This window comes from Hibiscus syriacus, unplaced genomic scaffold (genome assembly GCF_006381635.1).
Source record: "Hibiscus syriacus cultivar Baekdansim isolate YM2019G1 unplaced genomic scaffold, ASM638163v2 tig00117056_pilon, whole genome shotgun sequence".
In the NCBI taxonomy this organism is placed as follows: domain Eukaryota; kingdom Viridiplantae; phylum Streptophyta; class Magnoliopsida; order Malvales; family Malvaceae; genus Hibiscus; species Hibiscus syriacus.
This window is the reverse complement of record NW_024063539.1, coordinates 8,631,567-8,774,019: the sequence shown is the minus strand read 5'-3', so window position 1 is coordinate 8,774,019 and position 142,453 is coordinate 8,631,567. Positions and strand designations below refer to the sequence as shown.

The window sequence follows — 142,453 nt, the reverse complement described above, 5'->3', positions numbered from 1 at the left end:
ACTGAATTTTCCAGGCTCCCGAGTTCTACGCTATTCTGAGTCCCTCAACACCCCACGGTTCGTCTTCCAGTGGTGTGCAGTTACCTATTCGTTTTGCAAAGCCCCTTAGCCATCGCCCTTTGTAGTTTCTCAGGACTCCCCGTATGTTGCTTCCCCCGATATTTGTGTATTTTTGGGATAATGGTTTAGAGGAAAATATATCAAATTGGAGCGATAAGGGAAAACGGTGGAGCTTAATCTGGAAACAAAATGTGCCTGAACGCATTCATGCTTTTTTTTATTGTTAGCAATACAAGACAAACTTCTCACGGATCAAGTCTCTTGTGCCAGACGTATAGGCTCTGATCCATCTTGTTCCTTATGCCATCATGCGATTGTATTACTTCTTCATCTTCTTTGGGATTACCCTTCTACTCAAAGTCTTTGGAGCATTTTAGTTACAATTATGGTTTGACCTCTTTCTTTGATCTCCCCTTGAAAATGGGTTCTTAATAACTCAAGATCACACTCGTTGCACCGAGATTAACAGAGAGTCAAATATCTTGTTCTATTCCATTCTTTGACAATTGTGGAAAAGTCGAAATAACAGAGTATTCCAACTGCACACAGATATAACATCTTCCATATTGACATCTCATGGGGTACATTCTAGCTTGAATATGCCGCAAAGCTTCACCACCCTACTACTCATGTGCTCGTCCCAGTTCAATGATCTTGGTCGGAGGATGGTTGGTTGTGCCTTAACACTGACGGAGCTCTCACGTTTAAACAATCATGGCTCAGCAAGGGGACTCATTCGAAACACCAATGGAGATTTCTTGGTTGCTTTCCAAAATTCCTAGGCCATACTGCAGTGCTAGAAGCTGGGCTTTGGGGCATCCTTGAAGGTCTCTGAATTGCATGGCAAAATGATTTTGATCGGATTGTTGTGCAAACCGATAGTAGTGAAGCTTTTCGCTTACTCTTTCCTCCGTCCATGGAAAGTCCTTTTGCGTTGGTGATATCTGTTAGGAATAAACCGAGTACGAGTAATTTTCCTATAACCAGATTAGTGAGAATGCGAAATAAAAACGGAAAAAACAATACCCGAAATTGATAACGGAGTTCAGCCAATTGTGTCTACGTCTCCGGACTGCTGCAGATCTTTTACTAAGAGAGAAAATTTACAGGTATTTACAAAACACTCACTACTCACAAGAAAACTCTCTAGTATTGGGAGAAAGAAATGATTTTTGGGATGATTTTGAAGCTAAATGAGCTAGGGTATTTATAGTTGAAGTTTAGGGACTAATCTTTGAAAATACCCTAAAGTGAAATGACTAAAATGTAATTAACCATTGCTTAAAATAAATAAAAAATTCAGCCCCCCCATTTTTCCAAGCAGCCCATGTGTTTTTTTTTTAATTTTCAACAATCTTCCACTTGAATACTGATTTTAATCTGTCTTCACATCTCGATCGATGCAGCAGCATTTAGTCTTGTTATTCTAGCATGCCAACGAAGCTGAACACAACTTCAGTTTGTCCGTAGTCACCGTCTTTGTCAACATGTATCGGATTTTGTGCTCCACTGATCTTTTCAAGTTTCAAAATCCCATATTCCAGAAGGGACCAGATAAAATGATATCTCAATTATATGTGCTTCATCCTGGAATGAAAAGACGGATTCTTTGCTAGATGGATATCACTTTGATTGTCGCAATATAAGACATTGTTTTCTTGTTTATTGCCTAACTCTTCCAAGAAACTTTGGAGCCAAACCATCTCCTTGCTGACTTCCGTAACAGCGACATATTCTGCTTCAGTTGGAGAGAGCAACTATCTTTTGTAGTTGAGAAACCCAACTTACTGCAGTACCTCCTAGAGTATAGACATACCGTAGTGCTCCTTCTGATGTCAACGTTTCCAGCTAAGTCAGCATCTACATAGCCTGTCAGTATCGTATCTCTACCTTTAAAAGAAAGTGTTTTGTTTGTGGTACCCCTCAGATATCTGAGGATACATTTGATTGCTTCCTAGTGTACCTTGCCCGGATTATTCATGTACCTGCTAACAGCTCCCAGTGCTTGAGCAATATCTGGTCTGGTACAAACCATGGCATACATCATACTTCCAATTGCTGAGGCATACGGCACATTCACCATGTGCACGTTCTTTCTCCGTCTTTGGTGACTGTTCTTTGGAGAGTCTGAAATGAACACCTAAAGGTGTACTTACTGGTTTAGCATCTTGCATGTTGAACCTGGAAAGTACTTTGTTAATGTACTCAGCCTGTGATAATATCAAAGTCCCCGACTTTGTGTCTCTCTTGATCCTCATCCCAAGAATCTGCTTTGCAGTGCCCAGATCCTTCATAGCAAACTGCTTCGACAATTTTTGCTTCAAGTTTATAATCTCTTGCATGTCTGAGCCTGCAACAAGCATGTCATCAACGTACAACAATAAAATAATGAAGCTATTTGATTCTATGGTTGTCATGTCTTTGTACATTACATTCTCATTGAAAATAGCATCTCTTCTTCTGATGATCTTCCGATTTTCATAGTCCCAAAATCGGTAACCGAACTCATCACCACCATAACCAACAAAGACACATTTGTTGGATTTGACATCAAGTTACTTCTTTCAGCAGAATCTATGTGTACATAAGAAATACAACAAAAAACTCTTAAGTGTGAAATGTTTATTTCTTTATTGCTCCAAAATTCCTCTGGTATTCTACCATCCAAGGGAACTGAGGGCCCACGGTTGATCAGGTAAGCTGCAGTGTTGATAGCTTCAGCCCATAGAAATTTGGGCAATCCGGCATGTATCCTCATACTTTTGGCACGTTCATTCAGAGTTATGTTCATGCGCTCTGCTACACCATTCTGTTGCGGTGTCATGGGAACTATTGTCTCCATTTTGATCCCATTGTTTACGCAGAAATCTCTGAATCTTCTATTTTTGTACTCTCCTCCATTATCAGACCTCAACCGCTTGACTTTCAAACCAATCTCATTTTCCACCATGGTTTTCCATTTTTTGAAGGTATCAAAGACTTCTGATTTCTTCTTCAGAAAATAAACCTACACCTTCCTCGTAGAATCATCGATGAAGGTGACATAATATAATGAGCATGCAAGAGATGGAACTGGAGATGGTCCCCATACATCAGTATGAACCAACTCTAATTTTTCAGCATTGGGTGTCTTGCCAATCTTTGCAAAACTCACTTTCTTTTGTTTGCCAAAAATGCAATCCTCGCATAGTCCAACATCTACATTCTTTAGATTCGGCAGCTTCCCTTTTGACAAAAGTGTATTCATCCCTTTCTCGCTCATATGACCAAGCCTTTGGTGCCATATATTTGATTTTCCATCAGCATCTGCTGCAGTAATGATATTCTCTAAGTTTGAGGTTACATAGAGAGTATCAGTCTTCTTACCACGAGCAATGACGAGTGCTCCTTTGGTAATCTTCCATTTACAGCCTGAAAAAGTTGTAATATATCCTTCTCCATCAAGCTTTCCAACAGAAATCAAATTCCTTTTGATTCCAGGAATATGTCTCACTCCTTTCAACTTCCAAGTGGTATGGTTTGGCAACTTTAATCGGATGTCTCCTTTTCCGACGATCTTCAAGGTTTCATCATCAACTAGATGAACTTTCCCAAAATCACTATTGACATAGTTCTCTATGATTTCTCGGGATGGGGTGGAGTGGAAAGATGCCCCTGAATCCAAGATCCATGATTCAATCAGACTGTTGATGCTTAGAATCATGACATCACCTGTCTACTCTGTCACGTTGGCAGATTCCTGTGCGCCGGTATTTTTCTTCGGTGCTCGAAAATCTCTTTTAAAGTGACCCTTCTTGCCGTAGTTATAACAGGTAAAATCTTTCTTTCCCGTTATTGATTTTTCCCTTCTGGATTTGGATCTGCCACGATTTGAATTTCTTTCTAAAGTTCTCCCTCTAGACTCCATGTGCAAGGCTGAGGAGGTTGATGCTTCATCCGATTCTCTTTGTCGAATTTCTTCACTCAATACCAGATCCCAAACATCGTCGAATTTTAATTTGTTGTTTCCCGACGAGCTGTTGACTTCTGTAACAGTAGCATTTCAACTGTCTGGTAGAGATGATAAGAGAATTAAAGCTCGAACTTCATCATCGAATTCAATTTCCACTAAACTCAACTGGGTTGTGATTGTGTTGAGTTCATTCAAGTGTTGAGCCACTGATGCCCCTTCCGTTATCCGCAAATTGAATAATCGCCTCATCAAATGAACTTTGTTTGAGGCCGATGACTTCTCATACATACTGGAGAGAGCCGCCATAAGACCCGCCATGGTCTTTTCCTTTGCTATGTTGAAAGCGACATTGCGGGACAACGTCAGTCGGATAACTCTGAGGGCTTGTCTGTCGAGAAGAGCCCAGTCTTCATTCTTCATGCCCTCAGGTTGTTTTCCTGAGAGCGGTTGATATAGATTTTTCTGGTACAGAAAATCTTCAATCTGCATCTTCCAAAAGCCAAAGTCCGAACCATCGAACTTCTCAATTTTCACATTCCCTTCGTCTGCAGTCATCGCTCTCACTCGAATCTGGCATCATTTGGATCGTTTCTGACAATTTGTGCGAACCACCGTGTATTATACACCTCCGTCAACAAATTCGTATCGCCGACAAAATTTCACTATTCACGAATTCACTATTCACATGAATAATAATGAATAGTAACCTCGCAAAAAATTGACAAAATTCACAACCAAAAGCTCTGATTACCAGTTGTTGGGAAATAAACCGAGTACGAGTAATTTCCCTATAACCAGATTAGTGAGAATGCGAAATAAAAACGGAAAAATAATACCCGAAATTGATAACGGAGTTCAACCAATTGTGCCTACGTCTCCGGACTGCTGCAGATCTTTTACTAAGAGAGAAAATTTACAGGTGTTTACAAAACACTCACTACTCACAAGAAAGATCTCTAGTATTGAGAGAAAGAAATGATTTTTGGGATGATTTGAAGCTAATGAACTAGGGTATTTATAGTTGAAGCTTAGGGACTAATCTTTGAAAACCCTAAAGTGCAATGACTAAAATGTAATTAACCATTGCTTAAAATAAATAAAAAATTCAGCCCCCCATTTTTCCAAGCAACCCATGTGTTTTTTTTTTAATTTTCAATAAGATCCATAACAACCCATACAACAAAGTTTGGTTAATTGACTTCAAAAAGATCTACCATGAAGCAAATGAAGCAGCGAACATCGCCAAGATGGACACTCCTCCAGATAGTTCTCTGATTATTGTTGATACTTTTCCGACTCCACTATTGGATATCCTTTATAGAGACACTTACAGTTCGCTTTACTCTCATGTGAGAAGCTAATGTAACGACTTTAACCTTCTTTTTATTAAAAAAAAGAAGGAAAAAGATGAAAAAATTATTTATGTACCGGTGATGAAGATTTGTTTTACAAGCTAGGTTCTAATATTGCCATATTTAAGGTTTATGAATTAGCATTTTAGATTTTTAAGGTTTATATTTTAGAGTTTAGATGTTATATCCTGGAGTTTAGAGTTCTTAAATAGGACACACAATAATATTAAAGTTGAAAATTTCCCCTTTTAAAATTTATATTCAGACCAAACTGAAAAAATATAAAATATTAAAAATCATATTTTATAATTATACATTAAATTAATAAAAACAAGTAATTCATATAAATTTTATTATTAAACCAATTATTTAATAACCACGTCATTTTTGGTTTAGAAGTTATTGGTATAGTGATTGAAATAATAAAAATGATTAATCAAGGGATGGAAAAGTCATTTTCTAATTTTAGTGACTGAAACATAATTTAACTAATATCCATTGGTTATAGGTGTAGTTTATCCAAAACATAAATCAACGGAAATTTAAGATATGTTTGGTTTTAGAAAAATATTTTCTATTTTTATTTCAGAAAACAATTCATTTTTAGTTTTCTAAAAAATATATTGGTTAATAAAATAAAACTTATTTTCAAAAATAAAAATAATGAAAATGTGTTGGTACTCAATTTTCTAAAATAAAATAAACAAATAATAATTAAATAATTAAAGTAAAATATAATATTAGAAAAAATAAAAACAACAATAATAATATAATATATATGATTAAATAATGAAAGTTTTGAAATCAATAAAACAAATTACAATTTTTTTCATAAAAAATAATTAAATGTGGTACAAAAGAAATATACATTTATTAGGATTTGAAATTGTACAGTAAAATAATTAAATCTTAATTAAATCGAAATATATTATTACTCGTATAATTATATTAAATTAAAAAGTAGTTATACAAAGATTGTAATCCCATTCGATGCAAAGAACAATAATAGGCAGAAAACCTTTCAATTTTTTAAATCAAGTGTTAGTGACCTTGACCGATAATGATTGCTTCCGATGCAAGGAAAATTTTACATTAATTTGATCATTGTTTAAGTCTAGTATGACTATAACGCCTAAAACATATAATTTATTTTAGAAGAGTATTACCTTAAAGTAAGAATTGTAGAAATATTCTCTAATTATATCATAAATTTTAGCAGAACATATATAAATATTGACGTCGTAGAAAAACCCTCAAAATACCAATTGTGAGTGATGAGAGAAACACAAGCTTTGAAGGTTTTAGAATCAATTATACTATTGAAACTTAGATTTTACAAAACATTGATGTTTTTTTTATTTATTGCAGAGATAGACATAGATGATTTCTTTGCTCTGTAAGTTGAAACGTGAAACCCCTAATTTTTTTATTCTTTTAAATTTTGAAAACAATTTTCTAAATTTTAAAAATAATTTCTAAAAAACACTGAAAACAATATTTATATATTTTAAATTTTCACTTATTTTATTTTTATTCTCTAAAATTCATTTTTATTTTATCACCAAACATATTTTTCTTCAACTTTTTCTATATTTTGTAAGAAAATGAAAATAAAAATAATCTATATTTCCAGAAACACTCTTAGATTTTATTACATGTCAGTGATCCTAGCGTACCATAATTAACCAATCAACCTGGAGATTCTGGAGCCGTAGATGAGAACTTAAACCACGGTGCAAACCTGCCACAAAATACGTGACACGGATACGACCCAGTTGGATAACATCCAATCTCCAACCAATAAAATCAATAGCCACGGATTCTAATAGTTACCCTCGATAAAGTTTCAATCCAACGGTGTACTTTGTCCTTTCTTTTTGCTAACCCCGAAAACAGCACCCCACGGTTCTGTCTATTTAATACCCTTCCACATCGGCCCTTTCAAATCAACCGGAATTCAAATCTCAACCTTTCGATCCTTCAAAGAAAAAAAGGTTCCAAATCCTGAAAATGTCTGGCCGTGGGAAAGGAGGAAGGGACTGGGAAAGGGGGAGCCAAGAGGCACAGGAAGGTGCTCCGGGACAACATCCAGGGCATCACCAAGCCGGCGATTCGCCGGTTAGCTCGTAGAGGCGGTGTGAAGAGAATCAGTGGTTTGATCTACGAGGAGACCCGTGGCGTTCTCAAGATCTTTCTGGAAAATGTGATTCGCGACGCCGTTACCTACACGGAGCACGCTAGGCGGAAGACGGTTACCGCCATGGATGTCGTCTACGCCCTCAAGAGGCAGGGCAGGACACTTTACGGTTTCGGTGGTTAAGCTGAATATTAGGTCATCATAGTTGCAGTTGTAAATCTTTTGCAACCGCTTATTGTAGTTTTCGTTCATCATTCTGGGTTTGATGTATCAAGTCTGCAATGAAATATATCTACTGTTTCCTACCCAAATCTAATTGAATTTGTTGCTTAATCAGTTGTTTGCTTTTAGATTCAAAGCAATTAGTGGTTTTGAAAACATCAAGAATGTAAAATTGCTGTTTTCAATTCGGAAAATTAGTCCTTTCTATCAATAACTTTTGAAATTAGGAAGCTACTTTCAAAAACAAAACTTGGCCCAATAATTTACGAAGAAAAGAAAAGCTTCCACTTCACATAGAGATCTGGACAATGTCCTGATTTGTGGGTCAGTGAAGTTATGATCAACTGTGATATCATTGTTCAAAATTGAACCAAAGTAGATCAATGGAAGCCACAACCATTGCATGAGGTATCAGATTTCTCAATTGTGACAGGCAGATTTGTTGTCAAATTCACCATTCTGGATTTGTTCATTAGCATCATTCCAGCCAGCCCAGTTATCATTTTCATTAGCAACCGCTTTTGTTGCTTCATCCTTCGTGTTGTCTATTGTGCCACGTTTATCCCAATCATTAGAACTATGACAATTATGAAAATGATCATTAGCATCGTCCCAGCCAACCCAATCATCATTTTCGTTAGCAATCGTATTTGCAGTATCTTCCTTTGTTGTATGTCTATCGTGACACAGTCATCCCAATCACTAGAATGATGAGAAGTAGATTTCCATACTTTGTCTTGTTTAAACTCCTTATAATGACCATTCTTGCTCTCATGTCTTGGCCAGTTATTGCTTTTCTGGGTCATTGCCCCAACCATATCTGTTGCTAATGTGACTACCCTTTCATAACTCCCCATGTTTTACGGCTAATCTCACTCGTCATTGTAGCCACAACATTGGCTGTTTTGTGAACCTTGATGTCATTGCCACCCTCCACCTGCATAAAGGACCAACAATTTATAAAACTATATGAATTTCAGGGTTAAATATATTAGACGCCCTAAACAATATGAATTTTAGACGTTCTTAGTGATTAAAGGGAATATTATTTTCCTTAAAAGTTTTGAGTTTAAACAAGTGCATCCATAGGATGCATGTGCGTTCTCAAACTATTCAAAGAAAACATTGAGATCTCAAACTATTAAAAAAAACATTGAAATTCAAAGAGAGGGCCAGTCTACAAATGTAAATCTCATACATCGGATTACGTATAAAATTATATATAGAAAGAATATCAACATTTATCAGTGCACAAATCAAACTACCTTGGAGGAGAAGAACTTTGTTCCCGATTGAACAACGTTTGCATCAGAGTGAGCTGCGGAAGATAAATTCCAAAACCCCTGCACCAAACGCACAAATTCAACCAATAATTATCAACACCATAGAAAAAAACAAATATATAATTTTGCACTTAAATTTGATGTAAAGATTTAATTTGATACTTACAAATTTTATTTGGTTAGGTATTTGAACTTAATTTCAAGATTTAATTTAGTAACTAATTTTTGGGTAAAGTATATAAATGGTCCCCCGACTATACGACATTACTTTGTTGAGTCTTGTTAATTAAAATTACAAAATGATCCCCTGACTATAGGGTGATATTTTTCCTAAGACCCGACTATTAAAAGTTATAAAATGGTCACTTGACTATTATATGTTCCAAACTCGTCTTTTTTCGTTAAACAAATTAGCAACTGTATGAGCTAGAGTTAACTTATTGATTGAAATATGATAATATGACCCCAAAACCCGTTTGAGTTGTATCTTATGAATCGACTCTTCATTTACATTATGTCGTCGAGCTAGTACTTGAAAATAACGATAGTGCTAGTGAATATCAATAAAATACAATCTTATCATATCTCAGTCAACAGACTAATGTTCAACTCAAATGATCGTCAATCTTTTAACGGAAAAAATACGAGTTTAAAACATATGAATAATCGGGTCACCATTTTGTAACTTTTAATAGTTGATAAACTCAACAAAACAACATCTTATATTCGGAAGATTATTTTGTAACCTTCAATAGTCTGAGACTCAACAAAGCAGGGCCTTATAGTTGAGGGGCCATTTGTATATTTTACCTTTTTTTCTAATTCAATACTTGAATTTTATATTTTAATTCGAATTATAATCTAAACTTGTCTTTTTGGTGTTAAGTGATACATATTATTTTTAACTAATTTGAATTTAAAAGTCAAATTCACGTTCTAATTTGAAGGGAAAAAAAGAAATTTAAATGTCTAATTGGAGAAGAAAAATTTATAATGGGCTAACCTGAGATTTAAGAGAGAGCACATCCCCATGAGACTTAGTTTTCTTATGGATAGGCTTAGTAGTAGATTCAAACCCAACAAATTTCCCTCCATGCGAAGGTGGTGGCTTTTCGGACACAAATTCTGTATTCTTATCCGCCTCAACTTGAATATCCTCCGATGACTTTGACCTCATCGGAGCACTTCTTCGAATACAACAATTGTTCTCCACTCTAAAATCACTAAACGTTTGATTCCTCTTAAAATCGCTCGAAGCTCCATTTCCAAACTAGCCCACCCTCCGTTATCATTCCCATTACTACCGTTCAGCGGCAGCTTTCTACGTCCACCGCCTCCCTTGACACTCTCTTTCACAACGGGCGGATCCTGCCAGGGGCGGCCTTCGGCTAGTGCTTGGATACGATCGCGATAAACGCTGGCGGCATTTGAATTATACTTGGTAACGATGTCGGTTTCTTTAGGAATCCCGTACTGAGCTAAAAGGCATTGAACCGCTCGCCGAATTCCATTTTCTTATCTGGATCTCAGACCATGAATCCATGCTGACGGAACGGACGAATGAGATGTGTACACCTAAGCCACGGTGCTTGCCGGAGCATTCTAAGCACATGAAAATGCCGTACGAAACCGAAGCCCACGAGGGGTTCCTTCCGTCACAATCGATGCAAGTTTTTTGTTACCCAGCTGTGATTGAAGGACGTCTAATCGTTTCGTTGCCGCCATAGTTCTTAGGACCGGATCCGAAATAAAATTCGGAGACAAAGAAACAAAGGATCAAAGAAATGGATGCAAAAAGGAGAATGAAAGAGGATTAGTGGAAGGCTGAGATTTGTTTGAGGAGCGTGAGAACCATATTTAGGGGAATTGGGGGTGGACGGTTAGTTGTGTGTTAAAATTGGCAAATTTGGTGGGGGAAATTATGTGTTTTCGTATTTTTAAACAAGACGAGCGTGGTTCGTGTGTCGATCGTTTGCCTCGCCTCTTTGGTGGGTGCTGTCTGTGTAGCAATAGGACTGTATTTAGAAGTTTATAAACCGAGGGTTAATATATGAGTTAAGTCCTAACATACATCTCATTTTTTTTATTTTGGTCTGTAAAGATTTTTGGGTTAAATTGATTATTTTGTTAGTTGATTTTTGAATTTGTTGCATCTCTTTCGGATCTCTTCTGTAATTATATCTTCGCGACTTTTATCCTAATCTCATTTTTTTACTTTGGTCTGTAAAGATTTTTTGGGTTAAATTGATCGGTAGTGTTTATTTTAATTTGTTGCATCTCTTTCGGATCTCCTCTGTAAATTATATCATCACGACTTTTATCCTACTTATACTGGAATATCAGGAGGTACACTATAGTCTCTTGATCTGACCGCTAACTAGTCCAGCACCAATTAAATTCATTATATGACGGCCATGCCAATTCACATTGATGACCTACAAATAGTCATTTCATCTTATGTCTAACATCACTCTCAAGGTCCACATATAAATTAAAGGGGTTTTTTCCTCTCGACTCACTTCGTTCTTATTTTTTTTCTTTGGACTCTCTCCTTTGAAACTAGTCATTATATATCTTCCTTAGCACACCACCTACATCGGTCACGACTTTCCGACCAAATCAAAAAGGGTAACTACGTATGACTGTCATAACCTAAATTCACAATCAACAATTATTGTAATGAATGTGGATCTACTTCACAACCAAAAAGATCTATCAAGATGAGTCCCTTAAACAAAACAACCATTTCAACTATCGATCATCGTCTCAAAACCGACACGGGTACATTCTCAGCCCAATTAGAGGTGTCGTTAACGTAATCATAAGAGGATCTCAACTCCGATATCCTTTGGCAGAAGGTCGTACCCCCGAATCGTAATGTCCACGAGAATCGCTGCAAAGGCTTAGACATGTAGAGGACTTGAGGGTTAGTTTTGGGGACACGGACTCTTCCCAAGTCATCGATGAGATCGTGATGACCCACTGGTCACCTCAGCTTGCATTAATAATTTTACTATTAGCAGAATCTTAATGGATAGTGGAAACGTAGTGGAGGTACTACAATGAGAATCATTCCAGAAGATGAAAGGGTCGTAAGAGCAGTGAAGCCTGTGGACCTATTTATGATTTCTCTAATCACGGAGGAAGTAAAGGGGTCCATTCGGTTTCCTGTTACCTTGGGAGACGACAAGCACAATATTGCAATTGATACAAAGTTTCCTGTAGTCAACCAGCTCTCTGCGACAATGCCATCACGAAGACGAACCAATAGACAACTAGAGAGTGCCATTTTGCGATCTGCATGGATCTCCCAACATGCCTTTGCTGAGTTTCTAGCTCAAACTCTTTAGTCCATACAGATCAACAGGGGGATTAATATTAGCCTGGCTACAGCAAATTAGAAAGTATGAATGTTTCGACGATATGGAATCAGGAAGTGTCAAGTCGGTTGAGAAGACAAAGGCTTCCCCTTCTTCGAATGAGACAAGGAAAAAACTGCACAAGTCGCTCCACTCTCCTTGTTAGAGAGTTGTCTTTGATGAGGGTATTCAAGACCTATGTTAATGTTCTTTCACATGGTTTATTACGGATATTCCAGAGATTAGTCCGTCAATCATCATGTATTCACTCAATGTTAAACTTTCAATAAAACCAATTAAGTAAAAAAAGAGAAGATGGCGACTAGCCATCGATAAAATTCAGGATTATCTTTGAATGTAATGAACCAACGGGGTCCATCAAGGTTTTTTAACTTTAAAAGGACCCCAAAAGTATATTATTTATAGGTAAAGTATACAAGTGGTCACTGAACTTTTCAGATTCTTGCATTTGGGTCCCCAACTTTTAAAACTTGCAATATAGTCACCAAACATTTAGTCGTTTACAATATAGTCCCCGACGTAACGGCCGTTTCACTGCCATTAGGATAATTATAAAATGATCACTAAACTTTCATGCGCTTGCATTTAGGTCCCCCCAACTTTTAAAATTTGCAACACATCATCAATTACATTCTAAACCCCAAATTCCAAAAATATTTCAATTACATGACCAAACTCAAATTCATAATCCATTCTCAAATATACCATAACAAACGAACTTAAAGCAACAACCTAAACTCTCAAAACATAATCCTAATGCTAAATTTCTCCAATTAACCCAACATAATCAACAACATAACAAAGTGATTATGTTGAGTTTAGGATTTAAAAGTTAGATTTAACCAACTATAAGTTAACAATACTCAATTCGATTCGAAAAAATTATTTTTCGGCTTGAATTGATTCAAAAAATTTGATACAAATTGACTTTGAGTTGTAATTTCATAAACTCAACTTAAAAAAATTTAAGTTAAAATCGAGTTGTAAAATACAACTCGAATATATCAAAATTTTTAGTAATTAGTGGATTAATTTTTAAGTTTGAGTCAAGTCCCTTGACTCTGTATGATATATGTTTATCACATATGGAAAAAAATATGAAGAAATATATGTATTGTATATGGTTAAAAAATTATTTAAATTAGAATCAAATAATATTATAATATATTCAATTCAACTTGATTTAAATTTATAAACTCAAATCGAAAAAATTTCGAGTCAACTATTTTATAAACTGAACTGAATTAGAATCAAATAATATGATAATATGATAAATATTTATAATTAAATTTAAACAGAAACTCGAAAATTCAATTCAATTCGACTTGATTTAAATTTTATAAACTCAAATCGAAAAAATTTCGAGTCAACTATTTTATAAACTGAATTGAGTATTTAGGTCCAACATAACCCTAAACCCTAAACCCAACATAATCACTTATTATTCACTTATAGTTGGTTAATTTTTTCGAAACATTTATGTTTTGAGGGTTTAGGGTTGTTACTTCAAGTTCAGTTTAATATGACAGATTTTGAGAATAGATTGTGAATTTGGGGTTGGGCATATAATTGAAGTGTTTTGGAATTTGAGGTTTATAATGTAATTGAAGTATTTTGGATTTTGGGGCTTAGAATACAATTGATGACTTTGTTGCAAGTTTTAAAAGTTGGAGGGACCTAAATGCAAGCGTCTAAAAAGTTTAATGACCATTTATATAATTTACCCTAACAACAGTGAAACGACCATTATGTCAGAGATCATATTGTAAACGAACTAAATGTTTGGTGACTGTATTACAAATTTTAAAAATTGTTGACCATTTATATACTTTTCCCTTGTTTATAATATAATAATTTCTTAACTTGAGCTATTTATGGTGTTAAAAGACTCTTCAATAATATATAATTCTCTTGTTTATTATTTGAATCGGATTACACTACATTTGGTTTTACTTTTTATGTAGTTATACTATTATTTCCACGCTGAATATATATATTTAGAGACTATTATTTTATAATATATACGATAGTTCTTAAAATTTTCGTGGATTTTTATAAATATTAATTTTCATATAATTTTTACAAATTATTAATGTTATTAGTATAATATTAATTATATTTTTGATAATAATATACAGTATATATAAATAGTTATATTTATTAAAAAACATTTGAAAAGATAAAAGAGCTGAAACTCGAATATCACTTTTTAACAATAAATATATCAATTAATTACGTTTCGATTCATTTGTTATACTATATTTTCTCTATAAAGTATAAATTATGTAGACAAAAAAACCATTAAAAACTAAACTATTAGTTTCAGCAGAAAATCAGTGGGCCTCGTCGAATTCCCACAAGCCCATGCCACGGACCACCCAAGCCGACCCAGTACAATAACGGCCGCGAAAACCGGCGGAATCATCCAATCAATTTTGCAATAAATATATCATTAATTACGTTTCGATTCATTTGTTATACTATTTTCTCTATAAAGTATAAATTATGTAGACAAAAAAACCATTAAAAACTAAACTATAGTTTCAGCAGAAAATCATGGGACTCGTCGAATTCCCACAAGCCCATGCCACGGACCACCAAGCCGACCCAGTAACAATACGGCCGCGAAAACCGGCGGAATCATCCAATCAATTTTGGACGTACGGAAGAGGTGAACCGGCAAGCACATTTCTCTCCGCGCCACGTCCATCGGGACTCTAAGCAACCCCTCTATCCCGCACGCTTTCGAGACGAAGATGAGATATGGCGGAGACGAACGCTACTCTGGCGAGAACGACGCCCCGCCACCATAGCCGTAAGAATAAAAGTCCACGTAGCAGCGTAGAGCAGTACCGGCCCACCGTAAGGTGAGTCTAGGAAGCAGTGTTGTAAGAAAAGAGAGATCATTTGTACGGACATCGGGGAAGAGGTTAGAGAGAATGGAAGGTTTTTTTTTAGAGAAAATAACCTCAGTGACCAAAAATCCTATATAATATACGATTTTAACCAATTTTTTCCGGATTTGCCAAAATGACCAACAAAATCGCAATGCGATCGCTAATTCGCAACGCGATCTCCATTATCGCAATTCGCGTTGCATTTTCGCAATGCGATAGTTGAAAATCGCGTTGCGATGGTCTACAGTATCGTTGCGATTTTCCCATTCGCAATGCGAATAAGTAAATCGCAACACGAATTGGGAAATTCGCAATGCGAATAAGTAAATCGCAACGCGAATTGGGAAAATCGCAATGCGATACTGACTATCGCAATGCGATATAAAAAATCCCAACGAGATACTTACTTTCGCAACGCATACTGACTTTCGCAACGCGATAATACATAATCGCAATGCGATTTTCAAAGCGCCATTGATCCTGGCCAAGTATTTTTTTAAATTCCAAACAATAAAATATATTGGAACACTGAACTGTCCACAGTATATCCCGTAATCGCAACTCATAACCTAAAACCTAAAATCACAACTCAGTCCCATCTCCATCTCTCCATCTCTCACTCTCTCACCCATCTCCGACGAAATCCGTCCCCATCTCCGGCGAAATCCGTCTATCTAAATCTCTCAGAGCCACCCTCACAATCAGAAATGGAAAATCAACCAAATCAACCAACGAGGTTAGTTTTTTTAATTATTTTCTTTTTGAAATTTTTTGCATTATTATTAGGTTTTTCATATTGAAATTGATGATAGGTTTACTGGTAATTTCAATAATAGATTAACCATTTCACTTAGATTGCTTATTAAATCAACCAAATCGCAACGCGAAATGCAAATCGCAACGCGATTTTAGTTTCGCGTTGCGATTCTCTCGTTGAATAGTCATTTTCGTGTGCGATTTTCATTTTCAGAAACTATTCTTCTTCTGCAAATTGAAACTTGAATGAATTGCATTACTTTAACCAAAAAAGAAATACGAAATTCACAGGTTTGCATATTTAAGTTTGAAGAATAAACTACTACTATTTATGTTATTATTTTTTTGGTATATCTTCACAGTGTATTTTTTTGGTATATCTAATTTAGTATGTTTATTGTTTTTGTAGAACTTTTATTCGGCTCCAATTGACCTTGAGAAATAAAGTCAGCCTGGCCCAAAACATTGCGTCGAAGCTTTCACCTGCACAAAGAAAAATGTTTGAGGATACATGCTTCGGGCCATGGCTGAAAGTACAACATCCCGGTGGAGATGCGATTTGACACACCTGTTTCTTCAAACCATGACTAGAGATCTACCAGAGACTATACAACGTCGTGATGAAGAGATATGGTTTGATTTTCCACCGGCGTATACGTGTTTTTGGGCGGGAGGAGTTTTGCTTAATCACCGGTCTACGCTTCGGACACGATGATGTAGGTCGGTACACTAGACACATTACCCGCCCATCATGGCTATCCCGGGTTTTTCCTGAGCTGGAGAGCCGAGTCTACACGTAGAAGACCTGACAAGATTTTCATTTCGCATTGCGATAGTACTTTTGCCTTCAACATAATGCATATTGAAATCAACAAATCAACCATTACATTTCAATCAATTAAACAAGCACAATAAGAATTATGTTAACATCAATTAAACAAATCAACTTTTTACAAATCACTTTTACAAATCAATTAAACAATCAAAAAATAAGCAATAATTATTAGAGAAAATAACACTTCTACTATTGAATCACTTTTGCAGCCATACATCATTTTCACGCAGCTCACTTCTGAGATTACCTGCATAAACCAAACATTTGCTCAAACAACACTTTCTACATCTAAACCTACAAACAACAAATTATTGAATTCTAGGTACTTAACCAAACATTTTCAAAACCACAAGCCTATAAAACATACCAATTGTTTATGGACATTTTTATAACGCGGATGCAGGTAGGCAGCGTCTCGTATATATCTAGCCATAATGTCGAAACCACAAGCCTACTGCAGCTCTATCTATATCGTGGGGTAGATACTTTATACTTCCTGTGATCAAACGGTCCAACGCCAAGCATACGAGAGGACCACAATCCCCTCTGGGTCCTTTCGTTTGTTGTGGTGCGGTCTCGTCTCTGCTAACTGTATATTGAGCTTCTTTGGCTTCTTGTTTCCAGAACGAGTCCAATAATTTATCGCATCCAAGTATTTAGCCAAATAAGAGCTCCATCCCTTAATAATATCTCTTAAATCAGCCAATGATGTAATTTATCATGCTGTCATATACTATTGCCTTAAGGGATGGGATCTGAAGCTCGACGAGAAGCCAATGGTTACGTTCCAAAACAGGGATAAACACCTGCAATCATAGTAATATTCATTCATTGCGCACTTATTTATGAATACCTTTAAACTCAATCTAAAATAAACACTAACCTTATCGACCTCCCACTATGCAGATAAAGTTTAGCTTGTCCATTGCCCAACGCAATGATTCATCTCGTTGATTCTTCAAGTGAACTGCGTTAAAGCCGTCGGCATTATTGTATACCGTGTATTTCTTTTATTTTCCTTAAGTTTCCTATTATTAGTAGACGTGACACCCACGCATCGATATGTTGTTTTACAAAAAATACATATATTAGTGAATTACAATTTTAAACAAATTAATCAAATGAAAATATAAGAAAAATATAAGACTTACCCCTCCATCGAAATAGCCATTGTCTTCGACCCCTAATAATACGCCCCACCAAGACCGATCAAGCAACAATAGATATCATCATTGAGCTTGCATATGTCAGTGAAACACCCCTGGCTTCGCTCGTGTAATAAAATCAACTGCGGTCTTAGCCCAAAGGGTGTTATCCAGAATTGTGGTCCGGTAGTTGTTTCCTCTCCTCTTCAGATACCGGTATGGTACTGCCGTAACTCATACGAGAGCCAACTTGAATCCATCATGTCCGGCACGTCAGAGGGTTCTCAAGAATCCTACATAAGACGCCATGTGAATCGGGCTCTTGAATGTGGAGGGACCTCTTCAACGATGACAGTGGCCTCTTGAACGGTGGGAGGGGACTCTCGAGGAATGATAGGGCCTCTTCAACGATAGGAGTTGACTCTTGAGGATGATAGGCGAGTCGGGCTTCTTCTTGCGGTGTCTTCGCACTATTGGGGTATACGGAGACTAATAGCACGTGCACGCCGTCTGATGCGTGAACTCTGTCGTGCAAGAAAACCCGACGTAAAGCATCCACCTTATCGGTCCGCTAAATAAAAATACAAATATCAGTAAATAACAGACATGATATTTAAACAGTGAAAACAAGATAAATATATTTCAAACTTTCAACCAAAGACAAAACAAAGACAAATACTAACTTCACAGTGTTAAGTAAAAGTTTAGCAGTTTTGGCAGCCGAATAAATTTACTAAGCAATCTAAGTGAAATGGTTAATTTAAGTGAAATTACGAGTAAATTTATCATCAAGTTAAATATGGAAAATCTTAAACTTACCTCGTTGCGTAGAGTATGAACCTCATTCTGCAACGACTACCATCTCACGTAGAGCGGCAACCTCACCACGTAAAGTAGACACCTCCACACGCCATGCACCATCGTTATCGCGTAGAGTACCGATATCCTCACGCAAGGCATTGACCTCATCACGTAACTCCCTTGACTCATCCCGTGGAGGTGGAGAACAGGGATAGAAGTCATGGCATCTTTGTCGTCGCCTATCATGAGGTGATGGTGGAGAAGAGACTCGATGATGTGACGGGATAGGTGATGGCTCTCGTTGTAGAGGTGTATAGTCGGGTCGATCAGGTGATGGCTCTCGAAGTGAGGAAGTGGAGGCTGCTCATCATTCGTGCCATCAAAAAAACGCTGACTAGCTTTCCACCATCAGTGGCAAGCTCAGCCTCCGTGGGGTCAGTCTCATTAATGGAGTGTTGGCCTCCTAATATAAAAACTAAAACAAAGTTAACGTCTACTATTAATAACTTGTTTATATATGATAGTATTGTGTTAACTTACATTATTTATTGTCGCATATGGTATTAAGTCTTCCCAATCCAACATACGTTTCCTCTTCCAGGAAATAGCCCTAGGAATATCATCTGAGGATTTTAATGCATATGTCCGCATGCTGGGGAAAACCTCGAATATCCAAATCTACAACAATAATAACAAACATAGTAATTGTTAAATAATTAATTATAATTTGAAAACATTATATAGAAATTCTTACCTTAAAGGCCCAAACAAAGCCTGACAAAGTGTATTTCGACCCATCGCCCCGCAAACTTTTGCGGTCATCAAAGGCAGACGACAACTTAGTCCAGGTAGCTTTCCATATATACGAACCCCACGGAAACAGATTCCATGCATTTAGGTCCTCTACAATATTAGCTCCTGAGGAATAGGTTGTGCCTCTCTACCTAGAAAGCCGGCATACAAAAGTAGTAGAAGGCATACTCGGACAACATCGACGTCATTCATCCGAGTAAAACCATATTTCTTATTAAACAATTTCTTCATGTCGTCGACGTGTAAGTTCGGCTTCTCTATTGACTCATCAGGAAAAACCCTGGATAACCATGATGGGCGGGTGATATGACGAGTGTACCGGCCTACATCATCGTGTCCGAATCGTAGACCAGTGATTAAGCAGAACTCCTTCCGCCCAAAACAAGTATACGCCGGTGGAAATGAAACCATATCTCTTCCTCACCACGTGTATACTGTCGGGTAGATCGCTAGTCATGGTCTGAAGCCACAAATGGTCAAACTAGCATCTCCACCCGGATGCTGTACTCTCAGCCATGGCCCGAAGCATGTTTCTTCAAACAATTTTCTTTGTGCAGTGAAAGCTTCGAAGCAATTGTAGTGGCTAGGCTAACTTTATTCCTTAATGTCAATGAAGCCGAAAAAATTTCTACAAAAAACAATAAACATACCAAGTTAGATATACCAAAAATTACACTGTCAAGATATACCAAAACAAAACAATAAACATAAATAGTAGTTTATTCTTGAAACTAAAATTTGCAACACTGTTTCTGTCTTTTGGTTGAAATGAAAATCGCAACGAGATAATAGAATCGCAACGCGGAAATGACTATCGCAACGAGATATTCTTGAAACTAAAATTTGCAACACTGTTTCTGTCTTTTGGTTGAAATGAAAATCGCAAACGATAATAGAATCGCAACGCGGAAATGACTATCGCAACGAGAGAATCGCACGCGAATGACTATCGCAACCAGACAATCGCAACGCGAATGAAATCGCAACCGAAATTAAAATCGCAACGCGAAATGAAAATCGCAACGCGAAATGAAAATCGCAATGCGATTTTGGTTTCGCGTTGCGATTTTATTCGCGTTGCGATTATCTCGTTGCGATAGTCATTTCCGCGTTGCGATTCTCATTCTCGAAACTATTCTTCTTCTGCATTACTTCAACCCAAAAGACAAGCAAAGACAAATACTAACTTCACAGGCTAAACAGTTTAGCAGTATTGGCAGCAATCGAATGAATTTAATAAGAAATCTAAGTGAAATGGTTAATCTATTATTGAAATTACCAGTAAACTTATCATCAATCTCAATATGAAAAACCTAAAATAATGCAAAAATTTCAAAATAAAAATAAAAAAAACTAACCCTCGGAGGTTGATTTTCCATTTATGAATGATTGTGAGGGATTTTTTGACTATGAATGGTTGTGAGGATTTCGCCGGCGATGGGACGGAAATCTTCGGAGATGGGGACGATTTCGCCGTAGAGAGTGAGAGATGGAGATGGGACTGAGTGTTGTGTTTTTGGGTTTGAGTTATGAGTTGCGATTACTGTGGACGATTCATTTTCCGATTTATAAGAAAAAATACGTGTTTGGAATTTGAAAAAAAAAATACGCGTTAATACGAATGGCGCTAAGTAAATCGCGCGAAAGTCAGTATCGTGTTGCGAAAGTAAGTATCTCGTTGCGATGGATCATTTGTACGGACATCGGGGAAGAGGTTAGAGAGATGGAAGGTTTTTTTTTTATAAGAGTAAAAAGGCAGGGCTCTATATTAACTAACAAGAGAGAGAGAGGACCTAATTTGAACAATTTTTAGTTGGGATTGGAGGAATTTGGTTGAGCTGAAACGTGAGAAGGCGAAGATGTAATGAAAGAGACCAACTCCAAGAATGTTTCGACTTTTTTAGTTTAGGATTTGGTTGGACTCATCAATCCACAACATTAGTAAGGCTCTCTTTCTATGATGTTTTTTCAAGAATTAGTTTTAAAATAGAAATCTCTATAGGTTTCGATTGAGTATATCGTCTATAAGAATCTTTGAATATTATTATTAATCTTTTAAATAATATTATATTATAATCACTCTATACTAATAAAAAAAAGATAATATTCATTTTCTTCTATTTATATTATCAATTTTTTAATATTTTAAAAAACAATGAAAAAATTAAATATTCTATCTATTTAAAAATATTTTTTTGATAATGATTAAATTTTTTAAATTTTAAACTGAACAATCTAAAAAAATTAAAACCATTTTTGAAAGTACTTATTTTCTTAATTTTTAAAGTAATGCCAAAACGATCTTAATAATTTAATTTCTATCTCCGTTTATTGTTTGTTAGTAATTTAGAATAGGTTTCGATTGAGTATATCGTCTATAAGAATCTTTGAATATTTATTATTAATCTTTTAAATAATATACATTATAATCACTCTATACTAAAAAAAAATATTCATTTTCTTCTATTTATATTATCAATTTTTTAATTTTAAAAACAATGAAAAAATTAAATATTCTATCTATTTAAAAATATTTTTTTGATAATGATTAAATTTTTTAAATTTTAAACTGAACAATCTAAAAAAAATTAAGACCATTTTTGAAAAGTACTTATTTATCTTAATTTTTAAAAGTAATGCCAAAACGATCTTAATAATTTAATTTCTATCTCCGTTTATTGTTTATGTTAGTAATTTAGAATTGTTTTTTAATAATAATTTATCCTTTTTAAATTTAAATTGGTTTTTTTTTCAGAATATAGTTATATTATCAGTTTAACAATATACTCCATATGTGTTGATAACCTAAATCATTTATAAATGAAATAAGAAGTGTTTGTAAGTATACATTTAGACTATTAATTTTGATCTAAAAGCCTGCTACAAATATAGAAGGGTTTGAATAAATATAGTATACAAAATAAAAAGTTAGGTTTATGTTTATATATATATAAATTAGATTTGTTTAAAATATGATTAGGTTTAGAACTCTGTCTTTCCAGATTTAAATTCGATTTAAATTGGACTATTTTTAAAAATTAAAATAATTAAATATATTATTTTTAAAATGAGTTAACCAAAAATAAATTTGAATTAGCTATATATAAATATAGACGAACTTTAATAAAATTTTAAATTAATTTTTGAAAAGGATTGAACTTGAATACACACAAAGTATTACAATAATATGCGTAAATTATTCAGCACAACCCAAAGAATATCCCTACTTTTAAATTAGGGGATGTTTGTTTGCCTCTTAATATAATCATTCAGCGCTGAATGTTGAACCGTTCAACATTCAACGCGTTTGTTTCGCACCTCTGAATGATTCAATGCTGACTGATTCAGTAAAACAATACTGAATGATTCAACACAGAAGTACATTCTGAATGATTCAGAGTCATTATCAAACAACATGTCACATTCAGAGCTAATTCATACAGAACCTCTGAATCATTCAACATTTGAATCATTCAACGCTTAATCATTCTGAAGTAAACAAACAGCCCCTTAGTCGGATCACCAAAAGGTATTTCCAAATTCATTTAGATCATCGAGTAAAGTTCTATCACATCGGCTCGAAAACTCGAGTTATCGAGCGACTTAAAATTGATAGTTCGAATGTCCGGTTCGAAAATCATATGCCTAAAAAAGTCAATTTTTTAGTTAGTACTTGAACTTAAACATGGATGATTGAACAAGAGTTCATAAACCTTATCAAACAAATTCAAAGCAGTTTAACTTTAGAGTTAAACTAAAGCTTGTTACAACTTTAACATCTGTCAGATTCAATGACACCAGTTTTACAATGCTTCCACCACGCTTCAATGTGATGCTACTTTCTAGTGACAAAACGATCATGCAAAAATGAAGCACAATTTAAAAATCAGTCGCATATAAAGGGATTTTGAAAACTACAAATTGATATTGAAAACCAGACTTGTAAATATATATATAGTTCTCTCACACTTGAAGAAACATTGATCATATCATAGCAGCCTGAAATATTTCGAAATCGAGAACTTAGAGCTAAGAGAATGCTTTCTCTATCTTTAGACTAAGGAATAGAAATGAAATCAATGCAACCAAAATTGCAACAAGCATGATGACCACCATTGTCTGCAACGTGACGGCCGGGCTCAAGAAGAACACAACTGCAATGGCGGAACTCTGCCACACCTTCAGCTGCGCAAATGCTCCTTCCTGTTTTCAGAATAAATATTCTTTTTTGATTACAGATTTCAAGTCCATAATCTAACTGTACCTTTTTTTTTTGTCTAACAGAGTGGTTTGCACTAGGGAAATGTTTAGACCGAACATATATACTTGTCTTGTGTAAACATTGAATAATTTGTACCGTGTCATGCTTAAAATGTAGTGCAAGCAAAGCACTGAGCTGTGTATTCAAAACCCCATCACCGATGCCCAGTACAGCTGCCATGAGAAGAGGGTATAAAATGCCGAGCACTCCACTAGTTGCGCTACGTTGTAACATTATAGAAAGAGTAAGTAGGATAGAGAACGGAAACAACTGGAAGTTTAATACCGATAATCTACACGACTGCATTGCTCTAACCTGTATTTTAGCCAAAGCCAGAGGAATATCAATGCCTGAAAAAATACTCCACCGCAGGCAATGATAGTTATTGACTTGATTCCAGATGTGAGTCGACCAGCTGCCAGCGAACACTATAAGAAGGTATTACCAATAAAATGGGATTAGATAATAAATCGAGTGAGCTACCAGTGCTTAATGTATTGATATCAAGATCTCACTGACTTTGTAAAACTAAAGTGAGCACTGCCAATATACTATGATACAGAACTTACATGATTAAGTAAAATAAATTCTCTCTTACTGCAGACAATGGATAATCATCTATGAAAAAGAAAAACATGGCTACTTTCCTATTACCAAGTGTCTTGATAAAAAAATCTGATGGGTTTTGGGAAATTCTAAATCTTTCACAACTTTAGGTGATGGTTTACTACGAATCTAGACCATAAAGACCTAAGTTTTGATGCAGTTTGTTTTCAAGTAGAAATAATTGTTAGAAACCTGTAATCATCTCTGCATTTTAAATACTTACGATTGCATCAAAAGCACCATAAACTGCCATTGCACCACCCACACCAGCCTCTCCAAGAATTGGGTTAACAATATCCTTAGTGTAATTAGCCCTAAAATGGAAAAATATATCTAATTAAGAATAGAGGTGAAAAGCTTTCTTGAATAAGGCAAGGCTTGAAACATTTTTTTGCAGTAATGGCCTCAGGAAGCCATACCATACAAAAGCTTGCTGTAATCCTGAATAAGCAATAAGAGGAATGACCAACAGAATCCGTATGTCGAGCAAGGGAAGGATAACTGACTTCAACCGAGAAGCCACAGCAGAATAAAAACTGACAGATGAATCTTCTGATACCTTCGCTTCTTTGTCATTGGTTTTACATATGAAACACATGAGAATTGTACCTAATGTCATGCTACAAAGAAACACGATGAACAGCAAAGTCGTGCTGCTGGTGCTGGTACTTCCTTCCTGCAGTTTAAGAATAACCTGTCAGTAGTTTAAACATTTTGAAAATTGGTAAAAGAAAAAACCCACTAAGCCTAAGCCAAACAATCCATGCTATAAAACATTCGTCCAGAACATATCAGTTCTTGAAAGAGAAAATTAAGTGATAAAACCAAACATATACGGAATATTGCAGAAAGCTGGAATGATTTTTCCACCCTATATTAAGGATAACACTGTCATTCTAGAGCACAAAAAGAATAAAAGAGGAAAAACAATTTGTAGTAGAGGCAACATATACCATTCCCTTTGGTAGAACTGCAAGTGTGATAAGATTTCCAACTAACTGCAAAATTTACGAAACCAAATTTTAGTATAAGATTAATGTTTAGCACTTAAACCTCCTCGTAGCAAGTTAAAGACATCCTAAGAAAAAATGTTTTTCAGACTAAAGAATTAGGAAATGACTGTATTGTCACAGCAAAGATCAATAGTCACCTGGTGAAGAGCAAAGACTGCCCAAAATTCTCCATTGAAGTTACCAATCACAGTTCCTTCATGTAATTCGGTATCTCTAGCATGACTGCGAGCAATCGAAGTAAGATATGTCCCCTAACAAAACCAAATTGGTCAAGGAATGGAGATCAGATCAATCAATAACCATCACTAAACAATATTAATGAACTTAATAAGCCTAAATTACACATATACCTCCCCGACCCATATTATTGAAGCCGCAAAACCCATATACACAGAAACTGGAATCATAGTATACCTACAACGAGAATAAAAGATGTTCAGTATGAAAGTTCCATTACAACATGATTAATACATAGTATGGAAACATCTAGTACAATTTGAAAGTTCCACACACAAACTAATTTTCTTTCAGTTTCGAATCCATTAACTTTGAAATTCAGCAAGCGAGTAAACGAACAGTAATTACTAATTACCATGTAGGCTTCAAGTTTGCAGCTATGTACAACCAATAACCCGTAGTCCCCAGAACAACAGCATTTTTCGACCCCAGTAATCTAACCACCAACGAAGCAAACAACGAGAAAAACGCAAAAGATACATAAAGAATCCCAAGCGACACCGTTCCTAAGTTTCCTTCCTGCAAAAGAACCCCGCCAATGAATAAATATTTCAAACTTTTTAAATTTCAATAATTCAGGAAATTTGTATAATCTCTTAAATTTCCCAGAATTCCAAATCGCAGTAAACTTTCTAAGAAACTAAATAGCTCGTTTGAATTCAATTGAATGAATAAACATGAAAAAGGAAAAGTAACTCACGGAATTAACAGTAGTTTCCAAATTCTGAGCAGCTCCGTAAGCAAGGAAGACCAACAAGAACGCAACGCTCAAAATATGAACGTCCCTCGTCCGATTCTTGGGAGTTTCACTTTCCGAAAAATCACCAACCAGTGGCGTCTCTTCGTCTCGAGTATCCATTGATTCTATGGCCATTTGAGTAGTAATTTTAGCTCCACCCGATTTTAAAAACCTCTGGGAATTCGAGGTGGGGAGAGAGATTCAAGAGAGTGAAGTCAAAACGGGAAGAGAGCCGGCTTGAAGCCTGAGGAGTAAAGGACATATGGGAAAATCTATAAATTTTGGATTGTTAATTAAAGAATTGGGGATAAGGGGGCCACCGGTTGGCTAGAAATTGTGGGAGATGAAACAAAAATGATTAGGAATCTGAATATTCTAATCCATTACTTTGGTTTCGTATCTTTTCGAAAGGAATCAAAAAAGTCTTCGAATTAATCGATGATGATGAAACCTGACGGAGAGTTGGACTGTCGAACGGCGATGGAAGCATAATCCACGAAAAACAAATATTAGTTTTTTAACCGAGCAGTATTTTATTCATTTTAAAAGTAAATAAATAATGGGTCAATTACAATAACGCTATCTTTTATTTAAGTTTTTATTTATTTCTGGTCACTAATATTGGAATAAATATATATATATATATATTTTTATTTTTATTATCAATTTGATACAATTTGATCATTAATATCTTAATTTGATATTTTGATGTAACATATTAATAAAAATAATTTATTTATATTTAATCTTTAAATTTTTAAAAGTTGATTTTCATCCTAAAAGAAAAAAAGACATTTTTCAATCTCTATAACTCAAACCTAAGATATATTTGACATGTTGGTTTTTTAATTGAAGGTTGTGAAATGGAGCAAAATGCAATTTAGGTTGAACAATCAATTACTAATGTCAAAATCTGGATATGTAACATTTTTACAAATTAAAATTTGACATGATCTTAGTTTTTAAGGGTGCAAGGCGAGACGTAAAAGGTCTCTGGAGTCTAGGCGCAAAACGCATGTGCGTTCGTGTAACCTTCTAGACCCAACCTATATGTTACGACTAGATCTTGTGGATTATATTGAAATTTCAAAAACATTCTTTAATATTTTAAAGTCATGGTATTACCCAAATCAGTAAGATAAAAGTTGAATATCACGATAAATATCAAATCATAATTAAGTAGCATCAAAGTAATTTGTACTACAACAGTAAAGATAATAAACGTCAGAAATCATATAAATCAAAATACAACCACATGTCACCAAATAATAGCAGTTCAGAAGATAAATAATTAGTACAAAAAGATATTGTAGGTGATGTGTCGATCTTCCAAATCACGGGTGTCTATCCAAAAGTATCTAAAAAGGAAAAAAGGTTGGGGAGTGAGCTAAGGAGCTCAGTGTGTCCCAATAGTGCAAATAAAACGTCGTATAAAAGTATTCAAAAAAATAATTCGGTAAAGTATCATAAAGTAATCAATGAGGTTTATATTTTAAAATTCATATATACCCTCCTCTCGTATACCGTAATGCAGTCCCCCAAAACTGCATCCAAAAGGACTTACCCTATACTCGTTGGGTATAAAAGCCAACCTAAGGGAACACCTTCGATAATAAGGACTTACACTAACCGAAGCGTAGGAGCCCACCTGAGGGTAGTACCCCAGGCCATAAGGTCTTACCTAATGCACAAAGCAGAGAAATCATCCTAAGGAAGTACCTTAGGGTCTTATCCTAGGTCCGGTGGGCCTAGGAGCTCACCCAAGGATTACATTAGGTCAATTAGGATTTACCAACTTGATCAGAGTTGCACCTCAAAGACTCCATGTAACATCCCAAAAGTACCCCAGTAAAGCAGTTCATAAAGTATCAATACATACAGTAAATCATAAATCATGCATAATCATTTCTCAGTAAAACAAGTAACCAAAGAACATGTATCAGACAAACATATTTAATGATCAGTAAAACAAGAATTAGAAATCAAGATTTAAAATCAGACAATTCATTTATATCTCAAAACAGTAAAGCAATTATGTATAGCAACTATATAGCACACAGGGAACACACCTTGTAAAATGAGATCAGTCAGGGAGTCTACTGAGCACCTATCTCTCCACGCTCTACAACAGTGCTCAAACCTAAATCATAATAAAATAGAGTTACAATCGAAATAACATTTTTAATCTAAGTATTTATAAGGTTCACGGACCATACGAGTAATCACTGGTTCACGGGGTCAAACGGATCGAGAGGAACTGGGTCGAGCTGTCGAACGGTCGGGAGAGTTATGAGTACCTTTAATAAACAATATCTTAAATCAATCATTGCCTTTAATTTAATTGTGCTTAAATATAATACTTAAATATATATGCATGCTCGAGTTTAACAATCAATTTAGAGGCTTTCAGGTTCGAATTTGGAAAAACATGTAACATCCTAAATCAGGGTCAGTGACTAAATTAAAAATTTTAAAAATTATGTGCTCGATTTCGAAATAAGTTAAAAGTTCATGGATTTAATTGAAGAAAGTTGATGTTGGATTTAATTGTAAAGTTTGGAAATAACAAGGGTATTATGGTCTTTTCTAAGAGAAGATTTTTATTCTCTTTTAAGGGATATAAAAACGTGGGAAATGAGATAATTTCTCCAGAGTATTCTTCAGTCTTCTTCTTCCTCCTCTCCACTGTGAAGCCTTGTATAAGGTAAGTGGGTCTTCAGTTGGTTAATTCTTTCATTTTAAAGCTTGTTTTGATTCTTGGGATGTTAAGAAAGATTAAGGAAAGCTTTAGGTGGCTTAAAACTCAAAGATTAGCAAGTTATGAAAGTGGGTCTTCCAGTTGGTTAATTCTTTCATTTTAAAGCTTGTTTTGATTCTTGGGGTTAAGAAAGATTAAGGAAGCTTTAGGTGGCTTAAAACTCAAAGATTAGCAGTTATGAGAAATAAGAAAAATAAGTTTTAAGTAAATTTTTGAAAAAGAAGGAGTTAATAGATTTTTGAGTTTAATTTGACTTGTCAAGGGTTAAATAAGAGATATGAAGTGATAGAATGAGTTTTAGAACATGTTGGAAATTTAGTGATTCTTGAATGCCATGTAAATGATAGAATTTTGAGTTTAAAGAAGTGATTATGGAGTAGAAATGAGTTTAAGTATGTGTATGAAAGTTAGGAATATTAAAGGGAGTGAAGTATGAAGTGTTGAGCTGAAAATGAAGTCTGATGAGACACATACTTGATCCCTAGTATATGTATATGATTCTTAAGAAATGATATGTGGTCCTTATGGATATTTTTATATGGCACTACGGTGCAATTCTACGCGGCACTCCAGTGCAATTATATGTGGCACTTCGGTGCAATTATATGAGCTATGGTGATAGCATTAGTGCACATCCTCTATGTACTCGCATATCTTTAGTTCTCACATGAGTATCATGGGCTATTAAATAGATAATATTAATAAAGTGATATGATAATATGTTTGTTTCCTTGTGGAATTTCATGTGTGATATTAATTGTACAAATGGTAACTTATAAGACCATATGATGAAAGGAATCGATGATAGTTATAAAATAAGAAAGAAATGAAGATGATAATATAATTTGGGTGTACGTGTTTTATGATAGTATATATATATATAGTGTACATGACATGATATGTATATGTACAATTGGTTATGGTATATGTTATATGATATGGACATAAGAGATCATAGGAACATGAGATAAGAGATATGAATGATAATGACAGATATGTATGCATATTGGTTACATGTAAAAGTATGAGTGGTATGAAATGATAGTAGTAATTGTTTAGGTATGATTATAGTTATCGTTTACCTTATATTTATATGCCTCACTAAGTCTTGACTTAGCGTGTAAGTGATTTACACGTAGGTTTCGAGAAGAGTAAAGAGCAATGTGGAGCCAAGACAGGTCAGTTCTTCTTACTAAAGGTCAGATCAGAAAAGATGTGAAAATATATTTTATATAAAGTTCTAGTTGGCATGTTTTCAAAGAATCTATTGTTTAAGCTATGAACATTTTATAAATGTTTCGAATAGTTATATGTAAATAATAAGTGAAAGATACATGCTCTGATTGGTTTTGTAATAATGAAAATGTCTTTTATGTAAATGAGTCATTTATATGTTATAAAAGTTTTAAATTACTCACTATTTTATACAAGTACATGTTTTAAAAAGGTCAAGGTGACACCTCGGATTCGTATCCGGGTCAGATACGGGTTGGGGTGTTACAAAACATGCTTTGGATTCGAACTCAAGACGTCAAAAAACATAAAATGTGAATGTTTGAAAATTTTGACTTTTTGGTCAAAGTCATCAATTAGGTCAATGATTGATAATCTGATTTGGTCAAAGTCAATGGGTTGACTCATTTGATTCAGTTCAAATTAATTCAGTTTGATTGGACAGTTCGGTCTAACTGGACCAGTTCTAGAAGGCTCCTAAACCGACCGAGAAGCCCAACGCGCACTAGTAACGCGTGGCAGCGGCGATAGGGGATGTTGAGGATGGAAGATCACTCCACAAGCTATAACTTAACATTTCTAACCTAATTTAACTCAAAATCAAACCAATATATCAAAGAAAAATAAAGATAAGGTGACCGAAAGTCTTATCCATGGCGGATGACGAAGTAGTGACAGATAATCGATGAACCCACCTAGGTTTTGTTCAGATTTGAGTGAGGGATGTAACAGTGAGTACGGTGAGCAACAACGCCTACTAGATCGGTTAAAATTGATGAAAATAGTGGTGGTTATAAGGTTCTCCGATGAACGATTCACAATGATTCTACGGTGAATGACGCCATTTTACGACGAGAGATTAGAGGGGTTGATGGCTCTCCAAACGGTGGTGGTAGAGGCAGTTATGGAGATTAGATTACGATAAATTCGACGAAATGAGTGACGGTAAACTTAGGGATTTAGGGGGTTTAATTTACGGATTAGGTTTGGCTTTTGATTACTGATGGATGATGGTTTTTGGTATTATAAACCGATCCAAATAAGCACATAATATATTTTCTTATTTTAATTATCAACAATGCCTTAGCTTAGATGGCTAAGGCACTGGTGGCTATAACCCTAAGGTTATGGGTTCAAACCTTTCAGACACCTCTATTTTTTAATTCATTGATTAATATATCATTTGATTAAAAATTAGGGGCATGACAACTCTCCCCCTAAAGATAATTTTGTCCTCAAAATTTACCTGAATTAAACAGATGTGGGAACTAAGTTTTCATTGATTCCTCTGTCACTCAGTAGCTTCTACGGGACCACAGTTACTCCACTAAACTTTTACCATCAGTATATGCTTGCTCCTCAGCACTCCCTCCTCTTGATCCAAAATATGTATAGGCTCCTCATCATAAGATAAATCCATCTTCAACTCAATATCCTCTATCTGAATAATATGTCGAGGGTCTAGACGATAGAGCCTCTACATGGACACATAAAAGACATCATGAATATGACTGAGCTGGGGAGTCAATTCGAGCTGATATGCAAAAGATCTGACTTTCTTTATGATACAGTATGACCTAATAAATCTCAGACTCAACTTACCTTTATACCCAAATCTCAATACTTTTGTCCATATAGATACCTTAAAAAGACTTGATTTCACACCTCAAACTCGATGTCATTCATTCTTTGATCATCATAAGACTTATGTCTGTCAAAAGCCTCTCTCAGCGGTCTCAGATTAATCTGAAGGTATTCTTAATCTCTCGAATTAATTCAGGCCCCAAAGTATTTCTATCACGTAATTCAGTCCAACAGATTGGGGTACGACATCTGCGCCCATACAGAGCCTCATACGATGTCATATGAATGCTAGGATGATAGTTGTTATTGTAAGAAAACTCAGTCAAGGGCAAAGAGTCCTCCCAACTACTACAGAAATCAATCACATATCCACGTAACATATCTTCCAGAATCTGAATCACCCTCTCATATTGCCCATCAGATTGCGGGTGGAAAATTGTACTCAAATTTAGTCTAGTACACAAAGCCTCATGTAGTGTTTTCCAAAACTTCAAAGTAAATTCGGATCTCGATTAGAAATGATAGAAATCAGAACTCCATGCAATCTGATGATCTCTGAGATATACAATATAGCTAGTTTGTCCAAAGATTAATTAACCCGCACATGAATAAAGTGAACTGACTTTGTAAGTCTATTAAAAACACCCAAACAGAGTTCTTTTTTGAATGAGTCAATGGCAGACCAATAACAAAATCCATCGTAATACGCTATCATTTCCACTCGGGAATCTTGATAGGTTGTAACAGACCCGACAGATGTTGATGTTCTACCTTAACTTGTTGACAAGTCAAACATCTAGCCACATAATCATAGATATCTTTCTTCATGCAAACCAAATGGTATCTCTCTCTCATTCTGATACATCTTATCTCTACCGAGGTGCATAGTACAAGGCTACTGTAAGCCTTACTGAGAATATCATGTCTCAACTCTACATAATCAGGTACACAATACCGACCCTTCTAGTATAAAAATCCATTATGGTCAAAAGTACATAATCATAGATATCTTTCTTCATGCAAACCCAATGGTATCTCTCTCTCTCATATTCTGATACATCTTACTCTACCGAGGTGCATATACAAGGCTACTGTAAGCCTTACTGAGAATATCATGCCTCAACTCTACATAATCAGGTACACAATACCGACCCTTCTAGTATAAAAATCCATTATGGTCAAAAGTATAATATGAGGTATAACCCTGCTCAATTTGCTTAATAATAGGAAGCAATGAGCTATCAAGAATATGCTTGCCTTAATCTTCTCGACCAAGGTCAGCCTAACCTACAACTCAGCTAACAGAATGACATCATCATATAACTTAATCCTGGCAAATAAAGACCTTAGATTAGTTATCACCTTTCGGCTCATAACATCCATAACGGTATTAAATTTACCCAGATGATAGTCAATATCGCAATCATATTCCTTTAGAAGCTCAAGCTAACGATGTTGCCTCAGATTAAGTTTATTTTGGGTCAAAAGATACTTCAAACTCTTGTGATCAGTAAAAATATAACACTTCTCACCGTAGAGATAGTGTCTCCAAATATTCAAAGAAAATATCACAGCTGCCAACTCCATATCTTGGGTCGGGTAATTGTACTTATGCAGCCTCAGTTGATGGGACGCATAAGTGACTACTCTCCCCTCCTGCATCATAACACAATCGAGTCCAGAGTGTGAAGCATCGTTATAAACTGTAAAATCCTTCTCGGGTTCAAGTTGAGTCAATATTGGAGCTTTAGTCACAGTTGTCTTCAACTTCTCAAAACTCTCCTGCTGTGCATCACCTCAGTCAAACGTGACATTCTTCCTCAACAGCTTCGTCAAAGGGCAACAATAATCGAGAAACCATCGACAAAACATCGATAACACCCGACTAAGCTCAAGAAACTATGAATCTTAGAGACATTCTTGGGTCACTTCCAACTCATGATAACCTCAATCTTACTCAGATCGACCTGGATGCCTCTCGCAAAAACAATGTACTCAAGAAATGACATCTCTAGAAGTTATAATTCACACTTGTTTAGCTTGACATACAATCTATGCTCTTTTAGTGTATGCAAAACAATCCTCATATGCTTATCATGTTTTACCTCAGTCTGAGAATATATCATAATATCATCAATAAAAAATACTACAAATTGATTGAAATAGGGTTGAAACACTCATCAAATCTATAAAAGTTGCGGGAGCATTTGTCAAACCAAAATGCATCACCAGGAACTTATAATGCCCATATCTAGTGCGGATGACAGTCTTTGTAACATCTGAACCATTTACCTTTAACTGATAGTACCCTGAGCAAAGATCAATCTTCAAAAATATAGTAGCTCCCTGCAATCGATCAAATAAATCATTAATCCCAGGAAGTGGGTATTTGTTCTTGATCGTCAACTTATTCAACTTCCGGTAGTCAATACATAGTCTAAGCAGTCCATTATTCTATTTCATAAATATGACCAGAGCTCCCCTATGGGGTTACTATGTCTGATGAAACCTTGATCAAGTAATTCCTATAATTAGACCTTCAACTCTTTGAGTTATTTCGGGTTCATACGATGTGATTCTATAGAAACATAAGTAGAACTGAGATAGGTCTCAATCTTAAACTCCTCAGAAAAGACATCGAGAAACTCGCTAACTATATGCATCTCCCCAATCTTGGATAAAGAGCCTTTAGTATTCAAGATACAGGTAATGAAAGTCTCATATCCCTTTCAGATCATCCGATCAATAGCTAAAGCCAAAACTATATTAGAAAGATATCCTCGACTTCAGCAATTAACACCTAAGTTCGACCATCAGAAGTCTTCAGAGTAGCTCTCTTGTATTCACAATCCAAATTGACTCGGTGCTTATTCAACCAATTCATCCTTAGAATCAGATCGAACTCCTCTAAAAGAAGCTCTATAAGGTCAAAAGAAGTTCCATAAGGTCAAAAGAATCTCCATAAGGTCGATAAGGAAAATTTCACCCTGAACCTTTAAATAAAAATTCCTGAATACCTTATTCACAACCATTGACTATTCTACTAGACTCATAACAGTAAAAACACTCTTAATGTGCTTCATCAGAATCTGAAGGTTTTGGGATACATAACTCGAAACATAGGAGTGGGTGGAGTCGTTGTCTAATAATACAATATGGAACAGAGTAAATAGTAAAAATACTTGCGATAACTTTTGGCTCGTCTCTATCTTTTCGGCGTCTGATGGTATACACAAGAGCTGGTTATCTAGACTTGGATACGATTAACCTTTTACTCTGTTGGGAGCAGGCTCTGTTGTTAGTCCTAGAAACAAATCCAAAGTCTTCCCCTGGCTACGACCTCTAGTTGGGGTCTAAACAAAAGCCTGAGATCTTACAGGTGCTAGAGTAGATGTTTGTTCTGTAGACTTTGGATGTGGGCAACTATTTAGAAAGTGGTCAGTAGACCTACATCGGAAACAAGCACCCATATTCTTTTAATACTCTCTTCCATGAAGGTTTCTGTAAAAGTCACAAAGAGACACTTGAGAATAACCCGATAAATCACCTCGAGTAATAGTTGGGGGTGGAGGTGCTATAGGCCTAAAATTGGTATGACTCATCTGATGAGTAGTAGTATGAGTACTCTTTCCATGAAGTATAGAAGACTCAGTCAGACCAGAGAACCTCCTAGATCGCTCTCGATCTACTCGATCACCAACAGGAGCTGCGACCTCAACCTCCTTAGCATCTTTCTCTCTCCTCACCAAAACATTAAATACCTCATTCTGATATGTCACCACATATCTACGGAGCTCAGCCTAAGTCCCCGAGCAAACTTGTGATACTTATCCCTCTCAGTAAGCACCAAACTAGAACTAAATTTCATCAGCTTTAGGAATTTCATCTCATACTCAAAAACTGTCATATCTCCGCGAACCAGATCCTGAAACTGATGTTGTCTCTCAGCCAAATAGTACTCTCTAAGGAAATAATTCTTGAAGTGCTCTTTGAAGAAGTCTCATGTCATACGGTCAGCGGGGATACTGCTTACTACTGACTATCATCAAGTGTAGGCATTCCCGTCAAGCATTGAGACAACTCCTAAATACCTCTTTGATTAATCCAAGCCCAGTTGATCCATACATCTCTCTGTATCATATAGCCAATCTTCAACTTCAATAGGAGTTCCACCAGTCGAACCTCCAAATGTCCTGACTTCATTAGCAATCAAGATCTAAGTAATCGAGACTTCAAGTGCGACATCAACTATTTTGACAGCACCTTGAATCAACTGAAGAAACTTTCAACCGAGAGTCTCATCTAACACCACACTCGTAAGCTCAAAACCAACGACTGGCGCTTCTCTGACATGGGTCGTCATATCAATTCCAGGAGCAGACGACGAATATATAATATAATCATCTATAAGGCCAGCAAACCTAGCAGCTCAACCTCATATGCGGCCAAGCAGACGACTTTGTCTGGTGCTCATAGGAAGAATCTCAGGCTCACTACATAAGAATTAAAATTATGACCAGATTTGGAACTAAAGTATCAAACACAATTAACCTTTGTAAAAAAAATGGGTAGCATAGCCTTATAACAAGTTGTAAAACGTTTTAAAATAGTTTTTTTTAATTTAGGACTCATTCCACGGTCCGAGGTTTAAAACCGAAAGCTCTGATACCAACTAAATGTAATCATCTAGACCTAGTCTATACGTTACGACTAGATCTAGCATATTATATTGAAATTTCCAAAATATTATTTAATATTTTAAAGTCATGGTATTACACAATTAGTAAGATAAAAGTAAAATATCACGATAAATGTTAAATCGTAATTAACCAGCATCAAAGTATTTCGTACTACAACAGTAAAGATAATAAATGTCAGAAAACATGTAAATCAAAATACAGTCACATGTCACCAAATAAGGGCAGTCCGGAAGATAGAAACGTTACAACAAAAAGATATTGTAGGTGATGTGTCAATCCTTCAAGTGTCAAGTCAGGAGTGCATATCTAAAAGTATCTGAAAGGGGAAAAGGTTAGGAAGTGAGTTAGGGAGCTCAATGTGTCCCAATACTGCAAATAAAACGTCCTATAAAAGTATTCAAAAAAATAATTTAGTAAAGTATTATAAAGTAATCAATGAGGTTTATATTTTAAAATTCATATATACCCTCCTCACATACACCAGAATACAGTCCCCCTGAACTGCATCCATAAGAACTTACCTTATACTCGTTGGGTATAGGAGCCCATCTAAGGGAACACCTTCGTTCATAAGGACTTACCCTAGCCGAAGCGTAAGAGCTCACTTGAGGGTACCCCCATGCTATAAGGTCTTACCTAAAGCACAAAGCAGATGAGCCATCCTAAGGAAGTACCTTAAGGTCCGTAGGGTTTTACCCTAGGCCTAGTGGGCCTAGGAGCCAACTCAATGGTCACATTAGGTCAATAAGGATTTGCCAGCTTGATCAGAGTTGCACCTTAGAGACTCCAGGTAACATCCCATAAGTGCCCAGTAAAGTAGTTCATAAAATATCAATAAATACAATAAATCATAAATCAAACATAATCATTTCTTAGTAAAAGAAGTAACTAGAGAACAAGTATCATATAAACATATTTTATGATTAGTAAATTAGAAATCGGGAATTAATATTTAAAATCAAACAATTCATTTATATCTCAAAACAATAAAGCAATTATGTAAAGAATATATATAGCACATAGGGAACACACCTCGTAAAACGGGATCAATCAAGGAGTCTACTGAGCACCTGTCTCACCACACTCTACAGCAGTGCTCGAACCTAAATCATAATAATCTAAGTATTCATAAGGTTCACGAATCATACGAGTAATCATTGGCCCACAGGGTCGAACGGATCAAGAGGAGTTGGGTCTAGCTGTTGAAATAGTCGGGAAAGTCACATGTACCTTCAATAAACAATATCTTAAATCAGTCATTGTCTTCAATTTAATTACGCTTAAATAAAATACTTAAATACATATGTATGCTCGGGTTTAACGGTCAATTCAGATGCTTTTAAGTCAACAGGTTGACTCTGTCGAGTTAACTCAGTTTGAACCAGTTCGGTCTGAACCTGTTCCAGAAGGCTCATAAATCAGCCAAGAAGCCCCACGTGTACCGACGGCGCGTGCGGCGACGACTGAGGCTATTGAGGACGGCTAATCACTCCCCAAGTTGTAACTTAACATTTTGTAACCCAATTTAACTAAAAATCAAACCAATATTTTGAAGAAAAATAAAGAGAATGTGACCGAAAGTCTTATCCACGACGGTCGACGAAGTGGTGACGGGTAGCCAACGAACCCTCTCGGGTTTTGTTCAAATTTGCGCTAGTGATGCAACGGTGAGGGCGATGAGCAGCAATGCTGACTAGATCGGCTGAAATCGACGAAAACAGTGGTTGTTGCAAGGGTTCTTTGACGAATGATTCACAATGATTCTACGGTGAATGGCTCTGTTTCACAATGAGAGATTAGAGGGGTTTTGATCGATGGTCGATAACACTCCAAAAGGTGGTGGTAGCAGTGGTTATAGAGGTCGGATGACGATGAATTCGATGATAAACTTAGGGATTTAAGGGGTTTAATTTGAGGATTAAGTTTGGCTTTTGATTCTTAATGGGGATGGCTTTTTGTATTATAAATTGATCCAGATAAACACATAAGATATTTTTCTTATTTTAATCATTAATAGTGACCTAATCTAAATGACTAAGGCATGAGTTGTTCAATTCTCCTAGCCACCCTTATTTTTTTATTCCTTGATTTTAACATTTGTGGCCACCAAGGGAAAATTTTGGGCTTAAGGCCCTAAAGCATTGATAGTTTTCAAATTAACCCCCAATACTTTAAAAAAAATCAATTTAGCCCCTAAAAATTAGGGTGTGACAGTTTGTAATATATAATATAGATCAAGTGTAAATTCTATTTTGTACTCAAACTAACATGATAAATGATATTATAATAAAAAAGGTGTGCAGCGGAGAGAAAGAATGTTAGGGATTTTGTATGGTGTGTTTTTCTTTTCTTTATTTTCCAATTGTATCGCGAGAGACTAAAATTTAGTAAAATTAGATGCGCTTTTTTTAATATTAAAATATAATTATTTATTTGAAATATTAATATTTAAAAAAAAATATTATAGTGAAGGCGCTGCACCCGTAGGCGCGCCTCCCGTTGTCTCATGCGGGCGCTACCGAAAAAGTAGAATTACTGATGTGAACACTATTAATTAATACCAAAAATACAACAAAATCAATGTAAAATTAACGAATTCCGTCTACCGAAAGCACATCAACAAACAAACGATGGACATAGCTTCACGTTGATCGAATAAAACCGTTTGATCATGCAAAATGCAAAACTTGTACGCAAGAGCCATAATCGGTTGCATACCTGGAAGACTCCAAAACAAACAAGCAAAGGCCAATACTTAAAAATACTTGTAAATGAAATAAAGGTGTAGCAGATCCCCTACCAAACAGTTGCATATTAGCTTTGACGAGAATAGATTACATAAAGGCACCCAAATTTGAGGTTCTATAGAAAACAAGACACATACCCAGAAGCAGCACAGGTCTTTTTCTTGGAGAAAAATAAAAACCCATTGGCAAAACTCGGAAATCGGCAACACCAATTATCCAAGTTTTCACCAGTCCACAACTTACAAACATTTCAATCAAGTAAAGATAGCATGAGGATGCCCCCATTGCATGGCCTGAAAGGTTGATTTTCAGTTAGCACGGCTTTTGATGACATCAATATCCATCTCACTTGGATCTGTTGCTTGCAATTCCACCTGAATTCCATCAAGTTCCCTCTTGAATCTGTCTTTGGAGCTAGCATATATCATCTTGTTCCTCACCCTTGATGAATCAGGAGACCTTCACGAGACAAAAACATTAGTACGAAAGGCAACAATAAAATATACCGGGCAGTTGAGATAATTCAGGAGATCAAGAAACTTGCATTACCATGCAATGAAAAATATTCTGCTCTTTGGTACACCCTCTGGTGTTAGAAATTCAAAATCATACACGGCGTATCGACATTCGTTAGCAGGAAGACTTCCAGTGAAATCATCATAGTTCTTAGACGGGTCACCAAGCTTCTCCACAATAACTTCCTTCTGCTTCTCCTCAATTTTGTAAACAATGAAGCGGTAGGTTCTTTTTGCCTTGAGCTCCAGAAACTTCAACTTGCAATCATCGTGCACAGCCATTCCTGATGCGGCGTTGGCCTAAACATTCGCAATATCAAATGACAAAACATCAAATATCTGAGGAAAGCCCAATGTTTCATTATATAAATAGGATGAATCAGCAGCGTCTGCTTTTAACCTGATATGAAGGGGAAACCCCAAAAGGTGCTACTCAACTAATCCCCTACCCTCTACCATTAACAGTTGGCCCTAGCAAAGCCAAGGATGACAAAAAATAACAAAACCCCATACTCAGAAACCCTTTACTGTATGTTCTAACGTGATCTATTTCAGCAACCACCTATGTTGAAAAAAAGATTGTGTCGAGAACATAACCTTCGGATATGCTAGGGAAAATCATTAAATTATAAGTTAAATTGTAAAACTATATTTTGGCCCCAAAAATTCAAAATCCAATTTAGGCCCCTAAAATAGTTTGCTGGCTTCTCCCCTGGATTAGCAGGCACTATTTCGTACACTACCTAGAGAATACTCAAAAACAAAATAAACAGAAACATGTGGGGCTTGGCAATGAAGCGTCAATGTTAAAAGCCAATGGCCAAGAAAAAACGGTTGAAAAATCCAAATTAAAAGTTAAAACAGATTGTATCAACATATCAATACACCAAACAAGAAGGAACAGATGAAAATCATCTAAACGTATTAGATTGAAATCAAATCCAGCAGAATCAAGCGGAAAAGGCCACTAGAATCAAGATCGGACACAGTTCATCTAATCCCATAAATAAAAAAAAACCAGGCCATAAAAATCCACATCATCAAAGCACAAACTACAGATTTGAAACCCTAGGATTCAGAAACCCCAAAAAACAGATAAAATAAATCGATGTATGAGAGATTTCCTCCAAACATCGAAAGCTTGAGAAAGAGATAATCAATCAACCGACAAAAACACCAGATTTAGTAAAGAAAAATCAGCAACAAGTAACGATCCGAAAGGATTACTAATAAACTACGAAATCAAGGATTCAAATTAAACTAAAGGATGAAGAATTTAAAAAATGAAAAAAATAAAATAGGCAGCTGAAACATTACCATCTTACGAGTATTAGGATCGAGATCGACGGAGTAGGAAATGGATGAGAAAATATAGAGAAAGAAAATCCCTCCAATGACGAGATGTGATGTTAAAGGTCAATTTATTTCGGTGACCTTGCCCCAGCTGAGAATCAATATCCTGCTTTTATTGTACGTTAAGTTATCGTGCGTGACATTCCGTCCTTTAATAAAATACTGCCACGTTGACCTGCACTGGATATTAACAACTTTGGCGGCTTCTTCAGTCGACTCGGCTGGATTTTTGCAATTTTTTGCCGCTTCTTGTTTTTTCACAATTAAATCAAAATTAAGTATAATATTGCTAATGGCTTGGACATTTACAATGGGTTTGGAGTAGGATATTTAGAAGTAATTTCATTTTTCTTATTAAATGAAAAAGTAATTTCATTTTTTATTAAAATAATTAATAGTTTTAAGTAATTATATGATAATATTTGTTTAAAATATTTTTTAATTATTGAAAACGTATACATAATACAAAGACAATTGTTTAAACTTATAACCTCTAAAAAAATAATATCTTTTAAAATACTAATCATTGAGGTCACTTGATCATTTGAATAATGAGAAGATAATTTTAAAAATATTCACGATAATTTTATAAAAAGAGAATGCAACAATATAAATTATTTATTTATTAGGATTTTAGAAGGGAATGTTAATAACCTAAACCTTCTATCAAATCTTATTTAAATAAATATTTTTTCATAATTATTGTTAATCTTATTTCATCTAATACATTTGGTCTTATTATTAAATATAATTTTAAATTTTCAAAATGGTTATGAAATAAAAATAAAGAACAAGAGGCGTGAGAAATAAGAAAAAAAATATGTATTGTTTTTTTAATATGAAATATAACTAATGTTTTCTCTGGACTTTATATATATAGTCATGAAGGATATCATATAGAACTATAATTTGATATATATATAAATCTTATTATAATAAAATACATTAAATTCTTATTTAATATATAAAATTTTAATCATAATAGACATTCACAAATAACAAATATTCATAACATTATCTCTTGATTGTCCATTAATGATAATATACCTTGTTAAAAATTGTGTGAAAAATTTCTTTAAAGAGGAAAAATAGTACGCATATCTTTAATACGCACAATATGTTGCCTCAATAAAATTCATATCAAGAAAATTCAGTGAGACAAAACATAAAGAAAACAATAATACAACGTGTATTTACTCTCTCTGTGACAATATAACATAAGATCTTTGAGTCTTCATAATTCAATATTAAATACAATCTTAAAATATTAAGGTAGATAATGTAATGATGAATAGATCTTCCAAATTATCACTTCAACAATTTTGTTGAATATTTATATTCTTATTCTTCCGAAGACCATGATAGAAGAAAATTTGAGAAAATTTGTTTCGTTATGTTTCATTGATGTATTCTTTTCTCAGTTGAGCTATACATTCTATATTATATACGTACAAGACAAGTGATATCAAATCATATGGAAGTAAATCACATATATTCTAGATATGTTGGGTCAATAGTTTTAGCCAAACACATTCTCAGCTTATCTCATACACAACAATAATTTCTACATGATTTGAATAGACATCGAATAATGTTTAAAGATTTAAAGATAATGATCTTGTAAATTTAAATATTAGCTATAAACAACTAATGTAATGAGCCACATTTCCAAGTCAACATGTAAGGGTTAACCCAATAGACATGTAGATTGATATGAGAGTATTGTTAGACCCCTTAAGAAAAATTTAGGCCTAATCGAAAGAGAATTTGACTTAATTAATCATAAAAAGGACTACATTTGAATTGATGTCAAATAAAGAGGGACCAAGATGGTATATATACCATTAAGGCAATCATGGTTGATTTGCTCATGGCATACATGAAAATTGAGGGGGGAATTAAATTTTACCCCAATCCTCTCTTATTTTTCTTACATTTTCATCTTTTCTCCTTAAAACCTTCGGATTATAAAAATTAAAAGAGCCAACTTTATAATGAATGTGTTATTGGAGAGCTAAAGTGGTAATATTATTGATTTAAATCTTCTAAGTTTAGGAATAAAATATGGCCGCACACAATATATTTCTTACTCTTAAGCGTTGTACAAATAACTGGAAAGTTAATTGCATACTACAATCATCTTGTATACTATTGAAGCTAAGTATATGAATATTATCGAGGCTTATAAAGAAGTTATTTGGTTAAAGAGACTCATTGATAAACTCAATGAAGATTTTCAAATAAATAATATATTTTATAATGGTCATAGTGTAATATTTCTTAAAAATGATTGAAGATTTCACCGTATGGGCGGTCGACTTGGAGAAGAGACAGTGAAGACTAAGCAAATGAAGGAGGACAACGTTAGGGGATGGGTGTTAGGGAAGATCGGGATTTGGGAGACTTTAAGATTTTATGTTGGATCAAATTGATAAAATTTTCAAATAATGAAAATTTATTGAATTATTTCAAATGAGGATCAATTTATAGAATATGTAATTTTTTGGGACTAAAACTGTTATTATACTATGTCACATCACCATTTCGTTAAGTTAATGGTCAAACTTAACATTAGGTGATCAAAACAAATAAAACGTGATATTAATAATGATTTTGAAAAAAAAAATTATGTTACAAAAACAAACACGTGGGAATAATGTGAGTGACCAAATATGTTAGTTTACCCATAATTTTTTACCACTCTTGTTCTCTTATCCCTTATGTTATGATATGCATAGACAACACCAATTCCTTATGTATAGAAGATTAGATTTATTGATATATAATCATTTCTAATAGACCTATTACAAAGTATTAATAGTGTACATTCAATAGGAATTGAACCTACGAATTCACCAATTATGAGTTGAGTGCTTTAATTGTTCAATGTAAGGGTTAACCCAAGAGACATATAGATTGATATGAGAGTATTGTTAGACCCCTTAAGAAAAATTTAGGCCTAATCGAAAGAGAATTTGACTTAATTAATCATAAAAAGGACTACATTTGAATTGATGTCAAATAAAGAGGGACCAAGATGGTATATATACCATTAAGGCAATCATGGTTGATTTGCTCATGGCATACATGAAAATTGAGGGGGGGAATTAAATTTTACCCCAACCCTCTCTTATTTATCTTACATTTTCATCTTTTCTCCTTAAAACCTTCGGATTATAAAAATTAAAAGAGCCAACTTTACAATGAATGTGTTATTGGAGAACTAAAGTGGTAATATTATTGATTGAAATCTTCTAAGTTTAGGAATAAAATATGGCCTCACACAATATATTTCTTACTCTTAATCATTGTACAAATAATTGGAAAGTTATTTTGCATACTACAATCGTCTTGTATATTATTGAAGCTAAAGTATATGTGAAGACATTAAATTTTGATCATGGATATTATTCATGTAATGTATATTATATTATATTACATAATGTACATATTTATTTATTTATTTATTTATAACACAAGCCCGATATTACAAGTCCAACAATAGCCCAAGTCAGCCCCAGGCCCAGACCCATGTGCAGATCAGCTCCTTAGGGTTTCGAGGAACCCTAGTGCCGCATGCAAATCCCACGTGAGCAGCAAGTTTCCAGAACCCTAGCTCCACGTCTCGTTCCAGCGCCGTTTCCCCCCATTTGAAGTTCCCACAGCCGTACGTCTCGCCCAACAACCCGTATCATTCGGCGCAGAGATCTCGACCATCACCAACATATCAACAAACCAACTAGCATTAGAATCCTAGTTCTAATAAGATACTAAAAAAGGTTTTTTCATTATAATAACACATAATCAGCCATTTGGGGGGGATTTTTGACACACAAACACACAAGTTTTGTACACGATTACGAGGGAAATCAGCAGCAAACCGCAAATACTCAAAGCACTTGTAATATCCGAAAGCAGAAAAGAAATAAAGGTAACTTTTTTTACCTCGTTTGGTTCTTCTTTGCATGCGAGTGTAGATCCTTCCCTTTATTTTCGTCTCCTCATTCAGACGGCCAATGACCCGGGGAGGGGTATTTCGAGTGGATCTATTCTAGATCTACCCTCCCGAGGCCTCCTTTTCATAAAATCAGTATGTTTTTTAAAACGAGGGTACAAAGACCTCTCGGAAAATAAAGGGGGTTCAAGATGAAAACCCGCAAAGGGCGTCTTACAACCAAGGATGGATCCAAGTTGAAAACCCGGAAAGGGCGATTTGGATATTAACAGTGGAAACATCTCGGCACATGAATCTTCTACGAACTCAACAAATCAGAGAAATGTTGCACTCTCCCAAACGTTATCGCATTTTCAAGGATCTTTTGGCAAAGGCTGCATTCAAAGTCATCAAACGGCTTTTCAACTCAGAAGTGCCCACATTATCGAGATCTAAGACATTCATTTACACACCACCGTGTATTCGTTTTCTAGAATGTTTGCCATGTATTGTTTTGTTTCTCCTCCCCCTTATGAATAATACCATATTTCCTCTAATTCCTTTTGAGCATATTGAATTAGATTTAACCTAATGATTTATTTATTTTTATGAAAGATAATCGCATATTACTGTACAAAGATTCATTGAAAAGTACAGGTACCCCAAAGATCAAGGCTCATACACACTTGAGATAGTTGAGGAGTATCTCCCAAATCAAGAAAAAAGAATGTGCACATCAGATTTAAATATTTGAAGAATTCAAGATCAGAGATCGGAACTTCAAGCTTTCAAAATCAAGAGTCAACAACGACAGGCCACCGGAGATCAAGATTTCTCTCCAGAGCCCAGAATAACATATGTTGCCTATACATTTTAGGCATACCTAAGAGCATGAAATCCATAACATCGCATAGATGCATATCTTTGCAGGTCTTACCCAGAGCCAATTTCAACTTCACAACGAAGGATATTGGACCCCGGACAACGCAAGTTCAACTTCACGACGAAGGGACCGCTGGTTGTCAACCGATAATTTCAGAGCCAATTTCAACTTCACAACGGAGGATATTGGACTCCAGACAACGCAAGTTCAACTTCACGACGAAGGGACCGCTGGTTGTCAACAAACATTTCTCAATTTCAGAGCCAATTTCAACTTCACAACGGAGGATATTGGACTCCAGACAACGCAAGTTCAACTTCACGACGAAGGGACCGCTGGTTGTCAACCGACAATTTCCCAATTTCAACTTCACAACGAAGGATATTGGACTCCCGACAACGCAAGTTCAACTTCACGACGAAGGGACCACTGGTTGTCAACAAACATTTCTCAATTTCAGAGCCAATTTCAACTTCATAACGGAGGATATTGGACTCCAGACAACGCAAGTTCAACTTCACGACGAAGGGACCGCTGGTTGTCAACCGACAATTTCCCAATTTCAACTTCACAACGAAGGATATTGGACTCCCGACAATGCAAGTTCAACTTCACGACGAAGGGACCGCTGGTTGTCAACAAACATTTCTCAATTTCAAAGCCAATTTCAACTTCACAACGAAGGATATTGGACTCCAGAAAACGAGAGTTCAACTTCACGACGAAGGGACTGTTGGTTGTCAACAAACATTTCTCAATTTCAGAGCCAATTTCAACTTCACGGCGAAGGATATTGGCCTCGGAACAACGCAACTTACATTGGATTTCAACTTCACAACGAATGATATCCAATACCCAGGCTCAACTTCACGACGAAGGAGCCATATACAATTCCAACTTCACAAACAGATTGACCCAACTTCGCGACGAAGGAGTTGTCTGTAACACCACAGTCTTCAGGCCAAGGGTCACCTTCACGACGAAGTACCTCGAACCAGAAGATGATTCAGAGGCCACTTGCCAAAAGCTCGGAGTCCAATTTCAACTTCACAATGAAGGATTTCGTGCTCAGTTTGAACTCAACTTCACGACGAGAGAGTCATTTCATGATTTATATTGACAAACCAGTTTCAACATTAGATCTCAACCGCAGAGGATATTCAATATGGTCGAAATTCATGTCTTTCAATCTTTGCTCTATTTTCGTTACACGACAATGAGCAAAGAGGGGCAGCTGAAGACATTAAATTTTGATCATATATATTATTCATGTAATGTATATTATATTATATTACATAATGTACATATTTATTTATTTATTTATAACACAGGCCCGATATTACAAGTCCAACAATAGCCCAAGTCAGCCCCAGGCCCAGACCCATGTGCAGATCAGCTCCTTAGGGTTTCGAGGAACCCTAGCACCGCATGCAAATCCCACGTGAGCAACAAGTTTCCAGAACCCTAGCTCCACGCCTCATTCCAGTGCCATTTTCCCCCATTTGAAGTTCCCACAGCCGTACGTCTCGCCCAACAACCCGTATCATTCGGCGCAGAGATCTCGGTCATCACCAACATATCAACAAACCAACTAGCATTAGAATCCTAGTTCTAATAAGATACTAAAAAAGGTTTTTTCATATTATAAATAACACATGTAATCAGCCATTTGGGGGGGGGATTTTTGACACACAAACACACAAGTTTTGTACACGATTACGAGGGAAATCAGCAGCAAACCGCAAATACTCAAAGCACTTGTAATATCCGAAAGCAGGAAAGAAATAAAGGTAACTTTTTTTACCTCGTTTGGTTCTTCTTTGCATGCGAGTGTAGATCCTTCCCTTTATTTTCGTCTCCTCATTCAGACGACCGATGACCCGGGGAGGGGTATTTCGAGTGGATCTATTCTAGATCTACCCTCCCGAGGCCTCATTTTCATAAAATCAGTATGTTTTTTAAAACGAGGGTACAAAGACCTCTCGGAAAAAATGAAAATTTTGATTTTTGCCGCCGATGAACGGTGGTCGTCGCCGTTCAACGGCGGCGGCGAGGCGGCGACGGGTGTTTTCTGGGTTCATCAAGAACCCAGGTGGCGGCGTGTTCATCCAAAGATGAACTGAAGAGAGAAAACGAAGAGATTGGAGAGGGATTCGGCTGATGAGAAGAGAACAAATGATTTTTTTTTTTAAAAACTTAAGTTATATACTAAGATCCGCGTGTTTTTCTTAACGAAAGGAGAAACTACACGTTTGGTCCTCTCGTTTTTTTAAAGGCTCGATTTGATCCCTGATTTCAATTTTGAATCCAATTTTCTTTAAGATTCAGTCTCTGTTTCTGATTTTCTTTTAATTCGGCCACCCAAGTTTGCGTTATTTCATTATGATTCTATATATATATACGTATATATACATTGTTATAATATAATATATTTTTTTCTTTTTCTTTCTTTATTTATTTATTTATTTATTTATTTATACTATACTATAGTATATTATATTATATTATATATATATATATATATATTACTTGTATATTTTTTTCGTTCTTTATATATTTTATTCTATTTTCTTATGTAAATTTATACGTATATATACATTGTTATAATATACTATATTTTTTTCTTTTTCTTTATTTATTTATTTATTTATACTATAGTATATTATATTTTATATATATATATATATATATATATTACTTATATATTTTTTTCGTTCTTTATACATTTTATTCTATTGCATATATTTTTCTTATGTAGATTTTTAATATATGTTTGTACTTTTTTTTATCTATTTATTTGTTCATATTCTTATTCCATTTTTCTTTCTTTATTTTTCTTTATATTTATTCATACTGCTGTGTGTACCTTGTTATTTTCTTTATTCTGTCTGTTTGTCTCATATCTTTCCAAGTACTTTTATCTTCCATGTCTTCATTTTTATTTATATATGTATATTAACTATTTTTATTTTCTACTTTCCTCATTTTATTTTACCACCTTTTCTTTTTTACACGTTCTTTGACTTTTAAAGGGTTCGTTTTCAATCAATCAGAGGTAAGCAATTAGGATCGTTATTTTACCTTTTTAATTTAAACTTTCTATTTTCTTAATCTAAGACAACTGGAAATTACGTAGTACCGCAAGGGCGGTTCAAGGGTGCTAATCCTTCCTTGACCGTAATCAGCTCCCGAACCCGACATATCACTGGTAAGATGCAGATCAGGTAAGACCTAGGGTATCCGATCAACCCATTTATTTTAAAATAAATGATCGGTGGCGACTCCAAATCTATTTTCCTAAGTCGAAGCCCAATCCCGGGGCCCAACCGAAAGACGGTTGCGATAGCTTGGCGACTCCGCTGGGGACCCACAGGTAAGTGAGTCAGGCTAAGGTAATTTCCAGTTGTCTTTTTAATGAAAAGGGTAAGTTTGAACTTTAAGGTAACTTTTCGATCCTTATTACTTATTTTTGATTATATTTTTTCGAGTAAATAGTTGGACTGACCGTTTTCTAATGATTTCAGCTTTTCAAACATTTTTCATCTAAGGCTCTAAACCCGAGCTCCGAACCCGTTTTAAGTGGGGGTGAAAGCGACGCCTTCGTGTGAATTTATTCACCGTATGGGCCTAGCAAGTAGCCTTCGGGATTCATATACCTTATGCCTTCGAGTGAATTTATTCTCCGTATGGGCATAAGGGAATGTGTCCTCTCGAGTTTAACTTAGTCCACACAAGCCTGTTATGGGTTTCGGACTAAGGGTCTGGTCAGCCCAAGGGGGCGCCAGCAAGGAGAACTCGGGTACCGTTTTTAGAACCTAAACCGGGAGACTTTAAATAAATAGAGCCTACCCCAAAACCACATTCCAAAACCTAGGACATTTCTTTCCTAACCTTTTTGTCCTTATGTTTTTCTTTTACCATTTTTTTATTATTTATTTATTTTTATTTATTTCCATTTTACTAACCTTTTTTTGCCTTTGTGTTTGTTTTTAGCATTTGCATCATAACAAGAGGCCATTGATCCCTAAAAAGGTGTTTATTAAAATTCAAATAATCTAAATCCATGGACAAAGGTGTTGTAATACAAGAGATTGAAAACGCTGAGGCACGACTATGGTCCGAGAAGGCTCAAAGTGAAAAGGGAGACAGTCTTCAAGGAACCTATGTGTCAGAGTTGGTTCGCTACACCCCTATCAGCCTAAAACAGAACAATGTACAAGAGCTTCGAGACATCTGTGACAGTTGAAAGAATGATCGGAGACAGAAGTTCAGCCAACGGTACGGTGACATTGCACTCTTGCTTCATGTTAAGACTGAGGAGCCCTTAATCAGAGCCATGGTTCAATTCTGGAACCCGGGATATAGTTGTTTCACTTTTAACCAAGAGGACATGGTGCCTACCATCGAAGAATACACTACACTGCTGCATTGTGAAAGCATTAAGCTTGAGCGAGCCTACATTAAACACATCAAAAGCCAGCCCTTCAAGAATGCACTGACCAAAGTTGCAGGAGTAGATGAGAAATGGGTAATCGATCGAACTCAGCGTAGAGGCAGTGGAGAAGGAATTGAATGGATCCACATAAAGAAACTAATGAAAAACCACCCTGATGAGTGGAAGACTATAGACCTTTTTGCACTGGGTCTGTACGTTTGATCATCTTTCCGAAAGCTTTGGGGTGCATTGACGCTGCCGTGGTGGAACTATTTGAGCAACTTTCTAAACGAGTTAATCCAGCACCAGCCATCTTGGCCAAAACCTTTCGATCTCTCAACCATTACCGAAGAACTGGCGGAGGAAGATTCACCGGGTGCATTCAGCTCCTTCAGGTCTGGATGCACAGCCACTTCTGGAAGACTAACGGGGTTGCCTACCACCGTTTCAGCACCACCTATTCACCTCTAGGTGAATTTATCACCTTAAAATGGCATGAAGGCGTCTCGAAGGAAAAATGGATGAAGGTATTTACGCATCTTCAGGACCGAGATATTGTCTGGAGAGCCCCCTGGCTATTTCTCAGTGACGTTCTTTTCCGATGTGGTGACTCTGACACTGTGACCTTACTTGGACTTTGGGGAGCAGTCGGGTATGCTCCGTTATTAGCACTTAGACAGTATGGAGCACGCCAGTTTGTCCCAGCAACATACGGGTTGGCTAGGTCAGAGTTTGAGTATCACGGCAACAGCTATAAGAAGATGATCAAAGAAGCAGCCGATTCGTGGAGGAAAGTATTCCGGATGGATGTTGTAGCTGCTAGAAGCATGCTCACTCCGGATTATGTGGAGTGGCGAAGATTGAGAAAGAATGACAATATTCCTGTGTCAGACTGTGATGACACCCGAACCATGGAAGAACATCTCAGGCATGTCCCTTCTGAACTCGAGATAGCCAAGACCGAGTTTGAAGCCGTGAATAGTGAGCTGAAGCAAAGGATAAAGGAACTTGAAGCCGAGCGCTATCAGTGGAAGCTAGATGCTGACTCTCAGAAAGACCGGGAAAATAAACTGGAAAGAGAACAGAAAAGAGTCTGTTTTGAGTTCGAAGACTTGAGAAAGGGGTATCAAGATAAGGTCAAGGATAACGCCAAATTAAAGGTAACCTCTGAATACTGGAAAGACGAAGCTCATAGCCTGAAAAGGAAGTTTGAGGGGGCTGATGAGAAAGCTTGGAAGGAACAGATAAAGACTGCCCAAAAACGCTTGGCAGATAGTCAATATCAGAACCAGCGCTTGAGAGTTCGAGTAGCTGACTTAGAAAAACAGCATGAGAAAGATGGCAAGACAATAGTTGAGTTAGAAGCTATTGTAGATGGGTTCAAGAGGCAAGCAAACGAGCTTCAGATGGTGCCCTTCGACGGAGGATTACAATGGCGTTTCCGTTGGGAACAAGCACAGCGAAGGGTGAGGGCCCGAGACGCAACCATCCGAGATTTCCTGGATCAAGTGCGAAAAGCAGCCCGTCATCTTCACGGCCTAGCAAGGGAAGCTGGAGTGATTCGACAGGGCATTCAACCGGTGACAGATGAAGGCAGAAGACTTGTCAACCTACTGTAAGCTGTTCGGGGTCTAGAGGATTTAGTCCGAATGTACCTTTAATTTGTTTTTATGTCTCTTAAAAGATAAAACATTTTTATCTGAATAAGGGTTATTTATAATAATGAACACTTTTCTGGATCAATGCCTCCAATTGCATACATCATACATTGTATTTCTGGCATTTTATATTTCATGATTGTTTATTTTATATTTTCCATGTTTTTACATTCGTATTAACTAACAGAACATGTCTCAGACACCAAGCTTACCACCACAAGCATCAGATACACATCACCCGCACAATACTCGAGGAAAAAAGAGACAAATGGAAGCCCGAATGGAGAAGATCGAAGAGAACATGGCAAGACTTCAAAAGGAACTAGAAGATAAGATGGCTCAGAACAGTGAAAGTACTCTTGAGTCCATCAAGAAAAATTAGGAGTCCTTGATCGACCAAATCGTAGCCAAGTTGTCGGGTCTACAGTAAGCTAGTGCATCAGGGGGCATTTCTTCCGAGGGGGTGGCCATACCACCAACCCCGCAAGTGGTTATCTCAACCGGAATATTACCCGGGGACGCATCTGCTACTAAAGGGAAAGCAGCACTACCCGGGGACTCATTCGTTACCAAAGCGAAAGTTGCACCTGCTGTGAAGATACAAACTTCTACGATCATCCCTGATGATCATCCGGATGATTATCATGTCCCAGACTTTGATGAGGAAGATAAAGCCAAAAAGATGGAAGAAAAGATAAAAATATTAGAAGATCAAATAAAGATGGTCTAGGGAGACCATGATTATTATGGAGTGGACGCAATGGAGCTGAACCTAGTTCCAGACTTGGTGCTTCCACCAAAGTTTAAAGTTCCTGAGTTTGAGAAGTTCGACGGGAACAGCTGCCCTTCAGCCCATATCACTATGTTTTGTCGAAAGATGACAGGATATGGCGGGAATGACCAACTCCTGATCCACTGCTTTCAGGAGAGCCTGTCCGGTTCAGCTATTCGGTGGTACAACCAGCTTAGACGAACTCATATCAAGACGTGGAAAGACTTAGCCAAGTCTTTCTTGGAGCAATATAAGCATATCAACGATATGAGACCAGACCGGGTTATGTTACAAAGCCTGGAGAAGAAACACAATGAGAGTTTTCGACAGTACGCACAGAAATAGAGGGATTTATCTGTGCAAGTTCATCCACCATTGGATGAAAAGGAAACAAGAAAGCTGTTTGTACAGACCTTGAAGGCACATTACTTCGGGCACTTGGTAGCAATCACGTCGGGAAGTTTCTCAGATTTAGTCATGGCCGGTGAAATGATCGAATTGGCCATTAAACAAGGAAAGATTGAGGGAGGAGACTCCAGTAAAAAACCTCCCATGAAAAACAAAGAGCGAGAGATCAACAATGTAAACACCTACAACGTCAGTAAGGGGATTACGATCTCAAGCTCAAGTTCCACAGCAGCTGTACCATCCGGTACTTCTAGACAGAACCAGAGAGAACCAAGAAGGGAAAGGGAAAGGGAGCAGTTCGAACCCATTCCCATGACATATAAAGAATTATACCAACAGCTCTTCGACACTCATGCAGTGTCGCCTTATCCTATGAATCCAATAAATCCCCCTTACCCGAAATGGTATAACGAGAGCGCTCACTGCGAATACCATGGCGGTGTGCAGGGGCATTCGATTGAAAGTTGTCTCGCATTCAAAAGACTTGTGCAACGAATGCGGAACAAGAATTGGATTACTTTCAACTCCGGAACACCAAACGTCGCCCAGAATCCCTTGCCCAATCATCAGGAGACAGGAATCAATACCGTTACTATCTAAGGGGGCAGGAGGATTAAATCGAATGCTTCGGAGATCAAATCTCCTTTGGCTTGGGTATGGAGCCAAATGGTAAGGGCGGGGCTTCTTGCACCATACCCAGATATGACAGAAAAGGGAGATGGTAATCATTGTTGTTACCACAACCAAGAAGGGCATAAAGTGCAAGATTGCCCAGAGTTCAGATTGTTAGTCCAGCTCATGATGGATCGAAAGGAGTTGGAGTTTTACGAAGAAATTCAAGAGTCCTTGGAAGCAGATGTTTGTGCCACTGGAGAATCATCAGACAGAAGATTTGGTAGGGGTAGTCCTTTGATAAATACCCCTAAGGCAAGCATGACGGTAACAACACCAGCCAAGGTAGTAATCTCAGCACCTCGACCTTTTCAATATAAGGACAATTGGCAAGTGCCATGGAAGTACGAATGTCAGGTGAGTACTTCCGGAGGATGTAATAGTAAAGTGGGGCAAAGACCACTTGAGCCGTTCAAAGAAGATGTGCTAGTTGTCAATGAACCTATAAAGGATGAAGAAGCTAAAGAGTTCCTCAAGATCTTGAAGCACAGCGAGTACAACATTGTAGAACAGCTACATAACTTACCTACACGTACTTCAATGCTAGCACTATTTTTAAGCTCGGAAGCACACCGAGAAGCGCTGTTGAATGTCCTTAATCAAACGTTCGTGCCACAAGACATACCAGTCAGCAAGATGGATCGACTGGTGAACAATATTCAAGCTGATAATCTCATCTCGTTTTCAGATGATGAGATTCCATCAGGAGGAAGAGGCCGAACAAAGGCGTTACACATTACTACCTACTGTAAGGGGCACGCTTTACCAAGTGTCTTAATCGATAATAGTTCGGCCCTGAACGTGATGCATTCGATTACATTGAAGAGGCTACCAATAGATACCTCTCATATGAGAGCTTGTCAGAATGTGGTCTGAGCATTTGATGGGACCAAAAGAGAGGTAATCGGAAAGATCGAGGTACCATTGACCATCGGACCAGCCACCTATGATGTTGAGTTCCTTGTGATGGATATCATGCCGTCCTATAGCTGTCTTTTGGGAAGGCCATGGATTCATCAAGCAGGTGCAGTACCCTCTACGTTGCACCAAAAAGTTAAATTTGTTATTGATGGGGCCTTAGTAATTATCAACGCTGAGGAATATATCGTGGCAAGCGTGACCACGGAGGCTCCATACATCGAAGTAGACGAGGAAGCGGTAAAATGTTCGTTCTGCTCCTTGGAGTTTGTGAATGCCACATTCGTTGCGGAAGGAAAGAGAATCCCAAGACATCGACTCTCCAAATGCACAATGATGGAGATCAAGCAAACCCTGGGCCGAGGCGCCAGAACCGGGAGAGGTTTTGGGAAATATTTGCAAGTAATGATTAATCCTGTCCTTCCTATCTCAAAATTAGACCAATTTGGGCTCAGTTTTCAGCCCAGTTATCATGAAAAGAGAAAGGAGATCCAAAAGAACCGGGAGAGAAGGTTGGCCAGATTGACTGGAAACGAACTCCAATGGAAGCCTATGACATTCCCGCTGCTTTTTAGAACATTCAAGTCAGGTGTTTATGTGTTTGAGACCACCATATCCGAGTTAGAAACGGCTCTGGAAGATCTGAACATCAATGCCGTGACCACAGAAGATGTTGACAACGGAGATAGATCCAGGATATGCCCTCTGCCACATGGGTTCGTGCCTAGTAGTTGGTCGGTGGAAGAACTACTTGTGGTTTACAAGAGTCTTTCAGAGTAATATTCGAACTATCCCTATTTGCCTATACCCGGGGCAATAGGTGATCTTTTGTAAGGGTAAATAAACATTTTGTTTAAGTTTAATAAAAGATGCATTTTTCTTTTTCCAGGGCAAACAAATTTTTCTTTTACTTTTGAATTCATTGTTTATTTCCTTCATTCCAGTACTTCATTTCCACCTACCCTCGAAGTTAATTCTTGACTGTTCCGTGTGGGATATTATCCTCTCACACATGCACATTCTTCTTCTTTCAGGTCCACAGATAATGATAATGTAGACACTGATGATCCTGATCAGGAAGTGGATTTTGAATCAACCATTTGTCTTGGGGAATTTGATGAATGCGATAATGAAGGGGAGTGCAACTTGCCTACTGAATTGTTGAGGATGATAGAAAGGGAAGAAAAGCAAATACTACCACATGAGGAGGCGATCGAAATCTTAAATTTGGGCACTGAAGAAGATCGAAAGGAGGTTAAAATCGGTACAACTCTTTCGACTGAAGTAAGACAAAACCTGATAATCTTACTTCAGGAGTACAGAGATGTGTTCGCTTGGTCGTATCAAGACATGCCGGGACTAGACACAGATATGGTAGTTCACAAACTGCCAATCAAACCAGAATTCAAACCTGTGCAGCAAAAGCTGAGAAGAATGTGACCAGAAATGCTCCTTAAGATCAAGGAAGAAGTCAAGAAGCAATTTGATGCCGGTTTTCTCCAAGTAGCCAAATACCCAGAGTGGGTGGGCAACATAGTGCCTGTGCCGAAGAAGGACGGGAAAGTACGCATGTGTGTCGATTACCGGGACCTTAACAAGGCAAGTCCCAAGGACAACTTTCCTCTGCCACACATAGACACTCTGGTGGACAATACGGCCGGGAACGCATACTTTTCATTCATTGATGGATTTTCGGGGTACAATCAGATCAAGATGCATCCCGAAGATATGGAGAAGACCACTTTCGTCACAATGTGGGGAACTTTCTGTTATAAAGTGATGCCTTTCGGATTAAAGAATGCTGGGGCAACATATCAGAGAGCTATGGTAACCCTATTTCACGACATGATGCACCAAGATATCGAGGTTTATGTCGACGACATGATTGTCAAGGCACAGATCGAGAATGAACATGTCGAGAATCTGAGAAAGCTCTTTCAGAGATTGAGGAAATTCCGGTTACAACTGAACCCTAGCAAATGTACCTTCGGGGTGATATCCGGGAAACTATTAGGCTTTATAGTCAGCAGAAAAGGCATTGAGGTTGATCATGATAAGGTTAAGGCTATCCAGAGTCTACCTCCTCCATGAACACAAAAGGAGGTCCGAGGTTTTTTTAGGAAGATTGAATTACATAGCCCGGTTTATATCTCAGTTAACTGACAAGTGTGATCCAATCTTTCGCCTTCTCCAAAAAAACAGCCCTGGAACATGGGATGAAAACTGTCAGATTGCATTTGAGAAGGTAAAAGAGTACCTGTCCCACGCTCCTATCCTGATCTCCCCTATCCCAAGAAAACCCCTGTTCTTGTATCTCTCCATATTAGAGAGCTCCATGGGGTGTGTCCTAGGTCAACATGATGAGTCCAGGAAGAAGGAAAGAGCCATCTACTACTTAAGCAAGAAGTTCACCGATTACGAGGTCCGATATCCTCCTATGGAGAAGGTTTGTTGTGCTCTGGTCTGGGCTACAAAAAGACTCCGACAATACATGTTGTATCACACCACTTGGTTGATTTCCAAGTTAGACCCATTAAAATACATGATGGGTGTACCTGCTCTATCCGGAAGGTTAGCCCGATGACAGATGCTTTTGTCTGAATTCGACATCGAATACGTGAGCCAAAAAGCGGTAAAGGGCAGTGCCATATTCGATTTTTTGACAAGCAGAACTGATGAGAGCTATGGGCCGCTGGACTTTGATTTCCCAGATGAAAACTTGATGGCCATATCTTTAGAAGAAGCAGATACTTCAACAGACAGCTCCTGGAGAATGCATTTCGATGGAGCATCAAATGCATTAGGACATGGCATCGGGGCAATCCTGATCTCTCCGGAAGGGAGTCATTACCCATTTACCAGCAGACTAAACTTTGATTGCTCCAATAACATGGCTGAATATGAAGCATGCGTCTTGGGAATTCGGGCTGCATTGGAGCAAAATATAAAGACTTTGCGGGTGTATGGTGACTCAGCCTTAGTAATCTATCAGCTCCGAGGAGAATGGGAAACTAAGGATATAAAACTGTTAGAATACCAGAGACTAGTGCTGGATCTACTCGAAGAGTTCGACGAAGTCCCCTTCCACTACGTGCCTAGAGAAGAAAATCAGATGGCTGACGCTTTAGCTACATTGGCAGCCGCATTCAGGGCTGGTGGGGAGTCTGAAATGATGCCAATTAACATGCAGTCGTATGAGTACCCAGCTCATTGTTACCAAATTGAAGAAGTGAAAGACACTAAGCCTTGGTACTACGACATTCTGCAGTATATCAAGCATCGGAGTTATCCAGAAAAAGCCACCGAAACCGATAAGAGAACTCTTAGAAGGTTGGTAGCTGGATACGTCCTTGACGGAGAGGTTTTATACAAGAAAAGCCATAACCAAGTTCTGTTAAGGTACGTCAATGCTGAAGAGGCAAAAATGATAGTGGAAGAAGTACATGATGGAGTTTGTGGAGCACATGCAAATAGGCATATGATGTCAAGACAGATAATGAGATGCGGATATTTTTGGTCCTCGCTGGAAAGCGATTGCATCAACTATGCTAGGAGATGTCATAAATGTCAGATTTATGGAGACAAGATAAATGTTCCACCCCATCCGCTTCATGTAATGACGTCACCATGGCCTTTCTCTGTGTGGGGCATGGACGTTATCGGGCAAATCCATCCGAAGGCTTCGAATGGTCACCGTTTCATTCTCGTAGCAATTGACTATTTCACGAAATGGGTAGAGGCTGCGTCATATGCCAGTGTCACTCAATCCACTATTTGCAAGTTTCTGAAGAAAGAAATTATATGTCGGTATGGTCTACCTGAAAGGATTATCACCGATAACGCAACAAACTTGAACAACAAGATGATGAGTGCTGCTTGCGAACAATTCAACATAAAACATCACAATTCCACTGCTTACAGACCAAAGATGAACGGAGCAGTAGAAGCAGCAAACAAAAACATTAAGAAGATAGTGGAGAAAACGACTGAAACTTACAAAGACTGGCATGAGAAGTTACCTTTTGCTTTGTTCGCTTATCGAACCTCGGTACGAACTTCGACTGGGGCAACTCCATTTTCATTAGCCTATGGAATGGAAGCAGTGCTACCCATTGAAGTCGAGATTCCGTCTCTCAGGGTCTTGTCAGAAGTTAAACTGGATGATGCAGAATGGGCACAATCCAGATATGATCAGCTTAATCTGATAGATGAAAAAAGACTGAAAGCCATTCATCATGGTCAAATCTATCAGAAACGAATGATCCGAGCACATGACAAAAAGGTGCGCCTAAGAATATTCCGCGAGGGAGATCTGGTGCTAAAAAGAATTTGGCCAGTCCAGAAAGATGTCCGAGAAAAATGGACGCCAAATTGGGAAGGACCTTATGTCGTGAAAAAGGCTTTCTCCGGAGGAGCCCTCGTCCTGGCTGAAATAGACGGACCTGAACTGCCACATCCCATCAACTCGGACGCAGTCAAGAAATACTTCGCTTAGGATGAAAACCCGAGAGGGCGTCCTAAGTTAAAAAAAAGAAAAAAAAACAACAGAAGAGAAAATAAAGGGGGTTCAAGATGAAAACCCGCAAAGGGCGTCTTGCAACCAATGATGGATCCAAGTTGAAAACCCGGAAAGGGCGATTTGGATATTAACAGTGGAAACATCCCGACACATGAATCTTCTACGAACTCAACAAATCAGAGAAATATTGCACTCTCCCAAACGTTATCGCATTTTCAAGGATCTTTTGGCAAAGGCTGCATTCAAAGTCATCAAACGGCTTTTCAGCTCAGAAGTGCCCACATTATCGAGATCTAAGACATTCATTTACACACCACCGTGTATTCGTTTTCTAGAATATTTGCCATGTATTGTTTGTTCTTCTCCTCCCTTATGAATAAAGACCATCTTTCCTCTAATTCCTTTTGAGCATCTTGAATTAGATTTAAACCTAATGATTTATTTATTTTTATGAAAGATAATCGCATATTACTGTACAAAGATTCATTGAAAAGTACAGGTACCCCAAAAGCCGATCAAGGCTCATGCACATACTTGAGATAGTTGAGGAGTATCTCCCAAATCAAGAAAAAACAGAATGTGCACATCAGATTTAAACATTTGAAGAATTCAAGATCAGAGATCGGAACTTCAAGCTTTCAAAATCAAGAGTCAACAACGACAGGCCACCGGAGATCAAGATTTCTCTCCAGAGCCCAGAATAACATATGTTGCTTATACATTTTAGGCATACCTAAGAGCATGAAATCCATAACATCGCATAGATGCATATCTTTGCAGGTCTTACCCAGAGCCAATTTCAACTTCACAACGAAGGATATTGGACCCCGGACAACGCAAGTTCAACTTCACGACGAAGGGACCGCTGGTTGTCAACCGACAATTTCAGAGCCAATTTCAACTTCACAACGGAGGATATTGGACTCCAGACAACGCAAGTTCAACTTCACGACGAAGGGACCGCTGGTTGTCAACAAACATTTCTCAATTTTAGAGCCAATTTTAACTTCACAACGAAGGATATTGGACTCCAGACAACGCAAGTTCAACTTCACGACGAAGGGACCGCTGGTTGTCAACCGACAATTTCCCAATTTCAACTTCACAACGAAGGATATTGGACTCCCGACAACGCAAGTTCAACTTCACGATGAAGTGACCGCTGGTTGTCAACAAACATTTCTCAATTTCAGAGCCAATTTCAACTTCACAACGGAGGATATTGGACTCCAAACAACGCAAGTTCAACTTCACGACGAAGGGACCGCTGGTTGTCAACCGACAATTTCCCAATTTCAACTTCACAACGAAGGATATTGGACTCCCGACAACGTAAGTTCAACTTCACGACGAAGGGACCGCTGGTTGTCAACAAACATTTCTCAATTTCAAAGCCAATTTCAACTTCACAACGAAGGATATTGGACTCCAGGCAACGCGAGTTCAACTTCACGACGAAGGGACTGCTGGTTGTCAACAAACATTTCTCAATTTCAGAGCCAATTTCAACTTCACGGCGAAGGATATTGGCCTCGGAACAACGCAACTTACATTGGATTTCAACTTCAAAACGAATGATATCCAATACCCAGGCTCAACTTCACGACGAAGGAGCCATATACAATTCCAACTTCACAAACAGATTGACCCAACTTCGCGACGAAGGAGTTGTCTGTAACACCACAGTCTTCAGGCCAAGGGTCACCTTCACGACGAAGTACCTCGAACCAGAAGATGATTCAGAGGCCACTTGCCAAAAGCTCGGAGTCCAATTTCAACTTCACAATGAAGGATTTCGTGCTCAGTTTGAACTAAACTTCATGATGAGGGAGTCATTTCATAATTTATATTGACAAACCAATTTCAACAGTAGATCTCAACCGCAGAGGATATTCAATATGGTCGAAATTCATGTCTTTCAATCTTTGCTCTATTTTCGTTACACGACAATGAGCAAAGAGGGGCAGTTGAAGACATTAAATTTTGATCATGGATATTATTCATGTAATGTATATTATATTATATTACATAATGTACATATTTATTTATAACACAGGCCGATATTACAAGTCTAACAATAACCCAAGTCAGCCCCAGGCCCAGACCCATGTGCAGATCAGCTCCTTAGGGTTTCGAGGAACCCTAGCGCCGCATGCAAATCCCACGTGAGCAGCAAGTTTCCAGAACCCTAGCTCCACGCCTCATTCCAGTGCCGTTTTCCCCCATTTGAAGTTCCCACAGCCGTACGTCTCGCCCAACAACCCGTATCATTCGGCGCAGAGATCTCGGTCATCACCAACATATCAACAAACCAACTAGCATTAGAATCCTAGTTCTAATAAGATACTAAAAAAGGTTTTTTCATATTATAAATAACACATGTAATCAGCCATTTGGGGGGGATTTTTGACACACAAACACACAAGTTTTGTACACGATTACGAGGGAAATCAACAGCAAACCGCAAATACTCAAAGCACTTGTAATATCCGAAAGCAGGAAAGAAATAAAGGTAACTTTTTTACCTCGTTTGGTTCTTCTTTGCATGCGAGTGTAGATCCTTCCCTTTATTTTCGTCTCCTTATTCAGACGGCCGATGACCCGGGGATGGGTATTTCGAGTGGATCTATTCTAGATCTACCCTCCCGAGGCCTCCTTTTCATAAAATCATTATGTTTTTTAAAACGAGGGTACAAAGACCTCTCGGAAAAAATGAAAATTTTGATTTTTGCCGCCAATGAACGGTGGTCGTCGTCGTTCAACGGCGGCGGCGAGGCGACGACGGGTGTTTTCTGGGTTCATCAAGAACCCAGGTGGCGGCGTGTTCATCCAAAGATGAACTGAAGAGAGAAAACGAAGAGATGGGAGAGGGATTCGGCTGATGAGAAGAGAATAAATGATTTTTTTTAAAAAAAAACTTAAGTTATATACTAAGATCCGTGTGTTTTTTTTAACGAAAGGAGAAACTACATGTTTGGTCCTCTCGTTTTTTTAAAGGCTCGATTTGATCCCTGATTTCAATTTTGAATCCAATTTTCTTTAAGATTCAGTCTTTGTTTCTGATTTTCTTTTAATTCGGCCACCCAAGTTTGCGTTATTTCATTATGATTCTCTATATATATACGTATATATACATTGTTATAATATAATATATTTTTTTCTTTTTCTTTATTTATTTATTTATTTATTTATTTATTTATTTATTTATACTATATATATATATATATATATATATATATTACTTATATATTTTTTTCGTTCTTTATATATTTTATTCTATTTTCTTATGTAAATTTATACGTATATATACATTGTTATAATATACTATATTTTTTTTCTTTTTCTTTCTTTATTTATTTATTTATACTATAGTATATTATATTTTATATATATATGTATATTACTTATATATTTTTTCGTTCTTTATACATTTTATTCTATTGCATATATTTTTCTTATGTAGATTTTTAATATATGTTTGTACTTTTTTTATCTATTTATTTGTTCATATTCTTATTCCATTTTTCTTTCTTTATTTTTCTTTATATTTATTCATACTGATGTGTGTACCTTGTTATTTTCTTTATTCTGTCTGTTTGTCTCATATCTTTCCAAGTACTTTTATCTTCCATGTCTTCATTTTTATTTATATATGTATATTAACTATTTTTATTTTCTACTTTCCTCATTTTATTTTACCACCTTTTCTTTTTTTACACGTTCTTTGACTTTTAAAGGGTTCGTTTTCAATCAATCAGAGGTAAGCAATTAGGATCGTTATTTTACCTTTTTAATTTAAACTTTCTATTTTCTTAATCTAAGACAACTGGAAATTACGTAGTACCGCAAGGGCGGTTCAAGGGTGCTAATCCTTCCTTGACCGTAATCAGCTCCCGAACCCGACATATCACTGGTAAGATGCAGATCAGGTAAGACCTAGGGTATCCGATCAACCCATTTATTTTAAAATAAATGATCGGTGGCGACTCCAAATCTATTTTCCTAAGTCGAAGCCCAATCCCGGGGTCCAACCGAAAGACGGTTGCGACAATATGAATATTATCGAGGATTATAAAGAAGTTATTTGGTTAAAGAGACTCATTGATAAACTCAATGAAGATTTTCAAATAAATAATATATTTTATAATGGTCATAGTGTAGTCTTTCTTAAAAATGATTGAAGATTTCACCGTATGGGCAGTCGACGTGGAGAAGAGACAGTGAAGACTAAACAAATGAAGGAGGACGACATTAGAGGATGTGTGTTAGGGAAGATCGGGATTTGGGAGACTTTAAGATTTTATGTTGGATCAAATTGATAAGATTTTTAAATAATGAAAAATTATTGAATTATTTCAAATGAGGATCAATTTATAAAATATGTAATTTTTTGGGACTAGAACTATTATTATACTATGTCACATCACCATTTCGTTAAGTTAATGGTCAAACTTAACGTTAGGTGATCAAAACAAATAAAACGTGATATAATGATGATTTTGAAAAAAATAATTATGTTACAAAAACAAACATGTGGGAATAATGCGAGTGACCAAATAGGTTAGTTTACCCACAATTTTTTACCACTCTTGTTCTCTTATCCCTTATGTTATGATATGCATAGACTACACCAATTCCTTATGTATAGAAGATTAGATATATTGATATATAATCATTTCTAATAGACCTATTGTAAAGTCTCAATAGTGTACATCCAATAGGAATTGAACCTACGAATTCGCCAGTTATGAGTTGAGTGCTTTAATTGTTCAATCATACATGTTCAGCGGGGATCCTCGTACACGATAAATAACCAAATTTTAATTGAAATGAAATATTTATGATAAATCAATGGAATTTAATAATAATTATTGAGAGGACATCAATTTAAATCCTGGATTTTCGAATATAGATATTGATAAAAGACTTGATTAAAAATATTTGTTCAAATTATACCTCTGATTCATTTTAAGTGTTTAAAGTTTTTTTTGTCAAAGTAGGTATTTAATATTTTCAAAATTAACATTAAAGTGTATAAAGTTTCATTCTATAATCATTTTAAAGCTATACCGTCAAAGGTCATTAAAATAATTCATCAACCAATAGTTGCCTAACACATGACATTAATTTCTTATTAATATTATTTTTAAATAAAAACATCAAATTTCAAAATTTATAAAAAATTTCTAAATTTTCTAATTTCTCAACCCTAAATCCTCAAAGCCCTAAATTCTTTAAAGATTGAAGATCATATAGAGAACGAAGGTTCAGGTGGCCCAGTTTTGGTTCGAATGACGGTGTAGCTTTACTGACTACGAAGAACATACTGTGGTTTGAAAAAAAATGATTTTATACAATGAAATTTAAGGAAAATGTGAGACAAAAAAGGAGCAATTGATCCGTGAAAGTCTAACAATAAAAAAAAGTGATCGGTGGTGACTGATTCGATGAAAATTTGAGGTTAGAGATTTTGGGATTTAAGAACTCCAGGTAATTTAAGATTTTAATAGTTTTTTTAAATATGATTTTAAGAATATAAAAAAGTTAAAAGAAACTAAAATAGACATTTTGTATCAAGTATGATGGGATAATAATTTTTTAGCCATCATCAATAATCACACGCCTCAAATGATAACTTTAAAAATGTTTAATACATATTTTAATAAAAAAAAGTAGACACTTAAAATAATAGTTTAAATATATATTTTTAAATTAAATCTTTATAAAATATTTAGAAATTTATTGTTTAATTATTTGGAATATAATTCACTGTGGTTATATATGTAGAATATTTAGTGATTTTTATAAAGAGATTCAGAATTGGATAAATTATGTGAAATATAAATTTTATAATAATTAATATTCTTTTGTAATTCAAAATATTGTAACTAATAATTACGATTTATCACATTAAACATGAAATAAGAGATTAAAATAAGATTTTTTGTAATTTTTTCAATAAATAAGAATTCTTGCAACTTTTTTTCCTCAAAAAATAAGAATACTTGCAATTACTCTCTCCATGACGCCCAACGCATTGTTTTTCCTCTCCCCCTCTTTAAAAAAGAAGTTGCGAATTTAGCATTTTCCCCTTATGGGTTTGTTTACCTCGCTCCAAGCCTAACCCAAACCGGAACGATTTTTTTTAAACGAATTCCATATCATTGAGGTTTGAAATATGGCTGCTTTCAGTATTCGTGCATGCTTTATTCTTTGTTTTCCTAGAATTCTATGCTAATCGTATGTAATTTCTTTAGATTTTCATTGATTTTGCTTTACATAGGCAGCGTATTCTGCTACATTTTCCATTATCGAAGTTATTTTTCAACTTTGACCGGTGTTAAGTGAGTATTTGATTTTCTTTTTTTCTATATTTTATTAGTTGGATTGGAGACACATTCAAATTTAGAATACTATGAAGAACGCCAGTTCAACATTGTTTTGGAGACACGCTTTGAAGTTTCCGGTACGCATTTGGATTCAAGTTTCAGTATATCAATGAATAGTGAACGTATTGGGTTTCTTTCTTTCTTTGGATTTCCAATTTTGAATGCTTTTCATTATCTGAAGTTTGGAAATTAATTGCTTTTAATGTAGGAAGCATCACCTTTTATAGGAATCTCAACAGAGGAGATTACGAAGAATGTAAATAGTACAAAGCCTGAATTGAAGCGAGCTTCAATAAATAACACTCTTGATAGAGCCAGACTGAAGTATATTTCTGTCTCTATGGGGGTAAACTTTCTTTTTCCCCCAACTAAATCAATGTTAATTATGTTATAGCTAACTGTTGACTTGTTTATGGAAGTTATTAAAATTGTTTGGTCATGCCTATTAGATAGTACTGGATGGAATTGTTCATGCTGGTGGATATTTGTGTGGATGCTCATTTCGTAATTTATCTCAAGTAAGTCACTCAACTGTTCTAATTACTATTGTTGATTGTCCTGTCAGTGCTTAGTTTTTCAGGTGCCTTATATTCTCTGAATGGTTGTGTGGTGTGTGAGTAGATGCCGAGTGTCTATGAGTATGAGCAGTATGCTGGTGCCAAAACTAGGCATCCAAATAATGACATATCTTGGAGAATAGAGGGCTGAATATTATCTTGTTCAAGAACTACAGACTGCTCCACTTAGCATTCTGGAATTCTGGATGGAGTTATGAAAAACGTTGCTGGTACACCAATAAATTAGGAATCCTTTCAGGATTGGGAAGGTAATAATTTATGCTTAATGCTTTGATTGGTTTATCTTGGTTAGGCATAATTTTATCTCACCTGGTTGTTTATTTATTTATTTTTTTATTATTTGATTTTGTTCCATTTTCATTTTATATAATTTCCAAAAGTAAAAGAAACAAATAGATGATAATTCAATATCTAGGATTAGGTTGCTTGCTACGTGTACATTGTAGCTTATGCGATACATCCAATGCTTGTAAATTTTAACATGGAAACTTACAGCGGTGTAATAATGTAAATTAACTCCAAATGGGAAAAAGTGAATTAGTATAGATTCTATCGAATGGTAGCAATTGCATTCGAGGTAACTTCTGTCAGGTCTGGTTGGCAACTTGGCATGTGTAAAGTTTAAGTATATAAGGTAAGTGGACCACTCAAGAAACACATGCAGGAGTAGAAGAAACAGCGCAGACTCTTCTGCCCTCTCTTGTGTAGTTATGCTATAAGAATCCTTGATAACTTTTTACCTTTTTTCTCCATTCTCATTGTGTTGGAAGTCGGGATAACTTTGAAGTGTTTGAGATTAAATCTACCATGCCTATTAGTATAGATATTGTCAACCTTCTTAAAGACATTTGATTTCATACCTGTCAGTACAGTGCTTCATTTTATTTCTGCTATTGTTCAAGTTTTGACATGCGATTATGTTCTGCAGCTAGTCTTTGGCGGAGTTATGGAAAGGTTGAAGCAGAGAAGAAATATAACATCAAACCACCTAGTTTTCCTAATTTTGTAAGGTAAATTGATATAAATTTTTTGTAACTTCTTTTTCTATGAGATTTGAGTGTTTCAACTTTTTTTTTTTAAAAAAAATCTTATGTATCCCTTTCTTACGGTCAGGTTTCACTGAATTCGTTTTCTTGGTGTTTAACCTGGATAAGGATTCTACCCTATTGTTTTTTAAAGGGTCCCTAGGGAATTGAATTTAGCATTTGAGTGTCATGTTTGCCATTTCAATTTAGTTCTCATAAGCATTGTTGGATGGAATTTTTTTGATTAATTTACAAGATTGCATGATTATGGCTAATTCTTGAAGAGGGTTTTATCTGAGTTTATACATTCCTCATAAGATAGCTTGTTTTGTTCATTTTCTTTTCCATACCTCGCAAACATTGTACCTTATTGTAGGCCTAACTCAGTCATGCAACGAAAGAGAACTGTTGATGGTGGCATATGTTTTGCTTCCTCTCCGTGTAAAATTTAGATAAACCTGAATTAAGCTGGACTTTCTTTAAATTATTGGCAGGGGTAATGACTTGCATCGGTCACTTTTTATGCCAAATGGACTTCCAGATGGGGCTGAATTGGCTTACTTTATCAAAGGATAGGTGCAATGGTTTATAGAAAATAATATAGTTGATTAGCAGTAATTTTATGCCTAGTACTGACTGAGTGTCTAACAGACTTGTCAACTTATATCACTATTCGGATAAAACTAAAGAGAGCTAAAAATCCTAAGTTTTAGAGAGAATGAGTGCGCTAGGTAGAGAGAGAATTAGAGAAAATTTGAAAAAAATCATTGCTTCCGTTGAGGAATGGACTGTGTTCATTGATAATCTTAGTAAAAGGGTTTCTAGACGTGTGTTAAGGGATTTTTTTAGTCCTTATGGTTAGATTCTGAGAATTTTCATTCCATAATTTTTAGATAAATCTAATTATAAGTCCTCGACGTTTGCTTTTGTCCAATTTGCTGAGGAGGAAAGTAGGAAGAAAGCAATCCAATTTGTGAATGGGAAGTGGTTTGATGGGAAGAGAATTTCTGTTGGGGTTGCTAAGTATCAGAAGGATAAGAGGAGGGAAGAGGATATGGGGAAGAGAATGGTGGAGTTCAAGTCAGGGGGAAAGGATATTTCAAAAACTGGAAGGAAGTCTGAGTCGTGTAGAAGTATGAGAGATGGTAGATCATATAAGGATGTAGTAAATTCTAAATGCTATTTGAGAAGAGAACTGGAGTCAGGGGTTAACTTGGAGGGTGTTAAGAAGAATGCTCCTGCTGTGAGGAACATTTGGGAGATGCATATTCCATCACACAACTCAGATTGGGTGAAGAGATCATTAACAGGGATAATGAAACCTTCCTTTGATTTCGTTTCGTTAAAGGAAGCTTTGGAGATGGAGGGGGTGGAAGTTCGGATTGCGAGATGGGGTTACGTATGGAATGCGTGCAACATTACATTCAATTCAGTTGAGGAGTTCTCTCATGTATGGAGGAATAAGAAGAATGAGTTGCTCTTGTGCTTAGACTGGTTGGCACCAGTATTGAACAAGGATGGAGTTCCGATGGCACTTTGTCAAATAGAGTTGTATGGATTGCCTTTGTTATGTTGGAATGAGTCATTCATGAAAAAACTTTCTGGGAAGTGGGGTGATTTTATTTGTTTTAAGGAGGAATCAGTGACCAGATCAGACCTGTCGTCGGCGAAAGTTTTGCTCAGGGTGGAAAGTCCTTATGATGTCCCTGAGACGGTAACGATTGGCTCTTATGGAAGATCCTTCAAAGTTAAGATTTCGATGGGTTCTGTTTTGAAAAAACCAGAAGAAGCGGGGAGGAAGACGGTGGAGAAAATTTCAAAAAAATGGAACAGTGGTTATGTCTTGTCTAGGGAAGGGGTTGGTAGATGTCCTTCTTTGGAAGCAGATGGGGATGAGTTCTCAGCCGATGGTACATTCAAAGTCATATCTTGGCTGAATAATGGGCAGAACAGTGGTGTGAATGGAATTTGTGGGGGACAAGTCCCATCGGGTAAGTCAACAGCAGATAATTCTAATTGTGGGCTGTCAGGTTTCTTGGAAAATAGGACTAACCAGATGGGAAGTCATGTGGGCCTGGGATTGAAGGATTCAAATGATCAAGTAGACTTTGGTCAGTCAAAGGATAATGAGATAGCTGTTTCACCAATTAAGAAACTGATTCCTAATGGGCCTGCTTATAATATAAAATGGGTTGGGAAAAAGTTTATTCTATAGCCCAATCCCTTTTTTGAAAATTCCTTGAATGTTGCTGACGAGGGAGAGACTGGGGTGATTAAGGAGAATACGCAGGGGGAGATGGAAGTGGTTCCAAGTGAACAGGGTGTCGAATTGGAGAAAGTTCAGTCTGCTGGCCAGAGGAGTCTGGATGGAGATCATGTATGTAGCTTTCAGACCATAAGTATGCAGAAAGGGATATAAGGTCAGATGATCAAGTGGATGGATTAAAGAAGATGAAGAAGGTTATGGAGGATAAGCAGTGCAGTCATAATGAGGGAAGTGTATCAAGTTCGAGTATAAGGATCAGGAATTATGAGAATCAAGAGGGAAGTACTTCAAAACTAATGAGGGTGGGTCAAATTATGGCAAAGGAGGATCACCCAGTTCCAGTTAACAATCATGTGAAGTGTAGTTCTCGATAAAAAAGTCTTAAGAATCAGAGGATACTTTCTACCAAAAAGAAGATGAATCAGAGGATATTGAGAATAGCTCCTCATCGCTCAGGTAGTGTGTGCTCAGATAGAAAAGTGGCTATCAGTTTTTATAACAGAGTCTATAGAAGGGTTGTTAGAAGGATGGTCAGGGATTCGATGGATCAAGATAGGGAGTCATCTCAGTCTTCTCAACCTTATGTTAAAGCTAGGAACGAAGCTGTTGCTACTAGAGAGATCTGCGATTTGTTGGGAATTACTTTTAAAGGGGGTCAGCATCTATTAGAGGAAAATATATTTAAGATGGAGATGAAGGGGTCTTCACGGGGAGTATGATTGTTTTTTGTTTGTGTTGGTGTGCATGACAGTTATTTCTAATGTCAAAGATTAAAATAATAACATGGAACGTTAGGGGTCTTGGAAGAAGAGAAAAAACCAAAGCAGTGACTAGACTTGTTAATAGAGAGAAGTCGGTTATTCTATTACTACAGGAGACAAAGCTGAATGTTTGCCATTCTGGTTTATGGAGGAAGTTAGGGGGTAATTTTTTGAAAGTGGTAGCTTTAATTGCAACACCCCAACCCGTACCGACCCGGATACGAGTCCGAGGTGTCACATTGACTTTTCAAAACGTTTACTTGTATAAAATAGTGAGTAATTTAAAACTTTTATACATGTAACTTATTCAAAAGATTTCCAGAACTATTCAGAGCTTAAATGTTTTTGCAAAACCAATCAGAGTATATACAATTCAAAACATTAATTACATGCCAACTATTTTCAATATACAAAATACATCTAATTCAAGACATCTTTTCTGATCTGATCTTCGGTAAGAAGTAACTGACCGGTCTTGCTCCTCTTCACTTTTCTTCTAGCTTTTCGGAACCTACGTGTGAAACACTCACACGCTAAGTCGATGACTTAGTGAGGCATAAAAAAAACACATCTAATGGAATTCATACCCAATAATCATGCATGACTGTTTTATGCTATCAAATTATACAACTCATTTACATATTCATCAACATATATTCATGTATATTATGTAACATATACCATAACCCTTATCACACATATAGCATATCATGCAATTCATATCACATATCATATACATATATCACATACATTGTTCTCATATCACCAACCTGTTTATCCTTACTAATTCCCTTGTCATTACTTCAATTCCGTCATATGAGCATATAATGAATATAAACATATTATATATATTTTAATATGCCATAATACATTACTAATTTCTATAATCATATAATACATAAACGCATAGCATCTCATATCACCATGACATATATGCACTTCTACCATGTCAAGAGAAATACACATATCATTATATCAAATTATGTTCTCTTTTCAAAGCCCATGTACACATGTGAGAACTATAGATATGTGAGTCTATAGAGGTTGTGCACTATGCTGTCACCACAGCTCGTATAATTGCACCGAAGTGTCACGTAGAATTACACCGGAGTGCCGCGTAGAATTGCACCGTAGTGCCATATAATAATGTCCATAAGGACCACATATCATTCCTTAAGAATCATATACATATACTAGGGATCAAGTATGTGTCTCACCAGACTTCACACATGTTCCAAAGAATACATATATGTCCCGAAGGATCACATATCATTCCTTAAGAATCATATACATATGCCAAGGATCAAGTATGTGTCTCACCAGACTTCACACATGTTCCAAAGAATACATATATGCCCCGAAGGACCGCGTAGACCCTCGACTCTTGGCATGCCAACTATACTCCTAGCTCTCAAGACACATAACATGGATATTTTCTTTTATACTTATCATTTCACATAGCACATAGTTCAATTACTCATAGAACATTTTCATATGAGTCACATTTACATGTCACATAGCTTATATACTTTCTCACGTAGTTACATAGATCCATATCATATAACATATATCCCAAAGTGCATATAATCACATATATCATATCATATAGCTTAGATCATTTCTCAGATATTCATATAAACATACATATCATATCTTGTTCACATATGATCGTATATGCTTCATATAACACATAGAAACACCTAGAACACTTTCTCATAGCTTATATCAATTTTCAGAGTCCTTTCATATTACCTGATGACATATATCATATAGGTATATAATAACTGATATCATATCATTTACCTTATGCTCCATTTCTTTGTATTCCTTTAGATTATATAAATTATATCGTATATCTAAACATATATCATTATAATCTTTTCATATCGCTCCATAGCTATTTAGCATATAACTTATCTTGCATATTCGTATCGTCCCTTTATATTCAAGTTTCCTAATTGATATACTATTTCCATTTCATTCTATAATTCAATCTTATTTAGTTCCCTTAACTCTCATTAAATCAAAAAGCTCTATTATACTAATTCTCATAATAAATCATACCACTATGTACTTGTCCAACTCATGTTTCCATTATGTATATACTGTTACCCATGTTTACCTAGTTCATATCACTTCTTATGAACTCACTTTCATCATATTTTCCTTTTTTTGCATAATTTATCTCATAACCATGTATTCACATAGTCTTATATTTCATTATCATATTACTTATATTTGTTCTCCTATGACTCTTTATAAACATCTATTTTTCATTTCCCTACATCTCTTAACTTATCTTCTATATTCCTATAATTTCATAACTTATTTTATATTCTCTCATTAACACTTAATCGTGTTTTTACATAAACCACATGGCACATACAAAACATATCAATTCAGATAATCAAACATACATACACTCATATTCAACTCATGCCTTTAATCATGAATTCATATGTAACACTTCAGGAAATAGACTCATCGCAAGTCTTATTCCCATCACACACCATATACTATTGAATATGCACTCACCTGGTCTCATTAGTCAATCTCGATCTCTAATCTTTCCCCTGATCGATCTTACTTGCCAAATGTTCCAGAATTGTCTTATGCTCAGAATCTACATAAATGTACATTTTAAGGGAATTATTAGATACCTACACCTTGTAATTGGATACTAGCAACTTAAACGAACTTATTAAACCCATATTCACAATTTTCCTTTAGGGGGAATCGGTTCCCTCCTGTGGGGAATCGGTTCCCCTATGAGATTCTGGAATTTCTGGTTCGTTTGAGGGGGGTACCGATTCCCCATTGAATGGGTACCGATTCCCTTGAATGGGTACCGATTCCCCTTGCCCAGAAATCATATTTTCAGCACGAAATTTAATTCATTTCATCTTAAACACTTCATATTTCAACCTCTTCTATATACTAAACTCAAACACACATACTTAAGCCCATTTGTACTCATTTAATCCATCTTAATTCTCAAAATCCTCTCCACTTAATGAAATTCAAGAATTATACTCAAATTTCAACATGTTCTAAATTCCTTTCTATTACTCCAAATCTCTTAATTCAACTATTGACAAGTCAAATTCAACTTAAAATTCAACTTATCAACTTTATTTCAAGATTTCATTCAAAAACTCAAAATCTTTAATCTCTCCTAATTCCACCATCTTTGTTTTTAAGATGATTTAAGCTTAATTATCATCCAATAATCATAACCAAACCTTTAGTTGAACAAATAATCAACTAATGAAGAAACTTACCTTTGCTTATGGCTTCACGGTGGAAAAGAAGAGAATGAAGAAGAGAAGTCTGGAACTCTCTCATATTTCCCTCGTTTATAATACTCAAAAAGAGAAGATAAAAATCTTTCTCATGAAAAGACCATTTTGCCCCTTTAGTTCATCCATCTTTGCTATTTAATCCAATATTAAAATTCTTTACTTAAATCCCAAGACTTTTAAATTTCATTTCTAAATTGAACACAAAACTTTCAAAATTTGCAATTTAGTCACTGACCATGATTTGGGATGTTACATTAATCCTGCCGAGGGCTCGCCTGGTGGTCAGTTATTTATGTGGGATGAAAACATTTTTGAGGTCACAACAGAACATATCCAGAACAGATTCATGGCATTGTCAGGGAAGTTCAAGTTGCTTAACTTTGAGTGTGTTATCATAAATGTATATGGCCCATCAGTAGAGGCGGATAAAGAGGAGTTTTTAGGGAATTGTTGTGCTTTGTTCAAGGTCTAAATATGCCAGTTTGCATAGGGGGAGATTTTAATGTGTATTTAGATATTGAGGAGAAATGTGGAGTATCTCAAAATTGGCATTGCATGGATTTGTTTAGATCCTTTGTACAACACACTAATCTTATGGATCTTCCGTTAGTTGGAGGAAGATTTACTTGGTGCAACAATAGAGATTCTCCCACTTGGGTAAGGCTTGATAGGTTTATAATTAGCAGTTCTTTCCTTAACAAATTTCCAAAAGTGATACAGAAAATGCTACCCAAATCCCTTTCGGATCACAATCCGGTAGTGTTAGCAGAAGAATGCAACAATTGGGGACCGAAGCCTTTTAGATTTTTCAATTACCTGTTAGAGGAAGACGGGTTTGCTGGATTGGTTGAAAAGTCTTTGTCTAACCCTATGATGGACAATGGTAGAAGGGGACTGTTTTCTTACTTCAAGGAACAAAACAACAGATCAAGAAGTGGCCCAATAGGAATTTAAGTGGGATATCTGAAGGGATTTTAGAATTAGAAGGTAAGATAAATGGTTTGGAATTGAAGTTACAAAACGGTGGAATTTCAATGCAATAACGGGATATGCTGATAATGTCTAGAAACGAATTGTGGAAGCTGCACAGAAGAGAAGAGAGTATTTGGCTACAGAGATCAAGATTGAAGTGGAGCAAGGATGGGGATAGGAACACGAGGTTTTTTATCTTAACAGCATTGAATAAAAACAGAATAAATTCTATTTCGACATTGAAAGTTGCCGATGAAGAATGTTCAGACCCGGATAAGTTGAAAGCCTTTGTATATGATTATTTTAAGGAGAATTACAATTCTAAAGCTACGTTAGAGGTGGTGCCTCCTTAGGCTCACTATATGCATGGTTTCGGCACTATGAGAAAAAAGTACTCGAATTGTTCTTGTTGGTGCCTCCTTAGGCTGTCAAACCCTCAATCCTGACCCATTACAGGCTCAGCAGCGGATCGAGTTCAATTCGAGAGATACATTCCTTATGTCCATGCGGAGAAACATTTTATCTCACGTAAACATAAGGTATATGAACCCCAAAGATTACTTGCTAAAACCCGTGCGGAGAAACAATTTATCTCACGTAGGTTAAGCTTTCACCTCAACTTAAAAAGGACAAAGCTCGTAAGTGAGCTTATGATATGTAAATGCACGTGCCGTGTGTGAGGAGAAACTCACAAACCTTTAAAACATGACCAAAAAAAACTATTCTTTCACAAATCTCAAAAATCTGCTCAAATCTGAAGACCACTAAAATAAAAAATCAATTAGTTAAAGATAAAAATAATGCATGTAATGTTGAAACTCAAAATAAATAAAATGATCATAAATCAAATACAACTTAAGTTTGTAATTCCCAAAAATAAAAACAACGTATAATCGTTTATGGCCTGACTCTCTAAGTCCCCAGCGGAGTCGTCAAGCTGTCATAACGTTTTCCGTGTGGATCCGTTAGACTTTAAATTTTTAGGTTTTTGGGGGTAAACGATGAAATTCGATTTTGAAAATAATTTGATATTGAAGTCGCCACCAACCTTTAAGTTAGGTAGATTGGAAACCTTAAACATCATTTTAATGAGTTTAGAAAAATCATTAAAAGACGACAAAATGGTCTTCGTTTTACCAAAGATTCATTTTTTAAGAGTTCGGGAGTCGGTTACGTGTGGGGAAGGGTGAACACCTCCACAACGTCCAAATTTTGGTACCTAAACGATTATATGTTGTTTAAATATTGGGAATTACAAACTTCAAAAATATATTTAAATTATGATCCTTCTATTTATTCAAAATCTATAAGTGTTAATAAAAATCTTTAAAATAAGGAATGCAATTAATGAAAAAGATTAAATAACCCAAAAGATATTCTTACAAAATAAAAATATTATAATTATTTTTTTTATGAGAAAGTGTGTTATTTTGTACGAACAATCCTTGAAAATGCACTTCCTTTATAGTTAGGATTTTTCATGAAAATCCTTCCATAGTTAGGAGACTTTTTCATAGATTCCTCTCACAAAATAGCATTATTCCATATTTTCACGAGATAAGATGAGTTAAAAAAAACAAAAAATAATAAATAATAAAAATAATTAAATGTAAAGCTAATAAAATTATTGAATAAAACATTTGTGCGAAAAATGTAAAGCTGATAAAATTATTGAATAAAACATTTGTGCGAAAAGTCTTCGAAAAGATACATTCCCTTTAGTTGGGAGATGTCTTCGTGGATTTTTCCCACAATAAAATTTCTTTCTTTACATACGTAAGAAAACAAATAATGATTTGTAAAAAATATGATGCAAATAATATACAAAATAAATCGCACAAAAATCTAAAAGTTATGAGATTAACTGTACAACAAAAAATAAAATGTTAGTATGTCAGTGGCAAGAATAAAATAATAAAACATAAAGTGCTTTAAATCATAAATAAATAATGCTGGAATTGAAGTATATTAGTGACTAAATTATAAACAGCGAAACTTAAGTGGCAAACACGAAATAAAACAAGATAGATGAATTCGGGGACTAAAATGCGAGATACGACAATGTATTAGAGGTTTAACATAATTTTACGCAAAGAAAAAAAAATTAGTGACCAGTTTATAAAAACGCTTAAATGTGCAGGGGTCTAAGCGTGATTTTACGCACAAGTTTGGTGATCAAGATGTAAAACACGACAGAAATTTGAAAGGCCTCAGCGTGATTTTCACCATTCTTAATCTATATATTTCACATTTTAAACCATTTTGGATGAACATAACCCCTTTTTGTATCTTCCTCTCTTCTTTCTGTCTATCCTTCTAACAGACCCCCTCTTCAACTATTTTTCTATTTTTTAGCCATAAAATTCACATAAACAAGCAGAATCAAATTATAAACTACATTAGGTTTTCTAATTACATCTCAAGAATCTAACAAGATAAATCGAAATAAAAAAAACGAAAATACCTCTTTAATTTGCTTGAAGATTTCGGTTCTAATTGCTGTTTTTATTGCTGAAAAAAATCCATCCCTTTTACATAGAATTCGATTGGGTTTTATACCCATTACAAAATCATATAATAATAATTTCCTGATGGTGGAGTGATGGGTGAAGCATGGGCAACAACATGAGTGAGGTATGGGCTGGCATTTGGTGGTGTGCAGCCACATGTGCTGGTGCTGGTAAGTGGAGCATGTGCTGGTGCTGGTGTGGAGAGTGGAGCATGTGCTGGAGTGGATAGTGGAAATTGTACAGCTTTGGGAACAACAAGGTATGGGGGACAAAAATTGGTTATTACAACCTGTAAATTTTCTCTCTTAGTAAAATATCTGCAGCAGCCCGGAGACGTAAGCACAATTGGGTGAACTCCGTTATCAATTTTCGGGTATTATTTTTCCGCTTTTATTTCACATTCTCACTAATCTGGTTATAGAGAAATTACTTGTACTCGGTTTATTTCCTAACAATTTGGTGACTTGGAGAAGTAAGAAACAAGCTGTTGTCTCTCGAAGTAGTGCTGAGTCAGAGTTTAGAGCAATGGCTCTCGGAATATGTGAAGAAATGTGGATTAAAAGATGCTCACAGAACTGGACTTAGATGACAAGAAGAATTTTGAGATTTTTAGTGACAGTCAATCAGCTATAAGTATAGCAAAAAACCCAGTGCAGCATGATAGAACGAAACACATTGAGATAGACAGACATTTTATTTACGAGAAGGTCAACAATGGAGTTGCAAAACTGCAATACATTCCGACGAAGAAACAACTGGCAGATATCTTCACCAAAGCGCTTCCACGAGTGACTTTTGATGAGATGTCATTCAAACTGGGTATATACAACATATATACACCAGTTTGAGGGGGAGTGTAGGAATTATAGAAATGTGTCAATCCCTTAAGTTAAGAGATTTTGTAATTATTTTCTGTTTTTCAATCCCTTATTTCAAGGGATTACATCTCCTAGGATTAGTTTCCTTTCTTAGAGTTTCCTAGTTTAGAGGCATAATTTGTATATAAATATGTAATATGTTCTACTGAATGTACACAAGAATAAAAATAACAGACTTGTCTGTTTTCTACAGTTTGTTTTCTACAGCATGCAATGTCTGGTCTTATATGTGAGAGGTACATCAACTTGCCTACTAAACTTTGGTATCAGTGGCCGATGTAGAAATATTTTTGAGGGTGGGCACACATATATATATTAATAACATAAAATTTTTGTACGAGGTGGACACAAATAAAATTTTCGGTTGGGCACAATCAATAAAATAGGTAATTATCGAAGAAAATTTAGATTTTAGGGTGGGCACGTAAGCATAGATCTGCCACTGTTTGGTATTGATCTTTGTTAATTGGAACTCCTTTACTCTTCCTTAATTTTAGATTGGGATCCACGGGAGTTTCTGCTGGTTTGCACCAAAGCACACATGTCTAGTTTAACAAGCCTAGAACATACTTTCTCTGAGAGATCACAATTCTTGTTTTGGAACGAGCCACCTCCATCCCTAGAAAGTAGTTGAGAGCATCAAGGTCTTTGATTTTGAAGTCAGCAGCAAGCAACCCTTTTAGCTTGATTATTTTGTTTGTCATCTTCTGTTATAATAATATCATCACCGTAGACAATAAGAATGGTCTTATTACCTTTTGAGGAGGTTTTCATGAACAAGGTATGATCAACTTGACATTGGTTGTATCCAATGAAACCACTGCTTTGGTAAACTTATCAATATGTTTTAAGATCATAGAGAAATTTCTTCGACTTGCACACTTTGTCACATGTTTTAAGATCATAAAGAAATTTCTTCAACTTGCACACTTTGTCACCATCTGACTGACTTTGCCTGGAGGTATCTCCATGTACACATCTTCAAGATCCCTATTTAAAAAGGCATTCTTGATAGAAAAACCACTCTTCGTTTACTGCTAATGACAGTAGTACTCGAACTGTGTTTAGTTTAGCTACTCGAGCAAATGTCTCTTGATAATCTAACCCATATGATTGAGTGAACCCTTTGTCCACTAGTCTCATTTTGAACCTCAATACTTCCATTTGCATCCCACCGTTTTCTTCCCTTAAGGTAGTTCTATGATAGTCCAAGTACTTTCTAAGGCTTTAATTTCGTCTTCAATTGCCTTTTTCCATACTAGAATCTTCAGGGCTTCCTAAATTGATTTCAGAATCCGTATACTATCAAGTGATGTAGTGAATGCTTTATAATTTAGAAGCAATTTTTCATAGTCTACATATCTTTCAATAAGATGATTAGGACATTTCGTATTCCTTTTCTCTGAGCAATGAACAGTTCTAAAGTTATCTCCAAAAGGAATAAGTGAATAATTAGGTGAAGATTCCATACCTGTGTTAATTAGCTTTTAAATAGTGACAGCTTTCCACAACTACAAAGCGTGCATAACAATTTGTGGTCTCATTATGGTTGTTCAGGGCAGATTCTGCTGCAGTGGCAATTACCACAACCGACCTTGTTAGCAAGAGTGTGGCTATTGAATATGAGGTAAAAGTTTTGAAGGGATAATAATTTAATATCTATAATCGTATATTTTTTCTTCTCGTGAACCAAAATATTTTCCACTTTAGATGGTAGCATTGTCTCAGAGCTATAGAACTTGATGGTTTCTTATGAATCTAGTCTTTCTTTAATTGTATCTCATGGCCATGTATAACTAATTATTGTCTAAGGTTGGAGGGACGACTATAAGAATTGGGGAAATGGCAAAAGGTTCTGGGATGATCCACCCTAACATGGCAACCATGCTCGGTGTAAGTCTTTCAAGTGTTTCTAGCTTTTCTATAGGATATTACTCCAATCCCATTCTCAAGGCTGATAATTCTTTCAGGTAATAACAACTGACGCTCTTGTTGAAAGTAATATCTGGAGAAAGATGGTTGGGGTTGCTGTAAGCCGCAGTTTCAACCAAATTACTGTTTGTAATTTCATTTCTTTAAACTTTCCTTCAACTTATTTCAACTAGGTAACATCTTAGTTTAATGATCTTCTTTTCTTCCATGGCTCGGCTTAATCTGTTTCTACTTGTTTTTAACAAGGTTCTTTTATTCTTTTTTTCTGTAGGTTGATGGAGGTACCAGAATGATACTGTCATTGCTTTTGCCAGTGGGTTAGCTGGATCAAATTGGATCACTTCTATGAACACTTATGATGCTGCACTACATGAAGCAAGTCTTGATGCTGTAAGTTGGCTGCATTCGAGCTTTTCATTCATCCTATCCAGCTTAAATTAGGTTTGTTAGATGTTGAATAAATAAATAGTATCTCTTGTGCAAACCTCCCAATTTATCTATAGAACAGTTTTGGTTGCAATTTTTTTGGGATGATGTCACTTGGATTAGTCTTTTGATCTTAGCCAGTGGTTTCGCTTGAGGTTTTAATTTAACACACCTCTTCTCAGGTAATGCAAGGTCTTGCTAAATCAATAGCTTGGGATGGAGAAGGAGCAACATGTTTAATTGAGGCTGCATTCTTCAATTCTTTATTCCCTCTAGTTTTGGACCAACGGAAGGATCTTTTTACTGAATGAACCCTGATGCTGAGCCACTTTAACTAATATCTTGTCCTGATATTATAGAGTAATGCATTTAAATTTAGGCAACAAAATCTCCAGAGTGGTCTATTTGTGTTTTCCCTTATTATGGGGTCCTTGAATGGTCTTAGGCAAAGCTAACCTAGAGATGCAGTTCACGTTAAGAGGTGCCAAAGAAGACGCTGAAGCAGCAAAGATTGCTCGCTCTGTGGCTACTTCTTCACTTGTCAAGCTATGAAATTTGAGCATAAAATCCGACAGTTAATCATAGCATTGTCTAATATAAATTATGTCAGATATTTCTTTTGACCCAAACAAACTCCAGATATTTCTTGGAGATATCATGCTCATGTATGGTGGGAAACCAGTTAAATTTGACCGGTAAAGTTTGCTCTTTCTTGCTGTCAACCTCTCCTTTGAATGCTAAACAACATAACATGACAGGCTTGAAAGAAGTCGGGACAAATTTTGAGTTTAGTTGTTAAATCATATATACATTATGCACTTAGCTAGTGATTTAGGAGAAAATACAAGTTATTTAGAGGGGTTCGAAGTGACCATGTAAATAAATCCAAAGCTTTATCATTCCTAATCTATAGTTTCCGCATATAATTTCAGCTTCCAGCCAGCAACTATCTCATTAAGGCTGGTGAGACACATGGAACGGTGGAAATTAAAATTTTTGTTAGTTTCTCCAAATTTGACTCATATAATGCCCTTAATCCTGTATCATCTTTTTCCTCATAGGATTTTAATGTTTGTATTGAACTGCAACAGGGAATGAACTCGGATACGGTGCAGCATGGGGATGTGACTCAAGTTATAACCATGTCAAGGTAAAGGATGTGATTCAAAGTTATAACCATGTCAAGGTAAATGCAGAATCTACGACGTAAACGACATCACCGCAGCCTGCTCAGATGCCTTTGATCGTTTCGGTATGTTTAATGGTACTTGCATAATTTGAACTGCAATAAAAGTCTGCATTTCCTCCATCCAAGTTCTTCCGCACAACTCTACAACATGTTTAAGAATGGAAGCATGATGGAAGGAATAAACTAGGAATCAACTTTAAATTTCTTCAAGTTTTCTCAAAGCATGGATTTGTTGCAAATAATGAACAATCAGTTTGCAGAAATATATATTTCAGGTTTTCTCATTAAAGAGGAACTGGTGATATATTTACAAAACAGTCTTTGCTGGCTAACAAAACTTTCAAACTCACAATTATCACAAACCATTACATAATTGCATTCAAGTAAATTGTTCCAATGGCCATGATGGAGAAAGCTGAAAAGAGGTTTATTTATCTACAAGGACTGTTAAAAGAAATATATTTTCTTCTCCATGCTATGCAAAGAGAGATTTACTCATAGAGCCTCTGCCACAGGGTAGTGCATGTTGGTTGGTGATTTTTTCAGAAAACTACTCCCACAGTGAGGGTCGGGACTGTCAATATTGAAACCATCAAGGTCGATTGAGGAGCTGGCTAATCTATCCTGATGAACCTCCGACGGTGGTTTATAACTCCTATCAGAACTCCCACCGCCCCCACAGCGTTTGTTGTCTTTACCACCACTACCTCGTCCTGCGTTGTTGCCCTTCTTCCCTTTCTTTCCATTTTTCTTCTTGTCAGTCTTCTTCTTTGTTTTCTGCTGCCTTTTGTTTCCAACTGTATGCAATACTGATGTTGGTGGAGGATTGTAGACGTCAGGTGCCCATTTCACGGTTAGCTTCTTCGGTGGCAATCCTTGTTTCTCACGGCTACCTTTAAGGGCAGAAACTAGCTTCAGGGGAACCTGTTAAAGGGTAAATGACAGCACAGATTCAGGAAATGAAACAACAATGGATCTAATTAAACTTAATGTGTAACAAACCAAACTTACGGGCAAAGAAATCGAACGGGAGTATGTCTGCACAGAGTCCTCTGAGAACATTCGCTGCAATGCAGTTACAATTCCATCATCTTCGGCAGGCACGGTGGAAGGAAACGATGCAGACTTGGCTAAAATCTTTGGCGTAGGTTTGCTTTGATGTCCCTGCTCAGGTAATCCTTCCACATTACTCATGTTCGTATTGTCCTGAATCGATCCATTAACACATTCATTCAAGTAACTACGAACCTCAGCATGCTTCATATCACTGATATCATCTTCCTCTCGAGAGCCCATGTCAATTTCCAATACCAACAAATAAAACAAGCCCTAGCTTCAATCAAAGAACAAACAACAATTGGCACATTTGTGAATTCTCTAAACTATAAATTTCAATATATAGTGCATGAGATAACCAAAACCTGAATCGGATCCCATTAGATATATTAACAAAACTAAGAATCCAGCTCAATGTTTACATATATAATTAAGATGAACTGAGATCTCAATCACGTAGACAAATGAAATAATACAGATTAAAATTTCTCAAGAGACTTATTTATGTCTAATCCTTTGACAAGTAAAGATTTAAAAATACATCATATATTCATAGTATTGTAATTATTTAAACCAAACACAATGATCAAACTTTGAACCAGATATCAACTAGATACCATTTCACCACACGTGCGTGTAGCACAAGCACGTGCTAAGCGGGTAAGGATAATATACCTTTACTTGGAAACCTTCTGAAAGCGCAATCAAATTCAAAATCTTAAGAAACCTCTGAGAAAAGCAACACCAATTCAAGATCGAAAACCTCAAGGTTTTTTATCCGGATCGGATGATTATAGCCTCAAAAGAAACAGGAGAATCTGAAGGAAGACAGAAAAGAGAAAGGCGAGAAGATAGAGAAGTCAAAACAGGTTAATGATTTGGATGTGGGAAATGTTAACTAAGATTACCGCGCCGATCGCTTTTATTGAGATGTTTCAAACGATGGGAACATAAACCAGTATGAAAAGGAGTTGAAGGGATTAGCCGGAGCAAAACCGATCCGAGAGGAAACGAGGGCATATTATCGTTTTATGCTCTTCGAACCCCCCCCCACCCCACCACAAAAAAAGCTTGTGAGAATAAAACCCTATTTTCCACCTCTTTTTGTTTTTGTTTTGAATCTAATGAAGATTTAAAAACAGAACCCTAAAGCGAAAAAATGGTGAAGAGTGGAAAGATGAAGGAAGGAGATGGGATAAAAGATCGGAAGGGTAGGGAAGGGTAGAATCTTGTGTGAGTGAATGATATTGGCGGTATTTGAGGTTGAATCAGGAACGTACACGTTTCCATCATGGTGTTGTCGTCCTTCCTTCCTGTCTGAATTCAGATATTTTTGTTTGCTTTAAAATTTCAGAAAACTCCCTCAACTACTGGACTTCAATTAGGCCCATGGATGGGTCCGCCTTTGAAGATCATTTCTGCACCGTTGATCTCCATAACTTTTATGTCAACCCACATCCGAATTGACGTAGCACTTGCTTCACGTAATGCTGGGGTCCACTATTTAGAACTTATCCAATCCAGGTATTTTCAATCAGAAATTTAGGAGTATTTTGTATTGGTCAAATATAATCTTTGGCCTCAAGTTTAATTTGGCACCTAAGCTTTGATTGGTCCAATTAGGTACCTAAACTTAGTTTTTTTTTTAATTCAAATTAGTACTTAAACTTGGTTGCATGGTTTGAACTGTTTTTTTTTATTAATTTGGAGTAAGTACAATGTAGTATATGTTCAGAGATAACTCTCAATCATTTGACATTGAATACTCAAACCCGAAATCTCAAAGAATAACAATAATTCATTTACCAACAAGATCGCTTAATTTAAATAACTCATTTTCTATAAGTACTAATTTAGGTTAAAAAGTTAAATTTAGGTATCTAAGTTGAAAAAGAAAGTTTAAATACAAAATTGAATTACAGCCAAGTTCAAATATTTAATTAGACGAAAACAAGTTTAGATATGAAATTGAATATTAAAGCTAAGTTTAAGTTCCAAAATATAAATTTCCCCATTTGTATCCTATTAGCATCTATACTAAATGTCCGACTAAGTTTTATGTCACGAACTATCTCCATATCAAACTTAATTGGTAAATAATTAATTCATCTTTAAATAAAATAACTCAAAATTATTCTCTGTCTCACTTAAATTGTCCATTATTAATTGTTTTAGGATCAATTTTTTTACTTTAACTCATTATTATTTAAAATTTATTATTGATAAAAATGTAAAAATATATTTTTTTAGAAACACTCAATCAAGTAGTTTTGAAATATATATTTAATAAAATTTAATTTTTTAAAATATTTAAAATAATCATGATCAAAATTTAAAAATTTTAATTTTTTAATTTTTTAAAAGATAATAAAAAACATTTTTAGTTGGACGAAGATAGTATTATACAAGGACCAAACCCATAACGTATACGTTTTGCATACAAACCTTTTATCACTACGCACGTAGTCATTTGTTAATTTGATTTTACTAAATATAAATTTTTACAAGAAAATTTTCTTTATTATTCTTAAATAGATTTGTTCTAAACTCGAACGTCCATTTAAAATCTGAGAGGGTATTCACACCCGACCCGCCCGTTTGCCATCCCTATATGTATGTATGGATAAAAGAGTAAAAAAAATAAACATCCATAATAGATCATATTAACAAAATTAACAAATTGGTGATCAAATTATAACTACTCCATAATTAATTGATCATTCATGTAATTTACTCTTTTCTAAATAATTCATACAACAGTCGCATTGGGTGATTCCATTTCACGAGGATCATGAAACATGTTATTCCTCCACTGTCGATTAAGTTACAAATCAAACGGCTTAAAACCTCTCAAAGTCCCTGAGCTAAATCGACTTCCCTTCTCCCTTTCTTACCCACTGCCATATAAATCGCAGCCCTTTCTGGAGAAAAATATTACTGCGGAATTCATTTTCAAGTCGCGCTTTTTCCTCTTTCTTTCTGCATTTCGAAGTAATGGAAGCCGGTGGGAAAGCGAAGAAGGGAGCTGGAGGAAGGAAAGCAGGCGGTCCAAAGGCAAAATCGGTTTCTCGCTCCGTCAAAGCCGGATTACAGTTCCCGGTCGGTCGAATCGGCCGTTACTTGAAGAAAGGCCGTTATGCTCAGCGTGTGGGAAGCGGTGCTCCGATATACCTAGCTGCTGTTCTTGAGTACCTCGCTGCTGAGGTAATTTCATCTTTTCCGTTGCTATATTGCTCTCTTTTTCACATCACTAGTTTGACATTTCAGTAATTTACATGGAATCATGTCCTTTTTGGTTAAATTAGCCCTATTTTTAGTTTTGACGCTTTCGATTCACTATGTAGGGTTTAGTTGGTTATTGGAAAAATGAAGGAAAACCTATGCCCCAACCTGAATTAAACAGTTCTGCATGACTAATTTGTTTAAAGTTCATTCAATATTTTATTGATAGTAAAATGGGTTATCTTGATCAATAAAAAAAAGTTATACAATTGGTAATAATTTTGGATATAACAGAAAATATTTTGACAATAATTTTTTTATATTGCAATCATAATAGTTATACAATTTACATAAATTATTATGGAAAATATTATATTTTTGTTTTTAATCTAAAATATTACTTGGCTCTAAAAAAGTTGCTTTCTTGGTAAGGTTTTTTTTGTTATAATTGATTTTTGCCTTTTTGAGTCTTATATTAACGGGTTATATTTTATACTCATCTATAACTTAATGGTTCAAATAACTTGTACAATGAGCTAGGGTTTGCTTTTATACCAAGCCTTTGTTCAATATGAGTTCAAACTTAGACAAACCTTCTAATGGTAAAAACAGAGCTAAGGAAAATTAATTAGATATGTAAATTGTGGTTTGCTTTTGATTCTTTGAGAAATGGTTGCCATTGAATTTGGTTTTCCTTTTTTTGGAAGGTTTCTTATGGTGGGTGACTTTTGAATTTTAGATACCCTTGGTGTTTTTTAAAATTGGTTGTCTGTTTTTCAAGGTCCTGGAGTTGGCCGGTAATGCTGCAAGAGACAACAAGAAGAAGACAATCATTCCAAGACATGTTCTTTTGGCTGTGAGGAATGATGAGGAGCTCGGGAAGCTTTTGGCTGGTGTGACTATTGCTCATGGTGGAGTTTTACCGAACATTAACCCGGTTCTTCTACCAAAGAGAAGCGAGAAGCCATCGACTGAGCCTAAGTCACCATCGAAGGCTGCAAAGTCTCCAGCAAAGTCACCTAAGAAGGCTTAGTATAGTCTCTGCTTTGCTTTTTCTGGTGTTTATGTAGCTCCTTTTTTGTGCTCTAGGTGTAGATAAATGTTGATGCTTATAGGAAGTTGGGGCCATTTTACTTCAAATTGCATGTGTTGAATGTATGCAATAATGGACCTCAATTTTCCATGAACCGAGACTGCTTGTATGGCATGAGATGGATATCTTTTGGTTCATTTCATTTTGTTACTTTATTTGCATTGTGTTCTTGCTGTTTGATTAGATGGGGCTACTCCCACTTATTATGACAGGCCTTGAAATTTACGTTCCCCAAGATTGTGCTATCAGATATGGTGAATATTATATTGTAAATGAGACGAGATAAATCATGAGTTATTTAAGATTGATTTAATCAAAGTTTGATCGATATTTGAATTGAATGAAATTGACTTAGCTCAAATTTGACTCAAATTTTTAATAAACAAAAGTGAGTTATTTGATATTCGACTCTAAAAGCTTATGAGTTATTAAAAGAAATAACATATTGAAATTTTAAAATTAAATTTTAATAAACAAAAGTGAATTACTTGATATATATATATATATATATATATATATATATATATATATATATATATATATAATTTAAGGTTTTGGTTTGAGATTGAAATGAATTTCAATTTTTTATTTTGAGTTTGAGTCGAACTTGATAATTTTAAGTTCATGAGCTTTTGAGTCAATTTAATTTAATTTTAAAATTTTTAAGTCGAATCGAGCTTGATTTGACTCGTTTACCGCCGTAGCAAATATAGAGATGCTTGTGCTCTTAAGAGTTGATATAGATTTTTTTTAACTCTTACAGCAAACATCACCATATCCAAACTCTTCAAGGAGAAAGGCAACTACGGGCAGCCGAGGTGATAGCCCTTCTAAATCACTCGTGTCTGGCAGTATACCACCAGTCATATAACACCAAACTATAATCTTACATGTCAAACCAGTTCAAGTTACAGCACTGCAAATGAAAACCATGACAAATGAATGTAGAAAAACATGGAGCATCATCAAGCGTATCCTTGTCAAGCATTATTCGATCAACTCAGCCAAGTTGGGATGAGACTTTTTCATGGAATCTGTGTAAAACGAGTTCCTCCTCAAAATGATGACAAAAAAATTAACATTAATATACAGAATATGCAGTTACCTAAAATTCTATAAGGAGTTTGAGTGGGTGAAGAATCTCACGTGGGATCCTATACAATCACAAAAAGTTTAAGCTAGATTACTTAAGTCTTTAAAACAACAAATTTTGATGATGTTGATTTCGCTTTTCTATGTTGAGCATACTCAAGTCCATCTCGTATGGGGTATGAAGAGTAACGATAAGTTCAGTCTCATTTGCTTATGGTTTGTTAAGCATGGAATCCACCTCTTCTAAAAGGATGTATTTTTTCTTGTGGTTAAATCAATTGAACACAAATAAAATTTGAGTAAAGAAGAATACTTCAACAATGAGGGAATGAAAGAATTTTCAAAGGTAATAAGATGCAATCGAATCAAGTGTTTACATATAAGAAGACTAGTAAAAGATACTTGTAAGATTATGTGTGATATTATGGAGAGAATTTCAAATAACTTTATACCCCATAAACCAGAGACAAATATTTAATCAACCATTATCGTCATAAAACTTCAATCTTCAACATAAATGTTTAATCCTGACAATAAGGATAATTGTTCTCATGCCAACTTAATAATGGATCAACATATAAAATTCATGTTATAGCAAGCAAAGCCCGTCTAGCTCAGTCGGTAGAGCGCAAGGCTCTTAACCTTGTGGTCGTGGGTTCGAGCCCCACGGTGGGCGTTTTTTTTATCCATACTTTTTGTTGTTGTTTTTACCTTTCTGCTGCTATAGCTTGGCTGCAAGGGCCACATGGGGGGGGGGGGGGCAAAATAAGTCAATTGCGATGAAAAGAAAAATTCAAACGTAACTTGTTATTCTTTGGCAAAATTTAGCATGCAATATTGACATATATGCTGAAACGTAGCAGCCAAGCATAATAACTGTGTACAGATTGTTGCTGTCCCTAGGATTGTGTTCATTGATTAAAAAATATGAGTAATTCATGGGTGAAGAAAGGAACAATGACCATCAAGGCACGGTTGGTTCTTCAATGGATCGATTAATGTTTCGAGAAAGCAAATATGGAGGGGCTGATCTTAGCATTCTCTTGTAGATGAATGCTTATTTTGTTTTCTGCTACTGCCAGTCACCTGCAACAGTAAATGTAGGGCAAAAGGAATGTTCCATAAACATTGAACATTGTGATCCTTGGAAAAACAAAATTAAACATTTCTTACCCCTCCTAGAAGGAGTTACAAGTTTCAGAAATTAAGCAAACTGTGGTGAAAATTCCAACATAACTAGTTACTCTATACCTGTCCTTGGAAGAACTTAACTTCTTCATAGAGCTTGTCCTTCTGGTTCAACCCAACCATTGCAGTTTATCTTCCATATCAAACTTTATTCTTTGGATTCTCTCTTGTAGCGAACCCCAATAACAGTGTGAACAGATTACTTCTATTTTCTAGGATTGTATGAGAACTTCCCCAATATGTATTCAGAAGAGAAGTGTAACTTAATTTCAAATTAGGTAAAATAAGACTTAGTGATACCATTGGTTTAAATAGTTAAAACATGAGATTTTAGATGTAATGATCCGAACTTCCGAGTCAACGTCCGAGCGTTGACCCGTGTTATTGATGGATAAGTCATTTAGGGTTCGGGTTTCATTAGGTCAAATTTGAGCTCAATTTGACGAGTTTTTGGGGCCTTTTGTATGCAAATAAGAGTTTTGTGAACATTTAAAAAGTGAATAAAAGTTGTAGGGTCAATTGGATGATTTACTCATTTTTCTTTGAAAGTCGAAATTCCTACTATATATGATTAACTCATTTTAGGAGCTGAAAACTCCATTTCATATCCATCTCTTAGATACCAAAAAATTGAAGAAGGTGGTGAGTTTTCAAAAGCAGAATGAAAGAGAAAGGTGAGGGAGAGTTGGTTGTCATGTTTTTGAACTGTTTTATATATGTCCTAGATGTTATCTTTTGAGTGTTGAATACAAGTTATTGGTTTTCTTGAGTGTAGGCTTGTTTGTATGATTACAATGAAGTTAAAATTTGAGTTTTATGAAATATACTCAGGAAATTTTATAAAGATAAATAAATTCAAAATTTCATAAAAATAATTAAAAAGTGATCCATACATCATAGTAACTATGCATTAATATATTTCTGTTCAAAATAAATAACAATCGATTTTGATTAATATTTTAAAATGTACAAATTTTTAAATGATGGAAGATCAGAAAATTTGGACAACACAATTCTTAAAAAATCATTTTAGCAATAATTTTGAAAGTTCACCCGAGAGATTAATCTCTTATTCCATGATAATGTTAGTGGAGTTTTAAGAATGTAATTGTTTAGTTCAATTTTTATAGAAAAAAGCTGTTCAAGCTAGAAAATTTTGTTTGCTGTTGGGCATGACTACACGCTTTACTTAGGATTAATCTTAAAATTACTTGTACACGCATTGAATCAAAATCCAGATATAATTTTAAAATGTAAAAAAATAGAGAACCTCGACTTAAGTCTGAACACGAATCAATTGATGAGTTTGGAAAAAGAAAGCAGACACGTAAACACCCATAGGACAGTAGTTCCGTAATAATAATAAAATAATTCAAAAGATGTGGTTCGTCAAAGACGGTAAATAAAAGTGGTGGGCATTATACAATCCCCCCAAAAAAAGAAAAGAATCGAGTGAAGCAATTACTCGTTACAGTGAGAATTAACTAAAATTATCGCCATCATTGTCATAAAGACATTTACTTTGTTGCAAAACCAGAGATTATGAATTTCTGGTTACGTGAAAAGGGACTTAAATGTATAGCAGGAAATAGCTGGGACATAGCAATCGCGCACAACTACCGCCTTAAGCTCTCCACGATGTAGTCCGCGTACAGATCCCTTCAAAACAGAATGTTGAAACAAAATTATAACACTTTCTTGAAATTGCAACAGAATATATATAAATGAAACAAAAGCCTCTGAAAAGCTGTAAAAGCAGAGATGGAATGCGAGGTGATGGGGGATAATCGTATCTTTAAAAATTTTAAATTATCATATATTTTAAATATTTTTTTTATATTTTATAAATTCATTAACTCCTAAAATTTTAGAAGTTTGACATCTACGTAAAATTCTGTGTACAGTAAAAGCAGCCCCACTTACGCATGTCGTGATTTAGCTATTTTTTCGTATTTTGTGCATGATATTGTGAGGTTCAGCTTAACGACAGGAAACGATCACTTACATGGAGTGCTGGATTGCCTCATAAGCAGTAGTGGCAGGCAGAAAGTCATTAACAGCAACTTCTTTGTTCTCATTCTTCTTGTCTGCAGTATTTAACAAGGCAAAAAAAGGTTAATATATCCTTCCCTTTACAAGTTACATATGCTTTGCTAGTAAGAATAATTAAACTTTAGCCAAGAAAGTTACATACAGTCTTCAAAGAAGCGACGAATTTCAGCCAGACGGTGAGGTGGGAGGTCCTTTATATCATTGTAGTGACGATACTCGGGATCATCAGCACAGACAGCAATAATCTTGTCATCTTTCTCACCCTGCATTCACAATATTTCACAGTTATACTCGTTTGATTTAAAACATATATCCAAAATTTGGGAGTATTTTAATCAGTGGTTAATACGTACCTGGTCTATCATAGGCATCAGACCTATAGCTTTAGCACGAAGAAAGCATCCCGGAATAACTGGTTCCTAACATAAAAATCATAAAGCCCTTAGCAATATGAATTGTAAGTACAGCATATGGACAGACTAGGGCGATACAAGAGAATTTCAAAGCATGGAATGTGTTTCACAACAGTGCATTAGCCTATGGCCTATGATATTTTCGATTAAAAAAAGGTAGGTCAAAGACCTACCTGCATAATAATCAAGACATCCATGGGATCATTGTCTTCACAGAGAGTGCGGGGGATGAACCCGTAGTTGTGAGGATACACAACTGATGAGTAAAGCACGCGATCAACCTTTATCAGACCAGTTTTCTTGTCAAGTTCATATTTCACCTTGCCTCCTTTCGGGATCTCAATCACCTGCAGATATTAACCGCGTCTTCAGTACAACAATATCAAGTTAAGAGATCATAAATTAGAATACAACTCCAGCCATAATATATCTTGAACAAACCCACATATATAGTGCCAAGGCCTTTCATTTGTTTTCACAAATAAATCTCAAACATGATAACCAAAAAATATGACCATGGGAAAACATCTAAAATGCCAAATGTTTAAGAAATGTATTAAGCAAACAACCAAAAGCCTACGTAATGTAGAACTCTATGAAGCATTTTATCGAACGTTGAACATGCCATCCAAAACGTCAATGGTAATGACTAGGTGAAGGTAACTTACACAGTTGAAAACCATTGGAGCTCCAGGTCCTATAAGAAATTACGAAAAAAGTTGAAAAAAATGAGTACATTGTTAGATTTACATCACACCCAGGGTTTCAAATAGCGGCCGAATAACGGTATCGCGGTTGTTATATCACGGTCGCGGCGGTGTCTGAAATCGCTATCGCTAAAATAACGGTGTGAAGCGGGATCACACCAATAGTGGCGGATCGCGGCTGCAATTTAACGGATCGCGGCCAATCGCGACAACAACGGACTGCTATTCCACTATTATTCCATTATTTTTTTTAAAAACATGTTTATTTATTAAAAAAATCAACTCCTTCGAAAAAATTCAGGCAATATCTACAATGACCGCAATAGCATCATTGTATCCGCAACCGTGATAAATGAAACGCGACTGAAAACGTGACAGCGAACGCATTTAAAACCCTGATGACGCCAATAGAAATAAGTCGATAACCACCCCACCACACACACACGAAAAATACAGAGCTTAAGTTGACATTCATACCGATCTCAAGATCATGCCATGGATGGGCAGCAACAGACCTTCTGGTCATTGATGAAAGAATCCTTTCATTCAAAGGAGGATGTGAAGAGTGGTGAGAGTTAGAGGACTTGATTGGAGTCTCAATTGGTGGTGCCATCTATGTGAGTTACAAACAGTATATCAATAAGTACTGTAAAATGTATAGGCACGGATTAAAAATGTCATACAAGATTCTCAAGTTAGAAATAAGAAACTAGAATACACAAAGATCAAAAAGTTTAATTGATCTGTTACAATTTTTTTTCTTTAAATTTATCCATCACATTACTTAACCAACTATATGCTAGAAAATAAGTATCTAAAACAATTTTTTTGTCAGAGTGGGATATGACAATAAGCAAACATCTCAAGGCAAAACACTCAAGAATCTAAAACAAATTATGTAAAAAAAACCGAAGAACTTAGCGTATTACAACTTTTCTTCCTCTCTGTTTCGTAAAGTATGCATATCAAATAATTAAGTTTTCTACAGAGAAAATGATTTCCTAGCACAATCTTGCTCAGCGATTCCACGGTGAACTTTTGAGAAAAATTCTTGAATCAAACAAATCAGCAAGAATAACACAGTAAACACTAGATCCACATAACTACTACAGAATGCTAAAAGGAGAAAATACAGAACCAAACTTAATATTTAAAAACCGATTTCAGCTCAAAATCAACAACAGATAAATTCTCACCACGAAAATGGAAAAGAAAAAAGAAAAAAACAACTTATCTCAGAGAAAATATAACTTAAAGCAAAAGAAGAAATGAAAAATGTGTATTTCTTCCATGATGCAGCTAAATACAAGCTACGACTAACAAGAAGAAGAAGCAATCAGATCCAGCTATAGATCATAAACAAGGAGAAACGGAGCTTAAAAAAACGAAAAATCAAAGATCTAAACGTTGAAAAAAGGCGTTCAAGAAACGTACCTGCAATCGGTTTCCTGCTCTTAAGAAGATGAAGCTGTCAAGAAGCTAAATGAAGAATTAAAAAAAGGCACAGATCTCAAAAAACCAAGAGAAAAGGCAAAAATGTAATGAGAAGAAGGGATGGAAACCCTATAGGACACTTTGAGTAGAGGAGCAAATGAAAGCTTGATGCCTTCCCGCTCTCTATCCTCGTTAGAATTTAAAGGCAACCGAAGCGAGTAAATGGAAAATAATAAATAAATAAAAAGAGGAAAAATCCTTACGTTTCATGCGGTGTGGAGTGGGAAATAAAAATGGGGTGTCGCCGATACGTTTCGGAGGCGAATAAATCGTGGTTCTGAGTTGGAATATCCGGGGTTACACGTCGTCTGGTGATTGGGTGGTTAGAGTGAAGAATAGTATGGGACCCACTTACCTCATCAGTTTCCAATAATTAACTGGGTAAAACGCAATAGAGATCAGTAAAGTATTCTCAAATAATTATTTTGATCATTTAACTTTTAAAACTTATAAAATGGACAGTAAAATATTCTCAAATAATTGTTATTATTCTTCGAGGTCCTGGATTCAAGCATCATGTATGTTAAGAATATGAACGTTAATTGTCAAATAGTTAAGAGTCTTTGAACAGATTATATTATACTCACCCAAATTAATATATATATATAATTAATGAATTTAAATATGAATATGTATTTTATGTTTAAACGTGTCATACTATTATGTTTACAGTAATTATTTATCAGAGAAAATGGATTTATTTAAAATTTGGGGCCGTTTTGTGATAGAAAATGGAGGAGTCTCTATTACGACGCCTAGTTTGATTCTCCAAAATGGTTGGATACTTCTGCTTAATAAAATGGGATGTATTACTCTTCTTGTGGGAATTTTTATTATATATAGTAGGGAGTTCAAGGATTGTTCGGTATGAATATTAAATTTTTATGTTAATTAATTATTTTATTGATAATTTTTATTTAAATTTTTATTTAAATTTATTTAAAAAGATTTTGAAACTGTCACTGATTAAATATATATATATATATATATATATATATATATAAAGAATGAAAGTTTTGGACAATTAATTTGTATATAATATCAGCAACATATAATAGTATTTAGGTGAAAGGTGTAGAAGTCAAGGAATAAAATAATTAATTTTTATGAGGTGGAAAAGGTGGGTTGAAAGCAAAGCAAAAGATAACGTGTAGAAATCTTCAATCTTGTCGTGCTAGTACGTGTTGGAGCATTGTAGGAATTGGCAAAAAGCCCCTATCCCTCAACTTCCCTACATTAAAAAACTAAAAATAAAAATAAAATCCCAAATTCTTTCATTAGTCCTTAAACATTCATAACTTGTGGATTTAGTCACTGTTTCTAATTTGATCATTTTAAGTCCTATTACTTTTTAAATTATAAATTTTCAGTCCTGACTTAAAAAATAACTGTTAAATCTATTAAATCAAATTTTACTGTTAGTTTATGAGTTGTATATAAGTCATAGATTCAATTATTATTTTTACTTTTATCATTTTAAGTAATTATAACTTAATTATATTATCTTTCTAATGTTTGAACCGTGATTAAATTTTTAAATTTTAAAAAGCAAATAGATTAAAATTGATCAAACTAAAGTATATAGACTAAATTTATAATTGATGCATACAAAAGGGGTTAATGATAGGGTTTAACCTTAAAAAAATTAAGGGTTGACGTTAATTAATCCCAGTCATTCGCCCTGCCAAATACGCGGTTTTGATTTTCTAGAGGTAAAATATAAAAATAACCACTAATTTATGCTAAAATAATCTTTTTGGTCATTTAAATTTCAAAAATAACATAACAGACACTATATTTTCTAAACAGTTATAAAATGACCATTAAACTTTATTAAAATCTTACAAAATGATCATTAAATTTATTCAAATTTTATCAATAATTTAATTTTATAATAGTTAACTAATTTAAGAGTTATTTTTATGATTTCTAAATTCTTTTAATAAAATTTCTAAAATTTTAATGGCCAAAAAGTATATTTTATGTAATTTTTAATTGCCGTTGGACTTTTTGTTTTGAACATCCTACCTATGAGAGGGGATATTAAACTTATAATCTAAAAGAAAAAGAAAATGTAAACAAAAAGCTTTCAACTACATACTCTAAAAGTTGTTAACAATTACTATTCGACCTTCTTGACACAGGCAACGAACAAAGGAAACATATGGATATGACCGACCAAGTCAAGCATTCTTGAAGACCACCACTTGGTGATTTGTTGAATTCTTAAACTTTCGCCTTTTCTTTAATCTATTTCATGCTAACATAGTTAATACCTATTTGCCATATGTTTGAACCAAGATTGGTACTTTTGCTCCTATTTAGGTTAATGTTTATGTTATCCTTTATGCTTTTTTCCCCAGTGGTTTGTTGGTTAGTCGTTAGATTCGGGCATATCTTGAGACAATTAATATTTAATTTTCGTTATCATATATATATATATATATTATTCTTTTGCTTGTGAACCGACAAAGTTGATAACGATTCTCCGTCTGTACACATTATATTTTGTGTGATGCGTAAAAAAAAATCTTATTAAGGTTGAATCCTTAGATGGTAATCAACGATTTTATTTGAATTGATATATGGTATATTAAAATTTGATATTCTAAATATATTTGTTAAAAGAAATAATCTCAAACAATCTATTTATATTCTCTTTATAAAAGATATAAAAAATTATTATCCAAGTATTTGGAAATATTTTGACGGAATACAAAAAACTTGTTAGATATTTCTTTTTTTTTTCTCTTAGTTAAAGTATGTAAATGGTCTGTCGACTATATGACGACGCTTTGTTAAATTCATTTAATATTAAAAGTTACAAAATAGTTTCTCGATTATTAAGAAAATAACAATTGTTTTTTAAAATATACATAATGCCACCTTTTTTCCCATTTGTAAACACCCCCCCCCCCACATATATATATATAAAAGATAATACAAACTCTTTAGATCCTTCTAAATCAATGCTCTGGCAACTATCTATATTGTGTTAATATTAATGCTTAATAAACTCTCTATATTCTAATATTAATGCTTAACATTCACCCTACTTTTCAGGACTTCAAGAACTCCATCTGAGACCTTCATCTTGTGGTGAAATGAGGAAAAATAAGCACGTGAAAGGGGTTTGATAAGACCGTTTGCATGTTGATGATAATCATGAACATAGTTGATGCAAACCGTGCTAGCTCCAACCTTTTCCCGAACAAAATGAAGATCTAATTCAACATGTTTTGAACGAGAGTGAAACACCAAATTATCACTCATTGCAATTACGCTCGTGTTATCACTCCATACAACGAGAGTTTTGGTGCATGACATACCTATGTCTTCTAATAATGTTTCAATCTAAGTAATATCAGCAATAACATCAGCAATGTCACGATATTCGACCTTTGTGGTCGAGTGAGACACTGAACATTGGCGTTTAGATCCCCGTGAAACACGATTACCACCAAGAAAAACAAAAAATCCTAAAATTGAGCGTCGATCATCAATATTACTTACCCAATCAGCATCACTAAAGGCTTCCAAGTTCAATCCCAATGATGGCTTTCGAAAGACCTAGCCAAAGTCAAGTGTACCACTCAAGTACCTCAAGATACGTTTCATAGCTACCCAATGATGCTCTCGTAGGTCATGCATATATTGAGCGACTTTATTGACACTAAAAGCAATATTAGGACAAGTGTGATTCAAGTATAAAAGAGCTCCAACAACACTCCTATACAACCAAGGATTTGTCAGCGAACTTCCTCCATCCTTGCAAAACTTCGGAGCCACAACCATTGGAGTAGGAACAGGATGTGCACCTCGCATGCCCGTCATGTCAAGCAATTCAAGGATAAATTTATGTTGCCGTAAAACAATAGTATTAACATCACGAGAGACTTCCAAACCCAAGAAAAAGTTTAACTCTCCCAAGTCTTTTAGAGCAAACTCACGACCCAACAAGGAGATGGCTTATTACACATCATCAATATTATGCCCAGTGACAATAATATCATCCACATATACAAGGGGGAAAAACCAAGCAATCACCCTTACGTCTAATGAATAATGAATCATCAACTTGTATCCCTCGAAATCCAATATGAATGGGAAATTAGCGTAATTTAACATACCAGCTGCGAGGTGTTTGTTAAGACCATATAACACTTTATCAAGTTGCACACCAATTGGGTACCATAAAAAAAATGTTGTTCAAATCCCAGAGGTCGAACCATGAAGACCTCCTCACTAAGTTCTCCATTAAGAAAAACGTTATTGATGTCGACTTGGCGTAATTGCCATCTATGCATGACTGCAAGAGACAAAACCACTTTGACAGTAGATGACTTAATAACAGGGCTGAAGATATCATGAAAGTCTTGGCCGGGAACTTGGAAAAAACATTTTGCCACTAACCGAGCTTTATGCTTAGCAATCGACACATCCACATTTTTCTTAATGAAAAACAACCACTTAAAACCAGTTCCATGTATCATTGCGAACCAAGGCATCGTACTCCTCAAAGACAACATCTTCCCAAGTATGAGAGTTCAATGCCTAATGATCAGTGATGGGTTCATCACCATTTAGCAAGGCTTGAACAATGAAAACTTTTGGCTTGAAGATTCCAACTTTGCTCCGACTGACCATCGAGTGATTATTGGAAGGTAAGGAAGGAGCAGTATTGGTAGCATGTATATCATTTGGCTCTTGTGAATCATCATCAGGTGTTGTTTCAGGTTGCTCAGTGGAAGCAGACTGCCAAGGGGAATAAGTGAAAGGAATATCACCCATCATGATTCCAGTTGGAGCAGTCGAAGATGAAGCAAAATCTGCCAAAGGGATAACACCATTATTCGAAGGAGGTAATGAAGACGCGTGATTATATAAAACATATGAAACACCAGGCACCACATCAAAGGATGTGCAAGGAAGATAGCAACTTGAAGAAAACCCATTAAATCCAAATTTTGCCATGCAAATAGAAACACAAATTAGTCAAACTTAACGTGTCGAGAGATATAAATCTGACCATTTGATAACATGCACAAGTATCCCTCATGTTGCACACTATAGCCAAGAAATGTGCATGCTTGTGATTAGAATGAGAGCTTGTGCGATTCAAACGGACGAAGACAAGAAAAACATTTACATCCAAATACTCATGAATACTCATAGAACAAATATTTTCCAAATAGCTTCATGAACGAATAACTCAAGTAGGCATCCGATTGATTAAATACACAGTCGTCACCACTGCATATGACCATAATTTTAAAGGTAATGAGGCTTAAGCTAATAATGTCAGTGTCGTTTCAACGATATGTAGGTATTTACGTTTAACAACATCATTTTGTAAGGAAGTGTGAGGGCAAGTGAGTCGATGTCGGATTCTTTCCTCTTGCAATGCCTTGGTGAAAGTCAAAATTCATCACCTCAATCACTTTGAACCTCCTTAATTTCCTTGTCAAATTACACCTGAACCATCTACTGAAATAATCGAAAAGCATACACAGCTTGGCATTTGTCTTTCAATAAATAAACCCAAGAATACCTTGTGCAATCATCAACAAATAATACATAATAGCGATACCTATTGGATGTAACATGCGGAGGACCCCATAAATCAGTGAAAATTAAGTGAAATGGATCGACATAAATGGTTTAAGAAGAAGAAGAAAAAGACAAAGAATAACTTTTCCCATATTAATAGGCATAACAAATTGTGATATTATTAGTTAAGGTGGCATCACCATTACAATTTCTACACACAATAAGAACAAGATCGAATTCGTTTCCTCATAAAGTCCACTTGTCTCACGACCTTCAAGTAAGATCGCATTCGTTTCCTCATCCCGAATTATGCATCTATGAGCATAGAATTCAAGAAAAATGTGATTATCTTTAGCAAGAGTAGAAACGAAGACCAAATTTCAAGAAATATGTGGAACATGAAGAAGATTGTTCAAGTGTAAAGTGTGAGTAGAAGTAATTAAACCGGATTGACCAACTTTAGAAATTTACAAACCATTACCATCACTAACAACAAGCTTACTCATTCCGGTGTATTCTGTTAAAATATGTTTTACAAAGTTTTTGGACTTGAATTGAATTTGTTCAAAGTTTTCAAAAATAATTCAAAGTCCATTAAAAGTGAATTTGAGCACAAAATTGATTTTCACGTAGGAAGTAGTGATAATGTTCTTACAGTATCGGTACTATATGAACAATATCGATATTGTTCATGTGGTACCGATACCCTAGGTAAGAGAAGTATCGATACTCTCAAGGTAGTACCAATACTACCATCTTGCTCAAATTCCAGAATGCAAAATAGGCATCGATACCCAAAGGGGTACATATACTACTTTACATAGTAGTATTGATACCATGAAGGATAATATTGATACCGTTAGGCCAAACATCTAGTAACGACTAGTTTTATTTAAATATTACAAATGTAGTATCGATACTCTTTATAGGAGTATTGATACCCTCTATCCTGGGCAGTTTTATTTTGCAGAGAAAACATCTCCAACGGCTCCAAATCATCCTCAACGGCTAGAAATGGCTACAAACTCATTCCAACATATAAATACAAGTTCAAGACACTTGAAAAAGAGTTAAAACACCTATCCAAGCAATCAAACACAAGAGAAAAAAATTCATTCTTATTTTCCTTTCTCTTGTAAATATTGTGTTTTTGTGAGGTTTAATTTGTAAACACCTTACCTTGTAGAGGTTTCATTGTTTACTTTTTTTATCTTTTTGAAAATGGGGTTTGGTTCTAGCTAAGCCTTTGAAAAGCTAGGGAGTTTGTAAATGTTATCTCTTTGTCCTTGAAAAAAAAGAACAAATTAGTGGATTTGTTAGAAAATCCTAAGTGAGGAGCTTAGGTAGTGGATGTAGACTTTGGTTGAGAAAGTCGAACCACTATAAATCATTGTGCAACAATTTTCTATCCCTTTCATTATCATTGTCCCTGCAATTATCAAAAAACCAATTGGCAAACTTTTTCGGTTGTCATTTGAGCTTCACAAATCCTAACAATTCTCCATACTCCTTAAAATTCTCAAAAAGCCAATTCACCCCCTTGGAAAACTTTTTAGGTTATCATTTGAGCTTCACAAATCCTAACATATTCCTCACCTCCAACAACATTACAAGCTTCAGAAGTTACATGATGTGTGGCTCTAGAGTCCATAAACCATTTCTCAGCCGATTTCGATACACCTTGAGTACCCATAGAAGACTGTGACTCATCTCAACAACCATGACAGAGGAGTTGCCATTCCATGCTCCAAAATGACCAACACCACAAGAAGCATTTGGAATAAGAGAACACAATTGAGTAGAGGAACACGAGTCGTGTTGTAAGAAGGATGACCACCAGGTGAAACGTGTTGAAAATTTTGATCAAATCAATGCCAACATCTATCGACCAAGTGACCAATCTTGCCACAAAACTGGCATTGGATCCTTGGTTTTCCATGACCACGGCCTGCCTGATGCAACGAAGAAGAAGTAGAAAGCGAACCAAAAGATTGAAGATTGCCATAAACAGGGTGATCAGTTCCAAAAGTTGAGTAACATTAGTGCTGATTGAGAGAGTATCAACCTCTTCAAACTGACATTGCTGGATTTCGATATCAACAAGAACCAAAATAACTCCATCCAGAGTAAATAACTCACGATTGACAGTTATCATCACGATAAACAATTAATATTCAGACGGGAGACCATTTAAGATAGTAGTCACTTGCTTAAACTCAGAAACCGGACAACTACAAGCGGTGAGTGCATCGCAGATTTCCTTAATCTGAGAGATGTACTCTTTCATGCTCAGTTCACCCTTACGAATGACCTTTAGGCGAAAGTGAAGGTTCATCATTTTCATTGTTGACTTACTCGTAAAAAACTTAGTCATTGTGGACCAGGCCTGTGCCGCCATATCAACCCCAACTAAATGAGGAAGAATCGATGGAGTTATTGTGGATAAAATCCAAAAAGACAGACTATCTTGTTCCACAAAAGTTCGTACGCCTCATTAGTAATAAACGAACCATCCTCTAGAGTCACCGTTGGAGGCGACGGAGTAACTTCACTAGTGATAAGCTTCTCAAGGTGGTGGCTCCTCAAAACCAAAAGAACTTGTTGTTTCCACAGTAAGTAATTACACTTGTCTAAAACAACACTCAGACACTTATTGGTGAACGTCTTTTGAAAGATTGCCACTGACTTTTTATCCTGATCACTCATGGAAAATAGAAACAAATAAGAACAATTAGAACAATGAGGAAAAAGAAGAAGACCCTGCAAGTTAATGTTTTTGGGATCATATTTTATCATATCTCAATTAACAGGTTAACGTCTAGCTTAGAATGACTGCCAATTTTGTAACAGAAAATGATGAATTTGAAACATATGAATAGTTTGGTGACCATTTTGTAACTGATAGTAATTGGAGGATTTAATAAAATAACATCAAATAATCAAGAGACTATTACATAACTTTTAATAATCAAAGGACTCAACAAAGCAATATTCTATAGTCGAGACCATTTGTGTACTTTACCTTTTTCTCTTTTACCTGTCCTTATGTACGTTTCTTAATTTTCACTTGTCCACGTGTAAGATTAAATTTAATCATCCCATCAACATCTTGTTAATACCGTAATTTTTCCCTGCTTTCTTATTTTTCTTTTTCTCAAATTTTAGTTCTAATATCATCATTTCATAGCTTCACACCTAGAAAAACATTGATTAAATGAATTTAAAAAATAATGGTTTTCTGCAAATTATGAAGCTGATGAAAATGCTGAAGAAGAATAATGATGTTACCTTAAGAGAATGGGGTTTGCTATAAAATGACATCTATGAGCAAAAAAGATGAAGTGTTCAAGTGGTTTAATTGGTGTAATTGGTGTGAAGTTTCTAAAGCGTCTCATACATGTCAAGCTGGGATTTAAATAGCAGTTAATTATTAGAATAATGATTGTTGTATAATGATAACGGTGTCATTTAAAATAATTATTACACGATTGTGATACTTGCAATAACCACAATTACATCCATGATGTCTATAATCTCAATAAATAAAATGCACCGTAATTTAAATCCCTAATGTCAATCGCTCTTCCTTCTCAAGAATGACTCCATTACGAGGAATATAATAATCATGGAGTTCCTTTTCCCTTGCATTAGTGCTGATGCAATAGACTTTGAGGTTTGACCATTATAATTATGGTACGATGAAAATAATGATCATGGAGTTGATAGGTGTGATAGTGGAAGCATTGAGAGATATTTAACAATAAGCTTTAAAATTGTTAAAGAAGAGTGGATACGAGGATTGCGATGAGAACATTCAATGTTTATATTCATATCCATTGAAGGAAGAAGGGATCGTTTTGATTCCAAGATGGAGATGTTTATAGCTAAATTTTATAAGCAAATGAAGTTACAAGACAAACTTCTGATCTGGAAAACAATGAAATGCTCAAGGAAGGAATAAGTTGAAAGCGAAACAAAGTAAAGGGGAAAAAACGAATGAAGTAAATGAATAAAATTCAACAATTCTAGGCATAGCATGCCTTATGCTCTTCAAGCAACATCCCTATTCGAAATACTTAATAAATTGTTAAAAAAATGAACATGTATAGACAAGAAAACTATAATCACAATTCGGATGATTACAAATATATAAATCATTTGCTTAGAAGAAGTTATTACTCCATAAATGAAAGACCGAATCAAGATGATTACAAGCATACAAACCATTTGTTTATAAGAAGTTATTATTGCGGAAATGAAATATTGCATCATTGCAAAAGCGAAAGTTGCAAGTTTTTGTGATGTTTCTATGAAATTAAAACATCATATATCGATTCGGAGATAAAATAAAATTAAAACATTAAAAGTTAACGATATTGAAATCGACAGTTGTCTGCCCAAACAAAAAATGATGAATTGTGTGATCCTTCTAGAGAACAACCGCTGATCCTACTATCATGGATCCTTCCAATCAAAGACCTCTTTCTGAGTCATGGAGATGCCTACAATTCTCCACCACTCGATTCGTGTTAAGAATACTCGTAGGAATGAGTTGTATATGCCCATATTGTGAAAAGAACTCCCTACTTGGATCCCTTGACCTACGAGATAATATAAATTTTATTCATATAACTCTCAATTCAAATAAAAAAAAAGGGTAAACCATCGTAATCCTTCTACAATTGAGAGTATCGAGATAATTTTGAATGCCTTCATAAGTGTATGAGAGATTTCTCCTCAAGTTTATGGGAGATACCTCGACAAGCCTATGAGAGATGCCTTAATGATAAAATATCCCTAATAAGATATTAGTTAGTGAGATGAATTTAAAGCTCTCTACCCACATTGAAAAAGATAAACCATCAAAGCTCCTCGTAGGCGGGGAAATTCTGATGTGAGGCGATTAAAATACGACTAAAAAACGACGTGACTGGTTAAAAGCTCTACTGTAAATGTTATATGTTTTCACCGGAAATATTATTTGTGTTGGTAATAATAATAGTAATAAACAACTATATCATTGTACGTAAAATGCGCCAAATTTTTTTTGACTTTAACATAACCGGTTAATTACTGGAAACATTAGCGCTTATTTAACATAATATGTAGCGCTTTTTTAAAGCTGATGGGGCCTTAAAAATCCGAAGATAACAAAATAGGTTAATTACTTAATTTGTTATCAATATTATCAACATATTATGTAGCTCCTAAAATGTTACCAAAGTTTAAGCTGATGGAGCCTTAGAAATTCGATGATACCAAAATAGGTTAATTACTGGAAATATTGTCGATCATAATAACATAACAAGTAACGCTTATTTGATGTAATAGATAGCGTCTGTTTAAAGTTGACGGGGTATTAGAAATCCGACGATAATAAAATAGGTTAATTATTTAATTTGTTTCCAATATTATCAACATATTGCCGTGTACATTGTTAATTTACCTATTACTTTAAAGTAATAAGTTTCGAAATTATAAGTATCGATACTTATACGACAATATCGATGCTTGTACTTTTACGTCTATTTTCATTATACCGGTAGAAACGTTTATCATGTACATTGTTAATTTACCTATTATTTTAAGAGAAATTAACCTCAGTGACCAAAAATCCCATATAATATACGATTTTAACCAACTTTTTCCGGATTTGCCAAAATGACCAACAAAATCGCAATGCATCGCTAATTCGCAACGCGATCTCCATTATCGCAAATTCGCGTTGCATTTTTCGCAATGCGAAGTTGAAAATCGCGTTGCGATGGTCTACAGTGTCGTTGCGATTTTCCAATTCGCATGCGAATAAGTAATCGCAACGCGAATTGGGAAAATCACAATGCGAATAAGTAAATCGCAACGCGAATTGGGAAAATCGCAATGCGATACTGACTATCGCAATGCGATAATACAAAATCGCAACGAGATACTTACTTTCGCAACGCGATACTGACTTTCGCAACGCGATTCTGACTTTCGCAACGCGATAATACATAATCGCAATACAATTTTCAAAGCGCCATAAGTATCCTGGCCAAGTATTTTATTTTTAAATTCCAAACACGAATATTAATATATTGGAACACTGACGTCCACAGTATATCCCGTATCGCAACTCATAACCTAAAACCTAAAATCACAACTCAGTCCCATCTCCATCTCTCACTCTCTCACCCCTCTCCGACGAAATCCGTCCCCATCTCCGGCGAAATCCGTCTATCTCCATCTCTCAGAGCCACCCTCACAATCAGAAATGGAAAATCAACCAATCAACCAACGGTTAGTTTTTTTAATTATTTTGTTTTTGAAATTTTTGCATTTATTAGGTTTTTCATATTGAAATTGATGATAAGTTTACTGGTAATTTCAATAATAGATTAACCATTTCACTTAGATTGCTTATTAAATCAACCGAGAATCGGAACGCGAAATGCAAATCGCAACGCGATTTTAGTTTCGCGTTGCGATAGTCATTTTCGTGTTGCGATTTTCATTCAACCAAAAACAAAGACAAATACGAAATTCACAGTGTTGCAAATTTAAGTTTGAAGAAATAAACTACTACTCTTTATGTTTATTATTGTTTTTGATATATCTTCACAGTGTAGTTTTTGGTATATCTAATTTAGTATGATTATTGTTTTTGTAGAACTTTTATTCGGCTCAATTGACCTTGAGAAATAAAGTCAGCCTGGCCAAAACAATTGCGTCGAAGCTTTCACCTGCACAAAGAAAAATATTTGAGGATACATGCTTCGGGCCATGGCTGAAAGTACAACATCCCGGTGGAGATGCGATGTTGACACACCTGTTTCTTCAAACCATGACTAGCGATCTACCAGAGACTATACAACGTCGTGATGAAGAGATTGGTTTGATTTTCCACTGGCGTACGTGTTTTGGGCGGGAGGAGTTTTGCTTAATCACCGGTCTACGCTTCGGACACGATGATGTAGGTCGGTACACTAGACACATTACTCGCCCATCATGGCTATCCCGGGTTTTTCCTGAGCTGGAGAGGCCGAGTCTACACGTAGAAGACCTGACAAGATTGTTGAATAATAAAGACGGTTTTACTCGGATGGATGACGTCGACGTTGTCCACGAATGCCTTCTAATTCTTTTGCATACTGGCTTTTTAGGCAGAGAGGCCAGACAACCTATTCCAAATGATCTAATCAAATTGGTAGAAGACCTAAATGCGTGGAACCTGTTTCCGTGGGGCTGTATTTATGGAAAGCTACATGGAATAAGTTATCGTCTGCCTTGGATGATCGAAAGTTTGCATGGTGATGGTTCCAAATACACTTTGACAGGCTTTATTTGGGCCTTTAAGGTAAGAATTTTTATATGATGTTTCCAAAATTATAAGTATTATTTAACAATTACTAATGTTTGTTATTATATTGTTTGTAGATTTGGATATTTGAGGCCTTTCCCGCCATGAAGACATATGCAATAAAAACTTCAAATGATATTCCCAGGGCTATTTCCTGGAAGAGGAAACGGACCTTGCAATGGGAAGATTTACTACGGTATACGACAATAAATAATGTAAGTTAAATACTACCATATGTTTATAAACAAGTTATTACTAGTACACGTTTAACTTTGTTTGAGCTTTTATATTGTTAGGAGGCCAACACTCCTCTACAGAGGCTGACACCCACGAAAGCTGAGCTTGCCACTGATTGGTGGCAAGCTAGTAAGCATTTTTTTGATGGAACGATTGATGAGCAGCCTCCACTTCGGGAGCCATCACCTCGCCCAGAGCTATCACCTCACCTAGAGCCATCATCTGATCGACCCGGCTATACACCTCCACAACGACAGCCATCACCTATTCTGTCACATCATCGAGCCTCTTCTCCACCATCACCGCAAGATAGGCGACTGGCAAGATGCCACGATGTTTATCTCCCTGTTCTCCACCTCCACCTCAACGGGATGAGTTAGGGGAGTTACGTGATGAGGTCAATGCCTTGCGTGAGGAGGTCGATACTTTACGCAAAGACGATGGTGCATGGCGTGTTGAGGTGTCTACATTAGGCGGTGAGGTAGCCGCTCTACGTGAGATGGTAGTATCGTTGCAGAATGAGGTTCATACTCTACGCAACGAGGTAAGTTTAAGATTTTTCATACTCGTAATTCATTCGGTTGCTGCCAATACTGCTAAACTATTTTTGTTAGTATTTGTTTTTGGTTTTGTTTTTGTCTTTTGGTTGAAGTAATGCAATCCATTCAAGTTTCAATTTACAGAAGAAGAATAGTTTACTTTCGCAACACGAAAATGACTATCGCAACGCGGAAATGGCTATCGCAATGCGAAATGAAAATCGCAACGACAAAATCGCAACGCGAAATGAAATCGCAACAACAAAATCGCAACGCGAAATGAAAATCGCAATGCGATTTGTGTTTCGTGTTGCGATTTTGTCGTTGCGATTTCATTTCGCGTTGCGATTTTGTCGTTGCGATTTTTTCGCATTGCGATAGCCCATTTCCGCGTTGCGATAGTCATTTTCGCGTTGCGATTTTAAGTTTCGTGTTGCGAAAGTAAACTATTCTTCTTCTGGAATGTTTATATATGTTGTCCTTTTAAATGTTTATATAAGTGCTTACTTCTGGAATGTTATCTGAGCATTTTGTGAACTATGATAGAATAATGACTTGGGTGAATACAATGATAGTTTGAAACATATTTGTCTTTGTTTAATATCATGTCTGTTTATTTACTGATTTATGTATTAATTTTTTTTAGCGGCCCGATAAGGTGGATGCTTTACGTCGGGTTTCCTTGCACGACGGAGTTCACGCATCAGACGGCGTGGACGTTCTATTACGTCTCCGTTCACCCCAATGGTGCGAAGACTCCGCAAGAAGAAGTCCGACTCACCGGTCATCCCTCAAGAGTCCCCTCTAATCGTTCAAGAGGCCCCTATTCTCCCTCAAGATCCCCCCCACCATTCAAGAGGCCACTGTCATCGTTGAAGAGGTCCCTCCCACCATTCCAGAGCCCGATTCACATAGGGTAATATATCGAAGTATTGAGAAACCCCCACCGGTTCTGGACATGATGGATGAGAGTTGGCTCTCGTATGAGTTACGGCTAGTACCCTTCCGGTATCTGAAGTGGAGAGGAGACAACTACCGGAAACAATTGTGGATAATACCCTTTGGGCTAAGACCGAAGTTGATTTTATCTACATGAGCGGAGCCAAGGGTGTTACACTGACATCAGCAAACTCAACGATGAAATGTTTTTGTTGCTTGATCGGTCTTGGTGGGGTGTGCTATTAGGGGTTGAAGACAGTGGCTATTTGGATGGGGAGGTAAGTCTATATTTGTCTTATATATGATTTTGATTCATTTTTAAAAATTAATGTAATTCACTAAATATGTATTTTTTGTAAAACAACATATCGATGCGTGGGTGTCACGTCTACTAATAATAAGGAAGCTTAGGAAAAATAAAAAAAATTCGCTATATACAATAATGCCGACGGCTTTTCACGCAGTTCACTTGAAGAATCAACGAGATGAATCATTTTTGTTGGGCAATGGACAAGCTAAACTTTATCCTGCATGGTGGGAGGTCGATAAGGTTAGTGTTTATTTTTTAAATTTTTTAAAGGTGTTCATAAATAAGTGCGCAAATAAATGAATTATTACTTATGATCGCAGGTGTTTACCCTGTTTTGGAACGTCGTCACTGGCTTCTCGTCTAACTTCAGCTCCCATCCCTGAAGATAATAGTGTATGACAGCATGATCAATTACATATCTGTTCATAAATAAGTGCGCAAATAATGAATTATTACTTGATCGAAGGTGTTTATCCCTGTTTGGAACGTCGTCACTGCTTCTCGTCTAACTTCAGCTCCCATCCCTGAAGATAATAGTGTATGACAGCATGATCAATTACATATCAATGTCTGATTTGAGAGATTTTTCAAGGGATGGAGCTCTCATTTGGCTAAATTCTTGGATGGGATTAAGTATGGAGTCATTCTGGACACAAGAAAAAGAAGTTCAATGTCACAGTTGTCAGAGATGAGACACGCAATCGCCGGGAGCCAAGGGGATTGTGGTCCTCTCGTATGCCTTTGCTTGGCGCGTTTGACGACGGAAGCACAGAGTTTTTACCTCCCACGATAGAGATAGAGATGCAGTAGGCTTGTGGTTTCGGCATTATATGGAGAGCAATATATTCGAGACGCTGCCTACCTGCATCCGGTTGAAAGTGTTCATTGTTAATTGGTAAGTCAAATGCAAGTTTTGTTAACATATATACTCCTTTTGGTTTGAAAATGTTTGGTTAAGTACTTAGAATTCAATAATTTGCTGTTTGTAGGTTTTAGATGTAGGAAGTCTTGTTTGAGCAAATGTTGGTTTCTGCAGTTAATCCTTAAGTGAGCTGCGTGAAATGGATGTACGGGTCACAAAGTTGTTGATTCATTGATTCAATAATTGATGAAGAAATAAGAATTATTATTATTTTGATTGTTTAATTGATTTGTAAAAGATGATTTGTAAATGTGATTTGTTTAATTGATGTGTACATAATTTGTGTTGAAATGTAATTGTTGATTTGTTGATTTTCAATCTGCTTTATGTTGAAGGCAAAACAGACTATCGCAACGCGAAATGGCTATTGCAACGAGAAATTGCAATGCGAAATGAAAATCGCAATGCGAAATGAAAATCGCAATGCGAAATGAAAATCGCAACGAGAAAATCGCAATGCGATTTTCATTCGCATTGCGATTTTTCGTTGCGATAGCCATTTTCGCGTTGCGATAGCCATTTTCGCGTTGCGATAGTCAAATGAATGTCTAATAAGTGATAACAACTGAACATATCATAGCAATGTTCAAACTCAAGTTGCTAATACATGCCTAACTGAAAATGTTAAAAGTGCACACATAAAATACACATAATGCAAGTTTTGTTAACATATATACTCCTTTTGGTTTGAAAATGTTTGGTTAAGTACCTAGAATTCAATAATTGTTAAAAGTTTATGCATGTTAATCCTTGTGCCTTTTTCATTCGCATTGCGATTCTATCGTTGCGATTTGCATTTCGCATTGCGATGGTCAATGATTGCCTTTTGCAACGCGATTCTGACTTTCGCAACGAGATAATACAGAATCGCAATGTGAGTTTCAAAGTTCGCAACAGTTTTAGTTTCGCAAGCCAAATTTTTTGTGTATATCTACGCAGCAGCAACAACTCATAACCTAAATCTCTAATCGCAAATCATTCCATCTCCATCTATCACTCTCTCCGGCGACATCCGTTCCTATATCCAACGACATCCTTCCCCATCCGGCAACAGGTCTTAGTTTTCACATCTCGTTGTTTAGTTACAACCATGAAATCATCTAATTGATCATGTTTGGATAGATTGTGTTTTGGAGGGTCATGGGAGAATGTTCATGGTGTTTTACAATATATGCCTTTACCCATGAATCTTCAACTAAAACTGTCATTAAAGAAGTTAACTTATGAAACCCTAATGTTACGTGTTTCAAAGAAATTGAATTTAGAGCCCCTAAGTGATTTAGGCTATCTTATCAGAGAAATGGTAAAGTTTATTTGTTAACCGACAATGAGATGTTGAACGATTCATTGCTTACTTAATGTTTCAAGTGATGATGTTACATTGTATGTTGTTGAACCTAGAAGTAGTATTGTTGGGTCAGTAGTGGGTAGTAATCAAACTAAGTGGGTCTCAAAACCCACAGCCTTTCTCTAATCCAAATCCAAATCAACTTTCAGCACCAAATTCCGGTTTCGTATTGACCAATTAGACGATGATGAGCCAAGAGAGAAAAAATTGTGAGTACTAGTCAGTATTCGAAATTTGATCCTGGTCAATACCCGGACTTTGATTGGTCAATACACGGATTTTGATGATGTTTTAGAAGAAGAAACAGACCCTGCGTGTAATATTTTGATATGGTCATACCCGAATTTTGATGATGAAACACCCGTTGCCGAGAAGATGTTGTTGATGATAATGAGGAGGAAGTTACGACTATGAATGAACATGTTGAACATCCATTCTGTAATTCATATAATCCTGAAGAAGAAAAGAAGAAGAAAAAAGTCCCAAAGAAAAGAAAATGCCAGGGAGTATAACTGGAATATGCCAGAATTACTTCAGGTACCAGAAGAAGAGTTGGCAAAGAAGCAGTTGATGTTACACAAAGTTATTCGTATCAAGAAAGATGATTGTTTGATACAAAGAAGACTTGAAGATAGCTTTGTATACGAAATGTGTGAAGATGGCTATCAACTAAAAGTTAACAAATCAAGCAAAGATCGTTTCGAACAAGGTGTACGATTGACAAAAACTGTACGTGGCGTATATTGCAAAGAGGATAAAAGATTGCGCATGTTTCAAGTTAGGACTTTTATTGATAAACATACATGTTCAAGAACCCAAGTTTTCCTCACCATAGACAGGCAAACAAAAAGGTGTTGGGTGGTTTTCTGGCTGAGTTAATATTTTGAATGGCAGGGTATATCGGGGACATGAAATTAGACTGACATGAATGCTCGGTTCAGTATATCATCATATTCTCAAGCTTGGAGAGCCAAATGTTATGCCTTGGAATTGTTGAGGGGGTCGCCAGAAGCATCGTTTGCCCAACTGCCGGCTTATTGTCACAATTTAAAGCTGAAAAATCATGGGTCGGTAACTCATCAAAACAGATAGAGATGGACGCTTGAGTTGCTGTTTATCGCCATTGGTGCTGCGGTTAGTAAATCATATAATTCTGTTGACTCATTTCTGTTAGTTACATGCATTTCACATTTAAATGATTATATTTCGTGTGTATATTATTTTGTAGATTCGTTCGTTTATTACTTGCATGCGCCCAGTTATTATAGTGACGGAGCACATTGAAAGGTCGATACCTTGGAGTAAACTTATTAGCAGTAGCCATGGATGCTAACAATGGGATATTGCCAATAGCTTACGGGGTTGGCAAATCTGAAACCTCTGATTCATGGACATGGTTTATGGGGCATCTTAGGGATTGCATAGGTCCTATTAGCAATCTGACAATCATATCTGATATGCAAACTCAATTGACAACGCTGTTTGAAGGTGTTTCCCAGATGCTTTTCATGGACTTTGTGGTGTTCATTTGTATAGAAATCTAAAATCAAGGTCTGCTGGTATAAAAAGCACAAATGGACATACTGGAAGGCTGTAAAGGCTTATCGGAAGTGATTTCAATAAGCATATAAACTGTTTAAGACGTTTTTGCCTCAGTGTGCTCAAACACTAGAAGATGTCGGGTTGAAAGATAGTCAAGAGTACATCAACTTGGAGCAAGATATGGTTTCATGACGTCTAATAGTGCAGAATCAATTAACGCTCTAAGTCGTCATTCCCGGAAATTACCCATTACTATGTTAATGGAGTTTTTTCGAGCATCTATTCAACAGTGGTACTACAAGAAAGAAACCATGCAGGTATTATTTCTTTGAATTCGGAATTATCATATATTTTACTAAGTATTATTTATTTAAATTTACAGGAACATTGGAACATCGTGTTACACCATGGACTGAAAAAAAAGATAACGAAACGTGTTGTGAAGTTAAACGTCATGGAGTTGAACCATGTTCAAACACTTTGTTTGAAGTACTGGATAATAACTTAAATGGGCTTGTCGATCTAAATGCAAGGACGTGTATTGTATGAAATGGCAAACATCTGATTATCCGTGTGGCCATGTTATAAAAGTTGCTCTTCATCTAAACCAAGATGATTCAAGCATATACGCTATGGATTGCTACACTACAGAAGTATATCGACAGACTTATGCCGAGATTGTCTACCCTATTTCACATCCTTCTGAGTGGGACATACCAGATGACTTACAAACAGTTTTGCCACCAGCCATGGACAGAAGGCTACCTGGCCGACCAAAAAGTCACGATCGTATACCGTCTAAGGGTGAAGAGAATAAGAGATCGACATGTAGTCGGTGCAAGGAAAGTGGTCATACAAGGTTGATATGTGGATCACCAGTGCCATCACAATCATCTTTTCCTCTACCAAAATATGGATCATCATCAAAATCCAAAGCTCATATGGTGTCAAGAAAAAGGCAATCAAAATCGCAATCATCTTTAAAATCCCAATCACAACTGGCTTCACCTTTTGGGACTGTTAACTTAGGTGATTTTTAAATGCAAACGTTGTATTATGTAGATTTATGTGTGAACTTTTAACATTTTCAGTTAGGCATGTATTAGTAACTTGAGTTTGAAAATTGCTATGATCTGTTCAGTTGTTATCACTAATATGCAATCATCTTAATGTCTATCGCAACGCGGAAATTACTATCGCAATGCGAAATGAAAATCGCAACGAAGAATCGCAATGCGAAATGAAATCGCAACGCTAATTTCGCAATGCGAAATGAAAATCACAACGAGGGAATCACAATGCGAAATGAAAATCGCAACGCGAATTTAATTTCGCGTTGCGATTCTCTCGTTGCGATTTTCATTTCGCGTTGCGATTCTCTCGTTGCGATTTTCATTTCGCATTGCGATAGTACTTTTTGCCTTCACATAATGCAGATTGAAATCAACAAAATCAACCATTACATTTTAATCAATTAAACAAGCACAAATAAGAATTATGTTAACATCAATTAAACAAATCAACTTTTACAATCACCTTTTACAAATCAATTAAACAATCAAAAAATAAGCAATAATTATTAGAGAAAATAACACTTCTACTATTGAATCAACTTTTGCAGCCATACATCATTTTCACGCAGCTCACTTCTGAGATTAACCTGCATAAACCAAACATTGCTCAAACAACACTTTCTACACATCTAAAACCTACAAACAGCAAATTATGAATTCTAGGTACTTAACCAAACATTTTCAAACCCAAGCCTATAAACATACCATTGTTTATGGACATTTTTATAAACACGGATGCAGGTAGGCAGCGTCTCGTATATATCGATCTAGCCATATAATGTCGAAACCACAAGCCTATTGCAGCTCTATCTATATCGGTGGGAGGTAGATACTTTATACTTCCTGTGATCAAACGGTCCAACGCCAAGCATACGAGAGGACCACAATCCCCTCTGGGTCCTTTCGTTTGTTGTGGTGCGGTCTCGTCTCTGCTAACTGTAATATGAGCTTCTTTGGCTTCTTGTTTCCAGAACGAGTCCAATAATTTATCGCATCCAAGAATTTAGCCAAATAAGAGCTCCATCCCTTAATAATATCTCTTAAATCAGCCAATGATATGTAATTTATCATGCTGTCATATACTATTGCCTTAAGGGATGGGATCTGAAGCTCGACGAGAAGCCAATGGTTACGTTCCAAAACAGGGATAAAACATCTGCAATCATAAGTAATAATTCATTCATTTGCGCACTTATTTATGAATACCTTTAAACTCAATCTAAAATAACACTAACCTTATCGACCTCCCACCATGCAGGATAAAGTTTAGCTTGTCCATTGCCCAACGCAAATGATTCATCTCGTTGATTCTTCAAGTGAATGGCGTTAAAGACGTCGGCATAATTGTATTCGTGTATTTATTTTTTTCCTTAAGTTTCCTAATTATTAGAAGACGTGACACCCACGCATCGATATGCTGTTTACAAAAAAAAAGACATATATTAGTAACTTACATAAATTTACAAAAAAAATAATCAAATTAAAATATAAAAAAAATATAAGACTTACCCCTCCATCGAAATAGCCATTGTCTTCGACCCCTAATAATACGCCCCACCAAGACTGATCAAGCAACAAATAGAATATCATCATTGAGCTTGCATATGTCAGTGAAACACCCCTGGCTTCGCTCATGTAGATAAAATCAACTGCGGTCTTAGCCCAAAGGGTGTTATCCAGAATTGTGTCCGGTAGTTGTTTCCTCTCTCCTCTTCAGATACCGGTATGGTACTGGCCGGTAACTCATACGAGAGCCAACTTGAATCCATCATGTCTGGCACGTCAGAGGGTTTCTCAAGAATCCTACATATGACGCCATGTGAATCGGGCTCTTGAATGGTGGGAGGGACCTCTTCAACGATGACAGTGGCCTCTGAATGGTGGGAGGGGACTCTCGAGGAATGATAGGGGGGCCTCTTCAACGATAGGAGTGGACTCTTGAGGGATGACAGGCGAGTCGGGCTTCTTCTTGCGGTGTATTCGCACTATTGGGGTATACGGAGACTTAATAGCACGTGCACGCCGTCTGATGGTGAACTCTGTCGTGCAAGAAAAACCCGACGTAAAGCATCCACCTTATCGGTCCGCTAAATAATTAAATACAAATATCAGTAAATAACAGACATGATATTTAAACAGTGAAAACAAGATAAATATATTTCAAACTTTCAACCAAAGACAAAACAAAGACAAATACTAACTTCACAGTGTTAAAGTAAAAAGTTTAGTAGTTTTGGCAGCAACCGAATAAATTTACTAAGCAATCTAAGTGAAATGGTTAATTTAAGTGAAATTACGAGTAAATTATCATCAAGTTAAATATGGAAAATCTTAAACTTACCTCGTTGCGTAGAGTATGAACCTCATTCTACAACGATACTACCATCTCACGTAGAGCGACAACCTCACCACATAAAGTAGACACCTCCACACGCCATGCACCATCGTTATCGAGTAGAGTACCGATCTCCTCACGCAAGGCATTGACCTCATCACGTAACTCCCTTGACTCATCCGGAGGTGGAGAAATAGGGATATAGAAGTCGTGGCATCTTTTCCGGTCGCCTATCATGAGTGATGGTGGAGAAGAGGCTCGATGATGTGACGGATAGGTGATGGCTCTCGTTGTAGAGGTGTATAGTCGGGTCGATCAGGTGATGGCTTTGGGTGAGGTGATGGCTCTCGAAGTGGAGGAAGTGGAGGCTGCTCATCATTCGTGCCATTAAGAAAACGCTGACTAGCTTGCCACCAATCAGTGGCAAGCTCATCCTCCGTGGGTGTCAGTCTCATTAATGGAATGTTGGCCTCCTAAAAATATAAAAACTCAAACAAAGTTAAACGTCTACTATTAATAACTTGTTTATATATGATAGTATTTGTGTTAACTTACATTATTTATTGTCGCATATGGTATTAAGTCTTCCCAATCCAACAGATGTTTCCTCTTCCAGGAAATAGCCCTGGGAATATCATTTGAAGTTTTTATTGCATATGTTCATGGCGGGAAAGGCCTCGAATATCCAAATCTACAAACAATATAATAACAAACATTAGTAATTGTTAAATAATTAATTATTTTGAAAACATTATATAGAAATTCTTACCTTAAAGGCCCAAACAAAGCCTGACAAAGTGTATTTCGACCCATCGCCCCGCAAACTTTTGCGGTCATCAAAGGCAGACGAAACTTAGTCCAGGTAGCTTTCCATATATACGAACCCCACGGAAACAGATTCCATGCATTAGGTCATCTACCAATAATATTAGCTCCTGAGGAATAGGTTGTCTGGCCTCTCTGCCTAAAAAGCCGGCATACAAAGTAGTAAGGCATACTCGGACAACATCGACGTCATTCATCCGAGTAAAACCATCTTTTTATTAAACAATTTCTTCATGTCGTCGACGTGTAAGTTCGGCTTCTCTATTGACTCATCAGGAAAAACCCTGGATAACCATGATGGGCGGGTGATATGACGAGTACCGGCCTACATCATCGTGTCCGAATCGTAGACCAGTGATTAAGCAGAACTCCTTCCGCCCAAAACAAGTATACGCCGGTAGAAAATGAAACCATATCTCTTCCTCACCACGTTGTATACTGTCGGGTAGATCGCTAGTCATGGTCTGAAGCCACAAATGGGTCAAACTAGCATCTCCACCCGGATGCTGTACTCTCAGCCATGGCCCGAAGCAGGTTTCTTCAAACAATTTCTTTGTGCAGGTGAAAGCTTCGAAGCAATTGTAGTGGCTACGCTAACTTTATTCCTTAATGTCAATGAAGCCGAAAAAAATTTCTACAAAAAAATAAACATACCAAGTTAGATATACCAAAAACTACACTATCAAGATATACCAAAAACAATAAACATAAATAGTAGTTTATTCTTGAAACTAAAATTTGCAACACTGTTTTGTCTTTTGGTTGAAATGAAAATCGCAACGAGATAATGAGAATCGCAACGCGGAAATGACTATCGCAACGAGAGAATCGCAACGCGAAATGACTATCGCGACGAGAGAATCACAACGCGAAATGAAAATCGCAACGCGAAATAAAAATCGCAACGCGAAATGAAAATCGCAACGCGAAATGAAAATCGCAATGCGATTTTGTTTCGCGTTGCGTTTTTTATTTCGCGTTGCGATAGTTATTTCCGCGTTGCGATTTTCATTCTCGAAAACTATCTTCTTCTGCATTACTTCAACCAAAAGACAAAACAAGACAATACTACTTCACAGGCTAAACAGTTTAGTAGTATTGGCAGCAATTGAGTGAATTTAATAAGAAATCTAAGTGAAATGGTTAATCTATTATTGAAATTACCAGTAAACTTATCATCAATCTCAATATGAAAAACCTAAAATAATGCAAAAATTTCAAAATAAAAAAAAACTAACCCTCGGAGGTTGATTTTCCATTTCTGAATGATTGTGAGGGATTTTTGAGTGTGAATGGTTGTGAGGGATTTCGCCGGCGATGGGGACGGAAATCTTCGGAGATGGGGACGGATTTCGCCGTAGAGAGTGAGAGATGGAGATGGGACTGAGTTGTGATTTTGGGTTTGAGGTTATGAGTTGCGATTACTGTGGACGGTTCAGTTTCCGATTTATTAAAAAATTCGTTTTGGAATTTGAAAAAAAAATACGCGTTAATACGAATGGCGCTATGTAAATCGCGTTGCGAAAGTCAGTATCTCGTTGCGATTTTGTATTATCGCATTGCGATAGTAAGTATCGCATTGCGATTTTTCCAATTCGCGTTGCGATTTACTTATTCGCATTGCGAATTGGAAAAATCGCAACGACACTGTAGACCATCGCAACGCGATTTCCAACTATCGCAACGTGAAATGCAACGCGAATTTACGATAATGGAGATCGCGTTGCGAATTAGCGATCGCATTGCGATTTTGTTGGTCATTTTGGCAAATTCGGAAAAAGTTGGTTAAAATCGTATATTATAAGGCATTTTTGGTCACTGAGGCGATTTTCTCTTATTTTAAAGTAATAGGTTTTGAAATTATAAGTATCAATACTTTATATATGAGTATCGATACTTGGACATTTACGTCTATTTTCATTATACCGGTAGAAACGTTTACTGTGTACATTGTTAATTTACCTATTACTTTAAAGTAACAGGTTTCGAAATTATAAGTATCGATATTTGGTATATGAGTATCGATACTTGGACATTTACGTCTATTTTCATTATACCGGTAGAAACGTTTACCGTGTACATTGTTAATTTACATATTACTTTAAAGTAATATGTTTCGAAATTATAAGTATCAATACTTTATATATGTGTATCGATACATTTTGTGTGCAAATTGTTTGAAAAACATACTAGAATAAAATTTTCCATACCTATATAAAAGTATCGATACTTAGTATTTATGCCTATTATCAATATACCGTTTTTTTCATATTATTTTTCTTACTATGGAAAACTTAGATTCGAGGTTGTGATGTTCATTTCGAGATCATTGGCTTAGAGGCTTCACATTAGGTTTATAGATTATCATTTAACGGATATTTTATTGCCATAAATGAGGCTGTTTGAGAAAAATATTGTCCTTTTCAGTGATTTTATGGCGAAACTATAATATTGGCATTATATTTTAGGTTGTATTTATTATTATTTTTTTGAAATGTTAGGTAGTATTTATTAAGTTATTCTTTGTTAATATAGCTTGCTAGCTAAGGGATGTTCAGGTGGATGTGAAGGCTGAGCTTTACTTAGCTAGTGTGCATCACCCGCAATGCTGGGTTAGTCTTAAATTACTCCGAGTAAAATAAATGTTTGAGAAAATCTTCCAATATATATATTTATATCGAATATTTATATTCTGGGTTGACTTTGTTTTACTTACATGATAAATATTACTTAGCAAAACCGATCTAGTTCTGGACTTTCTTGATTGTCCTCCATCTCCATTCTTTGTCGAACTTATTTTTAAATAACCATCGAATAAATAAATAAAAACTGTTATAGTTATATTTATGTCAAATAATAAATTTCTTAAAAAATTATTAAAAATGATTAAATTTTAATAATACTTCAAATAATATTTTTATTGATTTACTATTTATGTTTATTTAAATGAAAATTGAAAAGTTAAGAAATAAAGATATTTTCTATAAATATTAAGAAATATATTTTTGTAAAGTATTTAGCAAAAGAACATTATTTCTATTTAGTAAAAGAATAACATAAAGAAAAATGAAATAGAAATTAAATTTATTGTTAAAATTATTTTGACCTTAGAAGTTTGTTTTGGCACGTTTAATCTTAAAAGTTTTAATGTAAAGATAAACTAAATTAAAAAGTGCAATGGGAGATATAACTTAAGAAAAAATATATAATGGAAATGCATTGTGCCAGCTGAACAGAAATATAAAAATAAAAAATAATACCAAATCCAGATGCGTGACAAACAGGCACTGACCCATTACTAAAAGCCCAACTAAAATTTCATGCCAGACGTCAGTAGCAGAACCCCTTGAGGATTCTTTTAATGGTATTGTACTTGCAGATGTACATTTGCATGGAGAACCCTTTCTTGTTTCAAGGGATGAGCTGCTGGAAATAGTTTTAGTTGTTTGTAATTTGGGACTGATGGTTGATAGTTTAGTCATTTTTAAAGGAGATTTGGTTGAAAATCTGCATATTCTTTTGAATTTGAGTTCCAAATAACTCTGTTAGGCCATCATGCCATTGAACAGGTGTGGGTAAGAGTTACCTACTTTTTCGCTTTTCGGATGGCTCATTTACTACAAGTTTTATCACGACAATTGGGTACGTGTTGTCCAATAGCAGTGTCGTGCTCTTATTATTATTGTTATTACGCAAGTGGCACGTGGTTTAATAAGGTTGTGTGTACTTTCGCAGAATTGATTTTAAGATAAGGACTATAGAGCTTGATGGGAAAAGGATCAAGTTGCAAATTTGGGATAGTGCTGGGCAAGAGCGGTTTCGAATAATTACAACTGGTTAGTTTTTGAGATTTGAAGGTGTCACGCTAACTAGAAATGAAAATGAATTGTCTAACATTAAATTAACTTACCTAAAGATTAATTCAATAGCATAAACTGGTCATTTGCACACTAATATTTTCAAATTTAATAGCATCTGTGATTCAAATTTGTTGCTTTGTATTCTCTTTCTGTGTGTTTTTTTGTCTGCTAGGAAGTTGAGAGCTTGCATGCATCAATGGTTTGTTTCAATCGTCTTTTCTTGTTGACAGAAATTAAAAAATTAACTGACTCTATTCTCATATGTAATGGGGTAAGGGGAGGTAGGATAGTAGGCAGCCCCCAACAATTATAAAAATACCCACCGTGGACTCGATCTCACAACCACAAGATTAAAACCTTACGCTCTACCAACAGAAAATTAGGTAATATTTTCCTTTTGTGCAGCTTACTACCGTGGAACCATGGGTATTTTGCTCGGGTATGATGTGACTGATGAATCATCTTTCAATAGTAATTCTTGAACTTTGGATTTTGTACATCTGATGTTTAATCTTATCCCATTTCCTGCAATGTTGAAAGTTGCAAGTATACATCCTATCCAGTGATTTGAAAAATTTAGTCATTCTCCATTATAATCACCTATCAACTCAACTAATATTCGTCTTTTTCTTAGACATTAGAAATTGGATTCGTAATATCGAACAACATGCTTCGGGCAACTTCAACAAGACTCTGGTTGGTAATAAGGCCGACATGGATGAAAGAAAAAGGGTCTGTTCTTTTCCTCTTAAATGCATTTTTGGTTACCCTTCTGTTTCCAATGTGGATCAGGAACTTATTTTTCAGGCCGTTCCTACCTCAAAGGGCCAAGCTCTTGCCGATGAATACGGCATCAAGTTCTTTGAGACTGTATGTAATTTTTCTGCTGATGCATTTTTTCTGCTGATGCTGTAGTTACTTCTGATGTTTAGTTGATATTTCCTGCATGATCAAGAGTTATTCTCATCTTGCAGAGTGCAAAACCAAACTTAAATGTGGAGGAAGTTTTCTTTTCAATAGCCAGGGACATTAAGCAAAGACTTACCAACACCGACGCAAAGGCCGAGGTATTGACCCGTTTGCTTGAACTATCAACTTTTTTCACAGCATATATGCCTAGTGATGTTTATGGTAACTCATGTGCGTATATTGTTTTCATTTTTATTTGTCGTTTTCTTGTCTCTTACGCCACAGGCAATCAAAATTAGCCAACAAGATCAGGAGCCGGAGATGCGGCGGCTTCTCAAAAATCGACTTGCTGTGGGGCTTGATCAAATGATGAGATCTCAAGGGTACATTTTGATCCAGGAAAACTAATTTGTTACAACTATTTTTGTTTATATTCTCCTGGCTATCATTAGTTTACATGAAAGGAATTCAAGCTAATCCTTTACCATTACAAAGGATGAATCGCGTCATCACGTTTATCTTAAAAGTTTTCAACTTTCAAGTGTTAAATATTTAGTTCTTCAACTTGCGTTTTAAAGATTAACAGAATCCAAATCTATTGGTGTATAAGTATCCATTACTGATTATTTCATAAACAGGGGATGACACTTGCACTATATCCGAATTGGTTATGTAGTGCTTAATCAAAGACGATAACGATATCTTTATCTATTCCTTTATGACCAAAAGCAACACTTGGAATTATCTTTCAACATTGACTCATTAGGTTTAAGTGGCAGTCAGTGTTGATCATTGAGACTCATTAGACCCACATTTCATTATTGTGGTTTTCAGGAGTTAGTGCATCAATCGGATGGCAGAAGGAAACGAGTATTTTAGCAAGTGGAAGAGGTCAGTAAGGCTTTTTGTTTACCTTTTCTTTTTATCTTCATGGACTGGTCCTCCTTGTGTGAAGAATTCAACAAAAGAGTGAACGGTAAAGCCGAAGAAAGATATCTGGCAGAGATGAAAGATATCCGACAGATTTTGATGTTGGAACAAAGAGAAAAGAAATTTTAATGGAGATCTGATTTTCAGCACAAAGTTTTTTCGTCGTGTTTTTGGATTAGTGGAATATGCATAAGCAAAAAAAAAAAAAAAATCCCAAACAAATGGCTCACCTCAGACTCGTGTATGGGCTACACAAACATGTTCATTGATGTAGAAAGGTAAAATGTGGTGTTGGATCAATATTCACATGAGAAATTGTATTACTATTTACTAGACACGGGCAAAGTCAAAACTGCCACCTATGGTCAGCTTCACTCATTTTTTTATTTTCTTTTTTTCTAGTATGATCTGATGTGTTAAAGTTAATTTATTTTTTATTAAAAGGAAATTTTGTTTGACATCTAACTTAACGATTCATTATTATACTGTTTAATTTAATAAGAAATAAAAAATTAACTATCAGAAGAAGATGTAATAAAGATTTAATGATTAATATGACATAATAGATTGATTTATATCAACCAACAATCAATTGGTTTAACGTCATTAGATTCTTTAAACAATGTCAGAGGTTTGAGTCATGACGTTTACGAATGAAGTAAGCTAGTTGGAAAGATCGTTCCCATGATAAACTTTTACAAAATCCGATATGGTTTAATTAATTAATACATACTAGTTTGAAAAGTTGATTGATATGAATAAGTGTATTGACCCATTTCCTGAGATTGTCATTGCCTACCAAAACCAAATATCCAAAAGGATGGAAGTAGAAATGGGAAAAAAAGCCAATGTTAATAAGACATTGAAGGGGCCAGGGGGTTGTCATGTGAGAGTGGATGTCTAAAGGCACTCAACTGAGGACGGGAATCTCTTTAATTCATTGCAAACTCTTACGTTATATCCATGGAGTAACGCAAAGCAGTCACGAAACACTTTAAACGATAGCTTTTTGAGAGAAAATTACAAATACAGTAACTCTTCCACCACCATTTTATTGACTCATCCACCACGCAAAGCAACCATCCCAAATATTATTATTATTATTATTCAAGGAATGAGTGGTTTTAGTTGTTTAGGATGATTTATTCGATTTAAGTAGCGATGTCTGATATCGAGTGAAAATTAATATTAGAATAATTTAAATTTTTAAAATAAAAAATAGAGGAATGAAAAACTTTGGACATGTATCACATAAGTAATAGTTAAATAAATGTTTTTGAAACAGAGAGACGCAAGTAACGGGGTGTCAAAAGTGGATCAAACAATATAAATAGCAACAACAGACACCAAAAATACCTCATGAGTTCATCACCTCGTTAAACTTTTTCTGTTCCATAAGTTCTTATTTACAAAAAATGGAGAACCAAGAACATGGTTCATCAGCAGGCAAGTACAAGCCATTTTTAGCTGCAATCCTCTTGCAAGTTGGGTATGCAGGGATGGATATCTTGTCTAAGGCTGCATTAAACCAGGGTATGAGCAATTACGCACTCGTCGTTTACCGACACGCCATTGCCACCGTTGTCATGGCTCCTTTTGCGGCTTTACTCGACAAGTATTTTTTCTTCTTCTTTCAATCTCTCTGGCATAAGAAAAAAACAGTCATGTAAATCATTTTCTTTTAACTGACATGGAAGTTGAAACTTTGTTGTTTGATAGGAAAGTGAGGCCTAAGATGACAATATCAATCTTCATCAAAATAATGCTGCTAGGCTTACTGGAGTAACAATCCGGAAATTTTCATTTTTTGCGGTTTTCGACATCGTATGATATGACATCTAATGTTGATGTATGCACTTTGGCAGGCCGGTAATTGACCAAAACTTGTATTATCTAGGGATGAAATATACGACCGCAACGTTTGCAACTGCCATGTACAATATTCTTCCAGCCATTACTTTCGTTATGGCTTGGATTTTAAGGTAAAACAAGAAGAACAATTCCGTAAATCGACGGTTTCGTTCATACAAGATGTGTAAAAAAGTTCAATCATGTGGTTTTAGGCTTGAGAAGGTGAACTTAAGATCGATACGTAGCCATGGAAAGCTTATAGGAACACTTGCAACAGTTGCAGGAGCGATGGTGATGACACTGATGAAAGGACCCGTGCTCGAGTTGTTTTGGATGAAAGGAAGGATCAACCACGAAGCAGCGGCAAAAAACGGGACGGATCTCCACGATTCGATTAAAGGTGGTATACTGATTACAGTTGGTTGCTTCAGCTATGCTTGTTTTGTCATACTCCAAGTAAGTAATATACATACAAAATTCTGCAGTGATATTTGTTCATTGATTTGGTTAATCATAAGTTATGTGTGTGTGTTTTCACAGGCAATCACTCTTGAAACGTACCCTGCAGACCTTTCTCTAACAGTTTGGATATGCCTGGTGGGCACCCTTGAAGGTACCATTGCAGCTTTGATAATGGAAAAGGGAGATGCTGCCATTTGGGCTATTAAATGGGACACCAGGTTGCTCACTGCTGCATACAGTGTAAGAATAGATGTCGATCGTTTACCGATTGGAACCGGTAACTTTGTCCGGAACAACAACTTGACTATGATCATTTACGTTATGGTTATTCTCTGATATATGAAAATGGAATGGTTGCAGGGTATTGTATGTTCAGGAGTTAGTTATTACGTTCAAGGGATGATAATGAAAGAGAGAGGTCCAGTGTTTGTGACAGCTTTCAGTCCCTTGTGCATGGTTATTGTAGCCATTATGTCGTCTTTCATTCTTGCTGAACAAATGTTTCTCGGAAGGTAATCTCTGAATTCAGATGGACGGAAAGGACTGATACCCTTGTTAAATTCTTATAATTTTATAAGTTTACTCTCCAAATATAAAATCATATGTTCGTTCATGTCTGAATTCATATCTAGTTGTTAGGACTTAGGATATCAGAAAAAAAGCATGACATAATGTTCGACAGGGTGATTGGAGCCATAATTATAATCGGGGGTCTATATCTGGTGCTGTGGGGTAAAAGCAAGGATTACAAGTCGCCACCATCGCCATTGATCGAAGCAGCTAAAATAGAACCGGGTAGGATGGACAAGAGCAGTTTTGATGATGAGGGCATCACGGTTGAAGAGAAATTCCATTCGATAATTGTGTAGAAGAATGGATATGATTTTGAATATTAACATCATTTCCACTACCCTCACTGGTAGTGGTATCTGCTTCAAGTGTAACTATATATGCTTTTGTATAATAAAATATTATGACTAAGATCATGAATCTGGACTCTATCCCCAGCGGATACACCATCTGTAATCATTAAGCTTCAAGGAGCTCCTTTTTTAAAGACATTTCACTGAATCAATCAAACTAGATCTATTTTTCAATTTTATTCAGTGTATTTTTTTAATCTTTTCTTTATATATATATATCAAATAAAAATTAAATATATAATATTTAAATTGTTTGGATTTAAAAATATAAACAGATTGCACGAACCAATTTACCTCAATGATTAAAAGAGTCGTTGTTGATAAGCATTGCCAGATAACTTGAGGAACACCATTACAGCAGATCAACCGTGGAAAATCTATTCAAAGCCCACTGAAGAATTCTAAATAAGATTTGGTGGAAGGTTTAGTTTCGGAGCCAGCGCATGGGGATGACCCAATACCCAAAGAAGAAAGTCGGTCCATTTCATTTGAGTCCTTCAACATGTCAATGTGTGTTTTACAGATAATTGACACTAGAAGAGACCACTTCTCGATTATAATTAAGAAAATGGGGGAAAATATTGATCTTTTCCGTTTGGAGATCAGTTCGATATATTATTTTGAGTCAAACAAAGAGTAATATGAATCATGATTCAGTGATATGTATAGAATTTTGCATATTTTTAATATTATTTTTTGCTTTTCATTTGAATATTATTGATTCGTAATTTTTTGGATTTGTTTTTTTTATTAAGAACTTCATTGGATTAATCAGCTCAAAACCAGCTATTAAAGGTAGAATTTGAAGTTAACTGGAATTCATTGGATTTTTTAGTTATTTTATATTTAGGACTCTCGAGAATAAATTTCATGTTCAACCTTTGAACACAAATTGAATTTGATTATTTTTCTCGGTGTTAATAGAATTCTATTTTATTTCATCTTTTACTTCTTCCATTATTTTCTTTTTATTATGTTAAGCATGATTTAATTGTTTAGCTAAATTTTCACTTAGTTTAGAGCTTTACATGACTCAATTATAATCGTGAGAGACGAATAGCACTTCACAATTTCATATTGTATTATTTGTTTTTCTAAAAATTGGGAGTAGTAATGGGACATTTCTTTAATGTTACTATATCTTCAATTCAAAAATATGTTGTTGGCTTTACAATTCAAAAAGACGTAAAGACATCGTTGGTTTAAAAGTTATTTTGGCTTACGGTTTGGAAGTCGAATTAGTTGGTTGTAATTCAGTTTCATGTGAACAGACTTAATGGTTGTCTATTAAGAGAAATCAAGATTGAGTTCGATTCTCAGTGAGATGCTATAACTCGAGTTGGGTAAAGTTGTATTGGTGCTAAAAGCAATGTATATGGCTAGACCAAGAAAAATCGAATTTCATAGATAACTTAAAAATTTTGATTGACCAAAGATAAGAATTATCTGCAGGAATTGAGCAACATATTTACATTCAAAAAGAAAAATTATTTCGATAATCAATCAAAATTAAGACTAGCAAAGCCAAAAACTATCTCATCACTACTGAATTCTTTTATCAATGTTTACTTTTATTATTTTCATTATTTTTCGTTTATCGTTTATTTTTATCTTATCACTTTCATTATTATTAAAACACTTTTTTTCCAGATTACTCAATTTAGGAAACGATGTCGTAAAATTTCTTAGTTCTTGTGTATCAATCTTACTCCTCTGTACTAATTTCATTATTTATTTAAGAATAAAATTTATTTATTTGACAATTTCAGTACTTGTCACATAGTCACAAATTATCTTTGCTAGCGCTACCCTACATGTAGACCCAAAAGAAGAAATAGCCAAAAAAAAAATAAATTCAATAAGACTTATTCATCAATGATTAATAACATTGTTAATCAAAGTTGTTTCTCTGCAAACACTTTCACTTTTTTTCATTTACATTTTTCTCTTTAACCCATGTATTCTTTTCTGTACTTAATACAAATGAAACAAAAACAAAGCTGAAAAAACCTTCTCTTCCAGTTAAACAAAAAATAAGCATGGGTTTCAAACCCCCTGTGGCTGCTGCTTCATCTGTCTGCACATATTTACATTGAGATCATTGCTATGTCAAAAATATCAGGAATGACCACCAAAACCCACTTCCAATTCTTCTTCTTCCTACTTCAAGCACCGGGAAATGCATCTGCTGTCGTCATCGACAACACAAGTGTCACGTTAGTCCACCCAGAGCATCAATTCAGCTGTAACTTTGAATTTTAGTTGCATTTATGCAGAGCTTTGTGCTCTGGGAACTACCAACAGTTCCTCAGCTTGGACCTTTCCCCCACAAGTTGAAGTCACAGATTTCGACGAAAACCTCGGAGGGCATGATCTAGCAGTAGGTATTTGCTTGTTCGATAAATCCATTTCGACCGAGAAGAGAGAATAAACCGGTCTATGATCCGAGAACCTACACTCTCCTCTCGAGTACCAAACCTGCTTAAGTCCTTCACCTCTCCATAGGATCCTATCACACCTGCAATCATTTTCAAGCCATTCCTTAAGTTCTTTTTCTTCACATGGATAAGTTCTTGACGTCGTATATTATCTATAAATATTTTACTTACCCACGAACAAGGAAACATTAATAATGATTAAACTAAATGAAGACTCGGCATATGTCAATGGTTAAGGTTTCACCACTCACATGTATTAGCAATATCATCTAATTAAACATGGTCGGTTATTTAAGGTCACTATTTATTCAAAGGAACAAGACAAATCTCAGACTTGCCGACCGGTTTATAATTAATCTCAACAGTAGTCGAAAATTTTGTTTAAGATTTAGCTAAACTAGATTAATGATGCAAATGATAATCATCTTTCTGCCCTTTGCCTACGCAATCAGATTCCTTAAAATAATAGGAAACGTGCTCCTTGTATATTGAAAATTGATTTGCTAATGGTATCAGTGTTCCCCAACATAGCTTTGTTTGTTCTGAGGAGATGATAATACTAATTAATCATAGTGGATGAAATTTTAATTATGAACAACTAAGATTAGTCTGTAGTCATGTTCTGAGGGTCGGCAAGTTCTATTAAAAATCTAATAAACAATGCAAAAATATATTCAAATCCTGTAAAATATTAATAGGAATAGTATTTTAAAAGAGTGATACTTCCAACAAGCAACATTAAAGAATGCACAACTTGGAATTAATTTAATTCCTATGGATTAATAAATTGAGGTGAAAGGAACATAAATGTGAACTCTTACCAGGCAGGGATTCGTCGTTTTTCTTTCGAGTTAGATGTTTGGACGACATAGTCGTCAGAGTCGGCGAGATATTTGTAAGTCGGAGCGAAGTATATCTTGCCTTCTTCCCATCCGGAAAACACCCGACCCACCCTTTGTTCGACCCTTAGCTGCCAAGCAACGAGGGAAATGTAACATGTTAGATCTTGAGATAAACAACAAAGAAAATCAAGGTCAACTATCTATTTTCTCTGTTTCACATGACAATGGTGCCAAAGCAAAGAGATAAACAAATCTGACATCTTGTCTGAAGAAGAAAAAGAAACTTATGTAGATTAGCCTCTCACCTGATCCTTCTCTAGAAGCGCTTGCCAGTCATTCTTGTTCAATAAATCAAGTGTATCAGCACAACCTGGAGCAAGCCGATAGTTCAAATCTCCTAACCAAATTACCTTACTGAACAGATACAAATAAGGAAAAAAACGTTAGAGATCAAACAAAAAAGTGTGAAAAGTTAATGGATGATTTTAGTGAAGGGGCATACTCATGATCTAAAATGCTCCGTGGGGGACATGGACGACCAATATCTCTAAACGAATGTGAAAACCTTGTTCTCTTTAATACTTCAGCAACATCGGAATTTCTTCGGATCTCATCCCCTTTTTTCTCCCCGGAAGTCAGGTGGGTACAAACAAAGCAAAACGTCGTTTGGTGCAATGTCATGCTAATGGATATCGAACCCTGTTACCAAATAATTAAAAGAAGCTATAGTTAATACAATTGCATTCCTGACATGTAAACAACAGTGTAGAATAAGTGCAACTGCTGACCTTGTTTCCAAGATATCCCATGATGCCACGGCCAACACATGAGACTTTCATATTGCTGACATGCTTGTAAAGATCAGATCGAACCCATATGCACAAGAAAAGCCCTACCATTTGCTTGCTGGCAGCTAGGCAGAAGCGCTGCTGGGTCGGACTGCTAGACACGTAAGTCGGGCTAGAAGTGCTTTCCTCGACGGAACCTGAATTGAAACTTAGCAATCTTTCAAAATCCTCTTGGCCAAGTTCATCTTCCATCGAGAGTAGATCACTAAAACTGATCCTAGGCTTCGGGCTTGCTTTCTGCTCAAGGTGTAGCGAAGATGGACTGCTTTCTTCAGTGGCATTGCTGTCACGTTGAGCAAGCTCTTGGTCACTTTGGTCGGAATTCAAAGCTTCACGAATAAGGGAAATCCATTTGGCAGCCGGTTCGTTGTCCTCGGCTCCAAGCACATTGCCGGCATTTAGACGAACGATTTCCTGGAACCTAACAGGTTAAAAATATCCGGTTCATCAAATCATTCCAATATACTACAATGATGGTTTTTCTAAATGAAAATTTTCAATGATACAGCAATTTGGAGTAAATGGAAGAAAGAGTTTACCCAAGAACGTAGATATCAGCCGAGCCTAGCCAATCCCTTATGTTCAAACCCTCGTGGGGCGACTTTCCACCCACATTCCATGTCCCTACAAACATCCTGAAAACCCCAAAAGCAACTATCTTCAACTTCAATAATTCTAGTTTAACATAGCATAGACAAATTCTAAAAGTGTGAATCGAAGTACTTAACCTGAGGTTGAGTGAATCGGCAACAGGTGGCGGCTCCGGCATACTACTCACCGATTTAATCCCTCCGGCGGTTTCCATCAACCATCCATCTGTAAAAAGTAAAATCTAAGTACTAGTTCTTGCTACAGCCAAAAGTCAAATCTTGGCCGTCACGTGGCATAGAATTTAAAGCTCTTGATCAATCAAAAACCAACTGATCAGAATGTCCAATCAAAAAGAAATCACATCCGTCAAACTGACGGCTCTGGGAAATACGATAATCCCTGTCACAGATATCTCATCTTTTCACGAAAATCAGTACGAATTACAATAAATAGTAATATTTTTACCTGAGAAATTTTCCTGGTCAGAGCAACTCTTTAATCTTTCATCAGTTTCGACTGTCAAAAAGAGAAACATGGATTGTTTGCTATTTGAATCCAAAACGAAATCCATGGAGAAAATTCTCAAGCGAAATTCGGGATGGGGTTTTACCGTTCATGCCGTAATCTGACTGAAATTCGTCAGCTCCACTCGGTATATTCAGCCATTTCCGAACGATTAATTTAGGCCACGAAGACTGTATAACAAACAACAAAACAAAACAAAGATTCATAATTTCAGCTACCCATTAATCAAAATCTGACGAAGGATAAATCGGAGAAGAAAGAAAAGGCGCGCGTACCTTGTAGTTTTTTCTCTTATCTGTTTTCATTGCTGATCAACCGCCTGAGCACACGGAAAATTTAAAATTTAGATCAAAACACAAGTTGGCAGATTTTTATATCAGATCATTGATTAAACATCAATTTTAAATGCAAAGATATTTCAGGAAAAATATATTATTTCTGTGAATTAAATACAGAAAGTGATCAATAAAAAAGAAGAAGAAAAACGGAGAAATTCAACGGAATATAAAAGAACTAGTTGCAGGGGAAATGGAGACAGCTTCCAATGAAGCAACGTAGACGGAAAAGAAAATACTTAAAAAAGAAAGGAAGCGTAGTACATCAATTATAATATAAAGGAAAATGGAGATGGATGAATAGGCCAGGTTCATCGTTTTCCGTCAATATTGGGTTTTAGAAAAAGGCTTTAAAGCTTTTAGCCGTCTTTACAGAGAGGATTACAGGGTAGAAAAAGGGTAAATTATAAGCTTTTCGGCTAAAAAATCTGGGAATAGTTTGGCATTTTATCGGTACGTTTGTACTTAACCAAAAGAAGAAAAGAGAAACTAATTTTCTTGGAACTTTGTATACATCGGCACCATTGCATGATTCGGATAGATCAAGAGAACGAGGGAAAATGGATTTAAAGCTGAAAACTCAATCATGAAACGCAAGTAGAAAGCGAAAGATGATTGAGGTATTTAATCTGAATTGTTATTGAAGGACATGAAGATAGTGAAATGAAAGGAACTTAACGACGATCTGAAGATAAGGTCATTACCTCATGTTTGGAAGATGGGGAGATTGAGAGGGGATAAATGACAGAGAAAAAAACAGAGTTCCCACAACGCGGCCGGCCAATGAAATAAAGGGATCCTTTTATTGCAAACATATGGGGGTCACTCAATGCTATTGTTAATAATTTAGAGAAAACCCAACAAACGTGAAACTCAAAAAGAAGTAACAATTGATGCACATGACAAACAAAAGGGAAGAGCAACAAAATCAAAATGAAAAACCCAGATTACAAAAGTTGAGAAACACTTAACAAGTTTTATGAGCTAGAAAGTAGATAAAAAGGGAATAGAGATGGTGAAGTTTCAGAGACTGAAAATCCACTCTTTTTCCACCAACTTTATTTCTTTTTCGTTGATGTTTCTTTGTTCCGACTGTAGAGCATTTAGTTTAGAGTTGATGGAAGTTTAAGGAAAAGAAATTGCAGAGCGAAGTTGTTGGGGAGAGTTCTCCTCGTAAAAAGCAAAAGTGGCGGTTGCATCCCAAACTTATAAGTGCTGGGGAAGAAAAGGAGAGAAACACTTAAAAAAGAAAAAGAATAGTTTCAGTCAGAAACGAAGCCTAACTTTGAAGTCCAAAGTCTAAGCTACTGTACATCTTTCTGATTTGAATCAGCTAACTCGTTCCTAATAATAATAATAATAATAATAATAATAATAATAATGGTATAATATTTTACGGTAAAACTTTCGAGATAATGTTCTGGAAAAAAATAATTCACGAGATAAAGCACTTCCAAAATTAATTGCTCAAATAAGGTGAAATCCACAGTGTTGGTCGTAGGTCGTCATGCCTTCGGGGCGACCTACTAGGTCGCCATGTCTTCCCGGCGAGCTACAAGAGATTACATGTGCATGCACGTCCCAACACGCTGGGCATATGAGGCCATCCGACCGAGGCCATCCGAGAGCATCCGAGGCCATCCGACCGAGGCCATCCGAACGAGCTATGCGAGGGCATCCGAGGGCAACCGAGCGAGCTATGCGAGGAATCCGAGGGAAGCTGAGCGAGGGTAGGTCGCCCGGAGTGCATGGCGACCTACAAGGTCGCCATGAGGGCATGGCGACCTATGTGTTGGGACGTGCATGTGCCATGCAACACGTTCATTCTCTCTGTTTGAGCAAGGGTAGGTCGCCCGGAGTGCATGGCGACCTACGGCCAACACTGTGGATTTCACCCTATTTGAGCAATTAATCTTGGGAGTGCATTAGCTCGTGAATTAATTTCTTTCAGAACATTATCTCGAAAGTTTTGCCAATTTTTTACCTTCGTTAAATATTTTTTTAACAGTGTATGTTAATCATAATTTTTTAATTTTTTAATAATATTATAAACTCAATTATTTAAACTCAAATTTTTTTAAAAAATGTTATTCTATTTTATAACCGAACTATTTGATAAGTTCATTTTATTAAATATTTTTAATTTAATCTCTCGCTTTTTTTGTATAATAAAATTTAGGTTAGGAGTGACTCTCATAATCTAAGGTCAGGGCATACCTAAGACTCAATTATGATTTACATAGGAATTTATAGATTGTCCACTAAGAGTGACAGTGATATGATTCAAACTTGGTCTTACAAGTTTAAATTTCTGAATCTCAACCACTTGTACCAACATTCATTAACTTTTTAATTTAATCTTTAAATTTTAGAATTTATAAATAATCTTAATATTGAAAAGAAGTGTTACATTTTTTAGAGATCTCAATTTCAAACAATTACATCAGTAAAGTATACATTGTTAATAGATTAATGAAATCTTAAGCAGTTATTACATTATAGTCACTCGAATTATTTTAAAATCTTTAAATTTTAAATTTTTTTAATTCACATATATCTTTAATAATCTTTAAAATTTTAATTATCTATTAATTTAATCTTGAAATTTCACATTTTTAATTCACTGGGAAAAAATGTCAATATCAACCATATATTTTCACTCATCCAACGATTCTGAATCTGTGTAAAACTAAAAGCGTTTTACATTATGTAACAAGATCTTATCTCATATATTATATTTATTATCTATTCAGGATTTACACACTTCCGGGTAAATAAGTGGCGTTTATCCCGAAAATCACCTTTTCCATTTAATATTCCCGATCAGGCACCGTTCAGACTATATTTTCCTATCTAACACCCTTTGCAGAAAGGTGTGTCCCCTGCAGCGCGCTTAACGCTGATTTGGCGTCACGTGGGGTAAGCGCACCCCGTGAGGCGTGCCTTATGTTGACATGGGATACACGTGTGTATAGCACGGCCCCTGGGCGCGCCTTAGGCCACGTAGGGCATAGCGTGGGCAGGGGCCGCGCCTTACCTGTGAATCTGCCACGTGTCAGTAAGGTGCGCCCCCTGCGACGCGCCTTAGGTTTAATTACCCACCTACCCCAACGCTTCACAACCCAATCCCTCCCTATAAATACCCCATCCTCAATCACTTTCATCACACCAAATTCTCTCAATTTCTCTCAACTTCTCTCAAATACTCTTATATTCTCTTCAATCTCTTGAAGAGGTCGCGACAACTCTGTGACACAAAACATTTCATGCCTTCTAGAGAAGCTTATTACAGACATTCCATTTTATGCATAAATTTTTTTTCTGTATATCTGCAACTAATCTAGGGTGATAGACATGACCGCCTTGCATCCAGGTTTGAGCTTGTCCCCCGAGCTTCGCAAAAAGAGCCCCCAAACAAAAATATGTAGTCTTTACCAAAGCCACTACTGGTAAGTGACGTGCACCCTTTAAGGTTGAATTTATTACCTCTGCCAAGTTGGTCGTCATGTGTCTATATCGATATTTACCATCATATGCGTTCGTCCATATTTCTTTATCGATGAGGCTGATGTAATCGTATTCTTCCTCGTTCTTCGCCCGTAAATCTTGAAGCATTGATTCAAACGTTCGAGGAAGTAGTTCGTAACCTGATAAACAAATGTATAACTTACCAACTTGTTTTCTTTGCAAAATTAAAATGATCGAAAGAAAACAAACTACATCAGTTTCACTTACCCATGCACACAATTAATTGACGCTCATCATTCTTTTGTACCTTCCATGGTAGTTCGCAGCAATATGTTGAAGACAATACCTATGTTGGACAAAGGGTGGTTGCCACATTGGACCCAAAGACTCCATTGCTGCTTTGATCCCAGCTCTGCGATCTGAAATGACACATATGTTTTCCCTCGTGATAACATGTGCACGTAAATTTCTGAGGAAAAAAGCCCAAGAATCTGTATTTTCTCTTTCGACAAGAGCAAAAGCAACTGGAAGAATGTTGCGATTGCCATCTTGGACAACTGTCAATAATAAAACTTGATTGTATTTTCCATACAAGAAAGTCTCGTCGATCTGGACCACTTGCTTGCAATATTTGACAGCATTAACGCACTGTGGGTAAGCAAAAAAACCCGGTAAAATTGGCATTGATCGCGAAGAACTCGATCATTATGGTATGCATAGGAGGTTTTGAAGTCCACAATTGTCCCAAGATTCAACCTCCGCACCAGCTTAAACCAACTTGGAAGTTCGTTGTAAGATGCATCCTGTAACATCTTAAAACAGGGTTATTGACTAAAATATGAATTTTGAAAGTTTTGGGTTTAATTTTGAAATAAGTTAAAAGTTCAGGGACTTTATTGAAATATTTTGTGATGGATGATTTAGTAAAGAATGAAAGAAAGAAGGGTAAAATGGTCATTTGACAAGAAATATTTTTATCTTTCTTTTTGTAGGCTATATAAACATGGGAAACGAGGGAAAGTTTCCAGAGAACTCTTCATTCTTCTTCTTTCTCTTCACCGTAAGAGCCAAAGCAAAGGTAAGTTGATTTCATCTTGTTAATTCCTTAAATTCCTTAAATTCCAGAGAACCAAATGATTTCTATTATGTAAAACAACGAATTTTATTTAATGAAAGTTAAAAATTTCATGATTTTTTTAAGAGACAAGTTTTGAAAAGTCAATGTGACATCTCGGATTCGTATTCAGGTCGGATACGGGTTGGGGTGTTACATTTAATGGTATCAGAGCTAAGGTTTAGCCGATTCTAGGCTTAAATCGAAGATAAAAGAGTTTTAAAAATGTGTACATGCCAACACATAATGAAAATTTTATGATCTGATAGTGTAAGGAGTATGTTGTCTTACAAATAGAATAATAATGGTTAATATAGTAGAAATTCAATTGTGAAAAAAAAATGATGAGAGGTAGACCTGATGGTGATAGCCATTCACCTACCATGGCCAGACAGGATAAAGAGCGGACACCTTAGGAAGTGACTCATAAGATTAAAGGTTGATTTCAAAAGTTGAAATCATATTAGAATAGTGATAAAATATCTTCAATGTTTTGAATCAGAAAAGTGACACAGAGTAGTTTTGTTATTTAGTGGATAAGATAGAATATGGTGAACAAGTGTCACCATAGGAGCGTTAAAGATCAAAGGATGCAGTGAGAATTGGTAGAAGAGTTCAAGAATCAGTGTATTAGTGACAAGCGTATAAGATATGTATAAAGTTATAGCTTATGAGTTTAAAGCGAAGGAATAGTTTTGTGTATAAGTAAGAGTGTGTATATAATAAGAGTTGATATTCTAGATGGAAAGAGTTAGCGTTGGCTAACCGAATTATGTGATGAAAATATCTTAGAGTTATCAAGATATTGTCAGGTTAAGTGGATTTGGATACAAGCTAACGATTAATAAGAATGGTATATCGAGGATCACTTTATAAGACATAGAAAGTTGGAATGTTGAGTTGGGCAAAGGAAATTGCATAATGTATAAGGAATGACGTGAATTTGATAAGTTAAGTAAATTATTGATATGTTATTTCTGAATGGGAAGAATGTATACGAATGGTTCGATAAAAGTTTACGTTCTGGATTGGAAGAACTGGTGTAGACTAACAGAGTTATGGGATAGTAGTATATTAAAGTTAAAGGATTAGAAGATAATGTCAGGATAAGCTAACTAAGTATGGTGTGGATTGAGATATGATTATGTATTTTGATTATGAAAAGGTAAAATAGTAAAGGAGATAAGGGAATAATACAATATATGAATAAAAATGTGAGCTTGATAAGTAAATATATTATACTGGTTTGATTTCAACTGAATGGATGTATGTGATTAGTTTGATTAGGGCTTATGCCCTAGGTTAAAAAGTTGTTACTAATTAGTTGTAATGGTATGGATAATAGAGTTATAAGATTTGAAGGAAATATAAAGTTAAGTTAATCAAGTGTGATACGAATTTGGATGTGGTTGTGTATACTCATCATATGGATATGATGTAGGTAATGAGATAAGTATTTATATGTTTGAAGGGAGCTTTAAGGAAGAAGAACAAGTACTTTAACCGATTATGAAATTATTTAAACTTGGTATCTGATGAATTAAGTGGAGGAAATACAAATACAAGATTTGATAAAGAAAGAGGTTCCATAAAGGAAAGTTAAATATTAAAGTTATGAAGTTATGATAAAGAAATCAGAAATGAGTATAAAAGAGTTTTGAACATGAAGAAAAAATGTGATCTATATGATAAGAAGAATTGAAGAGTGAAGAAGGTAAGGATTCATATGTTAGAAACAAGTTAAGGATCGATATAAAGTTTAAGATAATAAAAAGGGATATGTGTAGTGTGATTCGAACAAGGATTATGCAAAGAATGAGATTTGTGTAAGTAGTGTTGACTATCAGAATTTAAAGATATGATAAGTATCAGTAATTAGAGATGAGTATAAGTGATAGAAAAAGAGTATGTGAACATGAAAGAAAAGATATGATCTGTGTATAAGGAGATTTAGATTTTTGAAGGAATAAAGGAATAAAGAAATAAAAAGGGTTGAGTTTAAAGGATTAGATATGATAAAGATTATATGAAAGAAAATATTGTTTGATTTTGTAAAGTATATTTAATCACATTTGAAGAAGATTTAAGGTTGTGTTCTGCGTCAAATGGTGATGGATAAGAATTGGGTTATTGTGGTAAGGTAACTAGAGATTAATAATAAAGCAGTTGGTTCATGATTCTGAATGTAAAGGATCAAGGTTACTGGTTATTTATATGATAAGCGACAGTAAATGAATGTATAAAGGAAAAAGGTAGTTGAAGAAATAAATGAAGGAAATATTAAGTAAAGGAGGTAACATGAGAACATTAGAAGATATGTTCTTATTGATATGTTCAGTGAAAATTTGAGGACAAATTTTCTTAAAAGAATGGGAGATTTGTAACATCTTAAAACAGGGATAGTGATTAAAATATAAATTTTGAAAGTTTTGGGTTTAATTTTGAAATAAGTTAAAAGTTTAGGGACTTTATTGGAAACATTTTGTGATGGATGGTTTAGTAAAGAATGAAAGAAGGGTAAAATGGTCATTTGACAAGAAAGATTTTTATATTTATTTTTGTAGGCTATATAAACGTGGGAAATGAGGGAAAGTTTCCAGAGAACTCTCCATTATTTTTTTTCTCTTCACCGTGAGAGCCAAAGCAAAGGTAAGTTGATTTCATCTTGTTAATTCCTTGAATTTATAGTTTGGGTTGGAATAATTGGGTGTTATATAAGCTTAAGGAAAGCTTATATAAACTTAAAACAATAAGATGAGTGAATTATGACGGGATTTATAAAATGAGTTTTAAAGATAATTTTGATATGGTTTGGTTTTTAGGGTTTTGATGAGATTTTTGACTTGACATAAGAAGAATTAAGAAGTCTAAAGCATTAGAATTGAATTTGGATCATGTTGATATTTTGGATGATTCTTAGCTTTAATGATTTGGATGAAATATGGGAGATTATAAGGTATTGGAATGCTAGAAATTTGTTATAATGGTTATAGATTAGTTTGATAGCATAATAAAGGGTTTATACATGAAAATTTGGGTAAAGTATTGAGGAATTTCGGGTAAAAATAGTCTATTCTGGGCAGGTGCATCGGTACACTATGAATATGCACCGATGCATTGAGACCAATTTTGAAGGCGCATCGATACATTAAAGGGTGCATCTATGCATGGGTATTTCGAACCTAATTTGTGTACCTATGCATCCATAGTGCATCGGTACACCCTTAAAGGAAAAAGTGAATATTGGTATATTAAATTCGTTCAAGTTATTAGCATCAAATTACAAGGTATAGATATCTGATAATTACCTTAAAATGTATATTTATGTAGATATCGAGCACGAACAAGTTCCAGAACGATCAAGTTAAGATTCGATCGAAAGAAAGGAAATCATAAAAGTGGATTGGAACTTAGTGAGGCCAAGGTAAGTGCATATTAGATAGCATATGATGTTTAATGGAAATAAACTTGCAATAAGTCTATTTCCTATAGTGTTATGCATGAATTCATGAACCTGAGCATGTATTTGCTATGAGTGTCTGAGCTATATGTTATTGTATGTGTGTTTCATGATTTGAATGAATGATATGAACATGTGATATACACGTATAAGAGATTAAGTGAATGAACCTTGATGATAAACATGATAATATATATGTTTTTGTAATCCATGCAAAGTAATATGAGCTACGTGATATATGAATATGAAATTATATGAGAAGTGACATGAATTACATGAATGATAAATTAAGTGTTTATATGTATATGTGATATGTGATTTATATGGAAGTGAACTATGTGATATGAGATATATGAAAAAGAAAATAAATATGATAGGTGAATCATATGAAATGTTCTACATGTAAGTGATCAACGTGTATATATAAAATATGTGAAATGTTATAAATCATAATGCCCATGTTCTATGAAATGAGAGCTAGAGGTATAGTTGGCATGCCAAGAGTCGAGGGATTTTCAGTGGTCCTTCGTGACATAGGTGGTCATTCGGGACAAATATTCAGTGCCCCTAGTGGGAATTATTCGAGCTGTGGTGACAACATTAGTGCACAACCTCAATAGACTCACATATCTTTAGTTCTCCAAAGTGTACATGGGCCAGTAAAGATATAATATAAATAAGAAGTAATATGATTGTTATATAATTGTGTAATTGGAAGTGAGTGTATTGGTTGAATGTATTGCATATGTTATATGGTTTAATGCTATAATTTATGATTGTTTGATATGTTGGATTATAAGGAAATAAAATGAGCTTATATGATAAGTTATGAGTAATTACTTGAGAAATATTGTGAACTCCATAAGTATAAGTATATGTAATGGGAGAGTGAACTATAGGATTATATGAATAGAATAATTAGGATTGTAGTGTGAAATATACTTTGTGAATGAAATAGTATAATATAAGTTATATTAGAATAGAGACAAAGTAAATAATATATCAAATAGAAAATATATATATAAGAATAAGAATAAGAATATATGAGATAAGTTATATAGGAAAGATTATATATTTCAATGAAAATATCATAGGAGTTAATTTACGATAAGTTACTAAAATATATATGTTTATGTGATAACTTATACGAAAAATGAATTAATAGAATATAAGGAGTTGTTATACAAGAATATGATATAGAACATGTCATCAAAACCTATGGGTATATGATAGATAGAACTTATGGAATAAGGGATAAGATATGTGATTTTGGGATAGAAATTATATGATTAAGAATTATATAGAAGGAATGATTAAATGATAATAGGAAAATGTGATAAGCTGAATGGGATAAATACACAGGACTTTATGGACATGAAATAATATATAAGCATAGATGATATGATGATGTATATGTATGTATATATGCGTTATGTGGAAGTGTATATGAGGTTGTTTGATATGATAGTAGAAAACCTGTATTTATTGTTAGGAGTCATGGTTACATTATATATTTTATATGCCTCACTAAGTCATCGACTTAGCGTGTGAGTGTTTCACACGTAGGTTCCGGAAAGCGAGAAGAGACGTTAAGAGGAGCAAGACATGTCAGCTCTCCTTTACAAAGTTCAGATCAAAAAAGAAATAGATGTGATTATGTATTTTATTATGTTGAATATAGTTGGCATGTACTAATTGATATAGTTGAATATGCTCTGATAGGATTTGTAGAACCAAACGGTTTATTTTATGTAAAACAATGAATTTTATTTATTGAAAGTTAAAAATTTCATGATTTTTTTAAGAGACAAGTTTTGAAAAGTCAATGTGACACCTCAGATTCGTATTCGGGTCGGATACGGATTGGGGGTGTTACACATCCCATTTGCCATGAAGTTTGACAATGGCATTTTGTTTTGCCAACCAAGCTTTTTTGTAGTAGACAATATACTCATACTGCGATTGTATAGCTGAAATCAACACAACAATAGCTATATGAGAGATTGCTTTTACCATGGGCATGATGGCTTGGCATCTCATTTCAGAGTCCAAGTTGGGATAATCTTGGTTGACCCCTCCAGCACAACATATGTGAGGATCGTTGTATACTGTTAGTTCTCATTTGTTTTTTTCCTCTTCCTCTTCGATACGCGAATCATCCAATTGCATCCGTTTTCGCGTCGGGCACAGTGACATACATATTTTTCTGTCGTGGAGCAGTCGACTCTGGATTGAACAGAATTATGAATATTGTAATTTTTAATAGCCATCATCGCTTCTTCTTTGCTTGAAAACTCCATGCCTAAAGATAACTCACCATATTTATTGATGAGTAATATCCATAGTCACCGAGATCAGGCATATCCGTAAATTTTGGCCTGTACATTGCACCATAATCAGCTTCATACATGTGTGTTGGAGGGTTTGTTTGTGACACATTTCCTGGAACTTTATTTACATCATCCTCATCATCGAAGTTGAATTACGGTGATTCTGGGTGAATGAATAGTCTAGTCTCAGCACCATCCGCATCAGGCTCACGAAGCAGTTCTTCTGGTGGAGATGATGGTTCCTCCATGCTCTCCACATTTAGGTCGAAGAACCTACTACTTGCACGCCTTCCCCTTGAACTGTAAGACATATTGACATTGAGATCGAAAAAGCTCGCAGTCGAATGCCTCCCCCTGGAGCTTGAAGCCATCGTGTCAAATGGAAACTGCACAGATTGTTGTGTCGATGACATCTCCATATTAAGGTCAAAGGGATTTACAGATGAATGCATTCCCCTTGAACTGGACGCGATGTTGCCATACAA

At 35.7% G+C, this 142,453-nt stretch overlaps 8 protein-coding genes, 1 long non-coding RNA gene, 1 other non-coding gene and 2 pseudogenes across 15 annotated transcripts; 6 read left to right on the top strand and 6 right to left on the bottom strand.

Moving 5' to 3' along the window:
- The first annotated feature begins 7,374 nt into the window (after positions 1-7,374).
- On the top strand, positions 7,375-7,755 carry LOC120198639 (annotated as a pseudogene).
- Positions 7,756-8,143: 388 nt separating this feature from the next.
- On the bottom strand, positions 8,144-10,731 carry LOC120198517 (annotated as a pseudogene).
- Positions 10,732-23,536: 12,805 nt separating this feature from the next.
- Positions 23,537-26,988, bottom strand: LOC120197948 (UNC93-like protein 3). The gene is made up of 10 exons (XM_039199346.1): positions 26,451-26,988; positions 26,106-26,269; positions 25,864-25,927; positions 25,651-25,764; positions 25,454-25,498; positions 24,920-25,176; positions 24,724-24,814; positions 24,210-24,322; positions 23,991-24,114; positions 23,537-23,836 (listed from the first exon to the last, which is right to left on the bottom strand). Exons 1-10 carry the CDS (start codon positions 26,622-26,624, stop codon positions 23,663-23,665), a joined length of 1,320 nt encoding a protein of 439 aa, XP_039055277.1. The 5' UTR covers positions 26,625-26,988; the 3' UTR covers positions 23,537-23,662.
- Positions 26,989-39,519: 12,531 nt separating this feature from the next.
- On the bottom strand, positions 39,520-41,473 carry LOC120197950 (actin-depolymerizing factor 2-like). The gene is made up of 3 exons (XM_039199348.1): positions 41,344-41,473; positions 40,061-40,326; positions 39,520-39,970 (listed from the first exon to the last, which is right to left on the bottom strand). The coding sequence occupies exons 1-3, from the start codon at positions 41,344-41,346 to the stop codon at positions 39,820-39,822; spliced, it is 420 nt and encodes a 139-aa protein (XP_039055279.1). The 5' UTR covers positions 41,347-41,473; the 3' UTR covers positions 39,520-39,819.
- A 16,053-nt stretch (positions 41,474-57,526) lies between these two features.
- On the bottom strand, positions 57,527-83,750 carry LOC120198053. Of its 5 annotated transcripts, XM_039199450.1 has the most exons (6): positions 83,538-83,745; positions 82,818-83,139; positions 82,299-82,730; positions 61,534-61,544; positions 59,057-59,061; positions 57,527-57,538 (listed from the first exon to the last, which is right to left on the bottom strand). In XM_039199450.1, exons 2-3 carry the CDS (start codon positions 83,100-83,102, stop codon positions 82,302-82,304), a joined length of 714 nt encoding a protein of 237 aa, XP_039055381.1. In that variant the 5' UTR covers positions 83,103-83,139; positions 83,538-83,745; the 3' UTR covers positions 57,527-57,538; positions 59,057-59,061; positions 61,534-61,544; positions 82,299-82,301. The 5 variants fall into 5 exon arrangements, 4 of the variants coding, with proteins under 4 accessions (XP_039055381.1, XP_039055383.1, XP_039055380.1 ...); XM_039199452.1 differs by lacking the exons at positions 57,527-57,538; positions 59,057-59,061; positions 61,534-61,544 and having other exon boundaries at positions 82,162-82,730; positions 82,818-82,970; positions 83,055-83,139; positions 83,538-83,743; XM_039199449.1 differs by lacking the exons at positions 57,527-57,538; positions 59,057-59,061; positions 61,534-61,544 and having other exon boundaries at positions 82,162-82,730.
- Positions 80,301-80,864, top strand: LOC120198057. Its single transcript, XR_005523335.1, has 3 exons — positions 80,301-80,316; positions 80,463-80,581; positions 80,800-80,864. It is a non-coding gene; the product is annotated as an uncharacterized LOC120198057 (long non-coding RNA).
- Positions 83,751-85,761: 2,011 nt separating the features above from the next.
- LOC120198056 (probable histone H2A.1) lies at positions 85,762-87,329 on the top strand. Its single transcript, XM_039199454.1, has 2 exons — positions 85,762-86,066; positions 86,866-87,329. The coding sequence occupies exons 1-2, from the start codon at positions 85,857-85,859 to the stop codon at positions 87,115-87,117; spliced, it is 462 nt and encodes a 153-aa protein (XP_039055385.1). The 5' UTR covers positions 85,762-85,856; the 3' UTR covers positions 87,118-87,329.
- A 1,543-nt stretch (positions 87,330-88,872) lies between these two features.
- TRNAK-CUU lies at positions 88,873-88,945 on the top strand. The gene has a single exon. It is a non-coding gene; the product is annotated as a tRNA-Lys (tRNA).
- A 1,861-nt stretch (positions 88,946-90,806) lies between these two features.
- Positions 90,807-94,294, bottom strand: LOC120198055 (soluble inorganic pyrophosphatase 4-like). The gene is made up of 8 exons (XM_039199453.1): positions 94,064-94,294; positions 93,107-93,244; positions 92,591-92,619; positions 92,096-92,269; positions 91,863-91,928; positions 91,652-91,772; positions 91,463-91,544; positions 90,807-91,116 (listed from the first exon to the last, which is right to left on the bottom strand). The coding sequence occupies exons 2-8, from the start codon at positions 93,240-93,242 to the stop codon at positions 91,074-91,076; spliced, it is 651 nt and encodes a 216-aa protein (XP_039055384.1). The 5' UTR covers positions 93,243-93,244; positions 94,064-94,294; the 3' UTR covers positions 90,807-91,073.
- Positions 94,295-120,588: 26,294 nt separating this feature from the next.
- On the top strand, positions 120,589-122,397 carry LOC120197822 (ras-related protein RABE1c-like). Its single transcript, XM_039199223.1, has 8 exons — positions 120,589-120,724; positions 120,818-120,918; positions 121,348-121,413; positions 121,577-121,674; positions 121,750-121,812; positions 121,917-122,009; positions 122,131-122,315; positions 122,347-122,397. The coding sequence occupies exons 3-7, from the start codon at positions 121,365-121,367 to the stop codon at positions 122,257-122,259; spliced, it is 432 nt and encodes a 143-aa protein (XP_039055154.1). The 5' UTR covers positions 120,589-120,724; positions 120,818-120,918; positions 121,348-121,364; the 3' UTR covers positions 122,260-122,315; positions 122,347-122,397.
- A 1,745-nt stretch (positions 122,398-124,142) lies between these two features.
- Positions 124,143-126,155, top strand: LOC120198311 (WAT1-related protein At2g37460-like). 2 transcript variants are annotated; one of them, XM_039199647.1, is made up of 7 exons: positions 124,143-124,396; positions 124,501-124,563; positions 124,647-124,763; positions 124,845-125,088; positions 125,173-125,334; positions 125,455-125,606; positions 125,777-126,155. In XM_039199647.1, exons 1-7 carry the CDS (start codon positions 124,197-124,199, stop codon positions 125,961-125,963), a joined length of 1,125 nt encoding a protein of 374 aa, XP_039055578.1. In that variant the 5' UTR covers positions 124,143-124,196; the 3' UTR covers positions 125,964-126,155. The 2 variants fall into 2 exon arrangements, with proteins under 2 accessions (XP_039055578.1, XP_039055579.1); XM_039199648.1 differs by lacking the exon at positions 124,501-124,563.
- A 1,780-nt stretch (positions 126,156-127,935) lies between these two features.
- On the bottom strand, positions 127,936-132,763 carry LOC120198203 (type I inositol polyphosphate 5-phosphatase 8-like). The gene is made up of 11 exons (XM_039199568.1): positions 132,569-132,763; positions 131,537-131,580; positions 131,347-131,431; positions 131,202-131,252; positions 130,874-130,961; positions 130,685-130,780; positions 130,086-130,566; positions 129,800-129,996; positions 129,603-129,711; positions 129,277-129,425; positions 127,936-128,535 (listed from the first exon to the last, which is right to left on the bottom strand). The coding sequence occupies exons 2-11, from the start codon at positions 131,564-131,566 to the stop codon at positions 128,286-128,288; spliced, it is 1,536 nt and encodes a 511-aa protein (XP_039055499.1). The 5' UTR covers positions 131,567-131,580; positions 132,569-132,763; the 3' UTR covers positions 127,936-128,285.
- Positions 132,764-142,453: the final 9,690 nt, after the last annotated feature.

Bases quoted from the DNA above. Each gene is read 5' to 3' on its own strand.
- LOC120197948 (XM_039199346.1), bottom strand. From the start codon at position 26,624: ATGGCCATAGAATCAATGGATACTCGAGACGAAGAGACGCCACTGGTT. The intron at 25,928-26,105 runs GTAATTAGTAAT...TTCTCGTTGTAG, and splicing joins GCAAACTTGAAGCCTACATG to GTATACTATGATTCCAGTTT. The intron at 24,323-24,723 runs GTAAGTATTTAA...ACCTTCTTATAG, and splicing joins ATGGTGCTTTTGATGCAATC to TGTTCGCTGGCAGCTGGTCG.
- LOC120197950 (XM_039199348.1), bottom strand. The intron at 39,971-40,060 runs GTAATGCAAGTT...TGTCTCGTGAAG, and splicing joins AGAATATTTTTCATTGCATG to GTCTCCTGATTCATCAAGGG.
- LOC120198053 (XM_039199450.1), bottom strand. From the start codon at position 83,102: ATGGGCTCTCGAGAGGAAGATGATATCAGTGATATGAAGCATGCTGAG. The intron at 82,731-82,817 runs GTAAGTTTGGTT...ACCCTTTAACAG, and splicing joins CCCGTTCGATTTCTTTGCCC to GTTCCCCTGAAGCTAGTTTC.
- LOC120198056 (XM_039199454.1), top strand. From the start codon at position 85,857: ATGGAAGCCGGTGGGAAAGCGAAGAAGGGAGCTGGAGGAAGGAAAGCA. The intron at 86,067-86,865 runs GTAATTTCATCT...CTGTTTTTCAAG, and splicing joins TTGAGTACCTCGCTGCTGAG to GTCCTGGAGTTGGCCGGTAA.
- LOC120198055 (XM_039199453.1), bottom strand. From the start codon at position 93,242: ATGGCACCACCAATTGAGACTCCAATCAAGTCCTCTAACTCTCACCAC. The intron at 92,270-92,590 runs GTAAGTTACCTT...TAATATCTGCAG, and splicing joins CTCCAATGGTTTTCAACTGT to GTGATTGAGATCCCGAAAGG. The intron at 91,929-92,095 runs GTAGGTCTTTGA...TTTTTATGTTAG, and splicing joins ATGTCTTGATTATTATGCAG to GAACCAGTTATTCCGGGATG.
- LOC120197822 (XM_039199223.1), top strand. From the start codon at position 121,365: ATGGGTATTTTGCTCGGGTATGATGTGACTGATGAATCATCTTTCAAT. The intron at 121,675-121,749 runs GTCTGTTCTTTT...CTTATTTTTCAG, and splicing joins ACATGGATGAAAGAAAAAGG to GCCGTTCCTACCTCAAAGGG. The intron at 122,010-122,130 runs GTATTGACCCGT...TTGTCTCTTACG, and splicing joins ACACCGACGCAAAGGCCGAG to CCACAGGCAATCAAAATTAG.
- LOC120198311 (XM_039199647.1), top strand. From the start codon at position 124,197: ATGGAGAACCAAGAACATGGTTCATCAGCAGGCAAGTACAAGCCATTT. The intron at 124,397-124,500 runs GTATTTTTTCTT...GTTGTTTGATAG, and splicing joins TTTGCGGCTTTACTCGACAA to GAAAGTGAGGCCTAAGATGA. The intron at 125,335-125,454 runs GTAAGAATAGAT...GAATGGTTGCAG, and splicing joins TGCTCACTGCTGCATACAGT to GGTATTGTATGTTCAGGAGT.
- LOC120198203 (XM_039199568.1), bottom strand. From the start codon at position 131,566: ATGAAAACAGATAAGAGAAAAAACTACAAG. The intron at 131,253-131,346 runs GTAAAACCCCAT...TCTTTTTGACAG, and splicing joins GTCAGATTACGGCATGAACG to TCGAAACTGATGAAAGATTA. The intron at 130,567-130,684 runs GTAAACTCTTTC...TTAACCTGTTAG, and splicing joins GCTGATATCTACGTTCTTGG to GTTCCAGGAAATCGTTCGTC.